Source organism: Balaenoptera physalus (assembly GCF_965194825.1).
Source record: "Balaenoptera physalus genome assembly, chromosome: 10".
NCBI lineage: Eukaryota > Metazoa > Chordata > Mammalia > Artiodactyla > Balaenopteridae > Balaenoptera > Balaenoptera physalus.
In genome coordinates, this window is record NC_138889.1 from 60,304,415 (window position 1) to 60,447,878 (window position 143,464).

Here is a 143,464-nt window from a genome sequence, read left to right on the forward strand (position 1 = left end):
TGAACTCAGGGCACAGCTGAATCTAATTGTTGAGGATTGAAGAGATGAACAGATGTTTTAATTTAGGGGTGGGAAGAGATTTCAGAGTTGCCCTTATTTACTTTCCACATCAAGCAAGTCTCCACTTTGTAGCTTCTCTCATAGAAGATGTCCAGATCCTACTTGTGCAGCCCCAGAGATGGGAAGCTCACTACCCCAAGAAAGTCCTTCTCTTGTATGATGGCCTTTCTCACATGAGGCTGAGACCTCAGCCTTGTGACTTCCTCTGGGAGCTAGATTTGCCTCTGGGGCCATAGGGCATGCCCCAGGATAGCCAGCCAGATCCTGAGCCATGATGATTATCACCCCTGACTTTTCTCTTCTCCAGGCTGAACACTCCTGGTTCTTTCACCAGTTCCTCATTTGGTAGGCTTTACAGATTACTCCTCGCTGTATCTCCTATGTGGACAAGCCATGGCTGTCATCATCCCTCCAGATGCACAGAGCAGAACACAGGCTCCAGGGCAGTGTGAACAGCTCAGGTCAAGGCAGGACCACTACCTTTTTTGATCGTGATGTTAGACTTTCATTGATACCAGGCTGAGCTCTTTTGCAACCTTAGCACACTTTTGACTCAGCTTAAGCACAGAGTCAGCTCACCCCCATAGTCATTTTTCTGACATTAGCAATGGAAAGTCTCCATGAAAATGATCTTTGTGATACTAGGAATATCTCCGTGTTTCCCATAATTCTTCTTTCTACATATCCTGACATTTATCTTTCCATATAATGATGTAATTATACATCCACTCATTCACCCACACAACTATCTAACTATATATTAATCCATCCATTCACCAACCACATTATCCACCTACATACACTTCCATTCAGCTGTCCATAGAATCATTCTTGTACTCATTCACCTTTCCATCTTCCCACCTACCTACCAACCCAGTTGCCCATTTATCCATTTTCTTCCCACCTATATGGTCATGTACTTATCTGTCCATCCATACATTCACCCACCATCCACCCATATACCCACTCACCTATCCACACATCCATCCCTTCATCTACTCTCTCTCCCAGTCACCCATACATCTATATTCATCATCCATCCATCTATCTATTCAGCCATCCAATACTTACTGAGATTCTATTACATTTCAAATCTTGTGTTGAGTGTTCTGAGTGATTCAAAGTTGAATAAAATGCAGGCTCTCTCTCTTCACTCATTATGGGAGAGGATGGGAGCAGATAAGGCAGACGATGCTGAGTACTATAAAACAGGAACAAAGAAAATGCTTTGGGGATTCAGAGGAGAGAGAAGTGGCATCTGGATACAGTTATGGATGCTTTCCCACCAGGGGAGATTTTGGTTTGAGCCTTGATGGAACAGCAGTACTTGGACATACATAGATGCATTGGAAGTAATTCCAAGTAGAAGAAGCAGCACATCAAAGATGGAGAAAGCAGAATTCATGTCTTATTCTGTATGTTCCTGCCAAGGTGTTTAGTGCAGATCTGGGCACACTTTAGTACCTAATACATACTTCCTGATTTATATTTTTTCTTCTCTGACATGGGCACCTCCCAACACTTGATCAAGATAAGAGTTCACTCTTTCTCTTTAAGAGGATTCTACAGTTGCCTTGCTGGATGGCCTTGGGCAAGTCACAAAACGTTTCCAGGGTTTCTCTGAGTTTAGTGTTGAATTTCTGTCTCTGTGAAGTCGTCCTTTCCCCCTAATCTTAGTTATTTCTACTATGCTCTCTGCATAGAGATCAGCATTTCCACATATCTTAAAATTTTATTCCCTTTTGTTGGCACCAATGAACTCTATCTCACCTGTCTTCAACTTCTTCAGCTCTGTCCCCAGGCAAAAAGTCTGCGACGTGGACTAAGGGGGAAGTTCTGTGCAAGTGAAATAACACTGAAGTAGAAACCAGGAGCCATGAATTCAGACCCACATTTGCCATGAGCTTGCCGTATGACCTTGGGCAAATCTCTTTCCTTATCTGTTTTAAGTGTTCCTATAGAATTTTAGCACTGAACACAGCATTTGAGATTGTCTAATCCAACATCCTCATCTTACAAATGGAAAAACAGGCTCATAAAGGGTGTGCCACTTGCTCTAGATCATATCTAGATTAGTGGTAAAGCTTATTCAGAACTAAGCTTCAAATTTCCTGAGTTTCAGTTCAGGATTTTCTTTACCCAAACACCACATTTCACGTCCATTCACAGCCCCTATACATCTCAGGGAGAGCTTCCTCTCCCACCTCCATTATCCAGGAAAAAACGTGTGAGTCTTCCAAGTGTCTTGGCAATGTGTCCCTGATTCACGCCTAGGCCGGGGCTGGGTAGGTAGTATTTAAGAGCAAGTATTCCCAGCCTGATGGAGTTGATTATGTTCATCAGGAAGAGAAAAGAGAAAGGAACAAGGGGCTCTGGTTATCTACTGGGCTTTAATCAAATTGAGAAACAAGGCAATTCATCACCCAGAGGCTAAGGGAGTTGGAGAGCTTGGCTTCCGCTGGCTACAAGTCCTGTAATGGGTTGGGCGCTGTCCAAGGTGCTGACATCTTCACTTGCTGCTCGAGTGGCTGGGAGGGGACCAGTTTGGGCAGAGGGATGGCAGCTCTTAGGAGATGGCCCAGGATAGAGCAAGAAAGGGTCTGTACTTGTTGGGGGAGAGGCTTGAGTTCTTAATCTTCTCTTTTTCATTTGTCTATCTGATTTAGAGAAAATATCTCTTCTTCAGGCTAGGGTCCTGAGCTAGGATTAAAGAAATAGAAAGAGAAGGGAGAACCCTAGATCCTTTGATCTCAAGGAGATGCCCCCAGCATGAGTGGAAGCTCAGCCCTTGGCCTTTGGAGATTCCCCATATTAAGGCGAGATGTAGCTTCTGCTTTTATAAAATCCTCAGTCCATTGCAGAGAAATGAACTTACCATTGGGTATTTATTAATCTGGTGGAGAAACATCACTTTGCTTTTAACTCTAGCTCAAGTATTATATAAGGGAGGTATGGACCATGTCTACATGGAGCCTCCAGTCTGATGGGGAAGACATAGTCTTCCTCTACAAAGCTCTCAGTTTGGTTGAAGAGACATCCTTTTAATTTATGAGGGAATCTCAGTTATAATCTGGAAAACATGATAAACAGATAAATTAAAATGTGCACTATAATCAATCAAAGAAGTCAGATCTTCACATTTGTGATTAAGGTTACTGGTGCTAGATATTTAGTGTCAGTCAAGGAAGGTTTCCCAGTAGAGGTAAGTTTGAGTTGAACTTAAACAAAAGCAAGGGACTTGAGTCCTTAGATCCTAGGCCCCCTGAGAATTACAACCATACCTTCTCATTCTCTTATATCCCTTTTGGAATAAGCACAAGCCTGGACACAGAGAAGGTTCCTAGTTAATGAAAAATCACCAGCAGATAGAGAGTGAATATACCTACTTTGTAGGTGTGGAGTGAAGATGGGGTAGGAATCAGGGAGGAGGGGTTTTTGGTATGGAGAGACTGAGGCTGGGGTGGGGGAAGGCAGTGGAATGATAACATGAGCAGAGGTGGTAGCCCAATGTGTGTCCAGGCCAGTGAAGCACAGCATAGAGCCACTCCCTCATATTTCTAGAGCTGGTGAGAGACACTTTATTGAATCTTGGATTGTTAAAGCTAGAGACTATTAAATTACAAAATCATAGACTGCTCAGCTTCCAGAGCCACACAATCATGGAAAGTTAGAGTATTAAAATCATAGCATCTTAGCAGGGCAGAATCACAATGTGTTGAAATTATAGAACTGTGGCATATTACAGCCAAAGGGCCAAAAATCCATATTAGAGAATCTTAAAATCCAAGAGTCTCAGTGTCAAAAAGGAAAAGAAAGAGCAATTTATTGACTCCCTCTATTTGTATCAGTTATGGTGCTAGGAGTATTAGAATGTACTAGAGTATATTATCCTCTTTAATTCCTACCACAAGTTTTAAGCTGTTCAATCCTGTTCCTACTCAATGCAGTACTTCTGACAAATGTTTATCTAACTCAGGCTTGTGTAAATGTCATGACAGGGGAGCCATTGCCTTTGTGCATACCCCTATCCCTGCTGAATGGAAGCTAGAAAGCTCTCCCTTATATAAGCTGCATTCTATCTCCCGGTAGTGCCCCCGCACTTGTCCAGTTCACGTCCTCTGAGCTACACTGAGTATGTCTAATCTCCCACTCATATGACAGCTTTTCAGATGGCTAAAGACAGTCCTTATTTCTTTCTTCTCTAGGATAAGCTAGTTTGTTCATCATGTAGCTAGAAATGGGACAGCCAGTCAAAGAATATTTGAGCTGGAAAGGCCCTTAGAGGTCATTTTGTCCAGAGACATCCTTTTACCACCAAGCAGTATAGCATTATGGTCAGGAGCCTGGGCTTTAGAGAAAGATGAGCATGAATTCAGAATCCAGAGATCCAGCACTAACTTGCTATGTAACCTTGGGCAAATTACCTCATATCTCTGGGCCTCAGTCTCCTTATCTATAAAATAAGGAGAATAATAATATTGACATAGCAGAGTTGATGTGAGGATTGAATGAGATAATGCAAGGGAAGCTCTTAGCAGAGTGCTTGGCACACAGCAAGCAGTCAATAAATATTACCTATGATTACTGGAGGCCCAGAGGGGCAGGGAGTTGCTCAAGATCACAGAGCAACTCAGAGGCAGAGCTGGGGTTAGACCAAGGACTCCTGCCTCCCAGCCAAGGGCCCTTTCCTGTTCCACAGTTTCACTCTACCTTCCTGCGGAAAAGGAAAAAACCCCAGAGGGAACTGGAATGCTTTGCTCACTGAATCAGTTAGAATGCAAGTAAGAAAAAACCTGATGGTTTAAACCTTTTATTTCCTTAACAAGGAAGCCAGAGGAAGGTGGAGCCAGGGTTGGTCTGGTTATTCAACCGGAATATGTCTGGTTATGTCTCTGATGACCCAGGTTCTTCCCATTCTAAGCCTTGAGAGAGACCCCCCTTGTGATCACAAAATGGCTGATGTGGTACCAAGTACCATGTCCTCCCAAGCAGGAAGAATGGGCATGGGAGACAAAGGATCTTCTCTCATGCCTCTCTTATCCAAGAGGGGAGCTTTCCAAGAAGACCATTCCCTTATATCTCACTGACCAAAATAAAGTCACATGTCTACTCTTAGACTATTCACTGGCAAAGAGGAAGGCTTTTCCTTGAAGGGCTTGGATCACCCTTGTGGCTGGGCACCTTGCTACTGGAAAGAGGAAAAGGAGATTGGCTGCGGGAAGGCAACAAATAGTGTGTGCCACACTCACCCTCTGTCTCCTCGCTGAATTGGCCTCCCCTCTCAGCTCCACCTCCGCCAGGCGGCCTTCCCTTATTTCCACCCCTTTGTCCTGCAGACCCTCTTCCATCATGTGATTGAGCATTGCCCAATTCAAGTTGCAGTCTACTTTGCCAAGCTCTCTCTTTTCATGTCCAAATCTTGTCTTCCCAGCTAGTCTGTGAGCACAGGGAGAATAATAGCAGCTACTAATGAATAAGTACCTATTGGGTGCCAGGCACTGTTCTGGACACTTGTGGTAGCCTGCTTCCAAACGGCTCCCAAAGATCCGCACCTCCTGGTATCCACACCCTTTTGTGTTCCTGCCCCACACTGTACCAAGCTTAGTCTGTGTGACCAAAAGAATATGGTAAAAATAAAGGTTTGTCACTTCCAAGGTTAGATGATAAAAGATACTGTGGCTTCCATCTTGGTAGATTCTCTTTCTTGGATCATTCATTTAGGGAAAGTTAGCCACCATGTCATAAGCAGTCTTGTGGAGAAGTTTGTGTAAAAAGGAACTGAAACTTTTTACCAACTACCAGCAAAGAATGGAAGCCTGACAGCAACCACAGAGGGAGCTTGGAAGTGGATCCTCCAGCCCCAGTTGAGCCTTCTGATGACTGCATCCCTGGCTGACACTTGACTGCAACCTCATGAGACATCCTGAGCCAGAATCTCTCAGTTAGCCCAATTCTGGGTTCTTGATCCTCAGAAATTGTGTGAGATAATAAATATTTGTTGTTTTAAGCTGCTAAGTTTTGGGGTAATTTGTTACTCAGCAATAGTTAACTACTATAGTCTTACATTACCACATTAAGTCCTCATAACAACTCTATGAAAGATAGGGTTTGTTTCTCCCATTTTTCAGATGAGAAAATTAAGGCTGAGATGAATGCAGTTGACTTCCCACACCTGGAAAGTGACAGAGCTGGGATTTGTCCTCATGTCTATTGGATTCCAAAGCAGAGGGAACCTGGTTTTCTCAGCTGGAATGTCTCCAGCTCCAGCGTGAAGGTTGAGGAATTGAGGACAGGAGGAGATCTCTTACTCTGATGTGTTTTTGTATGCTTTTTTTCCATTCCAATCACATTAGTTAGTAGCTACTACATCTATTGTGTGTATGTGATTCAGGGACAAGTAAGTTTATTAGAAAAAACATTGGAGCTTTAAAAGGGGGATACCTGAGCTCTTGAGCAACCTTGGACAAGTTCCTGTAGTTTTCTAGGCTTCAGTTTATTTATCCACTCTATGGGGCCAGTAGTCCTTGTTCTACATTCCTCATCAGGAAGCCATGAGGATCAAGTGTGAAGGGACTTTGTAAAATGTAGTGCTGTGATCACGGAAAGCCTCTCTCAGTCTTCAGGGGAGGCAGCTCCACACAGTGGCCAGTGCTCCCTCTTCTCTCCCACTTGAGTCTAGGTTCAGGAGACAGAGAATACTGAGCGAAACTGAGGGCCCTGACCCATTTCTTCAGCTACATCCTTCACCATGACCTTTCTCTTAGACCACACTGTAGCCCTGATGAACTAGTGGAAAATTCCCAAGCTTGCCAGGAGCTCTCTGTATGCTGAGTTTTTATCTGTGTAGTTTCTTCTCCCTGGACAGTGTTCCCAACTTCTCCACCTGGTATGGTCCTACTCATCTTTCAAGACTCATCTTAGATGTCCCCACTTCAAGGATGACCTGGTTCAAGGTCTCCTACTTCTTCTCTTGATTAAGCACCCGTCTCCAGCCTGAGCTCTTGGACTCCAGCTTCCCTTTTCCATTCAAAGCTCCCAGGGTGCAGCCTGCAGCCTTTCTAAAACACAAATCTTGTCATGTCACTCCCTGCTTGAAATAACCAGTCAATCGAATAATCCATCAGTCAATGCTTCAAGGGCACCTCTTTGCCCTCAGGAAGACATCCAAAGCCTTCAGCTGGAACTCAAGGCTTGGTCCTCACTGGTACATCCAGCCTCAGCTCTCCTCTCTCTCCTGATGGTCCTGCACATGCAGTACATCCCAACCACATCGCTCTTGTACCATATCTCAGACACACTCTGCTCTCTTGTGCCTTCCTATCTTTGCTCATACCATTGTTTCTCATGTCTATTTGCATCTTTTCTACCTGGGGATTTCCTGCCTAATCTTTAAGGCCAGCTCTGATTTAACCTTTTCTGGAAAGCCTTCCATGGTGACCCCAGGAAGAATACATGGCTTCCTCTTCTTCCCTCTCCTATATGACTAATCATGCTTTTATTACTATTTGTCAGCTTGTCTGCTTATACTGGGAGTTTCCTGTACTGGACCCATGGCTGTGTCCCCAGCCATGCCAGCACAGGGGCATAGAGCAGCCATGAGATTTGTTGGTTGATTGGGTGTTTGAATAAATAAATGAATGAATGGTGAATGAATCTATCCTTGAACCATCACTTCTTGGCCAGCACCAGAACTGCTGCTTCCAGGATTAGCCCATTTTATAGCAAAAGGGGAAACAGAAGGAAGGGACTGCTCTGGAAGGGAGAAAGAAAATCAATAAAAATGTAAATCTGGCTGAGAAAAGCTGTCCCAGGCTGGCTGTGGGGGGAGATAAGACTGGGCAGGCTGAGCCCTGGCTGACAGTGGCAGAGAGATTAGGGGACAAGCAGAGCTGCAACCAGGGCAGGGCAGAGCGAGGGTGGTGCCTCCCCTCAGGGGTGCCTTCTCCCTGTCCTTACTGCCCACTCCCACCTCCACCCCCATGTGCTCCTTTCAGGAACAGGGGAAGGGGAAGGAAACTTACAAATATTGATCATTAGGTACACTGCCTGTGAATGAGTATGTTATCATTATTTTGTCTTCATACCTTCTGGGAGACAGGAATGATCAACCTCACTTTATAGGTGAAGAAACTGAGAGGCAAAGAAGTTAAAAATCTTGTTTGGGGTCACACCATGAATCAGTGGCAGAGTCTAGATTTGAACCCAAATCTGACTGACTCTAAAACTCTGTTCTTTTTACTCCACTCCACTGGAGGTCTACAGCCAGGCTTCAAATGGTCCCCAACCTCTGAACTCAGAGGCACAATTGTGTATAAGTTTGTGTGCATTTTTAATGGAGAGTCTATATCTTTTATTGGATTCCCTAAGGTGGTTGCCACCCACTCCCGTTGCCTATACCATGCTGCGTCCCTGGAGGTGGTGGCCTTTGAGCTGGGTCTGGAAGTTTGGGCAGGACTTCATGAAGCGGGATGGAGAGGCAAGCAATGGGGTGGGGATGTGAAGAAGGCCAACTGGGTAGAGGGAAGAGCACATGTAGGGGCTTGTTAGGGGGAAAGAATTCAACATGTCTAAAGAATGGCAAGGGTGCCATGGGTTCTTTCTTGTTTTTAATAAATTTATTTATTTATTTTTGGCTGTGTTGGGTCTTCGTTGCTGCATGCAGGCTTTCTCTAGTTGCGGTGAGCAGGGGCTACTCTTCGTTGTGGTGTGCAGGCTTCTCATTGCAGTAGCTTCTCTTGTTGCGGAGCACGGACTCTAGGCACGCGGGCTTCAGTAGTTGTGGCACGCGGGCTCAGTAGTTGTGGAGCACAGGCTTAGTTGCTCTGTGGCATGTGGGATCTTCCCGGACCAGGGCTCGAACCTGTATCCCCTGCCTTGGCAGGCGGATTCTTTTTTTTTTAAATTTATTTATGTATTTTATTTATTTATTTTGGCTGTGTTGGGTCTTTGTTGCTGCACACAGTCTTTCTCTAGTTGCGGCAAACGGGGGCTACACTTCATTGCAGCGCGCGGGCTTCTCATTGCGGTGGCTTCTCTGTGCTCTTCCCTCTACCCAGGGCTCTAGGTGCGTGGGCTTCAGTAGTTGCAGCATGCGGCCTCAGTAGCTGTGGCTCACGGGCTCTAGAGCACCGGCTCAGTAGTTGTGGCACACGGGCTTAGTTGCTCCGCGGCACGTGGGATCTTCCCGGACCAGGGATTGAACCCGTGTTCCCTGCACTGGCAGGCGGATTCTGAACCACTGTGCCACCAGGGAAGTCCCAGTTCCTGCTCCTCGTTTATTTGTGCTCCAATCATGGCTCCTGGCCCCCTGGCATCTGCCTGCCCTGCAACTTCGCAGCATGAGTCTACAGCCTAAAGGAACTCCGGGCCAGGCATCAGGATCTTCATTCTGGTTCCAGGCCTGTTCTCTGCTGGATTTTACCACCATAGCATCTAGTAGGAGACTTAATGTGTCTCCTCCAACTCTCAGGGACAGGGTGAGAAGAAAGTGAGCTCACAGGTGTAATTGCTTGCAGCTTCCCATTGGCCAGAGGCCATGTCAGGGAAGAGGGCTGCTCCCTGGACCCCCTGAATCCCTGGGAAGTCGCTGGCCCTTACCTGTTCCACCCCTGGCTCTCAGCCCCTCGTCTCTCTTGTGATTACTCCTGGAGTCTCCCCCCTGACCAGCCTGGATGATTTTAAGCACAAGCACCTCGTCTTCTTCGAATCTCAGCTCAACCCAGAGGTAGACTAGCATGAAGCTATGGCTGCTTGAGCACCACGGCCTCTACTCAGGCCCAGGGAGAGGCTTCAGCAATATGTTCCTGTTGTCAAGTTCTCAGGAAATTTGCAAAGGTAGACACTTCCACCACTATGGGTCAAGATTGCTAGTTCTTTCCACTCCAAGTTTCCTTGTGTCCCAGTTTCCCTTTACGTGAAGCAGTTGGCATGGGCATTTCTGGAATATGGCTAAGGGGGAGTGGAGTTGGGGATCAATTTAATTTGGATTCATTGGGATATAGTTATGTGGTTCTCAGTCACCTCTATGAATAGATAAATCATTGCTAGCTACCTCTGTACAGAGGATGGCTTCTAGGAATCATCCTACCCACAGTCCAACTCATTTGTCATTGTGACATCAAGGTGTCATATCCAGAGGTCATCTTGTGACATGAAAGTGTTTTCTCCTGCCTGGCCCTGGAAGTATATGGGCAATAGAGGAGAAACAGGTTTGAAATGTATAGAACCAGAAGCTAGTCTTTAGAAAATATTTCCAACCATTAGGGGGAGAATTTTGGAGGTACGCACAGCAGTTAGTAAAAAATCTTATGCTATTTTTCTGAATTGTGAGATGTATTTGTTTTGACTTCTTTTTTCATTCTAAGTAAATATTCACCTTCTTCCCTAATTTTGTGTTCTTTTTCTTAAAGAGGACTCCCCAAATTGTATAAGCATCAGTTCCCACAAAATCTAGATCTAATCCTGGCTCTGGCATTTACTTTGTGTGATCTTGGGCAAGTTGCTTATCCTTCCTGAACCATCTCCTCTTCTGTAAAACCTGAATGACCATTTGGACAGGTGAGGACTTGGAAAGCCTTGTGACCTTATTCCCCTTCTGAAACCATTACTAGAGGAAGTAGTCAAGCAGAACAAAAATTAGACCAGGATATACAGGTAGGGGAAGATGTAATATACAAGAAATAACGGTGAGCAATGAATCCAGTAAAACTTAAATCTAAATAACTGGAAATAATCTGGTTATTGCAGACCTTAATACAGTTTGGAAGAAAGGATTTTTGTAACAGAGACACATTATGCAAGAACAAATTTAATAATAAGCTATATCTATAATCCCAGATTATTTCTGCAAAACCTGGGAAATGAGAGGGAAGGAGGAGGAAGATGGACATACAAACAGCCTCTTCTTGTTGGAAGAGACTCTGAAACTCTTGGCACTGATAAATTCAGGCTCAGATATTTGTTAGACATTTAAAGGTATCAACCAGCAGAACAAAAATGGGAATTAGAACTTTTGTACCTCCCTCTTCTTTCATGTGGCATAGCCTCAAAGCCCTGCCACCGAGAGCTGAGCAGAGGGCCAGAGCCACGTCTGCCCCCAAAGTCCCAGCTTCTCCCCTGGCCCACAGCACAGGGCTGGACACGGATTTGGGAAGCTCCTGCTGATAACTCCCTGTCTCTTGCCTCCCAAGCAACCAGATTGGGCTGGAAGCAGATTGGGAAACTCTCTCCCCGTCCCAGGGAGATAATCAGGCCAGATAAGACTAGCCATAAAACAAGACAAGGCAAGACAGGGCCTGACACAGACAAGACCTTGACTGTTCAGACCCAAGCATCCCATAGACCCACTTATTACACAGAGCCACGCATTATTGCTTCCAGATCACAAGCCTGGGCATCACAAAGAACAGGTTCTTACGCCAACCCAGGCATCACAGAGAACCAGATGTTACCCCAAAATGTGGGTGTCACAGAACCAGACATTGTCTACATAACCCCAGGTGACATAGAATCAGGCACCTGGGAGGAAATGGTGAAATTGGGATTCTACTAGTCACAAAAGTCAAAAAGTGGCTTTGGTGGGCCCAGGTCAAATGTGTGAAATCTTGGCAATGCATGGGTACCAGTGAGTCTATGCTGAGTGTGTTTGGTCTTTGGGACCTTGGTCCCCGTCTCCACCAGGCAGAGAATAGGCCTCGCCCAGACTGTGGCTGCCTGAGGGCAAGGGCTGGGATTTCCTGACTCCAGAGAGTGAGTCTCCCTGCACAGCCAAGGCCCCTGGGGCCCTCACACCAGGTTTCCTGAAGGCCCTGCCTAGCCTGGATGTCGTGAGTGGGACCAGTTCCCTCCCCAGGGCGTCTCCCCAAAGCTCAGGGCTCTGCCTCCAGGGGGCGCCAAATGGACACTTCTCAACAGAGGCTGTACTGGCCCCAAGTCCAGGCTGAGCGGGGCTGGGGAGGAGACCTGAGTCTGTCCTGGCCACACAGATGGTCGCAGCTGAAGGGGCCTGAAAGCTGACAAGTTCATTTCCACCTGACAGAGATGGAGGCTGGGAGGCTGAGGCTCAGAGAAGGTGCTCCAGGTGAGCAGCAGAGCAGGGCCAGGACCCAGCACGCGGGGCAGCCTGGCCTACTATTTTCCACTGCTCTATCCTCGGGCCCTGGGGGAAAGATATGCAGTCCTTCCACCCAGGAAAGCCTGGTTTCAGGTCAGCCCGTGTGGCTGGGGGAGAAGAGGGGGAAGACCCTCAAGCTTCAGAAGTGGCCAACACAACAAACCTGCAAGTAACTCTTTGGTTCAGGTGAGCAAACAAAGGCCCAGAAAGGGTCAGTGGCTTGCTCAAAGCCACACAGCAAGTTAGTGGAGGACTCATAATTGGAAAAAACAGGGCTCCCAACCCCCAATCTCAGGCAAAGGGCCCAGAGGACGTACTCGCCGTGGCTGCCAGTCCTGGCCAGAACGGGGCCCTGGGACGGCTCACACTCTGGATTCCTCAGGCTCCTTCTTTGCCCCTGACGCTAACAGCTGCTGCTGTAGGCCAGAGTTGGGTATGGTCGCCTTGGTCCCCTCCTCTTTGTCCTGCTGCCTTAGGATGGCCAAAATCAAGGCGAAACAGGCCAGAGAGCCTGTCTTGAAGAAGAACTGGAGGCCGATGAACCTGGGAAAGAGCAAATGACCCTTGAACTCAGGACCGCCCCGTTCAGGGCTTGGATGTGCTTGGGCTGGAAGCAGAGTGGCGTCAGAAATCATCACCCATTATGTAGCTGGAGACGTTGAGGCGGGGATAGGCCTCCAGCCCCAGGACAGTGGACCCTGTCACCATGGCCTTGGCTGGGAACCCCTAGAATTGACCCCCATGGGGGTCCTTCCTTGGAAGGGGGAAAAGGCTCCAAAGAAGCCTGGGCATTCTCCCTGCCCTGTGCTGACTGCCTCGTGGCCTGGGCTGGCCCTGCCTCCCTCTGGGTCTCTCTAAGGGCTCAGGGGGCCTGACAGGTGCAACTCTGGATCACATCACTTGCCACAAGAAAAGGAGGATTCCCTCTCCTGTTTGTCTAATTCACCAAGACTCTTCTTGACTTTTCCTCCTCTAGGAAGCCCTCCTGGAACTATGCACTCCTCAGAGCTGGAAGCGAACAGCTCTCTGCTCCCAGCTCTGCTAGTAAGTCCTCCCCCCAGCTGCCCATCCATCCCAGGGCCTGCAGCCTCTCTGCTTTCAGGTTCCTTTAGGCTCCCCATTGTATGGATGGGAAGATTAAATCCCCAAAAAGGCAGGTCTCGCCATGAGGGAGGCAGAGCTGGGCCTGTATCCTAGGCCTCCTATGTCCTAGATAGAGCCATCTTCCTAACCCACCCCAACTCCCTGTTTCTCTCACAGCTGGGCCGCTCCCCTGATTCTCCCCTCACTCAGCCAGCACAGACTGGTCAGGCCCAGCTTTGCCAGTTATCAGCTGTGTGACTTTGGGCCACTCACTTAAATCTCACTTTCCTCATCCATCAAAGGGGGAGACAAGGTCTAGCTTGCAGGACTGGTGAGACCAGCACTGCATAGAGCACCGGTCACCTTGCAGGTGGACGCCAGTGGACCTCCCCTCCCTGCTGGTGGCCTGCCTGGGACCCCAAGAGTGTTTCTAGAAGCTTTCTCACAGCCCCCTGGTAGCCCCTACCCCCGGTCTCACCGGTTTCGAAGCAGGTCGTGGTCATAGTAGTGGCAGACGGCCCGACGCCCACAACTCTGGGCCCAGTACACACAGGTGGTGTCAATGGCACTGCCGTGGATCACGGGGCTGGGCATCCAGGCTGGAGGAGGTGTTCAGGGGACAATGGAACCCAGCACCCCGGTACCTCCCCTGCCCACTCCCTGGCATATATAACTCTTCAGGGCTCTGAGGCACCGAGGGCCTCTTGGCCCATTAAGTCTTCAGCCTTCAAGCCCGCCCCTTACCCTGGTATTGGATGCAGTCTCCCTGATGGGCTGTTTAGCTGCTTGCGCACCCACCTCCAGGGTACCTAGGTCAGATGTGTGACCCTGTGGGCCAGTGAACCCTAAGGTCAGGGAGCGGGCCCCACTCATCCCTGTGCCCCCGGGCCTTGGACCAGTGGTCCCCAGCACATTCTTTACCCAAAACTCTCAGGAGCATGAACTGGATTCCCACAGCCAGAGTCTTGTCTTCTTTCTTCACTCCCCTAACAAGCAGGGACAGGGTGACATGAGGATTGAGAGGGTTCCAGCCTTCAAGGGGCTCTCACCATCCCCTTCTCTCCCGCCACCCAGCACCAGCCTGCCCCCAGTCTGAGGTTCTTGGGGAGCGGGGCTCAGGCCCCACACTCCCTTCAACCGGCAGAGCCGGGTCCCGGCTATACCCGCTGACCATCAGGGCCCTGTGCTGACCTCCCTGTGTTGCCGGTCACAGACACCCCTCTCTCCCCACCCCCTGGTCCCACCAAATTCTCCCCTTCCTCCTACACTTGGCAAAACCTGGAGCTGGGCAGCCAGACACGCCGTTTAACTTCCCTGATCACTATGATGTCTCAGCCTGGGGTGCCCTGGTAATCACTGGCTCCTCTTCCTAAGTAATCCCGGCAGCTGGCATTTGTGGAGTGCTTACTACGGCTCAGTTATTCTGTACTGCGCTCCCCACGTCCCCCCCATATGGTAGGTATAGCATTAGGCCCATTTTACAGGTAAGGAAACTGACAGATATTTAGACAGGTTGAGTGACTTGGCCAAGACCCCACGGCTGATGGCTGTCAAAGGTTGGAATTTGTGCCGTACACTGCCTGCATGAACTTCTCTTAATCAGCCTGCCTGCTGGGGCATCTGACTCCTCTACTTTTGCTCTTGCAGCCAGCCTGTTTTATGGATCTACATGCCTTCTAATATTGTAAGGGGCTCCATCCCCCTTCTAATTTTCTAGAAAACAGATGGGGAATAAAATAATCCCAGCATAATGAAAATTTGGAATTATCCTGCTCTGAGGTCCTCTTATGGCCTCAGGTGACAATTTGTCAGTCCCAGCAGGCACCCTCAGGACAACAGCCAGAAAGATCTTGGACCAAGAGGCAGTGCTCAGCACAGGCTGGGTCCACAGTGGGCACTTAGTGCTTGTTGACTTGAAGTGGAAGAGTCGTAGACCACACGGATGGGGTTTGGATTTCTAGATGCACCACCTGTGACCAGCTCACTGCAGGTCGGGTGGGGTGGAGAGTCAGGTGACGCTCCCCCACTTCCTCCTCACTGAGACTGGAGGCCAGGGCAGGGGCTTAGGTGTGGCCTCTCCTCCTCTGGGGAAAGTAGGGTCTGGGCTCTGGGCCTTGGCATCAGTACTATTCCACCGAAAACTTGCTACATGACCTGGGGCTAGCTCCTGAATTTCTCTGAGCCTCAGTTTTCTTATCTGTAAGATGGGGAGAAAACTTCATCTCAGCAGTTGCCATGAGGATGAAGACAGGACAGTGAGAGCCTGATCTGCTTTGGGGGCACCTCCTCCCAGGACACCTCCCAGGACACCTCCTTCCTCGAACACCTCCCTCAGGATCCCTTATCCTGCCTGTGGTTAAGAACCTCTTCGTATCCACTGGTTCCAGCACGCCCCTGCTTTCACCTTAGGATGAGCATGAAGGAGGGTGTGTGGGTGACACTAGCCAGTGCTGCACCCAGGCTGACCAGGATCATGAAGGGCAGCACCAGGTGGCTGCAGGCTGAGTCGCAGGAGCCTGCTGGCACAGGGCCGCCCCCTACCACGCAGCTGCAGTTGGTGTAGAAGACCTAGGGTGGGGAGGGGGGAAGAAGAGCCTTCAGGAACCTCTAAGGACAAGCAGCTGGCCAAGGGGTGAGGCCCCAGGAGGCTTATGATAGACCCATGGACACACACAAACTGGGGCAGAGCTGGCTGGATGCTAGGATTTCTGACCCCTTGGCTGAGTCAGGATGGCTTGAGCAGCCTGACAGGTACCTGGACACAGGCTGTTTGCACAAAAATGGGCTGAGCCCAGGCTGAGGCTGTGGGGAGAGGGGACGTGGAGACAAGAACAGGGAGAGGGAACTAGAAGAGAGTCACCCCCAACACAGCACACGCACACACACATTCACACACATACCTATGTACTCACACTCTCATACACATACATACACTCACACACACTCACTACATATACACACACGTACTGTCAAACATACTCACACTCACACCCCACACACATGCTCACACACTTATATACTCACACACACTCACACACCACATACACTCACTCATTCTTTCACCTGGTGATGTCAGAATGTTCCAAATTCCTGACTGTCTGTGCAAGGAATTAAAGCAACAAAGTATTCTGAGGAAGGAATTCAGATTTTTCAGTTCAGTGTTCCCCCTTCCCGCTTTACTGAGGTCTTCCAGGGCACTGGATTCTAGAGTGGATTCTCAAGGAGAGATTCAAGCACAGGATGGAGAGGGGCAGATAGCATCAGTGGGAGTCTTGGTTCATCAAGTAAGGGAGGCACAAGGAAGACTTCACCAAAGAGGGGTGTCGGATTTGGGTCTTGAGGAATGAATAGGAGTTCACCAAGAGGAAAATTGGAATGAGCAGAGGGAAAGCTAAATGTAAAATCACAGTGGCATGAAAGAAGTCAGCAAATCTTTCCTTCTGTCGGGAGCAGAATGCATGCAATGAGAAGGCAGAGGGGAGGCCTTCTCTGCCTTCTCTTTGCATGGGGGTGGGGTGTGTGTGTGCTGGGGCCACACTGTGAAGAACCCTGGACACAAAAGAGAACATGACTGCTGTTTCCAGAAGCAGCGTGGACTAGGTGCCCTGTCAGTCATCCTGCTGACAGCAATCTAAAATGATGGATAAAATAAAACAATGAAAACAATGTCCTGAGAGCATCTATGAGATGGCAGGAAGGAAAAAATACTCAGGTTCAGTACTAAGTGAGGCAAACCCAGAGAGGCGAGCAGAAGCCTGAAACAAGGTTTGGCCGCCAGGTGTTTGCAGAACCTTTTGCAATGGAGCACAGCTTTCTGAGGCTGGGGGCTACAGGGCCAGAGGACGAGTCCTAGCCCTCCTTCCTGCCAAGTGAAAAGTCTAATAGGAGACGCCTGGAAAACTGGGGCCCCACCAAAGGCTGAAGAATGAGGAAAAGCTGACCCTTTTCTAAAGTGCAATGAAATGTCCTCAGGCTCACGTTTGATTGCAACCCTCATTCCCAGCCCCAAGGTGGCCTGGAAAACCCCCAGATTCTTTCAGAATTGGTCTAGACCACCAGTGTCCTCAGACGTCTCAACAGGAGCAAAGCTGAGCCAGGAAGACCTGGCTTTTCTTTTCTGCCCCTAGATCACAGTTTCCCAACCAGTGTGCCCCAGAGACCTCGGCCTCAGCTGAGCGACAGGCATGCAGGGAACCCATCAGCCCTCGGGGTGACCTGGTGAACTCCGGGCAGCTGGAACTCTCTGGGCCTTTCACCTCCAGCTTTGGCAGCTTTAGACTCTTCCCAATGTGAAAAGGGCTGGGAAGCCCTGAGATGGATGCTGGGAGCCTTGGAAAGATTTTAAGCATGGGAGAGACAAGACCTGATAGCACAAAAGCTGCTCTGGCTGATGCAAGAGGATGGACCTGATTGGAGAGGCTGGTAAAGAGGCAGGAGGGAGGGGAAGGGGGATGGAGAAAAGGGTTTTGATTTGAGAGATATTTAGAAGGTGGAATTAGGGCAAGGTGAGAGAGAAAGAGACGGGGAGAGAGAGAGAGAGACAGAGACAGAGAGAGAGAGGAGAGATTGGAGACCTAGGATTCCAGCTTGGGTGTCTGGGTGCTCCATCCATGGCACGACAAGGCTATGCTGCCACATGTGCCTGCCCCCCGAGCACACACTGTTTGGACCTTCACCACGGGCTGAGCAATCCACTGGGTCGGAGATACAATGAAGGGACAGGTAAGTGGAGAAATATGCCAAGGCCAGGTTACTGGAAGAGAATTATCCTGTTCTTTTTTCTGGAGGCAGAAGGTTGCCGGGAGAGATTAAAAAGCTAGAGGCCTTTCTCTTGGGGTTTTCCCAGCCCTTCATTCATATTCATCTAATTCCATGGCAGGAAGTTCGTCTTATGAATGACTTTAATCTCTCCAGCTGCCTCTGATTCTCACTCCCTAGGACCCCACCCCCTGAGCCCGAGATGCTGCCGGCCATCCACGTCTCCCATCTTTCCCCTGGGCCTTTACTCATTCATAAATTGTTACTGAGCGCAGCTGTGCTGGACACTGACTGATCCATCTCTGGGCTGAGTAGCTCAGGTCGGCCTGAGGAGGCAGGCTCGCCAACGGACAATTCCAGGCCAGGGTGACAGTTCGTGAGTGCTGACCAGGACTCAGCTACACCCTCCTCCAGATACTATACCCAACACAACCTCTGAGGATGCACTGGAGAGGGGGCTGGGCTCAGAGGCCAGAGCCCTCAGCTCTAGTCCCAGCTCCGGCATTAAAACTTTGGGCAGGGCTTCCCTGGTGGCGCAGTGGTTAAGAATCCGCCTGCCAATGCAGGGGACACGGGTTCGAGCCCTGCTCTGGGAAGATCCCACATGCCGCGGAGCAACTAAGCCCGTGAGCCACAACTACTGAGCCCATGTGCCACAACTACTGAAGCCCACGCGCCTAGAGCCCGTGCTCCGCAACAAGAGAAGCCACCACAATGAGAAGCCCGCGCACCAAAAAGAAGAGTAGCCCCCGCTCGCCGCAACTAGAGAAAGACAGCGCGCAGCAACAAAAGACCCAACTCAGCCAAAAATAAATAAATAAATAGATAAATGAATAAAATTTAAAAAACAAAAAACAAAAAAAACTTTGGGCAATGCCTGGTCCTTTCCTGGGCCTCCATTCCCCATCTGTAAAATGGGCATAATAGAAGTGTGTATTACTGCATGCTTAAAATTCCTCAGGCACTATGCTGAGTGCTTTTCATGGATTATGTCATGTGGCTCTTAATGAATTTATACGGGTAAAAAAAACATTAGCACAGTGCCTGGTATATAGTAGGCACTCAGTACTATCACCTCCATTTCACAGACCAGGAAACTGAGGCACAGATTAAAAAATTCGCCTAAGGTAACAGAGCCAGTTAGAGGCGGAACAGGGATTTGAACCAGGTGGCCTGGCCTCAGTGCTCACAGGCCCCTATCCACAGGAGTTCACTGTTGCCTCAGGGATCCAACCCCAGCTGCCAGGGCCTGGGGGACTTTGGAAGGGTCTCAGGGAGATCAAACCAAGTCAGGACAGTAAGTGCTAGGAGGCTCGAAAGCCTGGATTGCGATTATTCCAAATGAAAACAGTTTACACAGCTCAGGTGGCGCCTGGCTGGTTTCTGAAATATCATCAACCAGGTGCTTTACTCTGCGTCAGCCCGTGGGGTCCAGGTCTCTCCCTGTAGGAGTCTTGGGCTTAGATGTGGATGCCCAGCAGAACACAACGGCAGGGGTTCCGCATGATGGGAGTGGGGGTCTCCGGGAGAGAGGGAGGTGTTGTCATAACAAACAGCCTGACACCACACCCACACACACATGCTTTATTCCAGCCTGGGGACCCTGAGGAAGGTGAGCATTGTCCCCACTTGTTCTTTGGGGGCAATGAGAGGAAAGGAGAGGAGGAACCAGCTGGTCTTGGTGGTCCTTCTAAGATTCACGTAGAACGCACTGCTGCTAGTTACGCTGCCCACTCCTCCTCTCCCCCACAACCCCACCCCCGGGAGCTCCTTGACAGCAGGGACCCTTGGCTCTGGGTCTGTCCTCAGCCCCCAGCACAGGGCCTGGCACAAAGGAGAGGCTCCACGAAGGTTTGTTGACTGACTGACTGACTGACTGAATGGGCTCATTGCTCCAGCCTCCCCACTGGTCTCCCTGTCTCCTGGCCTGCATTCTGTTCACCTTCTTCCGCACTATGGCCTCAAATGTGATCAGACACAGGTCTGACCCTGTCACTCCCCGGCTTAAAACCCATCCAAGTCTCCGCATTGCTCTCCAGATAAAGGCCCCACTCGTGGCCTGGCATTCAAGGCACTTCCTTGTCTGGGCTTTGCTTTCCCTCCATGAACCCTTATGCTTCTGCTCCAATAATTTCTTTGCAGTTTCTTGAAACACTGTATTTGTGTGTGTATGTGTGTGTGTATGTGTGTGTGTGTGTGTGTGTACCATGTGATGTGCCCTCCCTGCCTGGAGAGCCCTTCCCTAGTTTGCCTGCCCACCCTTGAAGATCCAGCACACATACCACGTCCCGTGAGGCCTTCTGGGACCCGCCCAGGTGGGATGAATTTCCTTGCATCCTTGTCTGTACTTGTGGGCACCACCTCTCCTGCCTATCACCAGCCCTGGAATTCCTGAGTTACTTCCTTCTGCACCTCCCCTGCATGGACAGCTGGGGCCAGATCTGGTTCACCTCTGCGCTCTGAGCCCTGGCACACGGCTGGGCCCAGGCTGGCAATGAAAGCTTATTGAAAGAATAAAGTTCTACATCTGCCAGCAGAAGGAGACAGATGACACAGACAGAGAGAAGAGCCAGAGTGAGACCATTCAGAGCTGGGAGCGGGGCAGGCGCACAGAGGTGGGGAGGGCAGAGCCCGTGGGAGGCAGAGGGAGCGGCCAGAGGCCTGACCCACCTGGCTTTTGTCCGGAGCCTCGTGGACTACCCGGCTTGCGCAGCCTGCGTGGCAGGGCGTGAGGTACTCCACACGAGCGCTGGAGTCACAGACAGGGTTAAAGTCGTCTGACGGGCAGGAGCAGGGCTCCGTGCAGCCTGGAAATAGCTCCAGCCCAGGCTGGCCACTGGTGGGAGAGAAGGCCGGCAAGGTTGGCCTGGCTCTCCCTCCCTCAGGCCACGAGCCAGGGCTCCCTCAGCCCTGAAACCTCCCCTGACGGCCATGGTCAGAGATTTCAGCTCCACGCAGAGGCTTTTCACTGTCAGAGCTGCTCCATGACAGGCAACGGTGAGCCCCTTGCAGTGGAAGCTGCAGGAGGCCTCCAATGGGAGAAGTGGGGAGCAGAGTCTGGACCAGAGGCTCTGAGACCTCCTTCCAGCCCCAAGACCCTACAAGTCTTTGCACTGCTTCTGCAAACATCTCTGTTCCTCAGTGACCCTTTCTTTTAGGGAACATAAGATAAATTCTTCTCAGAATTTAGTCTCAGATGAAAAGTGCCTTTATCTCAATGAGCTGGATTGCTTCCTTTTCTGGGCAAATTAGAACTGTATGTGAGGGGCCCAGTCAGGGAACCTGAGTAGTTGTGGGATCTCCAACCTGTTCCTGCCTCTCTCTGGCCTCAGTTTCTCTGTCAGCTCTGCAGGTTCCCCTTCCCGTCGCCATCCTGCAGTCTCACGACCTTTCCCTCACTCTCACTGCCCTGTTCACTGTCTAGGGCACATTTTAGACCCACCTGACTCCCTTCTGGGGGCCTGCCCCCAAGTCCCAGGAGTGACTCCGCTCTAGTCTGAGTGGGGCCAGGGAGGCCCAGGGGCAGGAGATCAGAAGAGAGGCGACTCCACCTCTCTGAGCCTTGGTATCCTCATCTGTGAAATGGGGATAATGGTAGGACCCATCCCAGAGATCCCGGGAGGGTTTAATAATACGGAATATGGGAGGAGCTGGACGTGTAGGAGACCCTTAGTTCTCAGCAGCTGTTGGTACCATTAGTTGTGCTGGAGTATGAGAAATTCTCAGTTTGTTCAGTTGGTCCCCAAAGGCTTCTTCAATGAATTATAACCCAAACCTGAATAAATTGCAAGAATATAGATGAGAACCTGGATGAGATGAGATGTCAGGGTCAAGGTGAGAGGCTTCAGAAGAAGAGACAAATGGGGCATGTGAGGTAGGCTCATTTTTTCCCATTTGCTTTTTTTAAAAATTGTGGTAAAATATTCATTTACTTTTTACTCTAAAAATCATGAAAAGGTCCTGGCTCCCTCCTCAGACCAGGGGCTTCATGAGGGCCTGGCTGAAGCCCCACCTCGGTGCCTAGAACAAGGCTCTGCAGACAGAAGGACCCACCCTGGACCTTTGGGAAAAGGAGAAGGAACAGGGAAGGAGGGGAGAGGGAAGGGAGATGGGGGAGAGGTCGGCGAGGTGGGAGCTGGGACAGAAGGGGCAAGGGCTGAGCATTTCTGGGCTGAGGCCCCCGTAGTCACACAGAAGGAGCCCCGGGTGTGGAAAGTTGGCCCCTGGGTGGAGGGAGGAGATGCCAAGGGAGAGGAGAGAACAGAGCAAGTTGGGGGATTCTAGCTGGGTGTTGGGCCAACCTAAGCCTGGAGCAGTTTCCCAGGAAAAACAAAATCATTCCAGAGAAGAGGCAGCAATGGAACTTCCAACACTCTCTCCAAGATGGTTCCTGGGGGAGAGGGTCTGTGTCTGTGGGGGGCTGTGGGCGGGGTGGGGGAAGGAGAAGGGAGACAGGCATCAGAGGCTTTCCCCCTGGAGGGTAGAGGCAGGTGCTGCCCCACAGATGTGGAAAAGATCTCTGGAATTTTAGGGTCATGGAACAGCAGAATTTTAGCTCCCAGCCTCTAAAGACCAAGGATCTCTGAAGTCTCCAGGCCAACTCCTTCCCAGGGCGTAAGTCCCCTCTGCAGCACTCCTGATAGGGGCCTTCTTACCTGTGCCGTCCACACAAGTGGCCTTGCCCTGCCTCATCTTCCACCCCGACCCAGGCCGGCCTGAGCTGTCCTGCCCACGAAGTCCCATCCCTACCTAGTGGTGCCTGACACCTTCACTGGAGCCTTCAGGAGACAAGTCCCACTGTTCACAACTGAGCCAAGCGGGCAGGGGAGGGGAGGGGAGGGGAGATTTGAGGTGGGGGGGGCGTCCCACTGACCTGGCCTTATCCGGGCCACCCCCTCCCGTGGCCCTGGCACCCTCCTGCAGCTTTTACTCACAGGCTCTTGCACATACTCACCCAGGCTGGTGGTTGATGCCTGCAATCTGGTGGGTAGAGCAGCCCATGAAGAAGAGGGGCGTGCTGAGAAGCAGGCAGAACAGAGCCCCCAGCAGGCAAAGGGTGCCGCAGTGCATGGGGCCCAGGCGGAGGCGCTTGACCAGGATGCCCCCCACCACGATGCCCACGATGGCCAGCGGGATGGTGAGGCAGCCTATGAGCAGGTTGGCATAGGATGCTGTGACGGAGAACTGGCGCTCCAGGAACTTGGGCAGGAAGGTGGCCATGCCTGCCACCATGGACGACATGCACACCTGGGACAGGACCACCAGCAGGAAGATGGGGTGGCGCAGGGTCCGCAGCATGACCCTGGGAAAGACTGTTGGGGTGAGGGGAGGGACGGTCAGAGTGGGCCGGCCATGCCATGCGTTTCCGTCCCATCCTGCCTGTTCAGTTTGTTCCCTTCCTTCCATCCCATCTCATGCCACTTAATTCTGTTGCATTCAGTTCCATCCCATTACATTTGAGTCCTTTCCATTTAATAATATTCCATCTTTGAAATTCGGTTGCTTTGCATTCCATTGAGTTAGACTGCATTTTATTCAATTGCATTTCCTTCCACTCAGTTCTACTCAAAATGCGATTCCATGTAGTTCCCTTCTATACCATCCCATTTGAGTCTATCTCATTCATCTCATCCCATCTCATATCTTCTGTTCTACTTATTCATCTCATTTTTACCCCCACTCAGTCCTTTCCATCCTGTCCTGCAATAGCTCTTTCCAAGCCAACCCAGGCCTTTGTCTTCCCTTCTGTGTCCCCAACATGGGACAGCACCCACTCCCCTGATTTCCCCATTCCTAGTTTATGTTTCTCCACAGCACTTTACCTAACATACTACACATTTTACTCATTTAGCCATTTTACTGTCACCCCACCAGAATGTAAGCTTCATTTAGAGCAGGGATTTTTATCTGTTGCGTCAATTGCTGAATCTCCAGAGCCCAGGGTATATAGTAGGCACTCAAAAAATACTTATGGAATGAGTGAGAGAATGAATGAATGAGAGAATGAATGAATGGACATACAGCCTAATAGGTGATCAAATAGCAAAATGTTGGAGCAGAATCTAAAACCTCCGGAGAAGGTGGAAGCTGAGCAGGCCTGGTGCTGGGCAGCTTCTTGGAGGTAGGACAGAGGTAGGGTCTGAAGAACGAGAGGATCTGGAGAGGTGGAGGGGAAGGAATTCCTATAGGGGCGCAGCCGGGGCAAAAGCATGGAAACCAGAACAGATGAGACGGCTCTGGCTTTGAAGCCCTCCCCTCCCTCGCTGCCTCCTAAACCAATGCCTGTGTACAGGTCTCCCTCCTTGCAAATCTGCTAAACTGAAGGGCACATGACATTGGGTTGGTTCCGAACTCTGGGCTTCAGGGCCTTCATCAGCAGGGGCAGCCGAGGTGATGGACCAGAGGCTTTGTGGGACTCTCTCTCCACCAACAACAAAAGAGGTGTTTCTGCCCTCAGGAGGCGAGATGAAGTTAGACATAAGGTGTGAGGGAGAGAGGAGGAAAGGCCTTTCTAAGAAGAGGCATCGGGGCTTCCCTGGTGGCGCAGTGATTAAGAATCCGCCTGCCAATGCAGGGGACACGGGTTCGATCCCTGCTCTGGGAAGATCCCACATGCTGCGGAGCAACTGAGCCTGTGTGCCACAGCTGCTGAGCCTGCGCTCTGGAGCTCGCGAGCCATAACTACTGAGCCCACGTGCCACAACTACTGAAGCCCGCACGCCTAGAGACAGTGCTCTGCAACAAGAGAAGCCACCGCAATGAGAAGCCCGGGCACCGCAATGAAGAGTAGCCCCCGCTCATTGCAAATAGACAAAAGCCCGAGTGCAGCAGCGAAGACCCAACACAGCCAATAAAAAATAAATTAAAAAAAAAAAAAAAAAGAAGAGGCATCAGAGGAGCTTTAAACACTTGCCAGGCTGGGCTGATGGGGGGAGATGGCCATGGGCTCCTCTGGGCCGAGTGGGGGTGAGGGCGTGGTTCCCTTCTGTCCCTGCAGCTGCAGGGCCAGGGAGTTTCTGTCTGTCCTCAGAGCATGGCCAGAGCCGAGCCAGCTGGTTCCCTAGCCCCCTGGGCCTGGCCAAGAACTGTTTTGTTGGGCGGGGTGGCTGGGAGCTGGGGCTGTGGAATTCCCCCTCTTCCTGTCCCAGGCCTTCCTCCTGCCCTCAGTTCCTTGCCACACACGCAGTGCACTCAGCGGCACTGGGAGTGGGGAGGGAGTGACGCCGGGCCTTCACCCCAGCGAGCTGCTCCAGCTTCCCTCCCTCCTTGAGCTGTCCTGGCCAGGAGTAGCCTGGGCTTGGCCCAAGCTGTACGGGTGATGCAGGTAGGGCCAAGAGAGGGCAGGGACTCGCCCAAGTTCATCTAGGAAGGTCTGGGCCCGGCCAGGAGTTGCTGGGAGCTTCCTGGCTGCTCGTGTAAGGGTCGCTGTCCCTTCTATCCCTCCACTCCCACCCCATCCCCCATCCTGCGTTCCTGTGCCTCTGGCTGCCTGACTCCAGAGGGCTCCATCTCATGGACTGTTTCCGTCCCATTCTCCTGTGCTCATCACTGCAGTACACTTTGTCCCCATTCTCTATCTCTCTTCAGCATCTGCAACCTGCCCCTAGAACAGATGGAAAATTTCTGGAGGGCAGGGCTATGCCTTTAGTTTAGATAAGGATGCCTGAAGGGGAACTCCAGGGCTGTCTCTAGCTCAGAGACTTTCTTTCCCACTAGACAGGGGCTCCCCTTAGGTCAGCACAATGTCTCCTCCCATCAGACAAGCCAGGGCCTCTGTCCACTGAGAGACTATGTCTCCCTTATCAGACAGGGGCCTCCTCCAGCAAAGAAGCCAGGTCTCCTCTATTAGACAAGACAAGTTCTCCCTCCATTCAGCGAGGGACTGTGTACCCTCCATCAGACAGGGACCTGTGTTTCTCCCATCAAACAGGGCCTCTCCCAGCTCAGGGACTACGTCTCCCCCATCAGATAGCCTTTCCTTAGCTCAGAGACTGTCTTCCCCTGAGTTTAGGACTCCTCCAGCAGAAAGACCATGTTTCCTCCTCCCTCTGCCTCCCCACTGGTCCTAGGTGGTCAAGGCCAAGCCTTTGGATCAGACTGGCACCTCTGGAGCTCAGCAGAAAGCCCAGAAGCCAGGGTGGCTGACCAGCCACAGGGCCTGTGCCGGCCGTGCCTTGGTCTCCCCTAGGATCATGTAGGAGCTGAAACCATCAGAGATAATGTGGCCCAGGACACCTGCTCCAGGATCCAGTTTCAGCGACTGGCCCCAGCTTTCCTCTGGGCTGAAACCAAAGCAATGATTAACAAGCTCTTCCATGGAACAGCACACTAGGGCCTTCTAGCAGCTGGGGGTGACCTGAGGTTAGGGAGTCTAAGCCCCTGCCTCTAGGCCCAGCCTCTTGTCCCTGAGAGTACTGGAGAACCAGGGGCTAGATCACTGGCACCCCAGCATCAAAACTTAGGCCCCAAGAAGTGGGCCTAATTAACTTCCTATTGCAAAATTCCTTGGGGATGGGGGGGTGGTTCAAGCAAACCCTGTGGTTATCACCCTCCTAAACCACAGGCAACTCAATTTACTGTCCTGGGATATGGTCAGAATTATAACAGGAGGGCAGGGGTGATGACTGAAAGAATAATTGTATCATATCAATACAAGCACAGTTTTTTAATCCATATAAAGGACCTTCCATTCATCATCCCATTTGAGTCTCCTAACAGTCCTTGAGAGAGGCAGAGCAAGCATTACTGACCCAATCTTTCAGATGAGGAAACTCTGGTTAGAGGAGGAAAGTAACTTCTAAAAGATTGTCCGCTGGTCAGTGTCAGGGGCAGGCCTCTAAACCAGGTCTTCTGACTTGCTGTCCAGTGCTCTGGCACACCACAGGCACTCAGTGTTTGTGGGATCAGACTCTTTAGAAAGGATGGCGTGGTCATAACATGGACCCTGGTTATTGATCAATTTAGTTCATAGTCTCAGGGTCAGAGTGACATGGATCTCACCTCTCACTGTACAGATGGAGAAACTGAGGCCCAGAGAGGAGCAAGGGCCCAGGACAAAAGCCTAGATTTCTGGACTTCAGCCCAGAGCTCCTTTCGCCTATGCCACAGCCAAGGACTTTAAAAAAAAAAAAAATTTACTGAGAGCCTCCTGTTTGCAGGCTCCACGGTGGGAGGAGAAGAAGGGTCACAGATGAGCCAGCACAGGCCCTGACCCTCAGGAGCTCGCTGCTTGGTAGAAGGGTCGGACAGTACAGATCTGAGCTGACACAGGAGTCCTGAGGTTCGGAGAGCCGAGAGGAGAGAGAGCCAGGCTGGGGGAAGGACAGAGTGGTTTGACCTAGAGGAACAAGAAAGATTTTAACAAGTAGCGATAAAAAATGATGCTCCAGGCAAAGGGGACCCTTTGAGCGAAGACTGACAAGGAATATATGGTGCTCAGGAAGGGCCTGTACATGTGGAACGTGAATCAAGAAAGGCAGGAAGGGCTGGATTCTGTACAGTCCCATGTGCCCCTCTGGCCCCACCTCTGGCCTCAGCTCACTTACCTTTGATAAACTGGATCACAGTCAAGTCTGGGGCAATCTGGGCTAGGCCATCCTTCTTCTCTGGGGACTCCTCAGGGCTCCGCTCGGAGGAGGCGTCCTCACCCTGGGAAGACACATGGCCAAGGGCAGTCAGCTGGATGCCAGGCATTCTGCTCAGAGATGCTATGGGCTGGGGAAGGGAGGTCTGGGAGAGGAGAGGGCGGGGGTCTGTCACTGCCAGCAGTGTCCCATTTGTTCTTGGTCCTGTAGATACTTAAGTGGTTTTTGACAAAATCGATGAAATTCCAATGGTTGAACTCATCACCATTATTAACATCGTAATAACCAACATGACCATGAAAATTCCCACCGTAGCCACCATCATCTTCATTATTCCCATCACCTTAAATATCACCCCCATTCACATCACCAACATCATCATGAATAAGCAACCAATAGAGTCCTTACTACTGTCATTGTCTCTGTCAAGGTCACTAATTGCCTGCACAACCACACCATCCTTATCACATCATCACGGTCACCTGAGCCTTCGGAATCACCAGCAACAACATCATTATCGGAACCACTAATATCATTATCGCTGTCTCTCACATCACTGTTACCCCTACCACTGTCTTCACCGCCATCAGCAGCATCACCGACCTCTATCCAAGGTTATCACCACACCGCTACCTTCGGTTTTGTATCGCTCACGGCTGTCATCACCTGGAGAGTCACCAGGAGCAGGAGCCTCCAGCGCCCATCCTGTTCCATCTTGTCTGCTGTGCCAGGAAGGGAACTGGGTTGGGAGAGCCGAGAGGCAACAGCCCCTCCTCCTTTTGGATGAGTCAGACCACACCCAGAGGGGACTGCTCAGCCCTGCGACCACACTATGAGGAAGCACATGGCTACCCTGTAGTGTGCCCCTCCGCCAGGGTGAGGATGGCCTCTGTGCAACGCCTGAAAAAAAGGTCTCTGATCCCAGAAAAGAGAAGACTAGGGGTGATACAATTACGGTCTTCTGATTGCATCAAAGAGGGAAGGAAATAAGGATAAATAATGGTTAATGGTTACTGAGCACTTAACTACCATCCCAGCGCTGTTCTAATGACAAATCCGTTAACTCATTGAAACCTCACAGCAACTTTCTGAAGTAGGTACCATTATAATCCCTATTTTTCAGGAGATAAAACTGGGACACAGAGAGATGAAGTAACCTGCCTGGTCACACAACTTGTAAGTGGTTTGGCTAGGATTTGAACCCGGACAGCTTGACTCCAGGGCCTGTGTGCATTTGGCTGGTTCACCCTAAGGGCAGGGGGAACCAAGGCTTTGAGTGAACCAGCACTAAGTGCTGAGTATTCTGCCAGCCTTACTCCAATACAGCAGTGCTTTCAGGCAGGTACTATTACTGTACCCATTTTTTATATGAGGAACTAAGTCTTAGAGAAGTTGCTTCTGGCACAGGGTCATTCAAGTATAAGTGATCAAGTGGGGTCTGATTTTACTACACTTTTCTGTGCAGCCCGAGACCAAGATTAGAAGCAACAAGTTCCATGGAGAAAGACTGAAGCCCAATGTGACGAGCAGCTTGGATGAGGCTGCCCTTTGAGGAAGTGAGTTCCCCATCACTAGGAGCATGCAAGCACAAACTGCCTTCCCCCTGGTCTAGGGTGCTATATACCATGGGGAAGGGTGGGTTGGGCTGGAGAGCTCATCTGAGGTCTCTGGTTCTGCCTCTTCTCTCCCCACAGAGCCTCTGTGAGGTCCCCATAAGATTCACCCTCTGGCTGGTGTCTGACACCTTCTCTTCTGTCTCCCATCTTTTTTTTTTTTAAAGGAGCAAATACTGGATCTCCCCACATTTCAGGACCTCCATGCGGGCCCCCACCCTGGGAGTGCCCTGTTCCAAGCCTCTTCCACCTCACTTCCAGGTGTTGGCTGGCTCAAGGCTGGCCCTGCCCCAGCAGGGAAATTCATTCAAACATCCGTTCAAGTGTGTTTGGCCCCCGTGGGCTTCTCCCTTCCTCACCTCTACTTTTATTCCAGCAGGTACTGGGCTCTGGGTTTCCTGGCCTCAGGGGAGGTTCGTGGCAGGGCAGAAAGTCATGGTTGCAAGATTTTCCTTTCTGGCTTTTGTTTCCAAAGCCTGAAGCCATTGAGAAGATTACTCTGGGTGTTTTGGGGGGTGGGGAGGGGGGCTGTGAGGAGAGGGAGAGGAGAGAGGGGTTCCCTGAGAAGCAGGAAGCCACATAGCCTCTGCAACAGTACCCAAGGAAGCAGTTCACTTCTGAGGGGCAGGCTGCAGAATGACTTAAGGAGGCTGGGTCCCCATGTTCCCAGCCACACGGAGCTTCTCAGCTCCTAGCATGTTAAGGGGGACCACATGGGCCAGGATGGATTGAGGCTGATACCTGCTGGGGGTGTGGTGGGGGTGAGGATAGGACCTCCCTGGTGCCTGGACACCCTGTAAGACCTCAGGACCTTTGCTTCACCTTGGTGGGGGAGCCCTGAGAAAGGCTGAAGTTGAATTTCCTACTGAGCCAGGAGGATGGGCATTCAGAGTAGAAGGTAAGTTGATTTTCAGAGAAAATAACTATCTATCTTATACACACTTAGGGTCTGAGTAAAACCTTGTTCAGTGTCTCTCCCTTGCTGAACTCTGAGCTCTGTAAGAGCAGGGACCACGTTTACCTTGCTCTCTGTTGAAACTCTGATGCCTAGCACAAGGCCTGGAGTGAAATAGTGGATGTCTGTGAAACATCTATGAAAAGAAGGAGTGCAAGAGATGGCTCCCACGGGCAGTGGGTGCAGGCAACACCAGGCTCTTGGAAGGAAAATGAGAACATCAACAGGAGATGCTATTGTGCTGGCAGCAAGTTCAGAGATGGCTGCTGGTTCAAGGGTGGGCAAAGGGTCCACACTGAGCCCCCAGGGCCTAGCAGAACGGAGACTCCAGACATGCCAGGCCACTGGTATGTGGGCTGGTGGCTCCTGCTCCAGCCTCACTGGGACCTGCAAAGGAAGGAGACTTACACGCCACACAGGAGCAAATAAGTTGTGAGGTTAGGTAATGCCGACTAAAATCTGGCACTTGCCGTCTGCCTCTACAAGGATTAAATCACAAGCCGCTGTGACCGCTGACCTTCAACATCCCCTGAAAGGAGTTCAGGGTGGAGACCAGGAATAAGACACGCTGTGCTCTGGGAAAAGCTGGCAGAACAGGCCTTCAGATAGTTAGATATTTTCAGGAGAAGATTTTATGAGCCCAGTTTGTGCATCTCCTCATATCTAGAAAAGCACTAAAATCCTTCCTGGTGACGTCTGCTCCTCGTGGCTTGCAGCAACCTTCTACAAGAATGTGTGCTTGATTGCATGTGCCACACCTCCTTCCCCAGCTTCACCAAAATCACATACATACTGACCTTCCCCCACACCTCTATGGAGCAGTTTCTCAGAGCTATCTGATATGCTGTCTCCCGGGCTATAGTCCTCATTTTGCCCCAAATAAAACTTAATTCACAACTCCCATGTTGTGCTTTTTTTTTTCAGTCGACAGTAACTTGCACAACATCACACAACTAGCAAGTGGCAGAACTAAGATCTGAGCTCAAGCCTGCCCGAGTCGAAAACTTACACTTTATCCACCAAGCCCTGTGAATCAGAAGTATGGTGCAGGACTCGTGGAATTAGGAGGCACCTTTGTGGGGTGATGTGAAGGGGCCTGAAATCTGAGTCTTGTTTCTCTGGGTAAGGCACTGTGGGTCTATTATTCATTTATATCTCAGAGCTGTGCGGTCTGATGCAGCTACCAGCCGCATGTGGCCGCTGAGCACTGGAACTATGGCTGGTCCAAATTGAGATGGGCCGTAAGTGTAAAATACGCATTGCATTTCAAAGACTCGGTATGAAAAAATGGAACGGAAAATATCTCACAATTAGTTTTTTATATTTGTGATATGCTAACATGAGAATGTTTTGAATATAGTGGATGAAAGAAAATTCTTCTTAAAATTAATTTCTTTTCCTTTTGAATGCGGCTACTAGACCATTTAGAACAACATTTGCGGCTCACATGATATTTCTTTTGGACACGCTGCCTTAAGGAGAATTAGAGACTCACCTTACTCTGTTCTCAGTCCTAGCCAAGCTGTGAGAGAGCGTGTGGGAAGGTCCAGGGTCCCGGAGGGAGAGGGGTGCTGCCCCAGGAATGGAAGTAAGAAGGGTGGGGATAGATTGACAACTTCCTAGGTTTCCTATCAGGGAGAAGCAGTCTTGCCCTTCAGACAGGCAACATCTTGTGAGTTCCTTGCATGGGGTTCCTTGTCCCCAAGTAAACAGTAAAAACAACCACAGTGTCATCTGCCGCCACATGTATAACCCTATGTGGTCTACACTGCACTTTCACATCCACCCTGTCATTTAATTCCCACAACAGTCTGGTGTGGGGACTATTACTGCACCTATTTCACAGAAGAGGAGGCAGAGACCCCCAAAGGGCAAGTGTCACCCAGGGAGTAATTGGCAGACTAGGCTTTATTACCACCCACTGTGCCCATGTTGACCTCTGGGCTTTGGGGACGGGAGGGGAGGGACAGACCTTCAGGGGTTGCAGGGTCAGGAGGGCATCCAGGCAGAGGTGAGCTCTGGGATTGGAGAGACAGGAAGGAAACGGTTATTTGAAACAGGGACATATACTAGCGAAAGGGCAGGGGCGGGAAGAGAGGTGTCTGGGGGGTGGGAGAAACCAACTGACGACAACCACGAGCCTCTCAAGAGCCCCTCGGGGCAGGAGCAGGGCGGTTCGGAGGGCCAGGCTGAGGGACTTGGGCTTTCTTCTGTGGGTGCTGGGAACACTGACCTCCAGCCCCTGTCTCTGTGCTCTCCAGAAGTTTCCGCCTCTCTCCCCACATCTGTTTTGAGGACTCCCGACTAATAGTGGGCTCCAGAAACAGGAATCATCGAGCATCTGCTCAGAGTGGGGCTCAGAGTATGACCAATCTGGGCTGCGGTTTGCCCAGGTCAGCAGGTCTGGGCTGAGGGAGCCGGTCAGAACTTCCCCTCTCGGGCTGTGTGCTGACTGCTGCAGCCCGTGGGACCCGGGACGCTGTGTGTGGTCCAGCACGAGGAAGGTCCCACTGCCTGCGGGGCCTCAGGGGGCCCAGGAGCTGTCCTTAGAGGAAGCTGGGTTCCTTGAAGGCTCTGGGCCGGGGCTGTGATCCCAGCCCCACGGAGCCAGCGCTGACCCTGGTGGGTGACGTGGAACTCTCTGCCAGCCCTCACCTTCCGTCACATCTGGCCACAGGAAGCAGCCACAGGGATGGGGTTATCTGCTTAACTTCCTATCCTCTGTGGGAGGGAGATCGTGTCTTCTAGCAGAGGTCCTGGACAGCTGAGCTTCTTTGAGGGAGCCGTGTGCTCCTGGCTCTCTTACAATGGGATTCTTGCAACTGGCCGCACCTCGTTTCCCTGTGGCTACCAGAAAGCTCAGGACCAAATAAGTGTTTCAACGAGTGGTCTTGGTCTTGATTGAGTGACTCAGCACAGGCCCTGAGATGGTTCTTCCTGGGCCTGAATCCCAGCTCCACCTTTCACTAGCCATTCCACCAGGTTATTTAATCTCTCTGTAACTCGGTCCCTCGGGAGTAAAATGGGGGTAATAGCTGAACCTATTTCATAGGTGGGTTACAGGGATTAAATGAGCTAATTAATACAAAGGGCTTAGAACAGTGGATGGTACAGAGTAGGCAGTACATATTGGCCTAATTTCTCACTCTCTTACTAGTACTGTACATGTATTTGCTGTGAGCTGTCTCAAACCTTTTATGGAACAGAGTGGAAGTAGGATATAGAAAAGCATCTAAGAAGAATATTGGAAAAAAGGTAATTTTTCCTTTTAAGAGCTGGCCTAATCCATGCTAAGAACAAGCACTCCTGGTTACTGAGCCTGCATGTCAGGTATTGAACCACCCACCTCACCACTTTGCCTCATTTCCTTCTTACAAACCCCCCAAAATATAGATTGTATGGTTATACCCATTTTATAGATTTCAGACTTAGTAAGTGACAGAGTCAGAATTCATACCCAGGTCAGGTGGTGCAGACAAAGCTGCTGTTGGCCTTCCTCCCTGCCACTAAGCAATGCCTCCAACTCAGACACTAAGGAAACGCTTACATGGTGTCTCATGGGCCAGATCAGCTACCAAACACCTCCTCCCTTTAGCCTCAGTCTCCTCCTCTATCATTTGGTGGTATTGGACTAGACCAATGTTTTTAAAACTGGTTTTTGCAACAGAACCCTTTTCCCAAGTGAAATCTCACTCAAAAGACTGGTAGAAAAACACCGAAAAGTAGAACTGGTCTGATTGAAGTGTGTGTGTGTGTGTGTGTGTGTGTGTGTGGTGTGTGTGTGTGTGTGTGTAGGAGAGGAAGGTCCTTAGTCCTGCTGGGGAACCCCTCTCTTCAGTCTCCCTGTGGTGGCACCCTTTGGGTTCTATGGGGTGCAGTTTGAAAACCACTTGAGCAGATCACTCCAAAGGGCCTTCCAGCCCCAGTGTATGAGGAAGCTCTGATCTGCACCAGGCCAGGGAGAGGAAGGCTCTCTTCAGCCCTTTGGGGCCAAGACCTGGCCTCGTACAGACGGGTGCAGGGGGAGGTGGTGCTGGCCAAGCTCTGGGCACAACCTTGACCTTCTCTGGGCCTCAATCCCTCTGTCTGTAAGAGGGAGTGGGCGTTGAACTGGATGATCACACAGGTCCTTCTACCTTAGAGAGCTGAGGTGGGGTGAGGGTGGAGTCACAAGGCTTGGGTCACCTGGGATGGAGAAGGAAACAAGAGGGCTCTCAAGCTGGCTGGGAGGGCTCTGGAGGCAGTGCCAGCAAGGGAGAGACTCCAGGCAGAGGGAAGACCTGTGTCACCCTGAATCTCACAGGGGCTGTAGTGGGAGCACAAAGTCCCAGGGGAACAGGGGCCTTCCGCCTGGGCAGACCCCAACAGACGGGCCCTAAGTCCTAGGTTTTCAAGGCCATTGTCACTGCCCACTCCTGTCCCCATCCCTGAACATTCTCCCAAAGAAGCGCATCGAGGTTAATGACCAGGAGACAATGGATTTCATAGACTCTTAGGCCAAAATTGTAGCTACTTAGAAATGTGAATTTTGGGAGTCACACAGCATTTGAGGTGCAGAATCTTAGAATAATAGAACATAAATACTCGAGAATCTTCAACTACTAGAAACATAGAACTTTAAAACCAGGTAATATTCCCATCCCAGACTCTGGGAGATGCCCCAGAATAACAGACACTGAGGCTGCTGGGAAATATGACAGAGGCCAGTGGTGCTCAGAGTCTGGGTGGGGACACAGGATCTCCAGGGGATCTGTTCTCAGCCCCTGGTCCAGCCCGAAGGGTAGCTCAGAAGGGCCTAAGGGCGTGGAGAGCACAGGAGGGCTGCTGGCTGAATGGGATCCTACAGCCACAAAGCTATACGGGCCCAGCTGACCTGCTAGGGAGCCCCTAAGAGACCATCTTTACTCTATGGGCTCTGCAGAGCCATGTGCCAGGAGCCCGGCGGCTTGACAGGACCTTAGAAACTGGCTAATGGTAGACAGGGAGACTGAGGCCTGAGAAAGGTGAGGTCTGCCCTGGTTCACTTCTAGAAAGACGTCTGGGTGGCCACCTGAGCTCTGAGGTCACAGACACATGGACAGAGCCAAAGGCAGGGAAGCAGAGCTCCTGCCCCTCCCATGCCGATATGGCCTCCCCCATCCGCCGTCTCACAGTCTTGTCTGTGGAGACTATTAGTCCCCTCCCCGCTGGCAGGGAACGCTAAGCACTGGCCATGGGAGAAACCTGAGCTGTCATCCAGTCATCCTCCGTCTGTCTGCTCCTGGCCTTCTTTCACTACCTGAGAGCTCCTCGGGGCAAGGGCTGTGGGATACACCCCTCCGTCCTCCTGTAAAAGTGCTCATGTACTGCCCCATAGGCAGGGAGCCATGTAAAGGAGACACCAGTGAACCTGCCAGAGCTAGCAGACTTTGTCCAGTCTTCTGCGTATTGTGCAGACAGGGAGACTGAGGCCAGAGACCTTCTCTGGGTCACGCAATCTTTATATAATATACCACTATCTCCTGGATACCAGTAAAAGCTGCATTTACTTCTAGGAGGGTATTTAGAGGACCCCTGAGCCTGGGAAGGGATGCTTGAAGGGACTTCAGAAATAGTCCCCCACTTCACTTTCTCCCCTTGCCTGTTCCTACTCCCCATGGAAGATACACATCCCACGTATGAGGACCTGGACTTTCTGGCTGCCAATTTTGTCTAATTGGGCCCTTCCTCCTAGTCCATCCCCCTCCCCATCAGTGGCCTGAGTGGGCTGGGCCAGCCCAAGAAACTGCAAGCAGACCCAGCCTAGGCAGCCTCAGGAGGCGGGGAACAGTTCCTCCCACATCAATATTTATTGCCTGAATGCTGCTGGAAGCAGATCATCATGTTCTCAGCCTTCGGTTCTTTTTTAAGAACCTCTCACCGCCTTCCCTCCTCACTCTCCATCCCCGATGTGCTGAGAGAATGAATCCAGACAGCCAGACAGGTTCACAGCGAGGGAGCCAGGGTTTCAAGTCATCACAGAGACACAGCTCTAAAAATCTGAATCTCTGCATCACAGCAGCTTCGACTCAAGGAATAGTGCATTCTCAGAATCCGAGGCACACAGAATACTGCTCCAGGAATCTAAACTCAGCATCGTACACAACAGAACAGAATGGGGAAGTGACTTGCTCAAGGTCACATGACTGACATATGACTGAGCCCAGCATAGCCGAGGCTCACCCTTGTTTCTTCCACCTCTTCCACCCAGTGGCTCAAGTGGCACTTCTTCTCTGATCAAATTCAGAACAGAGAAGTGCCACTTCTCTGTGGCAAGACCCAGCTTGGAGATTACCCAGAACTGGCAACCCAGTCTCTTCCCTTCCTTCCTCTGTGATCACCCTTGCTTCTAAGAATTCCCCAAGTTCCAGGAATTTCTTCTCATTCATATTTTGGCATGAGCTAAGCAGAACCAGGAAGGACCATCTGTGGTTCCAAGCTGTCTTCTTCCCCTGAAACTGGTCTCTCTCCAACGCCTGCCTCGCCCGCCTCTGAGCCAGCATCAGCCCTTCGCTGTCTCTGGGATGCCCGTCCCATAGTAGAGCAAGATCCAGGTCTGTGTGGTCCCCCTCCTGCGTGGTTCTTTGGGCTCATCCCCACGCCCTGCCTTACTGCCAATGCACTGGTTCCTGCCTGGACCAACACCACAGCTGTCACATCAATCTCCCTGCCCCCAGCTGCTCTCTGCACACTCCCTTGTCCCTTCCAATCCCTTCTGTACTTAGCACCTGGTGCTAAAGCCATGGGACTCCCTCCAGGGCTACACACTGCTCTTGAAGCTGGCAGGCAAGACTTTTCCTGTTCTGGCCCCTGCTGGCTGTCCCAACATCAATTTTCTTTGGTCCCCCCAGCCCCATGTATATAGCCTCTGCTGCAGCAGGGGGTGGGAGATGGGCTGGTGAAGGCAGCCAGCTGTGGTGTCAGAATGACTTGGGGTCAAGTCCCAGCTTTTCCAGGCAGACACATTTTCAGCCCTTCCTCTTAGGCCTAAATTTTCTTGCTCTAAGGATGAGGCACTATCTCACATTACAGCAAACATATTCAAATGCACCAACCTGCAACATTAAATTGAATTATTCTTGCTGCAAAATATTTGACAGGATTTTTATAAATTGTCCCTTTGAAATTGAATTACTTAGCAACAACTAACTTCCTTAATTTATGATTGTTTGTGATTTCTCAAAATCCTGGCACAGAGGTCCTAAAACTCTTGTAAATAAGGGTGTTAGGAGAATCTTTTGATCTAATATTTAGCCTTTGATCCCGGTTCCTGACACAGAGCTCCTAAGATCTTTGTAATTTCCTGAGTGGTAAGAGCATCTGACACTGAGCCCCGAAATCCCTTGGAATTTCCTGGTGATAGGAACATCTTTTGTTTTAATGAGCTGACTCTGGTGGGCTCCTGGGTGAGGGCTGGTCACCAGAAAGACCAAGCCATGATTGGAAGCTTGGAACTTTCAGCCCACCACTGCCCCCTAATTCTGCAGAGAGGAGAGAGAGGCTACAAGGGAGTTAATAATCAACCATGCCTACGTGATGAAGCCTCCATAAAAAATCCCAATAGTATAGGGTTCAGGGAGCTTCTAGGTTGGTGAACACAGCCAGGTGGGTGATGTACCCAACTCCACAGGGACAGAGCTCCTGCGCTCGGCACCCTCCCAGACCTCGCCCTATGTATCTCTTTATCTGGCTGTTCATCTGTATCATTTACCATATCCTTTATTATGTAATAAACTGGTACACATAAGTCAGTGTTTTCCTGATTTCTGTTAGCCACTCCAGCAAACAATCAAATCCACAGAAATATTGCGTGGGGACAGGTAAAGGTAAAACAGGAGTATTTTTCCTTTATACTCCCAGACTTGGGAAAAAAGAAAGTCTAATGCACAAATTTTCAGAATGTAATGAAATGTGTATGAGAATTAAAGAAAAGTTAATGAAGCTGACGCTAATGACATACAATTGAGCTTCTATAAGACATTTCTATTTTGTCTTCTTTTGTATTTTAGAGCCAATTTATTGTTTTTCGGGCCTCGTGTTTTTGTGGGTCCCTGGAAAAGTTAGAGGTCCCTGGCCCAGAATCATCTCTCCTGCCCAGTAGCCTCACATGGTCCTGCCTTCTCCTACCACCTGTGACCTTGAGCACATCCTTGCACCTTCTGGGCCTCAGTGTTGTCCTCTGAGGAAAGACCATGAGCCGAGCAGAAGAATTCAGTGAAATACCCCTGCGGTACCTCGCCAGTTATTACTTATCTTAACAACTTACCTGTCTCTTAAAGAGACTCCGTCCTCAGAGTCTAGGCTGTGCCTGGTTTAAGTAAGGGTGGAGACCATGTGCTGAGCCCCAGGGTCCAGCCTGACGCCTGGCCCCAGGGAGGCACTCAGTACATGTCTGTCCCCTCACTGTCCCTGAAAAGGCCAGGTTCATTTCTATAGCCAAATCCTTTGCCCAGACTGTTTCCACACCGAGAATGCCCCTCCCTTTCCTTTCCATGCTTCCGCACGTCCTTCATTGTCCTGTTCAACTCCCCTCTCTTTAGAGAAGCCTTCCCAGACCCTCCTGCAAAACCTCCACCTCTTCCCAGTTCTCAACATTGCCATAGCACGTTCAGAATCTACCAAACGCTTTAAGCAACAAGCAGAGAGGCGGTAGGGTAGTGGTTAGAATGAGGGGAGAAGGCTCAGACAGGACTGGGTTCTAGTTCCAGCACTGTCCTTGCTGGTCTCGTGATCTTGGGTAGGTCACTTCCATCTCTGGCCCTCGAGCTCCTCAGCTGTGGAGGGGCAGGAAATACACACTGTGCAGGGACGTTGAGGAGATGGCTTTGTAAGCTGTGACGTGCAGTGCCCAGGAGGGATGGAGTTTAAAGTTATAAAAGAAGACAAGTGGGTTGGGGGTGGAGCCTGGACTAGAGTGGGGCATGCAGGGGGCTTACTTTGCTGACAGGTGGGTCTGAAACTGCCAAGACCTTTCGCCGGAAGCGAAGCTCACGCTTCTCCTTGGGCATCTCCTTGGGGAAGAAGAAGTAGGGGATGGCAGCCAGGGCCACCGTGCCAGCGGAGATGAGAAAGCCCAACCACCAGGCACCCACCCATCGGGGGTCCTTTGAGGTCAGGCTGATGCCACCTGGAAGAGAAGACCATGTGATATTAGGGTCAGGATGGGCTGTCACTGCTTGGCCACCACCCTGGGACTGGCCTCTGAGACATGAAGTGGCCTGTGCTGGGAGTCAGGAGATCTGGGTTCCAGTTGTGCCTCTGCCTGTTAGTATATCCTGTGTGAACTTGGGCAAGTCCCTGACCCTTCCTGGGCCTCAACTTTTTCAACTATTAAGGCAATGTGTGTCGTGGTCAAGGTCACGGACTTTGGAAATGGACCGCTTGGTCTGAATTCCATTACTAACATAACTTTGGGCAAGTTACTTAACCTCTTGGTGCCTCGGTTTCCTCCTCTGTAAAGTACAGATATTAGTAGCACTTACATCATAGGGCTGATGTGAGAATCATAGAAACTAATACATGTAAAGCATTTAGAATAGTGCTGGCACATAGAATGTCTACATGGGTGTTTTCTCTTTGCTTACTGTTAACTACTGTGATTATTATTATGAAACTGATGGCTAGGATGACTCTTGTGGTTCTCAGACCTGCACGATGATTAAAATCACAAGGGATGGTTGTCAAAAAAACCTGGCCTTACCCATGACCAGCTTAGAACTGCCACAGGATGGGGTGGGAAGGTGACCAAGGAATCTGTGCCTTTAACAAGTTCCCTACCTACTGTATAGCACAGGAAGAAAAAAAAAAAAAGAAGGTACAATCTGTTTGCAGGACATATATTAAGTTAATCTTAAAAATGCCTTCCAATATACATTAGGTGTAGACAAATACTGTTTGATTCCACTTATACTAGGTACCTAGAAAAGTCAAATTCATAGAGTCAGAAAGTACTTTGGTAGATGCCAGGGGCTGGGGGGTAGGGGTGAGGGTGGGAGTGGGAGGTGGGGAGGGGGAATGGGGAGTCAGTGTTTAATGGGGACAGAGTCTCAGTTTAGGAAGGTGAAAAATTAGGGAGATGGAGGATGGTGAGAGTTGCATAACAATGTGAATGTACTTAATGCCACTGAACTGCACAGTTAAATATGGTTAAAATAGTATGTTTTATATTATGTGACTTTTACCACAATAAAAAAAATTTTTTTTTAAATTCCCCAGGTGATTTTGATCCCCCTCCAGGTGTAATTAGGACAAGATTATCCCAGGTGTACTTCCTGACTGGAGTGCCCACCTCTCCCATCAGACCTCTTGACCCCAAGGCTGAGTTGGGTACCTCCTCCTTCAACTGCCGCAGCGTCTGCAAACACTTTCTAACAACACAGATGCATGATGACACCAACCCCATGAGTGGGGCTGATTCCCAGGTGCTTGATCCTGAGCTCCTCCTGGACAGGAGCCAGAGTACACGGTCAGCACTCAGCAAATGCATCTGTAAAACTGGGGGCAAAGTTGGCTTCTGCACTGATTCCCTCCTCCACGTATTACTCCCCTGGCTTCTGTGCCAGGCTGGTGGGAACTCACACACACATTTCAGATCTGCTTCTCACATACCAGTCTGTGCCTGCAGTGGATACGACCCGCCCAACCCATGCAATCCCCCAGAGAGAAAGAAGGACTAAGGAGGTGGCACATTGGTCCACAGGAATGCCACACCTGCCTGTGAAGGTGGCATAGCTGCCAGGATGATGTCAACAGAGCCAGAAACATACCCCCATCCCCTGAGCTGGGGTGCGTCTGGGAAACTGACTCCTGATTCCCAAGACTGCTCCATTGAGGGAGAGAGGAGTTACAACCAGAGTCCACATTTGGCTCCTGGTCCAGCTTTCTAGAAGGAAGGGAGGTGGGGCAGGGTTTTCCCTAGTGACTCTTGTTCAGAGCTGCCCAGACCTGTCCTGACTGGAGGCACCCTTGGGCAAAAGCCAGAGAACAAGAAACAGAATCTCCCTGTCCATCTACCTGTACATGTGTCACCTGAGGCTTCTAGGGCTTGCTGGAAAATCTCCAGGTGACGGATGGGACATCTGAGCAGCAGGAGGCAGAAGGCAGAGCTGGGGGCTCAGAGCTACTTGGTGTGACCAGCAGGCAGCTGAGATGCCGCAGTGACCTGTTCTAAAAAAATTCCACTCCCACTCCTCATAGAGCGCCAGAGCTCTGGGATCCCCAGCACTCCTCCTTCCTGGGTGCCTTCGGACCCAGCTTCAGTTCCACTCCTTGGCCCACCCTGACCACTACCTGGATCAGAGACCGCTATTCCCCAAACGGTGCCCTCAGCACAGGTTGTCAGGCTCTGAGGTGATCAGAGCTGGAAGGGTCCTTAGAGGTCACCCAGTGGATTTCCCATCTTAGATGGCCAATGTAGCTGAGTCCTGCTCCAAAGTTCTCTCCAGCATGCCAGTGTCCTCTCTGTGTCCTGAGGCTTGTCCCCCGACAGATGGGAGTGCCCCACAGGCCAAGAAGAGTACGTGACCCTGTCTGCTCCACAGCGTATCTGAGCAGGGGGCTGGGGGCCCGGGGGAGCTCAGGGGTGGAACTAGGTGAAGACACGCAACAATAGTGACAACAACTGTAACTCTCCATCTGACGCCTCCTTATAGCTCATCGCCACATTCTCACTGCATTCTGATTACAGCTTTGGGAGGTGGGCGGGACAGAGAGCATCTCAAAGATGGGAAAGCTGAGGTTCAGAGAGGTTAAGAGGCATGTCCAAGGTCATGGGGCTGCTGGGATTTGAACCTGGGTCCCCTGGCTCAGTGTCTCCTATGAGATCAGTGGTCAGTCAGCTGTGTCTATGTGCCCCTGGGGGCAGCTGTGTGCTCTGAGGCTTACCTTCTGGCATTCGATCAATGTCCACGTAAAGGCGCAGCATGAGGCTGCCCAGCCCATAGGCCATGCCTGGCCCCATCATGGTCACTGCAAACAGGACCCCTGCAACAGGAAGCCTAGGTTAGACCCCTCTAGCCCGGCTTCCCTTTGCAGGTTAGTGCCTGCCCAGCCTCCAGCGGGCAAGAGCAGCCCATCTTCCCCGGTCAGGGCCAGGGAGCTCTCCAAGGCTTCTCTGGACCTTTACCAGTCACATGGGGCAGAGGTCAGGGACTCATACGTAGCCCAACCTGGGCCGGGCCCTCCCTCAGAGCCCGAGGGGTGGGACCGGTCCTCACCAAGGTAGAGGGGTGAGTTGCTGTGGTGGGCAAAGTCATCAATGTAGGAGATGCCAAAGGGCTGAATGGGCACCCCGCCCACGCCGAGCAGGGTCTGGGCCGTGAACATGATCCCCACCACGGCCAGATGCTGGACCTCTGTGTAGCCTGAGCAGCTGCTGTTGGATGGGGCCGGGGCTGATGCTGGGGCCTCAGTGGTGGGCAGGCACAGGGAGGCCTCAAAGTCCTGTGGCATGTCTGCTGAGAGATGATAAAAAATATTAGGACAATACCTAAGACTTATATAGCACTTACTGATGCAAGGTACTGTTCTAAATGCCCTGTTTATAAGTCATCTGACCCCTACAACAAACCCAGGGAAGAGGTGCTCTCATTACTCCCATTTTACAGATGAGAAAACTGATGCTCAGACAGCAACTAGCAAGGGTTAGAGTCAGGATTGGAACCCAGGCAGTCCAGCTTTGAGTCCATGCTCTTAAACTGTCCTGTGTCACCTCTCTGAGCAGAGATATGTGGAAGTGCCATGGCAACAGTGGCTCTTAGGTTGGAGGGGTGGGGCGGTCGAAGGAGGTGGAGTTTGAACTGGGTGGAGAAGAACAAACAAGATTTTCCAGAAAGGGAAGGTGGGGGAGGGGGGTGTTCCAGAAAGAGGTCACAGCACATGCAAAACCAGGAGCTTGAGAAGTTCAGCATGGCTGGCTCACAGAGTGTAAAGGTCAAGGCCAGGGCTGAAGGCAGGGCCAGGCAAGAGAGGGGATGCTGGGCCTGGGCTGTGGAGGGCTCTAGTGCCCTTGACCTTCATTATGGGGAGGCTCGGTGTCAGCTCGGGACACAGATGCAGAGTGCAATAAAGGGAAATTTCTTAAATTAGTACCAGACATTTGTTTCCTGTAGCTCACCAATATTTGCTGAGCAAACTTAAGAAGACCCTCATACTATTATTATCCCAAATGCGGGTGTAGAAGTGGCCTTCTCTCTGCGGCTGGCCCAGCCCTTTCTGGGAGCTCTGAGCCATGTCCACCCAGCCCAGAGAGCCACTCTTTAGGGCTGGAAAAAGCCGTGTGAACCAAGGTCAAGGACCTGGACCCTCAACCAAGACTGCCTGGGTTGAAGACGGTGAGACTTTGGCAGAGAGGCCCTCAGCCCCTCTGGGCTCGGTTTCGTCATCTGTTGAACAAGCCGCCTAGGATGGAAGTTCTACACAAATATGGAATTCAGAAGCAGAATAATTCAGTAGTTCAGAGCAGAGGCTCTAGGGACAGGCTACCAGGGCACGTCTACTAGCTGTGGGCCTTGGGGAAGTACCTCCTTCTCTGAGCCTGTTTCCTCACTTATAAAATAGGATAATGATAACACCTGCTCAAAGGGTTGTAAGCATCAGGAGTGATGATTGGTGCCTGTGCACAGTGCCTACTAGGCACTAGATATGAGGATTATTATGGGGATCTTTAATAAGATCTTTTTTTTTCCACCCCTGGGTCCCCAGTACCTAGCAGAGGGCCTGGCATATAAATACTAATGATAAGTAATTCATTAATGAGGAGGAACGAGTGAATGAAATAGCCTTGTATGTCAGAGCAGCGTGGGTGCTTGGTGGTCACCAAGTCTGGCCCACCCATTGGACAGATGTGGAGACTGAGGCTCAGGCAGGAGAAGCGGTTTGCTTGGGGTTTCATGGGGAGCAGAAGGGTGTTGTATGGCAGTGAGGATGAAGACTGTGTGTGACCCTGCACAGGAAAATCTCTGTTAAAGTGAAGATTCTGGACGGAGGAATGTAAGGAAGTGTAACTTTTCAGCATCCTAGTCAGGCCTCTTGACGGTTCTCCACTCAGGCCTAGATAACCACTCTGCTTTCTTCCTGGACTTTCCCCACTTCCCAGCCATTGCCTGTGAGGTTCCCTCCACCTGAAATGCCCACCTTCTCTCAACTGCCACCTCCTCCAGCTCACTCCAGCCTCCAGTATCCTTCCCTTACTCAGGGCTCTACCTGCTCCCCCTGGCTGTCTGGTGCTGGACGCTCTGGCCTGCGGCAGAGCCGCCCATGCTCACGCCAACCCACGCTCCCTCGCAGCTTCTTGGGGCTGGTTGTACCTGCTCCATCTTTCCACCCCTGGGCCTGGCACAGAGTAGGAGCTTCGGGGTCTGAGCTGATGGGAGGACAAGGGAGGAAGGATGCTTTCTGACAGCGCTCCTCCCCTGGGAAGTCTTCCATGATGGAGGCTGGACCGTGGGCTCCTTCCCTGGGCTCCTTCAGTCCTGTTCTTCCTTCCTCACACAATTGATACAATGAGTGAGGAAAAGGGAGGTATTGTTTTTCTGTTTCCTCTCCCAGACTGGGAGCTCCCAGTAGGCAAGGACTGAGTCCCCTAAGAGGGTCCAGCACAAAGTAGGCAGCGCTAAGGGTTTCTTGGGTGGACCACCAGATGGATTGTTGAGGGGTTGGTGGATGGATGGGTGGATGGGTAGATGGGTAGGTGATTGGATGGATAGATGGGTGAATGGGTGGAGAGGTGGATGGGACAGGGAAGGCTGCTTGAGTCGTTCTCCAAGGGACAGGCATCCATCTGTCAAGTTGACTCTCAACAAAATCCCACTGGGCTCAACAGGGGCTTCACTATTCCTGTCCAAAATTCTTTCATGGTTTTATTTGTTCATTCACTCATTCATTCTTTCTTTCATCAATGTCTTGGCTTCTTGTGAGGATTAAATGCATCAAGACACATAAAGTGCTTAGAACAGTGGTGCCTAGTAAGTGGTGTGTGATACTGTTATTATTATATACAAATTATTATATATTATACATTATTATTATATACAAATTATTATATATTATATATTATTATTATATATTATTATCCATGAGTATTTCCTGAGGACCCACACAGGCCAGGCCCTAAAGTGGGCTGCATTGTAAACCCACCTCCATCTCAAAAATAAAAGCAGTGACATACAAACAGGCCCTCACCAAGAGATGCCCAGAGGGCCTCACCTCTCTGCCCCAGGACTACCCACTACCCCACTGCCCAGGGCTGCCAGAGGGACCCGCCCGGGCTGCGGCTGAAGGATGCAGTGGGGGCGGGGGGGAGGAGTAGTAGGTGTTCTGGGAAGCTGGGTCCATCCTAACCGCTGGAGGCCTGGGGAAGGGCCATGTGCACAGTAATGCGGCAGCTCAGGTACACCCTCAGCCCAGCCCCTCCTGCTCTTACCGGGGCTGGTGTGGTCGTAGTGGTACGGCTCTGAGATGAAGTGGGGGACAGTCATGAGCACGCCTGCCAGGGTCACAAGGATAGCTCCATAGCCGATCAGGCGGGGCCGATGTACCCGGCTGCCAAAATAGCTCACAAACACGATCAGGGCTGTGTTCCCCACCTGCAAAGGCATGAGAGGACCCATTAAAGTGGAGCAGAGGGCCGGCCTTGTCGCTCTCGCCCATCTCAGTGTTCCCTTCTGTAGAATGGACTAGCTGGTTGAATAAGAATCATTTGGGTCCGTCTTAAAAATACAGATTCTGGGTCCTCCTAGGAAGGGCCCTAGTGTCCCATTAGAGGAGAGAAATAAGAGCAACGTGGACAGGGCTAGAAGTTCCACTTTATTCTAGAATGTGGGTTGGGCCCCGTGTTAGAACTTCTGGGAAGTCATGAATGAGAAACAAATAAAGAAAGTCTAAAGCCAGCGGACTAAGGCTTGGATTTTGAGCCTTAGAATCAAAACCCTCGGATGTGGGTGCTGGAAGGGACGTAAGTGTTTGCAGGGAAGGGCGGCTCTGCTGTCAGAAGCTGGGTGTGCACTCCACTCTGCGGCTTGCTGGTTGGTGACCGCGGGTGAGGCACTTACCCCTTACCTCCTTGCTGATGGAGGGGGGCGGTATCAGCGGAAGGTCAGTGGGAGGACCGATCCTGGGAAGCACAGTCACTCCATTTTATAGATGGGACACTGAGGCCTAGAGTCAGGGAGTGACTTGCCCAAGACCCCAGGTAATGATGTTCTCTTCCCACCTCTGAGATCTGAGGGTGGAGTGCTAAGGAGCACCTGGGGACGCGGTGTAGACCACAGGCCTTGGGTTGGGAAGAATGTGACACATCACCCAAGGGAGAGAGAATTTCACAGAAATCTACTGGGGGTCAGGGAGAAAGAGAGTGTTCTCGGGACCACGGCCCTTTCTGAGGGTGAAAACATCTGGCGGGGAAGGGGTTGGGCACAGCTGGACTCTGATCTCCCAATCCACCTAAAGCGGATTGTCCACTCCTGGCTGTCTGGCTGTCATCCCAGAGGCAGAGGCCTGTGGATCCCAGGGCAACTCCACGCCGCGGAAACACCCCCTCCCCCAACCACGCCAAGGTCCCAAAGTTCTGCCTTTGATCTAATTTAAACCTCTCTCGCTACTGTTGAATTGGCTTCCTCTGATTCCTTCCTGGGGCGGACAATAGCCGGGTGCCTGAAAAGGTGAAGGAACCAAAAGGAGAATGGGGGGACATGGGGACCCTGGTTAGCTGTAAAATCCTCCGCGTCCCCCAACAGAGGGCCCCCCAAGGGCGGGATAGGAAGGAGCTAAGATGGGGCTGCATGTGGCACTGGGGGGGAAGGGTTTATGTTGGGGCAGTGAGGGAGGGGAAGGAGGGGTGTGAGTCTCCCTCAATGTCCCCCCCTGAAGCTGTGCCGGGGCCGGTACCTCGTTGAAGGCGGCCAGCAGCCCCGAGGTCTGACTGGAGAGGCCGAAGCGCTTCTCCACCGTGGAGATGGAGCTCTTGAGGTAGCCGGAGATCATGAGCTGCGCCAGCTGCAGCAGGCTGTGGCACAGCACGAAGAACTGTCGGAGGGGCCGCGGTGATGGCAGCGGGTGGGCGGAGGGCCAGGGAGATCGTGGAGGGTGGGTGGTAGACAGACGAGATGGGGTTGGAGAGAGAGAGGGAAAGTGAGGCCACGAGATAGAGAAACAGAGTCAGAGGAGACAGTCACACAGGAGGAGACAGAGGAAGAGAGGAAGAGTCCAGAACAAGAGGAGAGAGAGAGATACTGGAGTAATGCATGGATTCTCACACAGGCCTAAAAACTAGGAAAGCTGTCCTGGGTACCCCAGGAGTCCGGGGGCGACCTGGAATCCACAGGGCTGAGAGTAGGGTCTTCATGGGGCCAAGGATGACAGGAGCCCCTCTGACCCCCAGAGGTCCCCCAGGCTGGACTGGACCCCGCTCCATGTTCCACCACCCTACCCCTTTCCCCAGGAAGCTCCCCAGATCCCACCCCACACAGTCCTCCCCTGGAGCTCCCCTGGGAGACCACCTGCACACAGCGAACCCCCAAGCTACCCACCCCACCTCACTCAGCCTCACCCAAACACCCCGCCTGCCTGCATTCCTCCTGAAAAACTGGCAGAATTCCTAAGAGAAGAAAAAGCTTGCTTCAAAGAATTAAAAATAGGGTGTTTATGCCAGAGCTTAAAAAATAGTGTCTGTTCTTCTGAGTTTCGGTTTCCTCATCTGTGCAACAAGGAAGACTCCCCTGCCTCCCCAGGTTATTATGAGAACTAAATAAGACCATGTGGGGACAGCTTCTGGCACAGGGCCTGGCACCCTGTAGGTGCTGGTGGAGGCTTGGATGTTTAGGGCTGCCGTTGGTGGAGCCAGCACTCCCAGTATTCATACAGGTTCAGTTTCCCTGGGGTCCTTCTCTTTCCTGCTAGAAAAACAGGAGCCAAGAAGACTGGTCACCCACTGCCCACAGAGCAGCCTCTCTGGAAGGAGAGAACACATACCTGAAACCAAGCTAAGTACTTCTATAGATCACAACTACCCATTCTACAGATGAGGAAGCTGAGGCTCAGGGAAAGGCAGCAACTTGCTTGGCATTTTACAGCCTGTAAGTGGCAGAGCCTGTTCTGTCGAGCTTGGATGGCCCTGCTCCTGCCAGGCCCTGAGAGGTACCTTGATGCTGTGAAACACACTTGGCCGCAAATCTTGAGGATTTGGCCTGGCTTTGCCTCCAGGTGTGTCTTCTGTGCCCACCATGGCCTTGGTGTCCTTGTCTGGCACCTGGAGCTCCTCACCAATCGGCCCTGTGGGACAGACAGCCAGGGCATGAGAGTGGAGATGGAATCCCAGAGAATGGCCCTGACCGTGTAGCCCAAGGTGTTTCAGGGGTTGGTGAGAATCTGAGTCAAAGCACCATCAGCCTTCCTGCGTCCCAGGTGCTGAAAGAGCCCTTCCTAAGAGGGTGTGTGTGCGCTCCATGTGCCCATGCTGGTCAGATCCCACTGGGACCACCTATTCACACCTTCCTTCCATTCCCAGCGTAAATCTTCCTTCTAGGGAGAATTTTCTGATGCTGCCACACAACCTTTAAGCTGTGGCCCTGGTGTAGAAATGCACAGCCTTAGCCCCCCTGGGGCCTATATCTGTGACATCCAGTGCTCCTGGAGGCTGACTTTGGGTCTGGGTCTGTGGCTGTCTGGCTCAGTCTAGGATCAGAGGTCTGGGGTCCAGTGCATGGTCAAGTCTTGGTCCAAAGTCAGGACATAAAGGCTTTTTCTGGGGGTAGTTTGGAACAGATACCCACACCTCCACAGGGCACCACCCTGCCTATAATCACAGAACTAACCACCCCAATGCCCAAATCGTACATGAACCAGGTGGCTGGTCTGCACAGAAAGGGCACTAAGAGGTCATCCCATTTAACCCCTCTCATTTACCCCTGGACAAACTGAGGCCCCATGTGTGGAGAGGACTCAGGAGGTAGAGCTAGGTTAGAACCTGGGTTCTTGGCCCCATTACGCGTGTCTGGTTTTCTCCCATGGTAACCATGGTAACCATGTCAGTCTCCCACTCACTGCAGTCCCTTCAGAGGCATCTCTCCCGGTCTCTTGACGTTTAATCTCAGTGAGGAGCCTGGAAGCCTGGCCTTGGGAGACTCCACCCCTCCATTTCGATGAAAACCACCTGCACCTCCTGGCAGCCCAGGCCTCCTTGGCCTTCCTCCCCTTCTGGGGTCCCGCTTCCTGCAGAAGCCACTCCATTGTCTCAGATGCCTCTCAACCTGGCAGGAGTTTCCGCTCATTCAACAAGCTCCTTCTGGAGCCTGAAAACTGCCCTGAGGACACTTCTGACCCAGAGAGGTGGTGTGGGACCTCTCACCCCTTCTCCAGGAAGATGGAAGGCAAACTCAGGGAGGGGGCTACGGAGGCCTGCCGCCGCCAGTGAGGGTTTTGTGCTCCTCACACAAGATACCTGGGAGCCTAAGGAAGTTTTCAAAATTGAGATATAATTCACACACCATAAAACCTACCCTTTCAGAGTATACAATTTAGTGGTTTTAGTACATTCAAAAAGTCATACTCTACCACCACTATCTAAATCCAGAATATTTTCATCACCCCAGTAAGAAATCCTGCACCCATTAACAGTCATTCCCCATTCCTCCCTCCTCCCATTTCCTGACAACCACTAATCTTTTTTCTGGCTCTCTGGGTTTGCCTATTCTGGATATTTCATATACATTCATATAAATGAAATCATACAATATGTGGTCTTTTGTGACTGGCTTCTTTCACTTAGCATAATGTTTCAAAGTTCATCCATGTTGTAGCATGTATCTATGCTCCATTCCTTTTAATGGCTGAATAATATTCCAGGGTATGGCTATATATCAACCACATTTTGTTTACCATTTATCTGTTGATGGACATTTGTGTTGTTTCAGGTATGGTGAATATTCATATACAAATTTTTGTGTGTGTATATATATATATATATATATATTTTTTTTTTTTTCTCAGTTCTCTTGGGTATATAGCCAGGAGTCGAATTCCTGGGTCATATGGTAACTCTATGTTTAACTTTTTGAGGAACTGCCAAACTGTTTTCTAAAACCATTTTACATTCCTGCTAGCAATGGATGATGGTTCTAACTTCTCCACATTCTTGCTAATACTTATTATTGTCTGTCTCTTTGATTATAGCCAGCCTCATGGGTGTGAAATGATATCTCATGTGGTTTTTTTTAATAGACTTTTATTGGAGTATTACTGCTTCACAATACTGTGTTAGTTTCTTTTGCACAACAAAGGAATCAGCCATATGCATACACATGTCCCCATATCCCCTCCCTCTTGAGCCTCCCTCCCACCCTCCCTATCCCCCTCCTCTAGGTCATCACAAAGCACCGAGCCGATCTTCCTGTGCTACGCTGCTGCTTCCCACCAGCCAACTATTTTACATTTGGTAGTGTATATATGTCCATGCTACTCTCACATTGCGCCAGCTTTGCCCTCCCACCCCACCCCTGGGTCATCAAGTCCATTCTCTATGTCTGCCTCTTTATTCCTGCCCTGCAACTAGGTTCATCAGTACCATTTTTTTTAGATTCCATATATATGCTTTAGCATACGGTACTTGTTTTTCTCTTTCTGACTTAACTTCACTCTGTATGACAGACTCTAAGTCCATCCACCTCACTACAAATAACCCTCATGTGGTTTTGATTTGATTTTCCCTAATGACTAATGATGTTGAGCATCTTCTCATTGCTTATTGACCATATCTTTGGAAAAATGTCTATTTAAATAGCTTGAGGAGGGACTTTCTTGGTGGCACAGTGGTTAAGAATCTGCCTGCTAATGCAGGGGACACGGGTTTGAGCCCTGGTCCAGGAAGATCCCATATGCCACGGAGTAACTAAGCCTGTGCGCCACAACTACTGAACCTGCGCTCTAGAGCCCGAGAGCCAAAACTACTGAGCCCATGTGCCACAACTACTGAAGCCCGTGCACCTAGAGCCCGTGCTCTGCAACTAGAGAAGCCACTGCAATGAGAAGCCCGCGCACCGCAGCAAAGAATAGCCCCTGCTCGCCGCAACTAGAGAAAGCCTGCGCACAGCAATGAAAGACCAACACAGCCAAAAATAAATGAATTTTGAAAAATAAATTAATTAAAAACAAAAACAAAAAAACAAATAGCATGAGGAATTTGGTTGAGGAAATGGAAGTGTGTGTGGCTGGGAAGGAGTCCCTTTTGCGGGCTATGAACACTCAGAGGAAACAAGGAGATGCTGAAACAAAAGTGGCACCTGACAGGGAGGAGATAAGGGGCTGGCCTAGATAAGGGAAGTTGGGGCGAGGCTCTGTGGAGGTCACTTTGAAGGAGAAGAGAAGGTGAGGGGATTCCAAGCAAACTCAACCAGAGGAGATTGACAGGATGATTTCTGAACCCCAGTTCCTCTCACCAGTAGAGACCAGTCACCTACTATAGCACAGAGGCTGTGCTACATGCTGTCCCTCTATGTAAAGACTTGCATGCTTATTCTGCATGCTCGTGGAGCATCTCCACCACCCCACGCCTGTGGTGCTTTCTTGATCTCTATGCTGCTGATGAGGACACCAACTAGCTCTGACAGGTAACTAGCTCTGCTGGCTCACGTTGGTGCAGGAACATGAGCCGAGGTGTTCATCTCAGTGTCACTCGGTGCTCCTTGCACAGATTTGATGAGGGGAAGAAGCACAACGCTCTTCTCTGTCTTGGCCCAACCAAACCTATAGCCAGGCCACCTGGAAGGCAGCAGTGTCCGCCCCCAAGGGGCCAGGCCAACCAGATGATGAGGCTGGAGCTGAGGCTGGAAGGGCAGAAGTCACTGACCTGGATCCCCAGCTCTGAAAGAAACCCAGGGGATGGATGAGGGAGGGGGCCAAAGGTCAATGGACTGGCTCAGAACCTTCCACCCTCCTGTGGCCCGGTGTATAGTGTGAGCCTCTGGGTGGAGGAGGGAAGCCCTGGCCCTGGCCCCCCGGGTCCCCCTGAGAGCCACCACCAGTCAGTGTGTTGGGTGGCCAGTCGGTCCCTGAACAGGGCTGGTCAGATTGGTTGTCAGTCCCCTTTGACCCCTTCCTGTGGGCTGGAGGCCTCTATAGGGGGGCTGGCGGCAGACAGTCTGACTCCCTGATAAGGGGTAGAACTCCCCCTGGAAGGAGGGTCCCGAATCCGGGGCTGTGTGTCCACCTCACCTCACCTGCTGCCTCTGAGGCCCTTCCCGTCCTGTGAAGGCTTTTTCAAGGGCCAGCCCTGACAGGAGAGAGGGCAGCTGAGGGAGTGACCCTGGGCTGGGCTGGGGTGGCCTGTAGGAATAAGGAGAGAGGCAGGGAACCAGGTCCCAGGAAAAAATTCCAGCCTCTTCCTCTCCTAGGTGGGTAGCCAGTTTTGGGGGCCCCAGGTATGCCAGGTGGTTCCAAGGGCTGGCAGGCAAGGGGTCTGTGTGCCTGTCGGTGGGTCATGCGGCTGCTCGTGCACTCATGTCCATCAGCTGGTAAGTCACTGGTCCACTAGTCCACTGTCCTTCAGGAGACTTGTCTGTTCGGGCTGTCAATTGCCCACTCACTGTAGAGCAGCTGCTCAGAAAGCCAGTCAGAAAGTTGCCCCGAAAGTCTGTCAGCCAGACACCTTCAGTTCAGTCAGAGACTCCAGATGTCTGCAAGGCACGGGGTCCTGGCTGTGGCCATACCCCCTCCACGGCCAGGAATCTGAGTCTGGGGGATGAGGGACAAGGTTCAGAGAGCAGCCCGACAGGAAGGGTTGATTTTCCCTGCCTGTTCTTTCCTGGAAAGGCTCAGGGGTCTGCCTACTCCAGCCACCTCCCAGCTATAAACAGCACATCTCAGGCAGATATGGGGTTGCGAGCCTGGACGTGCCCCTTTATCTTTCTCAGCCTGTTTCCTCTGTAAGGCGAGGATATAGAGTCTACTCAAGGAGGTAAGGCATCTCGGGCACGTGGCTCAGGCTTGGCACACAGTAGGCTTCCTGAGGGCCAATGCTCTCCCCTCTCCTGATAATCTTCAAGTACCTCTGAGGCCACAGGCCCACCTGAACCCATTCCCTTCCACGCACCCCTGGTTCCTCCACGTTAACGCCTCCCTCTGACAGCTCCAGTTATTCGGTCTGTGGATCAACTCTCTCTTTCCCATCCAAGCCCCAGTCAACCGCAAGACCTGAGGAGCTGGACCCCTTCCCGCCGTGCACACTCACTAGCTGTGGAGGCAATCACCCAGGTTTTAATCCCTTAGACCAGCGGCCCCTTTGCTTCCTCATCCTCAACGCAGGGCCAGCAATCCCTACTTCCCACTGCCGAGAGCGCCCGCCGAGAACAAGACTCTCCCGCCACATTCAGCCTGGACACTAGAAGCCCCAAAGCACACCTTACCGATAACGTTAACTTGACTTTGCTATTCCACTGTCTTCATTAGCATTTTTAGTTGTTACTCGTCTTCGACTGAGCAGCCCCAGCAAATGGCTTGATTTTTTATGACAGGCACTTCTGAAAAGATGGAGCGACTCTTCAAGGGAAACCATCAACAGGGTGTGCACCTCAGATTCTTTGAATCTCTGCTCCCCAGATCCTCACCTTGCTGTTTCTACCAGCAAACCCTGGACTGTGGTATCACTATTCTTACCCAATCCTGGTCAACCCTCCCTCACCCACCTCTCTCCCCGTCCTGAAGAACTGGCTGTAAAACAAACTTCCAAATTCTCAACAAATATTGACCTTTCCTCCCCACTCTGAGATACTGCCAAAGCTTTGAGAAGTGGTGTTGTCCCTTATGTCGGTAAATAATAGACTTTGTCTTACTGACAGGTTGTGTCACCAACATGTGGGGAACCAGCACCGACGCGGTGCATAGCAGGTGCTCAGTGAACGTTGTTTTCTTCCCTGTCAGGTACAAACACCCCGTCCACCTTCATACTTGCTTTGGGACAGCAAGGAGCATTGCCACATCTAGAACTTGGGAACCAGGAGAAAGTTCAACCCTGAAGGGCCAGGCAGGCGGGGGGCTGGGAGACCCAGCTCTCTGGCTTACCTTCTCCCCCTGCAGGAAGTGGCCTGATGGAGGAGTTTGCCCCTGGGGCTACCCTATGTGCTGGGCTGGGCACACTCACCCAGCCTCCTAGCAAACCGTTGACGTAGCTGCTGTGACTCCGTGACGTGGATGAGGAAACTGAAGCACAGAGAGGGGAAGGGGCTTATCCAGGTCCTGGGGCTGGTAAATGGCAAAGCCTGGACTGGAATTCAGGTCTGTCTGACACCTGGGCCCCTAACAGCAACCATGAGATGGTGGCTGCCAACGATGGCCTTCGAACCTATGAAAAATAATCGCCATGTAGCCATTTCTTATTCCGGCCTGGCTTCCCTCCAGCTAATTGTCAAAGGTGGTTGTATGGGGACAGTTGGCCGTTCTACCAGCTGGTTCTTTAGCTGGTCAGTCAGTCAGTTCATTGGTCAGTCAACACCCTCTTCTGTGGGTCTCAGAGAGCGCTGTCAGGGACAGCTGGACAGAGAAATACGGTGAGAAGGACATGCGGCCCTCAGTCCAGGGGACCTGAGCATGGTGAAAGTTCAGGACTCATAACCAAGGCCCAGATTTGAACTCTGAGGAGGGACGGGCTGAGAAATGCCGAGAGAGCCTGGGAGAGTTCTCATATCCTGAGGATGGAGGAAGAGGGCTTGGACCAAGGAGGGACAAGGAAAGGGCACTTTTTCTCCAGAACATTCCAGCCTGTCCCTCAGCAGAGAGAGCACGATCTAGGGTCACTCAGACCCAGTGTGGCCTCGGGCCAGCAATTAGACCTCTCTGAGCCTCTGCAAAATAGGAATAATAAGCCTTGCCTCTCAAGCCTGCACGAGGGTCACACAGATAACATCCTTTAACTCCAAGATGCTGCACAGTGTCAGTTTTGTCAGTGTTTTCCCCAAACTCACCAGGGAGCTATCTCCAGGCCTCAGAACTTATTGTCCTCCGGTGGGACACTCAGCCCCAGCATTACTCTCTCACCTCCTCCTGATCCCTGAAGAGGCACAGAACCCTCTGGAAACCTCCCTCTGCTGTCTCCTTGTCTTCCCTCCCCTCTCCATCCTCACCTGCTGCATTCCAAGACCTTTTTTTTTTTTTTTTTTCCTGATAATTTCCCTGTGCAAGAGAAGGAAAGGAGGGGCTTCCTTGGTGGCTCAGTGGTTGAGAATTTGCCTGCCAATGCAGGGGACACGGGTTCGAGCCCTGGTCTGGGAAGATCCCACATGCCGCGGAGCAACTGGGCCCTTGAGCCACAACTACTGAGCCTGAGCGTCTGGAGCCTGTGCTCCGCAACAAGAGAGGCCGCGACAGTGAGAGGCCCGCGCACCGCGATGAAGAGTGGCCCCCGCTTGCCGCAACTAGAGAAAGCCCTCGCACAGAAACGAAGACCCAACACAGCCAAAAATAAATAAATTAATTAATTAAAAAAAAAAAAAGAAGGAAAGGACTCTCCCCTACCCCTGCCACCATACACGCTTTGCCAGGGTGGTCAGAGGAACTGGCAAAGAGATACTACGGAGCAGAGGTTACAACGGGAGGGCCCTGGCCAAAGGCCCCATGTGTAGCTGCGTAAGCTGTGCTCAGTGAAGTGAACGGCACCCTCTGGAGTTGTGCGGGGCGGATGGCAGTCCTGCCTGGGGGCACATCTGACTCCTAGACATTTTTATTTGGCTTGTACAATGTTGACTCACTGAGTGTTTTTAAGTTAGTTGCCAGCATTTAAAAAATCAGGAAATTTCACACAAAACTCCCGATTTTTGTTTTTTCTTGAAAGATTAGCAGATCTGGCAACACTGGGCCCACATTCCCATATGGAAACACTCAGCTGGTCTAAGATGCTTGCCTTTCATGTGGCAATTTGCCCTGTTAGAGCCTCTTTGGGCCCACCTGGCCCGCTTCAGGACCCTTTTCACCTGCCTGTGGGCTTCCCCATCTGTGACCCACAGCAACCCTGGGCCTGAGGAGTCTGCTGGACAGGAAGCCAAGGCTGGGTTAACCCTTTGAAGGGTGAGGCAGCAAGGCCAGAAAAGGCCATGACTTGCCCAGGGTCACCACGGTGGGGATGGAGTTTGTCTCTGCTTGTTCTAGGAGTAAGAATGAAGACTGTTTCCACACATACTGACAGCTCCACAAGGCAGGTGGCCGGGGTCTTGGAAGCAAGCAGCCCAGGTGCCCGCTCTCAGGGAGCTACCAGGGTGTGTGTGTGGGTGTGTGTGTGTGTGATGGCGGGGCAAACATCTAATACAGAATCACAACATGTGTTCACTGTGTGACACAAGAAGTTCCAAGACTATAGAAACATAGTGAAGAGGTCCTAGACTACATTTAAAGGTTCTGAAAGGCTTCCTGGGGGAGGAAACATCAGAGTAAAGGGCAGAAGTATGAAAGTGCAAAGACCGCTCACGGAACAAATAGTCCAGCAAGACTGGAGCACTGGGGTCAAGGTGGGGAGGTGAGGCTGGAGTGGTTGGAGGGGCCAGGCTATGACCACCCTTGAACGCCAGGCTGGAGGGCTGGGCTTCGTCCTGAGCCCAGTGATGAGGTCTCATTTGGCCTCCTATGAAGACCTCCGTGCCTCTTGGGAGAGAGTGGAGAAGTCAGGCTGTGGGCTGGGACCAGGGAGAGTGCAGGAGTGGGGTCCAGGGGAGCGAGCGATGATGGGTTCTGGGCCTGGTGGTGGCAGCGGGGATATAGAGTAATGAGCTGATGGACCACAGTGGGGAGATGGGATGGAAAGGACAGGACTGGGTGGAAAAGCGGGTGGATGGGGAGTGCAGGAGGCCGAGGAGCCCTGGGGGCAGGGGAGTGGGGAGAGGTGAGGCTTTGGGTCTGGGTGTACCACCATTTAAGGCAGGATTGTAGGGTGATAGTGAGCTCAGCCTTGGACATGTGAGTTTGGGCTGGCAGGGGGGGCTCCCAGGGGAAGACGCCTAGGAGATCGTGGGCTCCAGGACAGCCCATGAGAGGACACGGGCCAGAGCCAGTCTGGTTCTCAGTCTGGAAGGCATGTGTGGAGAGAAGGGAGCAGAAGCCACACGAGGGCAAACTTGCCTTTGAGAGTGAGAAGCCTCCGCCATATGCCCTGACTGAGGAGAACAGAGCAAAAGGAGGAACCCATCCTGGAACCATGTTCAGGTGCCAAGGTTGAGGGAATGGTGCAGTGTCACAAAGGAGCCCGGAGGTTTCTGGAAAACCTACCAACCTCCAGCACTCACACAGCCACAGCCTGAGCTGTGATGATTTCCCAGCCGCAGACACTGGGCAATCCATTTGTCCAGATACCTCTCTCTGGAGGTGTGTGGGTAGGAGGAGGCCAGCCTCATGGCTAACCCTCGCCTCCAGCCCTTCCTACCTCCTAGATTGCCCTGGGCTCCCCGGCCTAGCTCCTGCAGCCCACGCCAGCTCTCTCTCCCTCCATAAGCCTCCCCTGCCCCTCCTGGTCCAGTTCCCTCAGCCCTTTCTCTAGGATGCCAGGCTGGTCGCCCTCCTGCATCACTTCTGACCCCCTCTTATCTGCCCGATTAGCCAGTGGACTCCCCCGGGGAAGAGGCTGTCCTCTGCTGGGTCCTGATGGACCATATCGGGTCCCTGTTGAAACCCTCTGGGACAGAAGACTTTGAATTCAAATATTTGTTTTGCCACATTGTGGCTGTGATCTTAGGCAGTTTATTTAGCCTCTCTAAGCCTCAGCCGCCTTCTCTGGGCACACAGCATTTTTGGTAGGGTTAAAGGAAAATGCCCTGCCTGGTACACTGTGGCCCTCAACAATGGTGAGTTGAGGACCCCATCCGCAGCACGTGAGGACGGACGCCACAGCCTCCAGGAGGTCAAGGCCACCCCTAGTGAACACTCTTCTCTCGCCCCAGTAGATGCTTGCTATTCCCCAAACTCATCCTGTTCTTTTCTACCTCTCAGCCTTTGTACATGCTGTACCCTCAGCCTGGAGTGTCCTGCCTTCCCAGCAAACCACTTCTCATCTTTCAAGGCCAGGCCAGGCTTAAAAACATGATTCTTGAATTGAGTTAAACTGAGTGAGGGAGGAGAGAAGGGTGGAGTGTGAGAGTCTGGGGAAGTGGGGGGGCTGCAGCATGAGCCTGGGGTAGGGTGGAGGCAATGTGGGACCCCTGAGGGCTTCAGTTCCCCGTGTGGTCCCACAAGGCTTCCGCAGGGGAAGAATCACAGACAGGAAGTGGGGGGGGGCAGTCTTGGGCCTTGGGCTTGGCTGTCATCTTTGGGAAATTCCTCCTAGCAGGACCCTTGGGTGGTCTGTTGGGAGGACAATAGCATGTTGCTGGCCTCCAGCTGTTGCTTTCTGGTGTTTTCCAAGCTGGGTCAGAGACACTGTGCTGGGAATTTCTATTCCCGATTCCAGCCCTGACTACCCCATCTAGACCCGAGATGACCCTAAAAATAGTGATGAGGGCTGGGGGATGGAGGGTGGGCCCTGAGCCCTGAGCCCACAGGGAATCCAGGCCGGCCTCCTTAGGCCTAAAACACAGAGCCTGAGCCCCAGAGACACGTGGCCATTGGCCCAGGCCACACTGCTTCCCCCAGCCAAGAGTCCCAGCTTGTCACTCTCTGTGCTTTACTGTTTACTCCCCAAGGGCCCCATTGTACCCCACCTCACTCCTTATCACGAGTCTTCAGTCCTCAATAAGAGTAGGCTTTCAAAGCAGGCTGGAGGGACGGAAGGAACGTCATGGGGCAGGGGGTGCTGGGGGCATGAGGAGAACGGAGGAGAGCTTCTGCGCTGAGCCTTCCCCAATACCCCACCTCTGCCCCACCTGGGCCAGGTTCTGGGCCCTCAGGAATGGATCAGATCAGACCCCATTCCCAGGGAGCTCCCAGTCTGGGGAGGCGGGCATTGTTCTCCATCACTCCAAGCATCAGTGCTTAGGGCTCTGGGCTGCAGCCCATGAGGGGTAGCAGGAACCAAGTTTACCTCCTCTCCACCCCCAGGGTGTGGCTAGGCCCAGACTTGCATCCTGGAGATAGCCAAGCCTGCCCCATACAAGAGGCCTCTGCTCCATTGCTCTCTCCAGAGACAGAAAACTGAGCTTCTCAGCACTGGAAGGGACCAAGGGACCACCTCAGCCGACCCCTACCATCTACTGCACAGATGGAGAAAGTGAGTCCCAGAGAGGGACAGAAGCGGACTGGGCAGTGGATACCTGGCATCCGATTGTGGGGTCTAGGCAAGCTCGCCATGTGGTTCCCAGCTGCCTGAGATCTGGCACATCGGACCAGGCCCGGCCTAGGGGAATAAATCCCCTGCCCACTCCCCAGTCAGTAGCTCCCAGAGAACAGCTTGCTTTGTCTGGAACCAGTGGAGAAGTGCCCAAGGTGGGTGGTGACTCACCAGCGTGGGGTGTGTGAAGGGAAGAGGAAGCCCCGAGGGCAATGGCACAGAACGGAAAGGGCTTTGGCATGGGACAGGCCTGGTTCTGGCCCCGACTCTGCAGCTTGCTTGCTGGGTGACCTTGGACGAGTCACTTGCCCTCTCTGAGCATGTGTTTCCTCACTTATTAAAAAGGGTGAGAGAATGTCACTGCATTCTCATAAAGCCAGTGAGGCAGAGCTACAATTTGAACCTGGTTCCTTCCCTTGCCCCACCTCCCTGCCCTGGGTTAGCCCACATTTGAACCTAGGACTGGAGAGAACAACAGAAACAGTACCAGGAACAAGGAAGGACGAACTGCAAAGAGAGGGTCAAACAGCATATGGGAGAGAGGTTACTTCCAGCTGGGAGAATCAGTCTGGAAGGCTTCCTGGAAGAGTTGGTGTTTGGAGGAGTTAGAAAACAGGACAAATTTCACCAGAATGGGATGTGGGCAGGTGCCTTCCGGGTGGAGGTAAAGCTGAGCAAAGGTGCAGAGGTGGGAAAGCAGCTTCCCTAACTCACAAAATGGGCATGGTCTGGGGAGATCATTTTCTTAAGTGTCTCCCCCATAGACAGGGAAGCTCTGCCTGTTGCCTAAAAGCACGTGGCGAGTTGGTGCTGGGACTTGGCTGATGGCCAGGTCTGACCCTGACTCTTCTCTCTGGTGTCTGCCCCTGACTCTTCTCTCTGGTGTCTGCCCCTGGCTGGGACTGCTGGCCCTTCTCCCTCAGGCCAGCTGTGTGTGGGTTTCTTACCAGGCTCCAGGCTCTGTGTCCTGCCCCAGCTGCATCCCCACATCCCTCAGACCAGAAAGAGAGCATGGGGGAAGCCTGGCCATAGCTCAGACTGGGGCTCAGGAAGAGAGGTCAGAGGAGGCTTCGGGTGCCTCAGTGGGCAGAAGCTGGGGTCAGCCTCCTGCTGTGTGTGTGGGAAGCGGAGGGCCAGCTAGAGAATATTCCAGAGCCGAGCCCTGCAGGGGTCAGAATAACAGTTGGGGGACAGGTGCAGTACAGCCAAAGTCACTAGTTTCTTCCCGTAGGATCACCAACCCTCAGATCCCATAACATGCCAAGGCTGACTGGGTATTTGGTTTGTCAGTGGCCCATCTGCAAACCAACTCACTCACATCTGACCTCATTGTCATCTCTCCTGCGAGGGCCTCAGAGGAAGCATCCACCCCCACCCTTCCTTCCACGCCACGTCCTCAAGCCGTGGCTGCAACACAGCCGTGGCCGCAACACAGCCGCGCGTCTGCCTGCTCAGCCCAGGAAGCCCTCAGGCCTCACTCCCCGATGCAAGTCCGGCCTTGCCTGAGTGGGTGTGAGGCACACAGACAGCTGGGAGAAGGCCAGAGGTGATCGCTGCAGGGCATCCAGCCCGAGGGCCACCCTATCTAAAGACCCTTTGTTTCTTCCACCTTCCTCCTCCTGCCCAAGAAGCTCAGCAGGACGCTCTGTTCCCAGAACCGCCACCCTCTCCACATGGTGCTTTGGGCACGCTCCAGACTTGGCTTCTCAAGGCTTCGGGACACCTCCCCTCCCGCTTCCTCCCCGCCCCACCACCAACAAACGCACGTAGGTCTCTTCAGGTCTTTCTCTGAATCGGTTTCTTTTCTGTGCTGATCTTTCGGATTCTTTGTCTGCAGGCCTGTCTCTCTTCTGATCTGTCTCTGTCTGATTCTCTCTCTCTCTCTCTCTTTCTCACTGTCTCTGCTTCTCTCTATTTCTCCTGGTCTCTTCCGCAGCCCTCTCTCTGAGCTGGTCGCCCCTGTCCCTGCACTGCTCCAGCTAACACCTGTTGATCTTTGTCTTCTCCTGCTGTCTCTGGCTTTCTGCCTCAGACTTTGTCTGACTCTGAGTATCTCTGGACTTGCTCTGTGTCTGACTATACTTCTATCTCTGTTTTTGTCTGCTTTGTCTGTCTCTACCTTTGCCTACTTCAAAGGGAGAACAGGGCTTGGGGAGCGTCCAGGGGCCTCCCTTCCCATTGCCCTTTCGGTTTCTCTGTCTCATCAGGGAGGTTAGGCTGGGTGCCCTGCCTCCAGCTAAGTAAACAGTGTCCCTTCCTGCCCCTCTGGTCATTCACTCATTCATTCAACACACCCTCACTAGGTCTGGCCATGTGTCTGGCTCAGTGTAGGGAACTGCGAACCCCTGCCTCACCCCAGAGCGCACAAGTTACCTCTATAGCCTCACCCTTCGCCCTGGGAACGTGGGCCCCAGACTCCCTCCCAATGCCCCTTTCTGACTTTGTCCAGACTTACCTATCCTGGGTCCCATGATTTCTGGGGCGCGGTGAGCTTCAGCCCCTATTTCAATCTCAGGACTGGAGCTTAGTGGGAGAGAGGGAGCGAGAACTTATCTGGGGCTTCTGTAGACAGCAGCCAGGGAACCACAGCAGGGATGCGCCAACGTGGGGGCTCCAGGCACTGGGTCGATCGATGCTTTTGGGGCCACAGTGGACAGCTGCCACCTCTTCCAGGTGGGTTAGGAAGTCCTGCTCAGACTTGACCCCACTCTCCAAGTGCCTATCTCCCTTGGGTCACTAGTTCCTTCTCTCTGTCTCTTTCTCTGAATTCCTCTGATCTCTGGCTGGGGCAGCCCGGGGCCAGAGCTGTGGAGGAGGATGGGTTTGTTTAGATCCAGCCCCGCTGATGGGAGGAGGCTGCTGGCTAGCTTCCCCTCAGCCCGCTCCTTCACAGCCTCTGGCTTGGCATTGCGCTTGGACATTTTCTCCTACAGCAGTGGAGAGGTGAGGGGCGGAGGGAATGTGGATGGGTGGCCCCTCCCAGCCCTGGGGTCCTTCACTCCTGATTTTCCAGTCTCCTCTCTGCATTCCCGCTCTCGCTCTGAGCCTCCTCCCACACCGAACTCTCGTCCCAGTTACAGAACTCTTTTCACCCACCAGGAGCCCCGGACAGAGCCACTTTCCCCCACTGTCCTCCTTCACTGAACCTCTGTCCCCCTCAAGCTCGCACCCCCTCTCACTGACCCCCTATCTCTTCTCTGAGCTCCTCAGATCCAGAGCAAGGAGGGCCTCTATCCGTTGGGAGTCACAGTGGTCAGCGCCTCTGGGGGAGGGCAGGGACCCATGGTAGCAGCTCCAAAAAGTACGGCCGTCTCAGCGGAGGGAGGGTGGAGAGAAGAGGAGGACATGTGAGATTCCCAGAGTTTTCTGCACTGAAGACTGAGGATGGAGGCCTTGGAGCCAGACAGACCTGAGTCCCATCTCAGCTTTGTCATTCGCCAATCAAGTGGCCTTAGGCAAGTCCCTGCACCTCTCTGAGAGTCAGCTGCCTCATCTATAAAGAAGGGACGATAGTCCTCACTCGCAGGGCTACTGTGCAAGTTCAGTGAGCGAAAAAGAATCCAAGCCTGAGGCCTGGAGCTCGGAGAAGGGAGTGGCAGAGGTGGGACTCAGAACAGGGCAGTGAGAGGGCAAGGAACCTGGTCTTCCTCCTTGCTCCACACTTCCACTTTCCATTTGGCCCTCCTAATGACCTTGTGGGCCGGGTACTTATTCTTCCATTTCACAGATGAGGCACTGAGTCTCAGTAACTGCCCAGAAGTCACCTAGCTAGTAGGTTGTGGGATCACGCCTTGAACCTCTGATGCTAGGAACCAGGCTTTTTCCTCTACCCAGGCTGCATTTTCTGAGGAAAACCTCTGGGTTTCCCCAAATCCAACATACAGAAGTGAACCCGACCCAGTTCCAATAGAGTTTTTGCATGATGTAGGGATGTGGGATTGGAGTTCAGCTTTTAGGGTGCAACGACAGAGAGACACACGTCAGCCCCACTTGGCTCCCAGTGGCTGTATGGGATGCTAGAAGGAAGCGGGGGAGTATCTGAAGTAGTCACAGATCGGCCTGGCACATAGTAGGCCCTTGATAGATACTCGTAGCGTGAGTGAGTCTCTGAGAGACCAGAAATGGGAATGCAGGACTACCACCCAGGGGAAGGTCAACAGCTGGCTTGTGTTGATAGAAAACCAGACCCCAATCCTGCTCGAGAAAACCAAATTGGCTCTCTCTCTCTCGAAATCCTTCAGACAGGCACTGTGAGTCCTCACAGAGATTGGCAGAGGTGCAGCCTTCCAGACTCCAAATTGCAGGTGCATGGTCGAGAGAGGGAAGGGTCTTTTCGACTTTCTGGAGGCTCACTTGCCCCCTCCTTGGCCCCAGAGGCTGCAGAAGTTCTGCACATGGAAAGATGCTGGGACCAGCTTGGCTGGCTAAGTTCATTTCACCAATCTTTGAGTAAAAGCATGCACAGCACCCCACAGGGCACAGAACATACAGTAACCTCAGGCACGAGCAGCCTTCATGTATCACCTCAGCCTCCCCAGGCTGACACAGGTCAAGAATATTCCTGAACTCAGCTGTGGAATTAGAGCACGAGTCCAATCCCTGGGACCTCTGGGAGTTAAGCTAACAGGCTTTCAGATAGCTCTTGGGTTAATCCTGCAGCGAGGTTCCACTCTGGGTGGCCCCAACTTGACGTTCAACCAAGCTGGTTTGCACCCCACCTTTGCCACTTGCCAACGTGATGTTTGCTGAGCCCTGTGCATTTTACAGAGCCCCATGATGTGTGTGGATCGCAACACCATCTGTGGATTCCCACAGTTTGCAAAGCTTGATGTCTTTTTAGAGTCCCATACCGTTGGCAAAGCCTGGCACAGTTTACAGAGCTCTGCAGCTTCCAGGGCCCCATGATGTTTGCACACTCCTGTGTCTTGTGTCGAACCTGATGCTGCTTTGGAAACCCCAAGCCGTTCACAGAACCCAAGCCTTTACCTCTTCAAGTCATCCCACGTGGGGAAATGCCTTTTTGCAAGCCAGGCAAAAGAGGAATTTGGTTACAAGGGGAGAGTCCTGGGCTCCAGCCTCGAGACCTCAATTCTGGTCCCAGCTCTGTAACTACCTTGCTGTGGGACTTGGAGCACGTCCTTTCTCCTTTCTGGGCCTCAGTCTTCTCACCTGTTAAATGGAGATGGTGATATCAAATGGCCCACCCTCAGGACTGTTCTGAGGATCACTGTGAGGGTGCCCAGAAGATGGGGGGGGCAGGACAGTGGGGGAAGGGGAAGGGTGGCCGGAGGCTCCTTCCTGAAAAAGGCTCTAAACTGCCACATCAGCACCATTGCTCCTACTTCCCTCTGGCCTGGCAGCCAGAGAGCAGATATCTATAAATGGGCCCTTGGCCAGGCAGACAAGTAATGGCCTCGGTCAGAGCCTCAGCCATCCCTACCCCCAGGTGCTGCCTGGGGGTCAGACCTCAAGCTGTGCCGACATGCTCTCATGCATGGCTCATTAGATCTGCCCAAGGAAGGCAGTGCATACTTACTTCACCCATGAGGACGCTGACACTCAGAGAGGCCATGTGATTTGCCCAGGGCTACACGTGGAGGATACAGCCGGGGCTGGGGTCTGAGCCAAGGACAGCAAGGATGGACCCGTGGTACTCAGAAGGTCAGAGCAGGAAGGAACCTGGAGCTCACTTAATCCATCCCCTCCCTTTTTCAGATTGGGAGACTGAGGCTGGAGAGAGGCAGGCTGTGCTGGGTCGTGACCACAGGGAAGTCCCACTCTCTCCGTGGGCTTCAGTTTCTCCCTCTGGTGAATGAGAAACAGACACCCTCCTGCCAAGGGCTCAGGACTTTCCCATCTTTGTTGGCATGGCTCCTGGATGAGAACGCAGCAAATTTCCCAACTAGGTGAGGAGAGTCATGGGGCTGCAGGCAGGTAGGTGTCTGGCTTGGCCGCTCAGCCCTGCCCACCATGGCTCAGCACAGCCGCTGGCTCCTCCAGCCCACCCAGCCTTACACAGCCCATGCTGTGCTCTCTGCAGCTTAAACCCGGTCTGGAGTTTCTTTCCGGAGAAGCCCTTTTGCCCTAACAGCAGCCTTCCCGTGGGTCCAACTGCCTCTACCTCCCACCAGCCTCTCCCTCCAGCCCGGAGAGAACACGTACTCTGCTGGAAACTCTACATTGCTCCCTGAAAGTGGCAGCCCTGTGCCCAGACAGAGCATGAGCGTGGGCATCAGATGGTTCAATCCTGACCCGCTAAGAAGATCTCTGAGGCTCAGTCTCCTCATCCGTAGAGATGATGGGAAACCTCCTGGCAGGGCTGCACTAAAGCCAATCATCTCACTCTATCTCACTCTGTATGTGCGTAGCTCTCCCAGGAGACTGTAAACTCCCTGGAGACCTAGCTGGGTGATCTGAGGCTGGTCACTTGCCGTCTCTGATCCTCAGGGCCCTTGTCTGTGAAATACCTTCCCAGGGCTGTCCTAAGGCTCAGATGAGTTGATGGATTAGCGCTTACTAAGTCTGAGAGCTGAGCAGACGTGAGCCATCATTAATATGGTGGCGATGGTAATGGCGATGACTCTTGTAATTCTAGAAGCAGAGGATGCGATAGAAGTAAGTCAGAGGCCGGGTCATTCTGACCTCACTGACAACCCCATGTGACTCAGTCACCGGGAAGGCCCTCTGAGGTGGGAGGGCCCTCAAGTTGTTAACAGCTGCTGTTCTGTGGGTGCTGCAGGCTGCCCCCTCTCACGGGGTCCAGACTGGGCACTGGCTGGCCCGTGGCTCCCAGCCCTGCCTCTGCCACCAACACACTGGCGTTGGTCAGGCCCTATGTCCTGCCTGGTCCCCAGTTTCCTTATTATAAAGTGGTGGGGGTAGGTCTCGTTCTGCTCTGCCCCCCGTCTTTGGGGAAGGAACATGAGCTAATGGATGTACCACTGCTTTTGTAAAGTGTCAAGTGCGGGACATGAGGGATTACGGTTATTAATGATTTGGCTCCTGGGAGAGGGGACATGGGGGAGGGGGTGCAGCGGAGGCCGGGAGTGGAGACCAAGGGGAGCAAGCGTCCGCCCCTGGCTGCAAGGGCCCCAACGCCCCGCAGACTTTGTAACACTGCCCCCTGGGGGCCAGAGAGGAGGTCGGTGCCCCAGGCTCTTCCTTTAAGACTCCAGTCCAGGAGGAGGGGGCGGGAAGGATGACTGTCAGAGGAGGCTGAAATGGACAGGCCGGTAGGAGCCCAGTGAGAGCGGTCACCGCCTGCTCCCCTCTCTCCCTCTCCTCCACACCCGTCTCTCAAACCGGCCCACTTCTTCCCATCCTGCTCTCACTGCCCTGGTCCTGGCCACCAGCAGCTCTGGCCCGGGCAGTGTCCCAGCCTCCTCCCCACCTCCGGTCTCCATCTTCCTGTGAGCCAGAGGGAACTTTCCAGACCTTAAATCTAACCATGCCCCTCCCTTCTTTAAACCCTGCTCCCACCCCACTCCCCAGCGCCCTCAGGATAAACCCATCTCCCTCTGCCTGATATGGAGTGCCCCCTACTTCTCTGTCTTCTGCCAGATCAGAATCTCCACTTGCAAGTGAGAGGAAAAGGTACAAGAACAAGGCTTTGGGGCAGGACTACTGGCTTCTCCACTTGGTAGCTGTGTTAATTCTTCGCTTGTTTGTAGGGGGTTTTGGTGTGTATGTGAAATACACACGTGAAATGTGTATGTGAAATATCCAAAATGTGAAATTTACCATTTTAAATATATGGTTCAGTGGCATTAAGTACATTCGCAGTGTTGTGGAACCATCACCACCATCCATCTCCAGAACTTCTTCATCTTCCCAAACCGAAACTTCATACCCATGTGTTACTTAATTCCTCATGCCTCTGTCTTCTTATCTGCAGGATGGGGCTAATGAGTGGATGTACTTTGCACAGTGCCTGGTAGGTAGTTAATAGGTACTCAACAAACATTACTACCATTTTGTTCTCTGGGGGAAAGCAAGTGTGGCAGAACTGCAGGGGTTATCTATAGACATCCAGGGCCTTCACTGCCCGGGATTCATTTCTGTGACTCGGGCAGAGTTTATGACAGCTGCTGGGGAAGCACGCCTCATGCTTCACCTAGGAAGATGAGTCACTTCCTCACCTGATGGGGTTATGAGCCTGGAGATGCAGAAGGCAGGAAGCAGATTGAGCACGGGCAGCTGCTTCTTGACCAGGTTGGTCCTCCACAAATGCTCCAGTGACAACTGTACAGGCAAGGAGGGTTCTGACTGGCGGTAGGGCCCAGTCTGGGCCAGAGTGGGACACCCAACTTGCCTCTGTTCTAAGTCTCTCAGGAGGGGCTGGAACAGGCTAAGCTGTTTTCCTCAGTGCTGTTTATTTGGAGCATTGTCAGTTTGCATTTTGCTTGGTTCTCTCCTTCTCATGTTCCACCCCAAGCATACCCACTCCCTCCACTCTGCACACACGTTTCCTAGATTCACTCACTCCAACTGTTCCTGGCACTCATGTGTAAAATTCTCTCACCATTGAAGTGGTGCCGTCCTTATTAAAATGCCTGCCCCCTCTTTTTTTCTGTTCTCTGAGTGGAACATAGACGTGTCTTCCTCGGGGAGGGGAGAGACCAGGCCTGAGGTGTCCCGTGTGGAGCAGGCCTGGGCTCTGGCAAGGGCAGGGGTGAATCTCTCCAGCAAGCGGGTTTCACGGTGGTGTCTGAATCAGAGGTGGGCCCAGACCAGGAGCCTAGAGGGCCACAGAATCTCCTCCTAAGGGTCCTTAGGTTGGAGACTCCTGTCTCTTGAGTGAGAAATATCAACTATCTTCTAGAAATAGCCACAAGGGAAGGCAGTTCAGCATAAGCAAACCAATCCACTCTTTGGAGTCCCTTGGGCCTGAGCTCAGCAAACGACGAGCTATGTGGCGCTGGACAGTTACTTCATTTTTCTAAGCCTCAGTGTCCTTGACTATAAAATGAATGCAATAATTATGACTGACATTCATTACAGGCCAAGCACTGTTCAAAGTACTTTACTTGTATCAACTTAGTCAATGTTCCCAACTACCTATGATAACCTTACATGTCCTACCCTGCACAGGTTAGTGTTGTGCAGTGAGTGGTCAGGTCTGCGATACACATGCAGTGATGTCACAGCTCCACAGGCCAGAGGCATGTGGTGAGACATGAACCATCGCTGCACTTCCCCGCACCTGAGGAAGCTTTCACAGCATTTCACGTGTACCTCTGACGTGACAGATACTACAGCCCCCTCACCTGACGAGGCTGTGACAGCAGTGCACTTGTACTTAAGACCTGACTGCTCACCATAAGTCCCCCCCTCAGAGGACGCTGTGACAGCAGTGCAGATGTACCCCAGACGTGACCACTGACAACAAGTCCCCTCCCGGAGGGGGCTGTGAAAGCAGTGCACGTAGAGCTCTGACGTGGCCGATACCGTGAGCCCGCTCACCATAGGAGGCTGGCCCAGCAGTGCACAGGTACACCGGACGTGACCACAAGTCCCCTCACCTGGGGAGAAAACGGTGGCACAGAGAGGTTAGGAGACTTGCCCAAGGTTACACAGCAGGTAAAAGGCAGACCAGTTTTTTTTTGTTTTTGTTTTTGTTTTATTTTTTATGGCTGTGTTGGGTCTTCGTTTCTGTGCGAGGGCTTTCTTCTAGTTGTGGCAAGCGGGGGCCACTCCCCATCGCGGTGCGCGGGCCTCCCACCACCGCGGCCCCCCTTGTCGTGGAGCACAGGCTCCAGACCCGCAGGCTCAGCAATTGTGGCCCACGGGCCCAGCTGCTCCGTGGCATGTGGGATCTTCCCAGACCAGGGCTCGAACCCGTGTCCCCTGCATCGGCAGGCAGACTCTCAACCACTGTGCCACCAGGGAAGCCTGGCAGACCAGTTTTTAACCTAGACTATCTGGTCCCAGAGCTCATGTCCCTAACCTTGGCACTTAACTGTCCCAAAGGACTAGTTTGAGGACTCAGTCATCTGTCGACCAGTCACTAAGCCATGAGGTTTTATGCAGAGTGAGCACTGAGTATAGCACCTTTGACTGTGCTCCCGAAAGAACATGGCTGTGGTCAGGATAATATCCTAGTTCTCTACATGGCCTTCATCAGCGAGTATTCAACAGACTGCTCATACCCCAGGGAACTTTCCTCAGCCAGGTCCTCTGCTCCCAGCTTTCCAGGCTGAAAAACCTCAGAGGGGAAGACATCCTGGGGTAACTTCTCAGTGGCTATGGCGGTGATGGTATAGAAAACTTCTTCACAGCACTTCACAGTTTGCAAAGAACTCTCACCTGGCGTGTCTCACTAAACCTTCATTCCAGCCAGTATTGCTGGTACTATTACCCCGATTCACAAAGGGGAGACAAAGGCAGAGAGAAGTGACGTCATTGCCCAAATGGAGGGGCTGGGATTTGAACCCAAGTGCGTTTGGCCCCCAAAGCTGATGCCACACTGCCTCCTGGTGGCAGGAAGGATGGTGACAGCGATGAGGAGGCCCCCTCCATGCTGGAGGCCCCCGTCATGGTCCCTGATTCTGGACTCTCCTCCCCAGAGCTCCAGGAGCCTCCTGCCCACACCGGGAGGCAGCCCCGTCTCTCCCTGGACGTATTTATAACTTCCCTTTCCTCCCTGGCACCTTCCTTTTCCAGCCTCTCGCATGTGTGGGAGCCTGACACCAGGGAAGGTGAGGAGCAGCAGGGGTGAGACGGAGAGAGACAGAGCGTCACTGACGACTTTCCAGGGCAGAGTGGCTTAGGCAGCTCGCCTGCACTCAGGCGGAACTTAGAGGGCCAGGCTGTCTTCTGTTCTGAGCTCGAAAATGTTCCTGAGATACATGGACGCCTCCTAGAGACATTTCTGGACCTCCTCACTTTCTCAGGTGGGTGAGACCTGGACTGGGAATGTTATGGGCCTCCCCACGGTCCCAGGAGAGAGGGACAGGGCTGTGTAACCTGGGTAGAAGACGCTTCTGACACCTGCTGGCACCCTTCACCTCTTCTCAACCTGCGCCGCACTAGCACAGAGCTTGCACTCAGTAAACAAACCCCCATTCTACAGAAGCGGAAACAGAGTCTCAGAGAGCTCCCAGCCAGGCTTGAACCCAAACTGGTCTGGCACCAGGATCTGAGCACATATCCACTATATGCCCTCTCAGACCCATTCGATGGAGAACAAACTCCCCTGCAGTCTCAGCCTCTTCATGAAATTCTCCCTCCACTCTTGTCTTAAGTGAAAGTTGCCCCCCTACCACTGCACCACTAAATCTGGAATCTTGCCTTTCTCTCTCTCTCTCTTTTAAACCTCCTTCTCACCTACTAGTAGTCCAGACCCTGGGCTCAGAAGATCCACTTCTCCTCCTCTTTGACCATCCCTTCCTCCTCTCCCTCTCTGCTGGCTAACTCCTACCAACAAATGGTGGGACATCTGCTCAAATATTTCCAATTTAAAAATATAACAAAATCCTCCCTGATCCCTCATTGCCCTCCAACCATCCACATCTCTTCACAGCCACACATCTTGAAAATGTTATCCACTCTCCCTACTTACCCCCCAAATGTCCACACCACCAAACTTCCACTCCCATCGTTCCACTGGACCTGTTCACCCTGAGGTCCCCACTGACCTCCTCCTTGCTGGATCTCCTGGACACTCTTCACTTCTCATCCTTCCAATCCCACCAGCAGCTTTTACTGCTGCTGGCCACATGTGCCCTTTGGAGTGCCTCTGTGATATCATACTCTCCTGGCTTTGCTTCACTCTCTCTGGCCATTTTTTTCCCAGCATCTTTTGCAGACATTTCTTGTTCTGCCTCAGTCTATGTTGGTTTCCTCCAAGATTCTGTCCTCACTCTACACTCTCTCCCTAGCTCCATAAAGCATAGCCCTCCCAAGTCTTTGTCAGTAACTCAGCTCTCTCTCTTGAGCTCCAGACTTAAACCCTCCAATACCTGCTGGTCGTCCCCACTTGGATATCCCATGGGTCCCTCTAATGCAACATGTCCAAAATCAAACTCATCATCTCCCTGCAAAATCTTCTCACCTACACTGCCCATTGCCCACCGCCATGTTCTGCAGCTCAGCCAACATCACCGCCACCTGCCTCATCACCCAAGCCAGAACGCCCAGCATCATCTCGCACTCTTCCATATGCAGTTATCAAATTCTGACAACGCTGCCTCTTGAAGATCTATCTGATTCTTGATAGTTAAGAAGCGTGGGCCTTGAAGACAATTGGATAATAAAAACCAGGGTAATAAAAACCACTGATCAGAAGAACTGAAACCAAGTATGTGACCACCAGGGCACAGTCATTGGTAAGCACTCACTAAAGGGCAGCAGCTTCTGTCATCATTATCATTGTTCCTTCACCCTCTTTCTCTCCTCACCACCCATCTCCCTGGCTGGCCTCCCTGCCTCTAGCCTCTCCCGCTTGAATCCCTTCTCCACGTGGCAGTGGGTGTGATCTTTCTGAAACAAGCATCTGTTAACCCCCTGCCTGAAGGCTGCCCCTAGTTCTCCAATGTCCTCGTGCTGGCTTCGTATTCCTTGGCCTGGAATTCGAGACCCTTCTGGTCTGGCCCCAGCAGACCTCATCTTTTGAGACTCCCAGTCTCTCCCTCTATACTGCATCCCAAACACACTTCTATCTGCCCCTCTAACACATCTACTTTTCCACCCTTTCCTCACTTTGTCCCTGCCTTATTGGCCTGGAGAGCTCTCCTCATCTACTTATAATTCACAACCCACCTGAAAGTTGTCTTCCATCATGCAAACCTACTTTGTTCCCTCCTCTGAGCCCTTCAACTCTATAGTAGTACAGATCACACTGGATATGATTGGTGGTCAATTTTTTCCATAGGCTACCTCCACTAGACTGTCAGTTCACTGTGTTCAGGCACCCAGCACGAAGCCAGCTTCATTCAATGTGGAATGAATGATGAACCTCAGTTCTCCTAATCTTTATTTTTTTTAATTCATTTATTATTTTATATTTATTTTTGGCTGCGTTGGGTCTTCGTTGCTGCGCGCCGGCTTTCTCTAGTTGCGGCGAGCAGGGGTGACTCTTCATTGCGGTTTGCTGGCTTCTCATTGTAGTGGCTTCTCTTGTTGAGGAGCAAGGGTTCTAGGCACGTGGGCTTCAGTAGTTGTGGCACACAGGCTCAGTAGTTGTGGCTCGCAGGCTCTAGAGCGCAGGCTCAGTAGTTGTGGCACACGGGCTTAGTTGCTCTGTGGCATGTGGGATCCTCCCGGACAAGGGCTTGAACCCATGTCCCCTGCATTGGCAGGCGGATTCTTAACCATTGCGCCACCAGGGAAGTCCCCTCCTAATCTTTAAAGTGGATGGCATAGGCAGTCAGCCTGGTTAATCCAGAGGAGAGCAAGAGCCCTGGGAGCTGGAGGAAGATAAGTCACGGAAGGCTCCCTGGAGGAGGTTGGACTTGGAGTTATAAGGCATCTAAGAAACAGTGAGAGTAAGAGAGGGCAAACGAGTGAGAGAGAGTGAAGATTTGGGAACCTGAGTGGCTCTCTGCTTTGTCACACTTGTTCCTCTAGCTTCAAAACACTTGAAGGGTCCCCACACCCCCATCCCCTGGCCAACAGTACAGCACTTTACAGTTATATAGAGATTTTTCACAAACTTCGTCTCATTTGTGTGGTTGGTTGGCTCAGAGGCTAGACTGAGAGTTAGCAAATCTGAGACCTCCATCCTGCCTGGCCCTCGGCCTGCTGTGTGACCTGGGCGATTCCTTTCACCTCTGAGCCTTGGGTTCCTCACCTGTCACGTGGGGCTGTGAACTGTTGCTCAGTAGGTGGGAAAACCTCCATAGACCACAGAGTTCTGTGCCCCAGTGAGGACTATTAATCTTGTTGTTCTAATACCAGCCAAGCCCAGTGGTAGCTGCTAACCAGCCACTTGGGAGTCCTCAGAAAAGCATTACACAGGGCCCTGTTAGAAAGGGACCTCAGGGGAGAGGACCCAGCAGGTTAGGGACAGGAGGGCCTGGGGGTTTAATGGAACCAGTCTCAGCCCCAACGTGTCCTCCCCACTGAGGCAGCGCTGGCTTGGGGAGAGGAAGGGGCAGCTGGAGTGGCCTGGGTTGCAGGTGAGCTGAGCCCCCTCTTATGTAGGCATGAAGGCTGCAAAGGAAGTGCCCAGAGCCTGTCAGAGCCCAAGGAGGGACAGGGTTCTGGAAGGGCACAGTTTAAGGGGACAGGCAATTAGGGACCATCACCCCACTATGAGAGGGGCCCTACGAGAAGGGAGATGGGCTAAAATCGTTCTGCCCCAATTTATAGCATTGCAGGCTGGCTGCTGATTCACTAGCTGTGTGACTTTGGCCAGGCATAGCCCCTCTCTGAGCCCCCTCCTGCCTATCAGCAACAATAGGGGAGCAGGACTGAAGCTTTCCACAGGGTGAAGTGTCTGATTCCGCAGCAATGCTGGAGGGAAAGCCCTGAGGTGGTCAGGACAGCTCTGTGGAAACACGAAGAAGCCAGGCGCTGGGCCACACTGAGATCCTGGCTTTATAGGAAAGGAGTCAGGGTCAGTCTCCAGCCCCAAGGAATCCTCAGGCTGGTGAGGGATACAAGAATGATGTGGGCTGCCAGACAGGGACGCTTCAGCGCCTCTCCCGTGGTGGACCCTTGGGAGACCTGGCAGGGAGCCCGGAGTCTGACTTCCAGCTCCTTGTGTGACCTTGACTGAGCAAGTCACTCCCTTCTCTGAGTTATTTTATTTGAAAAATGGGAGGAGGGCTGTGGGGATTGGACTACGTTGCTTGCTTTTAAGGACCCTTCTGGCTCTGATGTTCTGTGATTGCCCCGCAGACCTTGCAAAACCTGCTTACATGGGCCCAGCCAGCGGAGGGAACAGCATCTCAGAATGGCAGCAGCTTCCCCGGAAATGTGCATTCTATCAATTTAGATGTTAAAAGAAAAGAAAAGAAAAATCCCTGCTGACTAGTCCATTATGGGAAAAAGTTCAGTTTAACTCAGGTTAACCCTTTCATTAATTAATTCATTTATTTAAAAAATATTTGTTGAGGGTTTATTATGAGCCAGGTACCAGGTGCCTGGTGCCTGCGCTCTAGAACCCGTGAGCCACGACTACTGAAACTGTAGTTGTAGGGTTTTTTTGTTTTTTGTTTTTTGCCACTCTCTCACTTCGTCCCAGCTTACCCTTCCCCCTCCTCGTGTCCTCAAGTCCATTCTCTAGTAGGTCTGCATCTTTATTCCTGTCCTGCCCTTAGGTTCTTCAGAACCATTTTTTTTTTAGATTCCATATATATGTGTTAGCGTACGGTATTTGTTTTTCTCTTTCTGACTTACTTCACTCTGTATGACAGACTCTAGGTCCATCCACCTCACTACAAATAATTCAATTTTGTTTCTTTTTATGACTGAGTAATATTCCATTGTGTATATGTGCCACAACTACCAGGCACCAGGTATACAACCATTCTGCTCAGGACACGGGACCTGATTGTCGTGACTTTTTTCCACGCAGATGTGCCCAATCCACCTCTTCCTTAAGTCATTTCTTGAAAAGAGCATTTTTTTTCTAGCCAGGTAGCGCCTCTATTTAGTAACCAGACCATCTGAAACTCTTTGAAAACGCCCTCAGAACCAAACAGAAATCCATAACTGTCTCTGACATCAGCCTAAGAAATGGAGAGAGGAAAATAAAACTTTTGGCCTATTTTTTCCCCAGGTGGAAACCAGAGCTTCCAAATCCTCCAGGTGGCCTGGCTTGGTGGAAAGAGTCCAAGACCAGAGCCTGAGGCCTGGTTTCCAGGACCAAGTCTGGTACAGACCAGCTGTTGACCTGGGGGCTGCTCCCCATCCCCACCCCGGCCTGACTTGTCTTTTTTTTTTTTTGGCCTCCCAGCTTTCGGGATCTTAGTTCCTCAACCAGGGATTGAACCCGCGCCCCCTGAAATGGAAGCGCAGAGTCCTAACCACTGGACCACCAGGGAATTCCCCGGCCTGACTTTTCATCTGTGAAAGAAAGGGTCAGGGACTCAATTATCTGCAGGCCATTTCCATGCTTACGTATTCTGTGGCGTGAGAAGGGTTTGTTACAAGAGGGAGAAGCTGGAGGTGGTCCTGGAAAACCAAGTGGATCTGCTCCAGGGGTCCCTGGGGCAGGGAGGCAGTGATCTGAACATCAACATAACCTGACCCTGGATCACTTAGTCAAGGTGAAGGGCGAGTCAACACTTCCCTCAGCTCAGTTCTGGGGGTTGGAAGTCTCACTTCGGGGGTCTTGGGCTGCCGTGCACGCACAGTAACCTTCAACAGCCTCCTGGGAGTGGAGTTACTCTCTGAAGAGTGCTTGGTCTTCTCTCCTGGCACTGGTTCTGAGACTTTTCAGTTCTCTGTGGTGCCCTCTGAACTGGGGCCCAGAGCAGTGGGCATGAAGTGGCTTAACAGTGACACCTGCTGAGCTGCAGCAGCCAGGAGGGGGAAAGACCATGGAGTGACCCAGGAAGTGCCCTGGAGTTTGTTTTTTTCCCAACAGGGGGAGAATCTATCTTCCACTTGGATTCCTTTCAGGAAATCACTCCTTCTACCAAAGGCATATACAATGCCTCTGCCCTCGCAAGGTGACTGACATCTCAGTTTGCCGGGGACTAAGGGATTTCCTGGGACATGGGACTTGCAGTGCTAAAACCAGGCGGTTCTGGGCAAATCAGGATGACTGGTCTCTGGATATGACAAACAGACAGGATACAAGGACCCAGGTTAGACTGAGACAGACAGAGTCCCAGCAGCAGCTGCACAGAAAGGGGAGCTGCTCTTGGCTGAAGCAGACTGCATTCTGTAGCAGCCCTTGGGGGAAGCAGCTCTTCCTATCAACAAGATATCATAGAAAGGGAATCCTCCACAATCTGATTGATGTAGTTCATTTATGTTACTTTTTTTTTTTTTTTTAAAGAACCAATGGATCTAGGGTCAGAAGGTTGCTTAAGGGTTTTTAATCTAGCTCCTATTTAAATATTAAACCTCCTGTGCACCATTTCAGCTCAAAAGACCCCAGCTTTGCATACCTCTAGTTATAAGGAATTCACTCATTCTCAAGCCAGTCTTTTGCCTTATGGGATAGTTCTAATTGTAAGAAACTTATTCCATATGTGGGGCTCTCTGGGTCCCTGGAGCTGCTAATACTGGTCCCAGTTCTTTGTAAGTGTTGTTCCTGTCCCTTGACAGCCCTTCAGGTGTTTACGTTCACCCCTCTTGCCCACCACACAGGACCAGCTTTTTAACCATTGCTCATTAGACAACTCACTATCCTGAGAATCTTAGTTGTGCAATGAAATTCCAGGCACAAAGAAACAGTTAGGATTGAGATCCATGTTGGAAACAAAAAGATGCATGTTCTAGTTAATGTTCCCCTGGTTGTTCTGGTTTCCAGATATGTACTGATGTTTCCAGTGTCTGTCTGCAAATAACCAGCCCTGACCCACTATGGAAGCCACCTGTAATGGATCAAAGGACTCCTCACCTGTCTTCTACCTGGTGGGCATCCCCTCTCTGCTTGAATCCTTCTTCCTCCTTGTCTTCTTGATTTTCCTCTTAATCTCTCTGCTCATCCTGGTGGGAAATGAGCTGATCCTGGTGTCTGTGGTGACAGAGCCCAGCCTCCACAAACCCACGTACTTCTTCCTGATCAGCCTCTCAGCCTTGGACATCCTCTCCACTACAACCACTGTCCCCAAGATGCTGTCCCTATTCTTGCTTGAGGACCACTACCTCAGCTTCCCTGCCTGCTTCCTGCAGATGTACCTTTTCCACAGCTTCTCCTGCTCTGAAGCCTTCGTCCTGGTGGTCATGGCCTATGACCGCTATGTGGCTATCTGTCGCCCACTGCACTACCCTGTCCTCATGACCCCACAGACCAATGCTGCACTGGCAGCCAGTGCCCAGCTCACTGCCCTCCTTCTGCCCATACCAGCAGTGGTGCACATGTTACACATGGCTTTTGACAACACTGTTCACATCTGCCACTGCTTCTGTGACCACTTGGTTGTGGTCCAGGCCTCCTGCTCTGACACCACGTCCCAGACCTTCATGGGCTTCTGCATCGCCTTGGTGGTGTCCTTTCTGCCCCTTCTCCTGGTGCTTCTCTCCTATGCCCACATCCTGGCCTCAGTGCTTCTCATCAGCTCCCGAGAAGGACGCTCGAAAGCCTTCTCCACCTGCAGCTCCCACCTCTTCGTTGGCACCTACTACTCACCCATTGCCATAGCCTACGTGGCCTACAGGGCTGACCTACCCCTCGACTTCCACATCATGGGCAACGTGGTGCATGCTATTCTCGCACCTATCCTCAACGTTCTCATCAACACGCTGAGGAACAAGGATGTCAAAGCAGCCATCACCAAAATGGCATGTCCCCAGGGCCCAGGGAATTCTGGGACCCTTAATCCTTAGATGCAAATTATTCAGCTCCCTGGACACAAATGACAGTGCCCAGCACAGAATAAACACAATAAATATTTTTAAATGAATTACAGCAACCCAAATCGACTTCATTCAGTTGAGCAGACAGCTAAAAACCGGTCCTCAAATACTGGATCAAGAAGTCTTCCCACTGGTGCTATAGAATAATTGGTTTTCACAGTTTTCATTAGTCATTAATGTGATGAATAAAATTTGATCATCCAATCATTTATATTTAAAATCTTTACTAGGACTGCTAGAGACAGAAATAAGCCAGACATAGATGCTGCCCTCAAGGTATCCATAGTTTAACTGGGGAGTCAGACCCAGAGAAATAATATAAGGTGCTAGGACAGAGAGAAGCAAAGGGGGCTGTGGGAGCCAAGAAGTTAGCATTTGATTCAATGTTAAAATTTTCTCCTGTAAGTTTTTATATTTTTGGCATTGGTATCACTTGTTTGTTAGCAAATACTCATGTATCAGCAATATAGATGGGTGGGAGGCTGGAAATGATTGCATAAGAAAACCACTAGCTGCTCCAATCAGGGAGCGGTAATAGGGTCCATGTTCCCATCCAATGGGATGGATCCATTTTCAGCTTGGATGCCCATTAAAAAGTGATGCTTCCTGCCAAGAACCAGTGGGTGGAAGTTAGAGTGGCTCCATCCACCATTACCCACAGTGACCTATTTGAGGGAATTTGTACTTCCAGTCCTGACGATTCTGGCCTCTGTGGATTAAGCAGTCCGGATTCACCAGGAGACACAGTAAATCTCACTAAATTTAAAGCTACAGCTTCTGCTTGGTCATTTTAAGCCCACTGTGAAAGCAGACCAGCAGTCAGAAAAAGGAGTTACCATATTTAGAAGGGCAATTGACCGTGATCTTCAGGAGGAGGTAAAACCACTCTTACATAATGGGGGCTGGGAGGTCAGCACTCAGGCAAGTGAGCATTTCTGGTTTCTGCCAACTTTAACTCTTAGTGGACAATTAAAGCAACTATAGCTTGATGAGGCAGAGTAAACAGGGGCTCAGAACTGTCAGGGATGAGGGTCTGGGTCATGCTAGGAGGGAATCCATCTAGACCCACTGAAATGACTGAATGTGAAGGGAAAGGGGAAGGGAATCTAGAATGGGTGGCAGAGGAGAGGGATGATGAAGTGTCACCTGCAGCCTTGGGACTGACTGCAGCAGCGAGGGCAGTCGTTAATCCAACTAATCCTTTTCTTAGAAATTTCCCTTGAAACTGTGACTAATCAGAATCCTGGAAACCCTATGTCCAAATGGAGTGAACTTGTGAAAAGTGAATGAATCCGAGAGGTTCAAGGGATAGACTATAGCAGACACAGTTACTGGTCTTCCCTCTGGCAGCTGAGTGTTGGCTGCTAACAACTCGCACACATATACCCTAAGATAGAGGCATGATGGCCCTGACCCTTGTTGCTTTCCTTCTGGGGGGAAAGGGAGCAAGAGAGTAACTTTAGAAGCAGAAAAAACCAACTACTGGGTACTAAGCAGTCTAAGCTCAGATGCCAGCTGTTGACAGTAGTACCTGGTGAAGCCAGCTGTTTGGCATCTAGAGACTCCGAGAGCCCATGAAAGTTGTATCTTCTCCTGCAGGAGATGAACATCACTAGTCCCCTGGGAAATAGAATAGATGCAGGCAGCCTCTCCTCTGGCTATTGCTAGATAATACAAACCAAACCCTTGGAGTCAGTTTCAAAAAATCATGTTTCACTATGTCCTAAATCCTCTCAAAAACTCTATGAGATGGGTAATATTGTTATGTTCCATTTTACAGATGGAGAAACTCAGACTCAGAGAGGTTAAGTAACATGCCTAAGGTGACATAGCTAAAATATATTAGAACTGGTATTCATACCCAGGACTTGTCTCTTCAGACCCTATGCCCTTACCCATATGCAGAGCACAGGCCTGGGAATGAAGCCCTGGGTCTGCCTTGCAGCTCTGATACTAAACATTAGTATAAGCATCAGTAAGTCATTTCACTTCTCTGGACCTCAGTTTCCTCTTCTTGGGCTGCCTGTCTCCCCTGACTGTTCTGAGGACCAGATGGAATAATGTCAATAAAAGCTGCCCCGTTGGTTGTAAAGTTCTGGAACCCATGAGGGCTCTTAACAATGTTGTTCTCATTATCAGCAAATCCCAGATGCAAGTCCCCTCCCAACACGTGCTCTAGGAGGGACCAAGAAGTTGATCCTGGGTGACTGGGGGGTGGGGACTCAGTGCCTCAAAGGAGCCCCAAAGGGAGAGGACCCCCGAAGGCCTGACTAAAAGGAGGGGTTAGAGGGTTAATGAGCTACAGCCCAGCACCTACCTGGCTCTTCTCTGCCTGGCCGGGTTGGAAGGCACAAAGGGGACACAAGAGTCACCAAGGTAGACAGGGCTTGGAAGGTGAGTGAGCTAAGGGTGAAGTGCCAAAGCTCAGCAAAGACCAGAGTAGGGAGACAGGGCAAGGATGTGGGGGGCAGGTAGAACCAGGACCAGGGGTCAGGAAGACTGGTTGTGTGTGCACAAGAGGCAGACGTCCAGGATCCAGGTTGGCTGTGTGTATGTGGGCTGCTGGACCTTGGACCACATATCCTGGCAGATCTGTGTGCTCAGAGGTGGATTCATGTCAGCTTGGCTTTTCCCAAAGCCTTCCCATGGGAAAGCAAGGCTAATGGTGGCAGAAACATTGGAAACACTAGCACACTTCGAGTTCCTACCTGTTCCAGGCTCTTGTGTAGCATTGTTTAAGCATTCTCTCTGCAAGGACTCACAACAAACCCAGGGGGTCACAGATGAATGAAATGAGCCCAGAAGGAAATGAGCTGCAGGTAGGAGCTGGGATTGGAACCCAGTCCTTTCTGACTCACAGGTGCACACACTGGACCACTAAGGCCCATAGGACATGATGGAGGTAAAGCCCCTGGCTGGCAGCAGGTACTCACTAGGCGGGAAAGCCCTCGCCCTCTCCTTCTGGGGCATGGTCCATGTGACATGTGCTCTGCCAGACCCAGAGGGGACACAGAAAACAGTTCATTGGATTGGAAACCCTTCAGAGAACTTTTCCTCCAAACCCTTCACTGCACAGGTGAGAAAACCAAGTGTTTTCTCATGGAGGGAACTAAAATTGAGAAGTCATCTTGAGATCGAAAAATGAGGCAGGCAGTTCCATGTAATCAATGGATCAGTTTATTATAGGGTATCTTATTCACAGAGTGGGATCGGGATCAGGTGGATGATGATCTGGAAGCATTCGCAGCTGCACTACACACCACAAGGGGCCATTGGGACAATTTTATAGTTAACCTAGTGTATAGGGGTAAGTGCTTGGAGATAGGATGTGCATTCCTAAGTCAAGATTTATGAATGGGTGACCAGTCTCATGGGCACCAGGAATATATCAGAGAAGATTTTCAGCATTGTTTGGGGACTAACAGCATAGAGGCCACATGGTCCTAATGAGTATTAAACAATATCTATTAACTACAAAGCCTTTGATGGTACCACACAGTACAATCCTGGTTAGGGTCAGGAGACAGTGAAAAGGACCAAGATGGTGTCAGTAATGCTAACAGCCATACACCAAAGTCACAGGAAGTAAGTGAGTGGCAGAGCTGCAGGAGCCAGGACTTCTGGTTGCCAGGCAAGATTCTTTTACAGCAGACTGGCTCCAGAATGACCTTTGCTCTGACCCCCCTTCAGCCATGGCCTTGAACAAAGGCCTGTCCTTCTCCAACCCTCAATTTCTCATATGCTGAAAGGCATAACCACTCCCTGGCAGGGTTGGATGACAGGAGGAGATGATGTACATCAAATGCAGCATCAGGGATCGGAACCAAGATGGCGGAGTAGAAGGATGTGCTCTCACTCCCACTTTTTTTTTTTAATTTTATTTATTTATTTATTTATTTATTTATCTATTAATGGCTGTGTTGGGTCTTCGTTTCTGTGCGAGGGCTTTCTCCAGTTGTGGCAAGCAGGGGCCACTCTTCATCGTGGTGCACGGGCCTCTCACCATCGCGGCCTCTCTTGCTGCGGAGCACAGGCTCCAGACGCACAGGCTCAGCAATTGTGGCTCACAGGCCCAGCCGCTCCGTGGCATCCGGGATCTTCCCAGACCAGGGCTCGAACCTGTGTCCCCTGCATTGGCAGGCAGATTCTCAACTGCTGCGCCACCAGGGAAGCCCTCTCACTCTCTCTTGCGAGAACACCAGCACAACTAGCTGCTGGACAATCATCGACAGGAAGACACTGGAACTCACCAAAAAAGATACCTCACATCCAAAGACAAAGGAGAAGCCACAATAAGATGGTAGGAGGGGTGCAATCACAGTAAAATCAAATCCCATAACTGCTGAGTGGGTGACTCACAGACTGGAGAACACTTATACCACAGAAGTCCACCCACTGGAGTGAAGGTTCTGAGCCCCATGTCAGACTTCCCAACCTGGGGGTCCGGCAACGGGAGGAGGAATTCCTAGAGAATCAGACTTTGAAGGCTAGTGGGATTTGATTGCAGGACTTCGAAAGGACTGGGGGAAACAGAGACTCCACTCTTGGAGGGCACACACAAAGTAGTGTGGCATCAGGACCCAGGGGAAGGAGCAGTGACCCCAGGGGAGACTGAACCAGACATACCTGCTAGTGTTGGAGGGTCTCCTGCAGAGGCAGGGGTGGCTGTGGCTCACCGTGGGGACAAGGACACTGGCAGCAGAAGTTCTGGGAAGTACTCCTTGGTGTGAGCCCTCCCAGAGTCTGCCATTAGCCCCACCAAAGAGCCCAGGTAGGCTCCAGTGTTGGGTCGCCTCCGGCCAAACAACCAACAGGGAGGGTACACAGCCCCACCCATCAGCAGTCAAACGGATTAAAGTTTTACTGAGCTCTGCCCACCAGAGCAATAGTCAGCTCTACCCACCACCAGTCCCTCCCATCAGGAAACTTGCACAAGCCTCTTAGATAGCCTCATCCACCAGAGGGCAGACAGCAGAAGCAAGAAGAACTACAATCCTGCAGCCTGTGGAACAAAAACCACATTCACAGAAAGATAGACAAGATGAAAAGGCAGAGGGCTATGTACCAGATGAAGGAACAAGATTAAAACCCCAAAAAACAACTAAATGAAGTGGAGATAGGCAACCTTCCAGAAAAAGAATTCAGAATAATGATAGTGAAGATGATCCAGGACCGTGGAAAAAGAATGGAGGCAAAAATCGAAAAGATGCAAGAAATGTTTAACAAAGGCTTAGAAGAATTAAAGAACAAACAAACAGAGATGAACACTTCAATAACTGAAATGAAAACTACACTAGAAGGAATCAATAGCAGAATAACTGAGGCAGAAGAAAGGATAAGTGACCTGGAAGACAGAAGGGTGGAATTCACTGCTGTAGAACAGAATAAAGAAAAAAGCATGAAAAGAGATGAAGACAGCCTAAGAGACCTCTGGGACAACATTAAACACAACAACATTCGCATTATAGGGGTCCCAGAAGGAGAAGAGAGAGAAAAAGGACCCGAGAAAATATTTGAAGAGATTATAATCGAAAACTTCCCTAACATGGGAAAGGAAATAGCCACCCAAGTCCAGGAAGTGTAGAGAGTCCCATACAGGATAAACCCAAGGAGGAACATGCTGAGACACATAGTAATCAAACTGGCAAACATTAAAGACAAAGAAAAATTATTGAAAGCAGCAAGGGAAAAATGACAAATAACATACAAGGGAACTCCCATAAGGTTAACAGCTGATTTCTCAGCAGAAACTCTACAAGCCAGAAGGGAGTGGCATGATATACTTAAAGTGATGAAAGGGAAGAACCTACAACCAAGATTACTCTACCCAGCAAGGATCTCATTCAGATTCCATGGAGAAATCAAAAGCTTTACAGACAAGCAAAAGCTAAGAGAATTCAGCACCACAAAACCAGCTCTGCAACAAATGCTAAAGGAACTTCTCTAAGTGGGAAACACAAGAGAAGAAAAGGACCTACAAAAACAAACCCAAAACAATTAAGAAAATGGTCATAGGAACATACATATCGATAATTACCTTAAACGTGAATGGATTAAATGCTCCAACCAAAAGGCACAGGCTTGCTGAATGGATACAAAAACAAGACCCATATATATGCTGTCTAAGAGAGACCCACTTCAGACCTAGAGACACATACAGACTGAAAGTGAGGGGATGGAAAAAGATATTCCATGCAAATGGAAATCAAAAGAAAGCTGGAGTAGCAATACTCATATCAGATAAAATAGACTTTAAAATAAAGAATGTTACAAGAGACAAGGAAGGACACTACATAATGATCAAGGGATTAATCCAAGAAGAAGATATAACAATTATAAATATATATGCACCCAACATAGGAGCACCTCAATACATAAGGCAACTGCTAACAGCTCTAAAAGAGGAAATCAACAGTAACTCAATAATAGTGGGGGACTTTAACACCTCACTTACACCAAATGGACAGATCATCCAAAATGAAAATAAATAAGGAAACAGAAGCTTTAAATGACACAATAGACCAGATAGATTTAATTGATATTTATAGGACATTCCATCCAAAAACAGCAGATTACACGTTCTTCTCAAGTGCGCACGGAACATTCTCCAGGATAGATCACATCTTGGGTCACAAATCAAGCCTCAGTTAATTTAAGAAAATTGAAATCATATCAAGCATCTTTTCTGACCACAACGTTATGAGATTAGAAATGAATTACAGGGAAAAAAATGTAAAAAACACAAACACGTGGAGGCTAAACAGTACGTTACTAAATAACCAAGAGATCACTGAAGAAATCAAAGAGGAAATTAAGAAATACCTAGAGACAAATGACAATGAAAACATGACGATCCAAAACCTATGGGATGCAGCAAAAGCAGTTCTAAGGGGGAAGTTTATAGCTCTACAAGCCTACCTCAAGAAACAAGAAAAATCTCAGATAAACAATCGAACCTTAACCTAAAGAAACTAGAGAAAGAAGAACAAACAAAACCCAAAGTTAGCAGAAGGAAAGAAATCATAAAGATCAGAGCAGAAATAAATGAAATAGAAACAAAGAAAATAATAGCAAAGGTCAATAAAACTAAAAGCTGGTTCTTTGAGAAGATAAACAAAATTGAGAAACCATTAGCCAAACTCATCAAGAAAAAGAGGGAGAGGACTCAAATCAATAAAATTAGAAATGAAAAGGGAGAATTTACAACAGACACTGCAGAAATACAAAGCATCCTAAGAGACTACTACAAGCAACTGTATGCCAATAAAATGGACAACCTGGAAGAAATGGACAAATTCTTAGAAAGGTATAACCTTCCAAGACTGAACCAGGAAGAGATAGAAAATATGAACAGACCAATCACAAGCAATGAAATTGAAACTGTGATTAAAAATCTTCCAACAAACAAAAGTCCAGGACCAGATGGCTTCACAGGTGAATTCTATCAAACATTTAGAGAAGAGCTAACACCCATCCTTCCCAAACTCTTCCAAAAAACTGCAGAGGAAGGAACACTCCCAAACTTATTCTACGAGGCCACCATCACCCTGATACCAAAACCAGACAGAGATACTACAAAAAAAGAAAATTACAGACCAAAAACACTGATGAATATAGATGCAAAAATCCTCAACAAAATACTAGCAAACAGAATCCAGCAACACATTAAAAGGATCATACACCATGATCAAGTGGGATTTATCCCAGGGATGCAAGGATTCTTCAATATACGCAAATCAATCAATGTGATACACCATATTAACAAATTGAAGGAGAAAAACCATATGATCATCTCAATAGATGCAGAAAAAGCTTTTGACAAAATTCAACACCCATTTATGATAAAAACTCTCCAGAAAGTGGGCATAGAGGGAACCTGCCTCAACATAATAAAGGCCATATATGACAAATCCACAGCAAACATCATTCTCAATGGTGAAAAACTGAAAGCATTTCCTCTAAGATCAGGAACAAGATAAGGATGTCCACTCTCATCACTATTATTCAACATAGTTTTGGAAGTCCTAGCATGGCAATCAGAGAAGAAAAAGAAATAAAAGGAATACAAATTGGAAAAGAAGAAGTAAAACTGTCACTGTTTGCCGATGACATGATACTGTACATAGAGAATCCTAAAGATGCCACCAGAAAACTACTAGAGCTAATCAATGAATTTGGTAAAGTTGCAGGATACAAAATTAATGCACAGAAATCTCTGGCATTCCTATACACCAACAATTGAAAATCTGAAAGCAAAATTAAGGAAACACTCCCATTTACCATTGCAACAAAAAGAATAAAATACCTAGGAATAAACCTACCTAGGGAGACAAAAGACCTATATGCAGAAAACTATAAGACACTGATGAAAGAAATTAAAGATGATACCAACAGATGGAGAGATATACCATGTTCTTGGATTGGAAGAATCAATAGTGTGAAAATGACTATACTACCCAAAGCAATCTACAGATTCAATGCAATCCCTATCAAATTACCAAAGGCATTTTTTACAGAACTAGAACAAAAAATCTTAAAATCTGTATGGAGACACAAAAGACCCCGAATAGCCAAAGCAGTCTTGAGGGAAAAAAATGGAGCTGGAGGAATCAGACTCCCTGACTTCAGACTATACTACAAAGCTACAGTAATTAAGACAATATGGTACTTGCACAAAAACAGAAACATAGATCAATGGAACAAGATAGAAAGCCCAGAGATAAACCCACGCACCTATGTTCAACTAATCTATGACAAAGGAGGCAAGGATATACAATGGAGAAAAGACAGTCTCTTCAATAAGTGGTGCTGGGAAAACTGGACAGCTACATGTGAAAGAATGAAATTAGAGCACTCCCTAACACCATACACAAAAATAAACTCAAAATGGATTCGAGACCTAAATGTAAGACCGGACACTATAAAACCCTTAGAGGAAAACATAGGAAGAACACTCTTTGACATATACATCACAGCAAGATCTTTTTTGATCCACCTCCTAGAGTAATGGAAATAAAAACAAAAATAAACAAATGGGACCTAATGAAACTTCAAAAGCTTTGCACAGCAAAGGAAACCATAAACAAGACGAAAAGACAACCCTCAGAATGGGAGAAAATATTTGCAAACGAATCAACGGACAAAGGGTTAATCTTCAAAATATATAAACAGCTTATGCAGCTCATTATCAAAAAAACAAACAACCCAATCCAAAAATGGGCAGAAGACCTAAATAGACATTTCTCCAAAGAAAACATACAGATGGCCAAGAAGCACATGAAAAGCTGCTCAACATCACTAATTATTAGAGAAATGTAAATCAAAAGTACAATGAGGTATGACCTCACACCAGTTAGAATGGGCATCATCAGAAAATGTACAAACACAAATGCTGGAGAGGATGTGGAGAAAAGGGAACCCTCTTGCACTGTTGATGGGAATGTAAATTGATACAGCCACTATGGAGAACAGTATGGAGGTTCCTTAAAGAACTAAAAATAGAATTACCATATGACCCAGCAATCCCACTGCTGGGCATATACCCAGAGAAAACCATAATTCAAAAAGACACATGCACCCCAATGTTCATTGCAGCACTATTTACAATAGCCAGGTCATGGAAGCAACCTAAATGCCCACTGACAGACGAATGGATAAGGAAGATGTGGTACATATATACAATGGAATATTACTCAGCCATTAAAAGGAACGAAATTGGGTCATTTGTTGAGACGTGGATGTATCTAGAGACTGCCATACAGAGTGAAGTAAGTCAGAAAGAAAAACAAATATCGTATATTAACGCATATATGTGGAACCTAGAAAAATGGTACAGATGAACCGGTTTTCAGGGCAGAAATTGAGACATAGATGTAGAGAACAAACGTATGGACACCAAGGGGGGAAAGCGGTGGGGGGTGGTGGTGGTGGTGTGATGAACTGGGAGATTGGGATTGACATATATACACTGATGTGTATTAAATTGATGACTAATAAGGAAAAAAAAGTGCTCATAACTTAATAAGAACAATATTTCTTCCTTTCTGAAAAAAAAAAGTATATATCTCCTTTGATCATGTTTCTAGTCTTGATTTTTAAGTTTCATCAAATTATAACATAAAATATCTACCCTTTTGGAACTAAATAAGAGTATCTTTGTAATAAAGTATATGATAGGTTTTTGTAAGGGAAGTATGGATAAAAGAAAAATGTGCATTATCTATAGAGATGAAAATTGCATACATGTAACATTTGTATACACAAACATTTAAGCTTTTGATGATGCATTATTTAAATCTTTTATGTTATTGCTATATATTTGGTTTTCTGTATAACTGGCTTCTTACATTCTCAAAAGGTTATATTAAATCATCCACTAAAAAAAAAAAAAAATGCAGTATCAAGTTGGACACTCGGTGATTTTCTGTCCTTCCCTGTCCCCACCAAGCACTATAACTGGCCTGTAGACAATCCCAACAGGGAGAACCTGCTGGCGCAAGTTCTGTGCTCTAGGAAACGGCACCCGTTAGGCCCTAAGCACGGCTACATCATTCAGATGTAGTGTGTAATCTTAACCCGTAAAATAGTGTAAGAAAGTCCAGCCAAATCTGGATATTTCCTATGATGGGCCAGCTGAATGGTGCTTTGAAAGATTAAATGTTAAATTCTTTCAAAAAGTATTTTTGGTTCCCTTGCTTGGCTGGTGACCCAGCACATGCCTGGTCGGCCTGTTGGATAGTCCAGTACCAGCTGGTGTGAAAAGCCATGTGCCACCTCTCCACTGGGGTCTCAGCATCCCTTTTTCCATCTGCAAAGTGGTGGGACGGAGGATGGAGGAGAGGGGAGTTAGACTTGATGGCTCCCTCAGGGCCCCTCTGGCTTCAGCCCTCTACGTTTCTGTCCCTCAAATCCCCTGCTCTGCCTCACCTGGGACCGGCAGGCACAGCTGCCTCTCTGAGAGCAGAAATGTCCAGGGCAGTGCAGTTTGCATTCCTTTGGGTGTGAAAAAAAAGTGGTGACCACACTTGTTGGAACGGGGTTCTAGTTAACTGAGGGTTAACCCTTCAACATGGAGACAATCAGGTCACTCTCTTGCCAGGTCCTCAGGGTGACCTCTGAGGTTCTCTTTCAAGGAGCACACACACAGGACGGTTGTTCTTCCCATGCTCATTTTAGACAAAGCATTTGCCAGTCACCACTTCCAAATCTAGAAGCCAGGCTGCACGATCCAAATCAATCACAGAGCAAACTAGTAAATTTTTAAAAGGTGGTGAGGAAGTGTGGGGGAGGGGAATTGGGTTGGAATTGAAGATTAAAAAAACCTTTTTTTCCAGTCTGACACTCTGTAATTCTAGGACACGAGAGGTGTTTTTAACTAGTTTGTTTTGCATTTGTTTTAGAGAAGAAAGAAGGTAGCTGTCGTTCTTAGGAATTCAAAGGGAAACTGCTTGTGAAATCAATAGGGTTCAAACAGCAGTGATGCAGATGTAAACAAGAAACTGCCGGGACCACTCATTAGAGGCTCATCCTGAAGTCGGGACAAGCCAAAATTGCCTCAGCAGTCCCTGCATTGACCCCAGCACACATTTAATGAACAACCTATGATATAGGGGTTTTTGTATTTGGGCAGCTACAGCTTTCAGTTCTCTGGGTCCTTTCTAGCAACAAGAGCTCTCACGACATCTCCTTGTGGCTTCTTCTGAGTTGGTATTGGAGGAGCCCACAGCAGAATGGGCATCAGAGAACTAAACACAATACTCGTTGGGCTGTGGCAGCCAGGAAGAAGGAAGATGACAGAGACCCAGGACATGCCCTAAATGAGGGGAAGATGCACCATCAGCTTGGGCTCCATCAGGAGGAGAGTTGCCCCTCTGAAGGCATTTGTCCTTCCCATCGCTGAAACATCACTGGGCGGGAGAACACCCAGAGAACCTGGCAGGGAGAGAGGCAGGCAGAGCTGCTGCGCCCGGAAAATGAGAGGGGAGACATTCCCTGGGTAATGAGTAGCCTGAGCAGGCAGCATGCGGCAGAAAATATTGGAAAAATCAGCCCTTTCTAGTGATGTGGTATAGTGATGTCACTTAGTAGAACTTGAAACAAGAGCAAAAGAAAAAAACAATAAAGTAGGAATCTAAGAGATCATCTAAGATCTGATGCCCAAGAGATAGTGTGGGAAATGGAGCAGGGAAGGGACGGAAGCTCTTTGAATGCACTTATCACAGTTGTACCTAGATAATTAACTGTGTGTTTGGCTTTTAAACATACCATCCTTCTACTAGAATTTAAGCCCCTGTGAAGGCAGGGGCTTTGTGTGCCTTGTTTACCTTCTCACAGCCTTGCACACTGTAGATACTTACTAAAGAGTTGATGGAAGAAGGAAGGAGTAAATTGTGCGTTAAGACGGAAGAGTTAATATTGGATGGTACCACCAGTCCTCTAAACTTGGTCATAAATGATTTGGATTGCATTAATTGTAGAGTGAACTGAACGGAATTCTCCTTCCAAACTCCTGTTTTATCCAGTTTCCAGATGCTCTGACGGCCTGTCACCCTGGCATGTAGCTCTGTCTCACCGTGGATGCCACAGCCTGTAATGGATCAAAAGACTCTTCACCCATCTTCTACCTGGTGGGCATCCCCTCTCTACAGGAGTTCCTCTTCCTCCCTGTCTCCTTCATCTTCTTGTTCTTCTACCTGCTTATCCTGGTGGGTAACACCCTGATCCTGGTGGCCGTGGTGATAGAGCCCAGACTCCACAAGCCCATGTACTTCTTCCTGATCAACCTCTCAGCCCTGGACATCCTCTTCACCACATCCACTGTCCCAAAGATGCTATCTCTCCTCTTACTCGGGGACCACTACCTCGGCTTCTCTGCCTGCTTCTTGCAGATGTACCTTTTCCACAGCTTCTCCTGTTCTGAAGCCTTCGTCCTGGTGGTCATGGCCTGTGACCGCTATGTGGCTATCTGCCGCCCACTGCACTACCCTGTCCTCATGACCCCACAGACCAATGCTGCACTGGCAGCCAGTGCCTGGCTCACTGCCCTCCTTCTGCCCATACCAGCAGTGGTGCAGACCTTCCACATGGCTTTTGACAGCACTGCTCACATCTACCATGGCTTCTGTGACCACTTGGCTGTGGTCCAGGCCTCCTGCTCTGACACCACACCCCAGACCTTCATGGGCTTCTGCATCACCACGGTGGTGTCCTTCCTGCCCCTTCTCCTGGTGCTTCTCTCCTATGCCCATATCCTGGCCACAGTGCTTCGCATAAGCTCCCGAGAAGGACTCTCGAAAGCCTTCTCTACCTGCAGCTCCCACTTCCTGGTGGTTGGCACTTACTATTCATCCATTGCCATAGCCTATGTGGCCTACAAGGCTGACCTACCCCTTGACTTCCACATCATGAGCAACATGGTGCATGCTATTCTCACACCTGTCCTCAACCCTCTCATCTACACGCTGAGGAACAAGGATGTCAAAGCAGCCATCACCAAAATAACATGTCCCCAAGACCCCGGGCATTCTGGGGACCCTTGATCCTTAGATGTAGTTAATCCTGTCCCAGGATACCTGTGTGCTAAGAAGAGAGCATGCTATCAAAAAAGTTTTTTGAAGGAAAGAATGACTTATAGCAGGGCCAAAAGTACACCACTGGGGCTTCCCTTTCCATTAATAAGCTACATAATGATACCAACTCTTTTGTGGAAAGAAATAAGAATGTCAGATAAAATATAAAAAGTATCTTCTTAAAAGTATCAAATAGATTTTTTTAATATAATAAGGCTAAAATAGTAATAAAGATGGGAATGCAAAGAGGTTAGTTATTAAGACATAGAGAGACATATAGATCAATGAAACAGAGAGCCCAGAAACAGACCCTTGAATATATGGACAATTGATATATAAATGACACTGCAGATCAGGTTCGAAAATGGACATATAATCAAGGGTATTAGTACTATCAGATATCCATATGTCAAAAAATGAAATTGGTCTCTTACCTCAAACAAACACAAAAATCAATCTCAACCTAAATATGAAAGGTGAAACTATAAAACTGTATCGGAGACTATAGTCCTGATCTTGGGATGGGGAAATATTTCTTAAATAAGACTTTTTAAAAGCTCTAAACCCAGAGAAAAAAAGTGTACATTTGACTGCTTTAAAATGTAAAATTTCTGAGAATTCCCTGGAGGTCCAGTGGTTAGGACTCAGCACTTTCACTGCTGTGGCCTGAGTTCAATCCCTGGTCAGGGAACTAAGATCCCGCAAGCCACACAGCACAGCCAAAAAAAAAAAAAAAAAAAGTAAAATTTCTACTCCTCAAAAGTCACCAAAAAGAGAATGAAAAGTCAACATACAGAACAAAAGAAGTTATTTGCAATGCATATAACCAACTAAAAGACTCAGGACTCATAGTCAGGATATATAGAGAATCACTTCAAATCAATTTTTAAAAAAGGTAGTCAAGCCATTAGAAAAAATATCATTAGAGCAAAATAAGTCACAAGAGGGAATACACAAATGTCCAATAAATATAAGAAAATGTGCTCAACCTCTTTAGTAATAGGAGAAATGCAAATTACAACAGCAAATAGTTACCACTAGAAACCAGTCAGACTGGCTAAAATGTCAAAGTGTGACGATACCCAGGTTGGCGAGGATGTGGGTCGATGGAGCTTTCATACATGGAGAGTGGGAATGTTAACTGGTACAGCCACTTTGGAAAATACTTTATCGCTCTCTTATGATGTCGAAGACCCATATACTCTATGATCTAGCACAGCAGCATTTCTCCAATTTGTGAAATGTTCCTGAAACATAACACTACATGCCAATAAAATATGAAAGGATTATGTATACATGCAACAACATAGAGGAAATTCACATAGTACTGAGTGAAAGAATCACAACTCAAAAGGATACATGGGATATGATTCCAGTTATATAAAGGTTAACGACAGACAAAGCTAAACTACATTTTTTATCAATGCATACAGATGTCATTAACTGTGAAGAAAAGAGAAGGCATATTTATTACATAAATCAGAATCATGGTTATTTCTGCAGGAGAGGGAGAGGGTTGTAATCAGAGAGGGCTACCGAGGGGCTTATGAGGTGCTGGCAATGTTTCATTCTCCCCTGAATGATGGTGACATGGTGTTTTCTTTACAATTAAACTGTATATTTAGGCTTTATACAGTTTTGCTCTGTATGAATATTGTATCTCATTATAAACTCTGACAAGGCATCATTCCACTGGGCAGAGGCTGCAATAGTAGTTCTCAATGTCTGGTCCAAGTCTTCCCATGGGTACAATGGATAATGGTGGTTTTCACATCCACAGTAAGCATCAAGCTGCTGAATATAATTTTCTCCATTTGTTCATTCATTTAAGAAGTCTTCACTGAGCATGCGGGAAGTACTAGTCGATACAGTAAAAGCTAGAGACAGAGATAAATCAGGACAGTTGCTGCCATGAATTTGCTCACAGTCTAGTGAAGGAGACAGGTGTGGGCAGAAATAGCACAGCGAGGTAGGTGCTGTTTCAGAGGGAAGCATAGGGGGTGGTGGGAACACACTGGGTAATACTGAATATTTAATCCAAGGTAAAAACGCATCCCATAACTACTGATAACCTATGCACTTGTTACTGTGTGTCTGGGAGCCCTCATGGAGTTAACACCGTGGTGGATGTGGACTGACTGAACAGAAGGCCTGAACTGCTCCCATCCCCACCTGCCATCAAGAAATTGAGTTTACACTCAATTAAACCCAAAGAATTTTAACACCCAGTCCCTTTCAGGAATCACACAGGTCAAAAAGGGATCAGGGGTGTATCCTCTACAGTGCCCCCCAAACAGGCAGAAAGGAAAACCATTCTCAGAAGAGTGAATGGAGCAGCCAATGACATTTTTGTGGCTTGTGTTAAAAGGAATAAAATCTTCCTTAGCAAATTGTGATAAAGGTGCAGCACTTAAGTGGAACTTTAAGCAAGGGCATTAGCAGAGAGTGAGAATTCCAGCAAATAGTAATGAGGGTCTTCATACCTGATTTTAAAGTCACAAGTATAACAATTTTAAGTCAAAATTATGAAACAAGGCGTTTTTAGTGAATTCTAGCTTCCATTTCTGCTCCCTCCACCTGTTACACCCCCCCTTAAAGAAACCGTTTTTATTCATCTTTTGGTTTTTCTTTCCATTTTTAATATAAGGAAATCCATATAGTTATACATATATGTATAACATATAAACATGGTTATATTATACAAAAATATGGCAATCTGGCCATATTTCCACTCCGTCTTAGAGGAGTGGTAGCATACTATTGGTGCTGTTCTGCATCCTGATTTTAAAAATTTAATCGGTAGTTTATAGAGATTAAGTTTTTGTTTAAGACGGGAGAAATAACAGCATATTTGTACACGGATGGGAATAATCCAGGAGACAGTAAAAAAAAAAAAAATTCGTGATGGGAGACAGAGGGGAGAATTATTGGAGTGACTGGCTTTCGATAGGAACCTGAAGAGTTCATCCATGGGAACAGACCAACTTCCTAGTCAGAGTGTGGGCACAGATGCCGGTAGGTGGGTGGAGATGGGATGGGACTCTATGGGACTTCTCTCCTGACTGGCTGGAATGACAACGGGAAAAGATATCAGTGGATTGAGTAGAGAAGGTGTGAAAAAGTCACGTAGAAGAGGAGGCAAGGGAACAAAGCAGGGACATACTGGATGACTGTCTGCCAGCATTAAGGTCATACTTGAGTTAGGTTTACTGTCTGCAGAGCCTTCTTACATTAAACTCAGATACGGTACACTTAAGTCAGGAAAATACTTTCTCTTTTTTAAAAAATTTTATTTATTTATTTATGGCTGTGTTGGGTCTTCATTTCTGTGCGAGGGCTTTCTCTAGTTGCGGCGAGCGGGGGCCACTCTTCATCGCGGTGCGCGCGCCTCTCACTGTCGCGGCCTCTCTTGTTGCGGAGCACAGGCTCCAGACGCGCAGGCTCAGTAGTTGTGGCTCACGGGCCTAGTTGCTCTGCGGCATGTGGGATCTTCCCAGACCAGGGCTCGAACCCGTGTTCCCTGCATTGGCAGGCAGATTCTCAACCACGTGCCACCAGGGAAGCCCTCTTTTTTTTTTTTTTTTAAATAAATGTATATATTTATTTATTTTTGGCTGCATTGGGTCTTCGTTGCTGCGCATGGGCTTTCTCTAGTTGCGGAGGGCGGGGGCTACTCTTCATTGCTGTGCGCAGGTTTCTCATTGCGTTGGCTTTTCTGGTTGCGGAGCACGGGCTCTAGGTGCGTGGGCTTCAGTAGTTGTGGCTCGCGAGCTTAGCTGCTCCGCGGCATGTGGGATCTTCCTGGGTCAGGGCTCGAACCCGTGTCCCCTGCATTGGCAGGCTGATTCTTAACCACTGCGCCACCAGGGAAACCCAGGAAAATTCTTTCTTAAAATCGATTTCACTTTTACCTAAAAGTGCAGTGCTTATCCTGAGTCGTAGTAGGTACAACTAATAGTCCTAATGTTACTGGTTCTTCCCAGTGGAGATTTTTTTTAAAGACTAAACATTGGAATAATCACTTAAGCCAAGTTGATCAGGCAGAGATGATCTGATTTTTTTAACCCAATCTGTCCTCACAAAGGGCTACCTAAAGCTTCTTGTCAGGAAAATCAAATCTGTCAGCTAAATGACATAAGCTCTCATGTATTAAGTATGCATATCATGAGCCTACTATATGCTATATTTTATATCTCAATATTACTGGGAGAGAAAGAAAAAGAAAGATTAAAAAATAAATTCTAAGATTCCAAAAGCTAGTTTAAAATACTTCTAAACTTAATCAGAATACTGAGCTCTAAAACTGATTTTATCACTTTCACAAAGTGAAAATACTTCTGTAGTCATGAGATTTTGATTCCATTATAAGAGCGATATTTATGTAATACCATTTTTCTGCATTGATTTTATACATTCTTGATGGTAAATAAAATGGTTATAGTATACTGAATTCTTATTTTGTGCTTTCTGTTTTTATTCCAAATAGCATGGTTCACCTTAATTTCTTTTATCTTTCCCTTATGTTTTCTTCAAATATCTTCCCAGAATTGTCCACACTAACCTTTTCTAGTTTCACCTTTGAAGACGTCATTATCTCTAAACTAACTTTTTCTAGTTCTAAGCAATACATGTTTTAAATAATCTGCACACTTTTTCTATGCTATCTTTAAAATAATAAAAGCTCTGTCACTGAATGCTACTTCCACGATATTTGGAAATTGAACAGCACACTCCTAAATAACCAATGGGTCAAAAAGAAATCACAAGGGAAATCAGAAAATATTTTGAAATGAATGAAAATGAAAACACAATGTACCAAAACTTATGAGATGCAGCTAAAACAGTGCTTAGAGGGAAATTTAGAGCTGTAAATACTTACATTAAAAAAGAACGATCTCAAATTAATAACCTAATTTTTAACTTTAAGAAATTAGAAAAGAAAAGCAAACTAAATTCAAAGCAAGCAGTGGGCATGAAATAATGATAAAGATTAGAGTGGAAATAAATGAAAGAGAACAGAAAAACAGTAGAGAAAATAGACAAAACCAAAATTGGTTCTTTGAATTTATCAACAAAATTGACAAACTTCAGCTAGATTGACTAAGAAAAAAGAAAGAAGACCTAATTACTAAAATCAAAAATGAAAGAAAGGACATTTTACTGACTATAGAGACATAAATAAGACATGTTAATAGCAGAGACCACTGTGCAACATCTGAAACGAAAAGCTGAGTTTATCACTAGCTTAAGCATGGGGACACTATAGTTTCTGGCACAGTTCGTTTCTCAGCAACACAGGGAGCTGATCTTATATAGGGCTGTGGAAAATGTGGAGATCAGGGGTTGGTGGACTTTCAGGAGTGGGAGTACCTAGGGACTGGTTTGCCTTCAGCCATAACAGTGTGGTTACTGGAGCGAAGCAGTTACTGGGTGGCTGATTTTGAGACTGGCTGGCTTTCAGCAGTGTGTGTACTGATGTGGAACTGTCATTGAGCGATGAACAGGTTTAAAAAAAGTTCTGATGACTGTTTGTCACCTTAGCTATAGAAGAGCCAGTCATTTCCTAGAAGTATGAGAACATTTTTATTCTCAGAGGTAATGAAATAAATCATATTTTATCCCATAATATTATAACAGTAAGTCTTAGAATGTTGGCTTTTTACAAGGAAATGTCAGCCAACTGTTTAGCTCTCCTATTTAGGTTCATTTTCTTTAGTAAAACAAAATAAAATTAGAAACCTAAAAGGAATCTAAGTTTTGGTCTGTGTTTGTTTTCTCCAACTTAACTGCAATTCTACCAACTGTTGTACTCCATGTGGTTCTTTTGGCCCAAGTTCCCAAGTCTCTTAATTACTTTCATCCATAACATCCCAGAAAGCCTTTAGGTATCCTCAAGCTGCCAAAAGCTGGCTCTGTATGTTTATTAAGGAGTTCTGCAGTGTCTGAGAAACAGAAAACAGAACAAAAGAATACACCTAACGATCTGGTTATTCTGCAGAATTCTTTGCCTTTAACTTAAGAATGGTTTAGATCTTCTCCCTCAGAAACACCTTCAGCATTTACCTTTATGATCCGGAAGCAAAGATCCACATACACAAATTTATCCCCAACCCAAATTTCTCTCTTCAATCAGATGGATTTGGAGAGGAGGAGATGGCACATATAGTTCTTGCTTGTTATTCAAAGAAACTTCCCAAACCACCTTCAGCTCCATCTTGAAGTTGGTTAGATCAGGAGAGGCTGCAGCCTCTGCTGTACTAGTTTTTGGTTTCCATGAAGTTTTGTACTGAACTGCCAATGGCCTAGTAATCTGGCATCCTGCAGTTGTAAATCTACAGTCAGTAGAGATCTATTCTGGAAGTCTCTTCTGTGGACCGAAATGAATGGCTCAGGCATGGTTTTCTCCTGGTTCTGGGCAGCAGCAGCATCAGGGACTGGTGTAACAATGTCACCTTAGTCATTGCTGTGGCTCAGTGTTCTCAGAGCCTCTGAGTTTGAAGCTGGGACCATTCCTGTACATGCACACATGCAGATTTTAAAATCTACTTACTGCTTGCCCCAGAATTCCTACTCCTAAGGATCTATCTCAGAGAAATATTGGGGTGTATGTGCCCCCCAAATGCATGTTAAGAGGATGTTAATTATAATATTGTTCATGATATCAATAATTGGATACAACTCAAATGTCAGGGAAATTATTAAACTATGTAATATCCACACTATCAAATACCAAATATCAGATAAAGGAATGAAGTAGATCAGACATAGAAAGATTCCAAGACTTACTAAGTTAGAATATAAGTGACACAAAAAGTACAAAATGATTTAACTTATGCTAAAAGCAAAACAAAGCAAAACTACACGCACGCAAATGTTTAGAAAAGGTCTGGAAAGGACACACCAAATTACTCATAGTGATTACCTCTGAGGAGGGAAGGGGAAGTATGGGGAAAGGCTGGTGTGAAGAAAACTTCCACTTTTTACTCAATAAAATACTTTACAATGGCATCTATTTATTACTTGGAAATTTTTAAAACTTTTTTATATTTTATACATATTAGTGAAAGAATGACAGAGTCAGAAATAGAGAGCTATGGAGCTAAAGGAGAGAATCAGAAAGCCTGAGGCAGGAACAGGCTTTGGCACTGCCTAGGGTTGGGGCACAGACCTCCATCTCACATATAACAGCACTAGTTATTGATATATTCCTGTCATGCTACAGGATTTCCTATTTGGGTTTATGAAAATAGTAGCTCTCACTTAATTGAATGTTTACCATTTGCTAGGCACTGGGCTAAGCATGAAATCTTCCCGGTAGCCCGTTATACTCTTTTTACAGATAAAGAAAGGAAGGCTCAGTGAGGTTAAGGGATTTGTCCAAGGTGACATAACTAGAAAGAACTCAGGTCTCAGCCATTAGATGATGTGCTATGCTGCTGAATTGCTGAACCAGATTTGGAGCCTTGGGTCCAAATCCCAGCTCTGCCACCAGCTACTCATGTGACCTAGGTCAAGTCAGTTTACTTCTCCAGATCCCGGTTTCCTCAAATGTCATATAGTAGGAATAATCCTCTTGGCTGTTATGACACCAGATAGGAAAACAGGAATCAAACTGCTCCATTAGTAATAACATTCTAGGACCCATGAAGTTGGTTAACGATGCTATTTTCATTATCTGCAAAACCCAGGGCCAAGTCCCCCGCTCTACCCTAGGAAGTTGTTCCCAGCTGGCGGGTAGGGGGTCCCATAGGGGAGCCAACTTCAGGGAGAGCGCCCCAGCAGGCCCTGGCTCTGGGGTTTAATGGGCCGTGGCTCAGCCCCAACCTGGCTCTTTCCCCCGGGGCCAAGTGTGGTGACTCCTCAGAAGACATCAAGGTAGATTGGACTTGGCAGGTGAGCAGAGATGGGGAGGGAGTGTCTAGAAGCGAGGAAAGGCTGGGGCAGGCAGACAGGCTCAGGGAGGCCGGGGGCGTGCAGGCCCATGCTGAGCAGCCCAGGAGTACACACCTGCTGTGAGAGTGTCTGGGTCCCCATGTGCACACACTGTCGGACTGTGTGACTCCAGGTGAGCCACCCTGGCAGGACAGACAGGGAGGTGCAGTCACAAACAAGAGGCTGATGATCTTGTAAGAGAGTTTCCCACAAGGAGGCGAGGCCGATGACAGTAAAAGAAATGGGGATATTTAACGAGGCGTCTGTCAACACTATGAGTTACAGATGAGGGAACTGCAGTTCAGAGAGGGAAGGTGGAAGGTGGTGGAGCCAGAATGGAAACCCAGGTCTTTCTAACTCCAGGTAATGAACCCAAACTCTGTAAGTCAGACATATCCTGCTCCTTTTTTCTATGGGAACAGCACAGGGTAGGGGAAATATGAGAGAATGGCATGGATTTGTGAGCTGTAGTGACGTGTAATGACACAATGACTATAAGGAATCAAGCGTGCAACAGAAGCTTAATCAATGGGAGACCCTCACTCTCCCTTCTTAGAGGCTTGGGCCGTGAGGCGTCCATCTCCAACACCTCACGGAGCCAAATAGAGAGAGGGGACACTCAAAAATGTGTACTGAGTTGGAGGAGATCATCTCTTCCAGAGCCCTCATTTTGCAGATGGGAAAAATGAGGCTTAGAGGCCCAAAGTCACAGCAAGAGAGTGGCAGAGCTGGCCCAGGAGCCAGGACTCTTGTTTGCCAGGCAGGGCTCAGTCCTTTGCAGCAGGCTGGCTCCAGAACAACCTCTGCTCTCACCCCTCACCAGCCTTGAACAAGTATCTGTTCTTCTCCGACCCTCAGTTTCTCATTTGTTGAAGGGACATAACCACTGCCTGAAAGGGTTTGGTGATGGGAGGAGAAATGTACAGTGTCACGTTGGACATTCACTGATTGGTTTTTCTGTCCTTCTCTGTCCCCCACCAGCCCTGTAACTGGCTCGTAGATAATCCAGACCAAGGAAATGGTCTTCTAACAATGTTTAGTATTCTTAAGCACTGAAAACACCCCCTGTAATATGTATTCAAAATAAAGTCATTTAATCTAAACCACAAAATAAATGTAAAGAAGTCCAGAAAATTTCTGATTTTTACCATGATGCTGCACCAATGCTTTTTTAAAATATCAAACACTAAATTCTTTCAAAAACATTTTTTGGTGCTCCCATGTGTCTGGCGTCCTAAGTGCATGCTTGGTTTGTCTGTTGCACAGGCCCACTCTGTCAAATAGAAATTTAGGGAAAGGAGTGCTTCAGTGCCTTGTGGTAAGCAAATAAACCTCAACTGGTTGGTCTGTCTTGTGGCCTCAAGAAGGTGGGACAGCCTGGGTTCACTGCTGAGTTATCCTGGGCTCAAGGTGATAATTCAGCCCTGCTGATAGTCTAGTTCTGGTCCTGTCACCCACTTACTGTGTGACCTTGGGCAAGTCACAGCCTCCTTCCGAGCCTCCCTTTTTGTATTCCCCATCTGTATAAAAAAAAGGGTTAGAGTAGAACTTTTCATTGCTGATGACCCCTTCATTCCAATTTTATGGTTCAGTAGCAAAACAAAGCCAGTAGGGAAAGCTGCATTCTGGTCCCTGTCTCTGGGGCCCCAAGCTCCTGAGAAGGGTGGTGATGCATCATTAAATAGAAAAAACCAGGCCCCATTACAGCCCTGCAAGTGCTCCTAGTCTGATAGAGCCACAGACACATAAATAGACAGACAACCCAATGTGATCATTTTGATGACAAAGAAAAGCACAGGAACTGTGAGAGCCCAGAGAAGAGGCCTCCAAGCCAGCCAAGATCAGCAAAGACTTCTTGGAGGAGGGAACATTGGAGCATAGTTTGGAAGAAGAACAAGGCAAGAGCAAGAAGTTGCCATTGACTAGAGTAAGGAGAAATAAGGCTATAAGAAGATAAGCTTTGAATGGCAGGCTAAGGAATCATCTCTCATGAAAAATCCTTATGAACACTGATGGGAGCCAGGACACTGGGTTTAAGACCCAGCTCTGCTATGAACTTGTTGGTAGACCTTGGGAAGACACTGTTTCCAGACTTCAGACTCAGCATCTGTCTCCCCCACTTAATAGAAATGGACCAGTGGAGGGAGGAGAAGAGGTACAATTGGAATTGATGGCTCTGAATTGCTGCCACTCAAACCCCAACTCAGCTTAACTCAGTGACATTCAATGCAAAATTGACTTCTCTGAGCTCTAACAACATGCAGGAAAATAAATGTAGTTTGCATCAACTTGGGTATGAGAGAAACCTGGTGACTGGCTTTGGCAGATTGGATTTGGTCAGCTGAGGGTTTACTCTTTTAAGTTGAGGCGCAGGAGTTTTGCTTTCCTGTCTGGACAATGGGGGCTAACCTCTGAAACACTTTTCTTTTTCTTTCAAAGAAGCCTTCATTCATAGTGGAGTGGCCTGTTCTGGGTGTCTTTTAGAAAGACATTTTACCAGCCTTCACTCCCTAATGGGGAATCAGCCCACCCTCCAGGCTTAAGAGACCAAAGAACAAATTGAACTTTATGATTGTTGCTTTCAATATCATTTTAGAAATGGAGGAGGAAAGAGAAAATCTTTGCCCCAATTTCTCCCCACATGAAAACTTAAGCTTGGGCAAGCCCTTGCCCCTTTTGTCTACAAAGAAAAAAAACTGGCTGGACATTTCTAGGTTTGGCATTTTTACAATTCAATGGCATGAAAGATGTTTTATTAGAAGTAAAATCAGGGAGGGAATAATCTCAGAATCATATTCCCAGAGAAGAAAACAGTTTGTGATTATGAGTTCACTTTGGAGTACTCCCTGGAGTTCCAATTCTTCAGATCCTTCTTGCACCCATGTTTCTCCAATTCACTAAAAAATGTGATTTGTGTATTTATCCAGTTTTGCCTAATTGTTGCAGTGGAAGTGTTGGGCTGCTGTGACCTATTATGTCCTACACAGGAACGGAAGTCCAGACACCTAGCTTAAAAGGAGTCAGGAAGAACCACTACTCAAGGCATACAAGAGGGAATTCCCTGGCGGTCCAGTGGTTAGGACTCTGCTCTCACTGCCAAGGGCCTGGGTTCGATCCCTGGTCGGGGAACTAAGATCCCACAAGCTGCGTGGAGCTGCACGCCCCTCAAAAAAAGGCATACGAGAGAAAAATAAGCTTAATAACTATGTGAGCAATAACATGTTGCAAAGAACCTTGGAGAAAGCAGCCCTCCCAAAGCAACATGGTGGAACTTTGAATGAGTGCAAAAGTAGAGGCATGAGTTTAAAGACTTGATTTAAGAGCTCTGACATCCCAAACCAGACAATGAAATCTAAGACGAAGACTAGCAGAAATCTTTCCAGAGAATTTTTCACAATCATAATTCAACAATCAACTGTTTAGGTCTGATTTTTCTAGTAAAATGTAAACTCTAAGAAGATAGGGACTTTGCCTGTCTCCTTCATTTTCATCACTGTATCAACTGAACATAGCATCATGTCTTTCATTTGGTAGGTTATTAGTTATTAATAATTAATGTTTGACAAAAGAAAGGAGGTAGAAGTTTTGGGTTCACATGGTAGAAGTCAATACCATAGCCTACCACGAGTCTGCAAGTGCTGGCTGTAAATATCATGTTTATATTTTGACTAGAGAGTAAATATTATAAAATTCTCATCCCAGAATCCTTTGCTTCTATGGTTTCCAGATATTCCGGTGTCCAGACGTTCCAGCTGCCCATCCCCCAGAAATCCAGCTGTCTCATTATGGAGGCCACAACCTGTAATGGATCAGTGGGTGGCTCACCAGTCTTCTACCTGGTGGACATCCCCTCTCTGCCAGAATCCCTCTTCCTCCCTGTGATTTTTATTTTTCTCCTCTTCTATCTTCTCATCCTCATGGGTAACGCCCTGATCCTGGTGTCTGTGGTGGCAGAGCCCAGCCTCCACAAACCCATGTACTTCTTCCTGATCAACTTCTCAGCCCTGGACATCCTCTTCACCACAACCACTGTCCCCAAGATGCTGTCCCTATTCTTGTTTGGGGACCACTTCCTCAGCTTTACTTCCTGCTTATTGCAGATGTACCTCTTCCAAAGCTTGACATGCTCTGAAGCCTTCATCCTGGTGGTCATGGCCTGTGACCGCTATGTGGCTATCTGCCACCCACTGCACTACCCTGTCCTCATGACCCCACAGACCAATGCTGCACTGGCAGCCAGTGCCTGGCTCACTGCCCTCCTTCTGCCCATCCCAGCAGTAGTGAAGACCTCCCAGATGGCATATGACAACACTGCTCACATCTACCACTGCTCTGTGATCATCTGGCTATAGTTCAGGCCTCCTGCCCTGACACCGTGCCCAGACCCTTATGGGTTTCTGCATTGCCATGGTGGTATCCTTCCTGCCCCTTCTCCTGGTGCTTCTCTCCTGTGCCCACATCCTGGCCTCAGTGTTTCACATCAGCTCCCAAGAGGGATGCTCAAAAGCCTATTCCACCTGCGGCTCTCACCTCCTAATGGTTGGCACCTACTACTCACCCATTGCCATAGCCTACGTGGCCTATAGAGCTGACCTGCCCCTCAACTTCCACATCATGGGCAATGTAGCGTATGCTATTCTCACACCAATCCTCAATCCCCTCATTTACACTCTAAGAAACAAGGATGTCAAAGCAGCCATTACCAAAATCACATGTCTCAAGAGCCAGTCTGGGATAGGAGCCCTTGACCTTTAGATGTGGCTAATTCTGCTCTCAGGATACCAAATAACAGTGCTCAGCACAGATTAGGAACTCAATAAATATTCTTGAATAAATAAATTAATGAATATAGAATGGTAAAAGAAAATTCAGTTGAGTAGTCAGCTTTAACAGTGGTTGTCATGTTTTGGTCCAGGGCTTTCCCCCTGGTGCAATGGAATAATGTTAATCTTTGTATGATATTTTGAGTTGTGGTACAAGAATTTCATTACTTCATAATTCAAGAAGCCTTTTCTTAAAAAAAACACTGCATGGCAAAAAATCTTTATAAGCAAAGTCAAAAAACAAAAGACTTACATCATGGGGAAAGGGCAAATATCCAAAATAGATAACGAGTTCCTAAATTTTTAGAAGAAAATGACTAACAGTCCAATATAGGCAAAATATATGAAAAGACAGACTACCAAAAAAATACAGTGTCTTTAAACAATGAAAATGTATTCAGTCTATTGTCTTAAAATACTGTATAAAAAGAATATAAATTAAAACTATACTATACTGAAATGCCATTTTTCACATAATTTGATTAGCAAAAATACAATAGTTGGGCAATATGCATGTAGACAATCAGAACTCATAAATTGCTTGTGAGGATGCAAGTTGATAGAGCACTACTGCAATACCCACCAAAGGTATATACGCATTTACCCTTTGACTCAGCAATTTCATTTCTAGGAATCTATCTCAAAGATACACTGGCAATAATTCGTTAGGCTACTCATTCATCAATAGGGGACTGGCTGAAAGAACTATAAAAAAGTACCATGCAGCTATAAAAAGGAAGTGATAAAGCTCTCTATATACTGATTTGGTGTCATCTAGGATATGCTAAGTGAGAAAAGCAAGCTACAGAACAGTCTTTTTGTGTAAGAAAGAAGATAATTTGTCTAAAATTTCAGAAAAATCTAGAAGGATTAAACCTCTGAATTAATAAAGATGGTTACCTACAAGGAGAGGGAGGGAACAGGGTGGAGGGGACAGGAATGGAAGCAAGACAAACTTAAATGTACAATCTGACTTCAGATGTATGTACAATTTTTACATAATTAAAAGAATTCAAAAAGAAAAAAATACAATTCCTCCCTATTTAAAATAAACAGAAACACTTGACCCTGGATGTCTATCAAATTAATGGCATGATCATGAAGAAAATTATTGTGAGAGACATTAAAACAGTGCTTTGACTACACATCCTAAGAGGGATATAACATAAAAACAAGAAAAATCATAACAACAGCTTAAACTATACTGAGAAGTCTTTTAAAAATATTATAGTTTTACTTAAAATAGATTAATTTAAATTAAATAGTTCTATAGCCATTTAGAATATTTCATTTTGAAATATTTGTAACTTTGAGTTACAAAGATAGCACAGAGTTTCCGTTTACCTTTCATCCAGCTTCCTCTAATTTTAACATCTTACATAACCATGGTATATTTATCAAAACTAAGAAACTAACATTGGTAAATACCTAAACTGAAAACTTTATTCAACTTTCTCCAAGTTTTCCACTAATGTCCTTCTTCCATTCTAGGATCTAATTCAGGATACCACTTTGCATGTAATTATCACTTCTCCTTGACTGACAGTTTCTTGGTCTTTCCTTGTCTTTTATGACCTTGATAGTTTTGAAGAGTAATAGTAAATTTAAATGCAGATTATTAAGTGAAAAAAAAACCAATCTGAAAAGGCTACATACCATATGATTCCAGTTGTATGACATTATGAAAAAAGCAAAACAATGGAGGCAGTACAGATAGTGGTTGTCAGGGGTTAGGGCAGGGGAGGGATGAATTGGCAGAGCACGGAGGATTTTTAGGGCACTGAACTATTCTTTATGATACTATAATAGTAGATACATATTATTATATATTTGTCTAAACCCAGAGAATGTACAACACCAAGAGTGAACCCTAATGTAAACTATGGACTTTGAGTGATAATGTGTTATATAGGTTCATGGATTATAACAAATGTACCACTGGAGTGCAGGATGTCATAGTGGGGGAAGTTGGGTAGGGGAGAGAAGGCAGGATGGACAGGGAATACATGAAAATTCCCACTCAATTTTACTGTGAATCTAAAACTGCTCTAAAAAATAAGGTTTACTAATTTTTTAAAAGAGCAATAGGTATTTTGAAGAATATTCCTCAATTTGGAATGTCTGACATTTTATCATTAATGGATTGAGGTTATGAATTTTGGTTTGATTGAGGTAATACACCCTGCTTGCCATATCATATCGATGGACAAATGGCATCAATATAATTTATTAACCTAGGACTCGTTTTGTTGGGTGTATTGATAGCTTAATAAGAAATGGATAGGGACTTCCCTGATGGTCCAGTGGTTAAGACTCTGCGCTTCCACTGCAGGGGGCATGGGTTTGATCCCCTGTCAGGGAACTAAGATATCTCATGAAAAAAGAAACGAATAAACTGTTTACCAAAGTGTCTGTACCATTTTGCATTCTCACCAGCTATGAATGAGAGTCCCTGTTGTTCTGCTTCCTTGTCAGCATTTAGTATTGTCTGTTTTTAATTTTCACCACTCTAATAGGTATGTAGTGGTATCTCATTGTGGTTGTAATTTAATTACATTTCCCTATGACTAATGATGCTGAGCATCTTTCATACACTCATTTTCTATCTGTATATCTTCTTTGGTGAGGTCTGTTCAGATTATTTGCCCATTTTTAACTAGATTGTTTGTTTTCCTGCTGCTGAATTTTAAGAGTTCTTTATATATTCTAGATACAAGACCCTTATCAGTTATATGATATGAAAATAGTTTCTCCTAGTTGGTGGCTGGTCTTTGCATTCTGTTAATGGTGTTTTTTGCAGAGCAAAAGTTTTTAATTTTGATAAAATCCGATTTATCAACTTTTCCTTTATGGATTACACTGTTTGATATCATATCTAAATACTCATTGCCAAAGATCATGCAGATTTTGCCCTTTGGAAAACAAGAAGTCTCTAAAGTTTTCCTCTAGAAGTTTTATAATTTTATATTTTCCATTTCAGTCTATGAACAGTTTTGAGTTAATTTGGGGGTAAGGTGTGACAGTTAGGTTGAGATTTTTTATTTAACTTAATTTAATTTAATTTTGTATATAGACATCCAGTTGTTCCAGCACCGTTGTTTTTTTTTTTTTAAGTATTTTAATTAATTAATTTATTTAGTTATTTTTGGCTGTGTTGGGTCTTCATTTCTGTGCGAGGGCTTTCTCTAGTTGTGGCAAGTGGGGGCCACTCTTCATCGCGGTGCGCGGGCCTCTCACTATTGCGGCTTCTCTTGTTGCGGAGCACAGGCTCCAGACGCGCACGCTCAGTAATTGTGGCTCCCGGGCCTAATTGCTCCGCGGCATGTGGGATCTTCCCAGACCAGGGCTCGAACCCTTGTCCTCTGCATTGGCAGGCAGATTCTCAACCACTGTGCCACCGGGGAAGCCCCCAGCACCGTTTTTATAAAGCCTTTTCTTTATCTATTAAATTGCCTTTGCATTTTTGTCAAATATCAATTGACTATAGTTGTGTCTATTTCTGGGCTCTCTATTCTGTTCCATTGGTATATATGTCTATCCTTTCACCAATACCACACTGTCTTGATTACTATAATTTTATACTTAGTGTTGAAATTAGGTAGTGTGAATCCTCCAACTTTGTTATTCTCTTTTAGAATTGTTTTGGCTATTCTAGCTCCTTTGTTTTTTTGATATAAATTTTGGAACCAATTTGCTGGGTTTTGACTGGAATTGTGTTGAATCTACATATCAAATTTGGGACATTCGACATTTTAACAATATTAAGTCTTCCAATTCATCAACATGGATATCTCTTCATTTATTTAGATCTTCTTTGATTTTATTCATCAGTGTTTTGTAGTTTCTAGCCTATGGATCATGCACATATTTTGTTAGATTTATATTTAAGTACATTCTTCTGTTAGTCTGTTAATATTGTGGGCTTTTTTAAAAAAATAAACACAACACTGTGGCATCTAATTTTTTTAATATTTATTTATTTGGGTATTTTTGGCTGCGTTGGGTCTTAGTTGCGGCATGCAGGATCTTTTTTTCTTCATTGCGGTGCGTGGGCTTCTCTCTAGTTGTGGTGCGAGGGCTCAATAGTTGTGGCGCACAGGTTTAGTTGCTCCACGGCATGTGGGATCTTCCCGGACCAGGGCTCGAACCCGTGTTCCCTGCATTGGCAGGCGGATTCTTAACCACTGTGCCACCAGGAAAGCCCTCTATACAAGTTTATAAACAATGATTAAAGTCTTTGCTAGGATATAAAGGAACTTAGGACGAGATAAGAGGATTGATGAAGAGAAGGTCTGGAGAAGAGTTAAGGTGATAGGCTTCTCAGAATGGCCCGAATTGTGAAGATATTTGTGTCCCATGTGACAATTTACCAAAGGGTACCCATGGTAAAAAAGCTCTCCAAAATCAGCAAGAGTGGGCAAAATCAGGTAGACAAGATGATCCATCCATGGATCTCAGTCAGCCTCATAATGAGAATGAAGGCTACACCACTGGCATAAAGTTCTAGGCCCCTGAGAACTGTTAGTAATGCTCTTCTCATTATCAGCAAAGCCTAGGGACAAATCCTACCCTCACTCCTCATATATGCTTTAGGAGATGCCAGGGAGTTGATCCCTGAGGGATGGTGGGTCCTCAAGGGAGCACCATCTTGAGGAAAATTACCCCAGGAGGCCTGCCTAAAAGGCAGGAGCTGAGGGTTTAATAGGTCATGGCTCAGCCTCTAACAAGTCTTTGGGTGGAGATACCACAGGAAACACCAGTGTGGACCAGGCTTCACAGGTGGGCAGGACTAGGGATGGAGTGCCCAGAGATAGGTAGAGAAAACTGGGGCAGGGAGACAGGGGCAGAGAAGCCAGGGCCTATAAACTCGGACCAGGGGTCAGGAGGACTGATTGGGTGTGCATAAGAGGCAGGTGCCCAGAATCCAGGTCGGCTGTGTGTATGTGGGCTGTGGGACCTTGGACCACATATCCTGGCAGGTCCAGGCAAGGGGGTTTACTCACAGGTGGGATTCAAACCATATCCTCATCAAATCATTTCCTCCCACAGGAAAGCAAGGCTGATGACAGCAGTAACCACTGGAAACACTAGCACACTTTGAGCGCTTACCTGTTCCAGGCTCTTGTGTAGTGTTGTCTAAGCATTTTCTCCGCAAGGACTCACAAGAACCCCAGGAGGTCACAGATGAGGGAAACGAGTTCAGAGATGGGAAAGTGACTTGCCCAAGGTCACACAACTGCAGGTAGGAGCTGCAATTGGAATCCAGTCCTTTCTGACTCACAAGTGCACACACAGGACCACTAAGGCCCACGGGACATGATGAAGGTGAAGCCCCTGGCTGGCAGCAGGTGCTCACTAAGTGGGAGAGCGCTCGCCCTCTCCTTTTGGGGCATGGACCATGTGACATGTGCTCTGCCAGACACAGAGGGGACACTCAGAAAAGAGTTCATCGGACTGGAAACCCCTCAGAGAACTTTTCCTCTAAACCCCTCACTACACAGAGGAGGAAACCAAGGCTCAGGGGCCCAAAGTCACAGCAAGCAAGTGGCAGAGCTGGCCCAGGAGCCAGGACTCTTGGTTGCCACACAGGGTTCCTTTAGAGCAGGCTGGCTCCTAACCACCTCTGCTATCACCCCTCACCAGCTGTGGCCTTGAACAAGGGCCTGTCCTTTTCCAACCCTCAGTTTCTCATGTGTTGAAGGGCATAACCCTTCCCTGGCAGGGTTGGATGCTGGGAAGAGATGATGTACATGAAATGCGGCATCAGGTTGGACACTCAGTGATTGGTTTTTCTGTCCTTGCCTGTCCCCACCTGCACTGTAAATGTCTCATAAACAATCCCAACAGGGAGGACCTGCTGGGGCAAGTTCTGTGCCCTGGGAAACAGCACCCATTAGGCCCTAAGCACAGGACTGCCTCACTCAGATGTAGTGTGTAATCCAAAGCAAAACAAGAGCCTTAACCTGTAAAATAAGTGTAAGAAAGTCCAACCAAATTTGGATATTTCCTATGATGGGCTAGTTGAATGATGCTTTGAAAGATCAAATATTAGATTCTTTCATAAAGTACTTTTGGTTCCCCTGATTGGCTGGTGGCCCAGTATGCCTGTTGGATGGTCTACTACCACCTGGCAATGAAAGGCCATGTGCCACCCCTCCACCGCAGTCTCAGCGTCCCTACCTCCGTCTGCAAAGCAGTGGGACAGAAGAGGCGGGAGTGGGTAGCAAGGTTGATGGCCTCTTAGGGCCCCTCTGGCTTCACCACTCTGCTTTTCTGCCCCTTAAATCCCCGGCTCTGCCTCACCTGGGACTGGCAGCCATGACTGCGTGTCTGAGAACAAAACTGTCCAGGGCAGTGCAGAGCAGGTTCACTCTTTTGCTAGGTCCTGGGTTCTGACTTCTGGAACATTATTTCAAAGGAAGATTTGCATTGCCAGACGCCAGTTCTTAGTACTTACCATATAGTGACTCAGATAAAAACCTGAAATATAAATTTGTCTGATGTTATCAGTGGAAAAGCAGAAAACCTTGGTCTTGATATTTTCTCCCCTGGAAAGCTGAACTTCTGGATTCTCCAGGAAACATGGCATAGAAGAAAGAGTCCTGTGCTGGGAGTCAAAGACCTGAGTTCTGGTGATGGCTCTGCATCCAGTGCCAGTGGCACCTGGGAAAGCTCCTGCCCTTTCTGTGCTCAGTCTCTGGCCTTCAGGAGGAAAATTGGTTAGATTTGAAAATAAAAAAGTTTTTTCCAGCTTTTACATTGGTGGTTTTATGCATAAGAGGCGTTTTGAGAAGAGAGAGAAGTTAGAGGTGACTGTAGGAAAAGCGTGGGGACACTGCTCGATGGAATCATCAACATCAACATGGACTTGCCTGGGGGGTTGCTTAGTCCAAGGGACAAGTACAAAGTAGAGGGTGAATCAGTATTTCTCTCACTTCAAACACCCAGATCTGTGGGTTGAAAACACTACTCCTGATTCCTCTGGGAGGGGTTCTTTTGCCTTGGAGTAGCTATTACAAGCAAATCTCCAGTTCCTTTCCATCCGAAATGCTTCTCAAGCAATGACCAGGGACTAGGGAAACCTGCTGGGTAGTGGGCAAGCAAAACAGGACCATCTACTGAGCCGCAGCAGCCTGTAGGGAGGCAAGTTCAGCTGAGTAACATAGATACTGTCTTGGATTCTCTGCTGCTGCCCCATTGTGGGAGAATCCATGATCAGTTCTGACTCCAATCAGGCATGACTCTTCTCTCCAAGAGCATTTTCAATGTCACTGTCTTCACTGTAACATGACAAACAGCCGCACACCCAGAGACAGGTTAGGGAGTACTCAACTTAGACACTGACAAGCAGAACCACTGCACCAAGCAAACAAGGGAGAAGGAGCCATTCCCTGGTTAGTAATTACGATAGGAAGACAGCATGTTGCTGTAAACCTTAGAGAAATCAGCCCTCCCTAGCAATGTGGTGACAAAGATGTCACTTTTTAAAAACTTAAAGCAAATGCCAAAAAAGAATGGAGCTTAGGGGCCTGGTTTAAGAGACCTGATATTCCCCAAAGGACCATATGGAAGAGCCAGCAGAAGGTCTTCCATAACACTTAACAGAACTGAAATTAGATAATGATGTGAGTCTTTGCTTAATGTCTTTCTCTACCACTAAAATTTCAGCTCCATGAAGTTAGAGACCTTCTTTGTTTTGTTCAACTTGTTAAATATCTGGCATATAACACATGGTTTTGTATATTGTAGGTACTTTTTCCATACTTAATTTAAAAAAGGAAAACGGAATTCTGGGAGAGGATGAAGGCAGAGCCCATCATCTCTCTTCTAGAGTTGGTTGTAACTAAATGTGGTTACATTATACAGTGATCACTATGTAATCTGCATTCTAGAATCACTGATGGTTCTGGTTTCCAGATGTTCCCACTGCCCACTTCCTGGGCATCCAGCTTAACCCATCATGGCGACTAGAGCCTGTAATGGATCAGAGGACTCATCGACCATGTCTACCTTATGGGCATCCCTTCTCTGCCCAAATACCTCTTCCTTCCTATCTTCTTCATTGTTCTCCTCCTCTACCTGCTCATCCTGCTGGAAAATGCCCTGATCCTGGTGTCTGTGGTGGCAGAGCCCAGCCTGCACAGCCCATGTACTTGTTCCTGATCAACCTCTCAGCCCCGGACATACTTTTCACCACAACCACCATCCCCAGGATGCTGTCCCTATTCTTGCTTGGGGACCACAGTCTCAGCTTCCCTGCCTGCTTCCTGCAGATGTACCTTTTCCACAGCTTCTCCTGCTCTGAAGCCTTCATCCTGGTGGTCATGGCCTGTGACCGTTAAATGGCTATCTGCTGCCCACTGCACTACCCTGTCCTCATGACCCCACAGACCAATGCTGCACTGGCAGCCAGTGCCTGGCTCACTGCCCTCCTTCTGCCCATCCCAGCAGTGGTGCAGACGTTACACATGGTTTTTGACAACACTGCTCACATCTACCACTGCTTCTGTGACCACTTGGCTGCGGTCCAGGCCTCCTGCTCTGACACCACACCCAAGACCTTCATGGGCTTCTGCATCACCATGGTGGTGTCCTTTCTTCCCCTTTTCCTGGTGCTTCTCTGCTATGCCTACATCCTGACCTCAGTGTTTTGCATCAGCTCCCGGAAAGGATGCTCGAAAGCCTTCTCCACCTGCAGCTCCCACCTCCTGGTTGGCACCTACTACTCATCCATTGCCATAGCCTACGTGGCCTACAGGGCTGACCTACTCTCGACTTCCACATCATGGGTAACATGGTGCATGCTATTCTCGCACCTGTCCTCAGCCCTCTCATCTACACGCTGAGGAACAAGGATGTCAAAGCAGCAATCACAAAAACGGCATGTCCCCAGGACACAAAGAAAGCTGGGAAAATCTGATTCATAGGTGAACTTTATTTTCTCACCAGCACCAATAACAATAGAAGGAAAGTGGATAATTCAGATAGCCAAATAGTTAGAACAATAATTCTCAAAATATAGTCCTAGGTATTCTTCCATCATAATAAAATAATGATTGGACTTCTCTGGTGGCACAGTGGTTAAGAATCAGCCTGCTAATGCAGGGGACGTGGGTTTGAGCCCTGGTCTGGGAAGATCCCACGTGCTGTGGAGCAACTAAGCCCGTGCAACACAACTACTGAGCCTGAGCTCTAGAGCCCGCGACCCACAACTACTGAGCCCACGCGCCTAGAGCCCGTGCTCTGCAACAAAGAGAAGCTACCGCAACGAGAAGCCTGTGCACCACAATGAAGTGTAGTCCCTGCTCGCTGCAACTAGAGAAAGCCCACGTGCAGCAACAAGACCCAATGCAGCCAAAAATAAACAAATAAATAAATTAATTTATTAAAAAATTTATAAAATGATTTTCTTTCCTTAATTCACACACAAAATGGATTGGCGTTTTCTATTCAATTTTTAAGCTGTGAATCCCAAATTTCACAAGACTGTGAGTACTTCCTACCCATTGTGGTCACATTTCCATTAATTCAAACAATTTTGATTCTCAGAGACTTAAGTATTTGATTAGAAAGAAATTCAGTCTTTCCCTTGTATCTCTTCTTCTAATATTTCTAAATGTCCCCAGGATTGCTGACACACAGATATGAATCAGCTTTGCCCTTTTTGCTGGAGTAGCAACTTAGAAACCCCCTTCAAGGAAAAAGTCTGAAACTGCTACCATCTCAATCCTTGTTGCCTGAAAATTCACTGCCACTACCAATATGTCAATACCAGTTATACAGGAAAGCTACCTCTGGTGTCTAGGCCTTCATAGTGTCCGAAAAGTAGAGCATGCCCTTCTTCTAGTGTATGCTTAGGCAAGAAGTGCTCCGTATCAAAACTGTGTGGGCACAAAAACATTACAATTCTTTTAATTCTAAGCCACACCATAGTTTTTCCATCCATGACAATGGGGAGCTAAGTAGAAAAGTTTCCCCTTATTAGTAGTATGCTGTGTCCAAGACCTGCACTCTTTCTCAAAATACAGCCCTAGGTATTCTTCCTGGCCTTAGAAGCCAGCCCAAGCTCTTTATTCCCTTCTCTTATGCCAAATTTCCTCTTGAAGGATGTTTTCACCTACAGCCTCACCTGCTAATTGGCACAGTCTCTCTGTATTTTCCAATTTAAAAAAGTAGTTTCAACTTTTGTGCATCAAATGACACTATCAAGAGAGTAAAAAGACAACCCACAATGGGGGAAAATATTTGCAAATTAAGGGATTACTATCCAGAATATATAAAGAACTCCTACCACTCAAAGCAGCAACAACAAAAAAACCCAATTTAGAAAATGAACAAAAGATCTGAATAGCCATTTATCTGAAGAAGATATACAAATGGCAAATAAGCCCATGAAAAGATGCTCAACACTACCAGTCATCAGACAAATCAAAACCATAATGAGATAGCACTTCCGACCCATTAGGATGGCTATTATCAAAAACTGGAAAATAACAATTGTTAGTGAGGATGTGGAGCAGTTGAAAACCCTGAAAAAATGGTGCAGACACTGTGGAAAACAATATGGTTGTTCCTCAAAAAATTAAATATAGAATTACCAAATGATCCATCAATTCCACTTCTGGGTATATATACAAAAGAATTGAAAGCAGAGTCCTAATAGACATTTGTTCACCTATGTTCATAGCAGCGTTATTCACAGTAGCCAAAAGATGGAAACAACCCAATGTCCATCGACAGATGAACAGATAAACATATACATGTAGTGGAATATAATTCAGCCTTAAAAAGGAATGAAATTCTGATTCATGCTACAACATGGATGAACCTTGAAGACATTATACTAAGTGAAATAAGCCAAACACAAAAGGACAAATATTGTGTGATTCCGCTTATATGAGGTACTTGGCAGAGTCAAATCATAGAAATGGAAAGAAAAAAAAAAAAGTTACCAGGTGAGGAGGGGAAAGGGAGAGCTATTGTTTTCCGCATATGGAGTTCTGTTGGGATGATGAAAAAGTTCTGGAAATGTACAGTGGTGATGGTTGCACAACATTGTGAATGGACTGAATGTCACTCTATTGTACATTTTAAAATGGTTTAAAAGGTAAATTTTATGTTATGTGTATTTTACCACAATAAAAATATTTTAACAAATAACTTCAAGTCAGGCCATAGGTCACAGGTCCCTGAGCAGCCTAGGGGCTGGCTGCCATTTTGTCAGATGCCCGCCTCTGGACTGATGGATTAGCTGTGGCCAGAAGAAGCTGGATGGAGTTCAATCACATGGTTAGACAGGGACACAAGAATTAGTGGAGCAGTTTGCCTTAAAAAGTGGGGTGGGGGGAGGCGGAGTAAAGATGGTGATGTGGGAAGACGTGGAGTTAGTGTCCCCCCCACAACTAGGGCACCTGCCAGCTGCTGGTGGGGGACTCTGATGCCCAAGGAGATGGAAGGAACCCCAAAGTGAATGGGTAGGACGTAGGGGGACTGAGGGGGGAGGAGAACTGGAGGTCAGACAGGATCGGCACCCTTGAGGCCGGGGAGATCAGGAGAGGCAGGCGGGAGGGCCCCTCCCACTCAAGCCCAGGAAGCTTGCTGGGCTCCCGAGTGAGGTCCCCTGCCCTCTGAGACCAGGGGTGGGGGACACGCCTGGGCCCCTTCTGTTCCTTGAGCCTAAGCCCCACCCCCCCACAGCCCCCAGGGCCTTTTCCAGCCCAGTGGATCCTGAGCATTGACCCCACCCACCACCCAAACCTCGCCTTTGCTTAGGCCCTGCCCTCCACAGCCAAGGCCTTCTCCCCTCCCCCCCCTTTTTTTCCCTCCTCCTCTTTTTTACTATTGTGGTACTGGTGTACATTCCAGTTGTTGATTCATCTATATTTTTATTTTTATATTCTTCCTAACGTATCTGTTAGTTTCCTAGTCTAATTTTATTTTTTACTTTTTTTTTTTGCCGCCCCAGGCAGCTTGTGGGATCTTGGTTCACAAGTCCAGGGTTGGGCCGAAGCTCCTGCAGTGGCAGCTCCAAGTCTGAACCACTGGACTAACAGAGAATCTCAGTCCCCAGGGAATATTCATCGGAGTGAGGTCTCATGGAGTTCCTCATCTCAGCACCAAGACCCAGCTCTATCCAATAGCCTACAAACCCCAGTGTTGGAAGACTCAGGTCTTCCTTGTGTAAGACAGGAACACAATCCCACTCAATATAAAAAAAAGGGACAACAAAAATATATGTCATACATGAAGGAGCAAGATAAAGACCTAAAAGACTGAATAAATGAAGAGGAAGTAGGCAATCTACCTGAAAAAGAATTCAGAGTAATGATAGTAAAGATGATCCAGAGTCTTGGAAATAGAATGGAGGCATGGATTGAGAAAATACAAGAAATGTTTAACAAAGATCTAGAAGAAATAAAGAACAAACAAACAGAGATGAACAACACAATAACTGAAATGAAAAATACACTAGAATGAATCAATAACAGAATAACTGAGGTAGAAGAAGGAATAAGTGGGCTGGAAGACAAAGTGTTGGAAATAACTGCCAAGGAGCAGAATTAAAAAAAAAGAATGAAAAGAATTGAAAACAATCTCAGAGACCTCTGGGACAACTCTAAATGCACCAACATTTGAATTATAGGGGTCCCAGAAGAAGAATAGAAAAAGAAAGGGTCTGAGAAAATATTTGAAGAGATTATAGTTGAAAACTTCCCGAACATGGGAAGGGAAATAGCCACCCAAGTCCAGGAAGCACAGAGAGTCCCATACAGGATAAACCCTAGGAAAAACACACCAAGACACATATTAATCAAACTAACAAAAATTAAATTCAAAGAAAAAATATTAAAAGCAGCAAGGGAAAAACAAAAAATAACATACAAAGGAATCCCCATAAGGTTATCAGCTGATTTTTCAGTGGAAACTCTGCAGGCCAGAAGGGAGTGGCAGGGTATACTTAAAGTGATGAAAGAGAAAAACCTACAACCAAGATTACTCTACCCAGCAAGGATCTCATTCAGATTAGATGGAGAAGGCAAAAGCTTTTCAGACAAGCAAAAGCTAAGAAAATTCAGCATCACCAAACCATCTTTACAACAAATGCTAAAGAAACTTCTCTAAGTGGGAAACACAAGAGAAGAAAAAGACCCACAAAAACAAACCCCAAACAATTAAGAAAATGGTAATAGGAACATACATATCGATAATAACCTTGAATATAAATGGATTAAATGCTCCAACCAAAAGACACAGACTGGCTGAATGGATACAAAAACAAGACCCATATATATTGCTGTCTACAAGAGATCCACTTGAGACCTAGGGACACATACAGACTGAAAGTGAAGGGATGGAAAAAGATATTCCATGAAAATGGAAATCAAAAGAAAGCTGGAGTAGCAATACTCATATCAGATAAAATAGACTTTAAAATAAAGACTGGTACAAGAGATAAGGAGGGACACTACATAACTATCAAAGGATCAATCCAAGAAGAAGATATAACAATTATAAATGTTTATGAACCCAACATAGGAGCACCTCAATACATAAGGCAAATGCTAACAGCCATGAAAGGAGAAATCGACAGTAACACAATAATAATAGGGGATTTTAACACCCCACTTACATCAATGGACAGATCATCCAAACAGAAAACAAATAAGGAAACACAAACTTTAAATGACACAATAGACCAGATAGATTTAATTGATATTTATAGAACATTCCACCCAAAAGTGGCAGAATACACTTTCTTCTCAAGTGCACATGGAACATTCTCCAGAATAGATCACATCTTGGGTCACAAATCAAGCCTCGGAAAATTTAAGAAAATTGAAATCGTATCAAGCATCTTTTCTGACCACAACACTATGAGACTGGAAATCAATTACAGGAAAAAAACTGTAAAAATCACAAATACATGGAGACTAAACAGTGTGATACTAAATAACCAAGAGATCACTGAAGAAATCGAAGAAATTATAAAAATACATAGAAACAAATGACAGTGAAAACATGACGACCCAAAAGCTATGGGATGCAGCAAAAGCAGTTCTAAGAGGGAAGTTTATAGCAATACAATCTCACCTCAAGAAACAAGAAAAATCTCAAATAAACAATCTAACCCTACACTTAAAACAACTAGAGAAAGAAGAACAAAGAAAACCCAAAGTCAGTAGAAGGAAAGAAATCATAAAGATCAGAGCAGAAATAAATGAAATAGAAATAAAGAAAACAATAGCAAAGATAAATAAGACTAAAAGCTGGTTCTTTGAAAAGATAAACAAAATCGATAAACCCTTAGCCAGACTCATCAAGAAAAAATTGGAGAGGACGCAAATCAATAAAATTAGAAGTGAAAAAGGAGAAATCACAACTGACACTGCAGAAATACAAAGGATTATAAGAGACTACTACAAACAGCTATATGCCAATAAAATGGGCAACCACGAAGAAATGGACAAATTCTTGGAAAGGTACAATTTTCAAGACTGAACCAGGAAGAATTAGAAAATATAAACAAACCTATCACAAGTAATGAAATTGAAACCGTAATTAAAAATCTTTCAACAAACAAAAGTCCAGGACCAGATGGCTTCACAGGCAAATTCTATCAAACATTCAGAGAAGAGCTAACACCAATCTTTCTCAAACTCCTCCAAAAAATTGCAGAGGGAGAAACACTCCCAAATTCATTCTATGAAGCCACCATCACCCTGATACCAAAACCAGAAAAAGATATCACAAAAAAAGAAAATTATAGACCAATATCACTGATGAACATAGATGCAAAAATCCTGAACAAAATACTTGCAAACAGAATCCAACAACACATTAAAAGGACCATACACCATGATCAAGTGGGATTTATCCCAGTGATGCAAGGATTCTTCAATGTATGCAAATCAATCAATGTGATACACCACATTAAGAAATTAAGGAATAAAAACCATATGGTCATCTCAAGAGATGCAGAAAAGCTTTTGACAAAATTCAACACCCATTTATGATAAAAACTCTCCAGAAAATGAGCCTAGAGGGAACCTACCTCAACATAATAAAGGCCATATATGACAAACCCACAGCAAGCATCATACTCAATGGTGAAAAACTGAAAGCATTTCCACTAAGATCAGGAACAAAACAAGGATGTCCACTCTCACCACTCTTATTCAACATAGTTTTGGAAGTCCTAGCCACAGCAGTCAGAGAAGAAAAGGAAATAAAAGGAATACAAATTGGAAAAGAAGTAAAACTGTCACTGTTTGCTGATGACATGATACTATACATAGAAAATCCTAAAGATGCCACCAGGAAACTACTAGAACTAATCGATGAATTTGGTAAGGTTGCAGGATACAAAATTAATGCACAGAAATCTCTGGCATTCCTATACACCAACAACGAAAAATCAGAAAGAGAAATTAAGGAAACACTTCCATTTACCATTGCAACAAAAAGAATAAAATACTTAGTAATAAACCTGCCTAAGGAGGTGAAAGACTTGTACTCAGAAAACTATGAAATACTGATGAGAGAAGTCAAAGATGACATAAACAGATGGAGAAATATACCATGTTCTTGATTGGAAGAATCAATATTGAGAAAATGATTATACTACCCAAAGCAATCTACAGATTCAGTGCAATCCCTATCAAACTACCAATGACATTCTTCACAGAATTATAACAAAAAATTTTACAATTCGTATGGAAACACAAAAGACCCCAAATAGCCAAAGCAGTGTTGAGAAAGAAAAACGGAGTTGGAGGAATCAGGCTCCCTGACTTAAAACTATACCACAAAGCTACAGTAATCAAGACAGTATGGTACTGGCACAAAAACAGAAACATAGATCAATGGTACAAGATAGAATGCCCGGAGATAAACCCACACACATATGGACACCTAATTTATGACAAAGGAAGCAAGAACATACAATGGAGAAAAGACAGCCTCTTCAATAAGTGGTGCTGGGAAAACTGGACAGCTACATGTAAAAGAATGAAATTAGAATATTCCCTAACACCATACACAAAAATAAACTCAAAATGGATTTGAGACCTAAATGTAAGACTGGACACTATAAAACTCTTAGAGGAAAACATAGGAAGAACACTCTTTGACATAAATCACAGCAAGATCTTTTTTGATCCACCTCCTAGAGTAATGGAAATAAAAACAAAAATAAACAAATGGGACCTAATGAAACTTCAAAGCTTTTGCACAGCAAAGGAAACCATAAACAAGACAAAAAGACAACCCTCAGAATGGGAGAAAATATTTGCAAACGAATCAACGGACAAAGGATTAATCTCCAAAATATATAAACAGCTCATGCAGCTCAATATTAAAGAAACAAACACCCCAATCCAAAAATGGGCAGATGACCTAAATAGACATTTCTCCAAAGAAGACATACAGACGGCCATGAAGCACATGAAAAGCTGCTGAACATCACTAATTATTAGAGAAATGCAAATCAAAACTACAATGAGGTATCACCTCACACCAGTTAGAATGGGCATCATCAGAAAATCTACAAACAACAAATGCTGGAGAGGGTGTGGAGAAAAGGGAACCCTCCTGCACTGTTGGTGGGAAGGTAAATTGATACAGCCACTATGGAGAACAATACGGAGGTTCCTTAAAAAACTAAAAATAGAATTACCATATGACCCAGCAATCCTACTACTGGGCATATACCCAGAGAAAACCGTAATTCAAAAAGACACATGCACCCAAATGTTCATTGCAGCACTATTTACAATAGCCAGATCATGGAAGCAACCTAAATGCCCATCAACAGACGAATGGATAAAGAAGATGTGGTACATATATACAATGGAATATTACTCAGCCATAAAAAGGAACGAAATTGAGTCATTTGTTGAGACGTGGATGGATCTAGAGACTGTCATACAGAGTGAAGTAAGTCAGAAAGAGAAAAACAAATATCGTATATTAACGCATGTATGTGGAACCTAGAAAAATGGTACAGATGAGCTGGTTTGCAGGGCAGAAGTTGAGACACAGATGTAGAGAATGGACATATGGACACCAAGGGGGGAAAACTGCGGTGGGGTGGGGATGGTGTTGTGCTGAATTGGGCGATTGGGATTGACATGTATACACTGATGTGTATAAAACTGATGCCTAATAAGAACCTGCAGTATAAAAAAACAAACAAAACAACTAATACTAAACTTTCATTGGGTTATTTGTATGGAAATATGTTAATATAAATGTTTCAGACATTACATGAAATTTCTAAAAATCTTATATGTTCTGGTATAATGTTATAAGTCATAATCCTAGTTATTACCTTAAAATGTATATCTCAGAAATAACTAATTTTCTTGTCAACTGCATTATTATGAACTTTCATCAAATTTTTAACTGTGGCCATTTTTAAGTCTTTTTTCATTTACAGACAGTTCTGTGTGTACTCTGATGCTTTTGCAAATATGTTCCTATAAAAGGGTTTCATCTTTAAGAAATTCATGGAAAAGACTCTGACAAGTACAGGTTTCTGGTAACTGACTGTACTGCTGAACTGAATGAATAAGCATTTTCAGAACTCTAATGAAAAACTGATGAACTCATAAAAGTGCTAACAAAAGATCAAGATGAAAAAAAAATTAATTACATGGGACTGAGTGAACTGATGAGGATGAGTATAATTTTTGTGACTTTCTGTCTGAATTAAAAAAAAAATCCAACAAGGACTCAGAGGCAAAGAATATACAAATCAATTTTCACTGCAAATAAAGGAGCTGTTACAGTGGAGGATTACTGGACTGAATGTCAATATTATGACATAGTATGAGTGTGTTTCATGTTTGGTAATTGCAATCATTGTTGCTTTTGTTGTGGTCATCCATGTACAATACTTGGTGCCAGTCTATTTATCTCTTGTAAAAATAAAATACAGTGTGTGTGTGTGAAAAAAAAAATCTTTACAGATGCTCAATAAATACTCGTTGACTTAAAGTACAAAAAAAAAAGAACACTACCTAACACCATACACAAAAATAAACTGAAAATGGATTAAAGACCTAAATGTAAGACCATGCACTATAAAACTCTTAGAGGAAAACATAGGAAAAACACTTTTTGACATAAACCACAGCAACATCTTTTTTGACCCACTTCCTAGAGTAACAGAAATAAAAACAAAAATAAACAAATGGGACTTAATTAAACTTCAAAGCTTTTGCACAGCAAAGGAAACCATACAAGACAAAAAGACAACCCTCAAAATGGGAGAAAATATTTACGAATGAAACAACAGACAAAGGATTAATCTCCAAAATATATAAGCAGTTCATGGAGCTCAATATCAAAACAAACAAATAATCCAGTTAAAAAATGGGTGGAAGACCTAAATAGACATTTCACCAAGAAAGACACACAGATGGCCAAGGGGCACATGAAAAGATGCTCAACATCACTAATTATTAGAGAAATGCAAATCAAAACTACAACGAGGTATCACCTCACACTGGTCAGAATGGCCATTATCAAAAAATCCAGAAACAATAAATGCTGGAAAGGGTGTGGTGAAAAGAGAACTCTCCTGCACTGTTGGTGGGAATGTAAATTGATACAACCACTATGGAAAACAGTATGGAGGTTTCTTAAAAAACTAAAAATGGAACTACCATATGACCCAGCAATCCCACTACTGGACATATACCCTGAGAAAACCATAATTCAAAAAGAAACATGTACCACAATGTTCATTGCAGCACTATTTACAATAGCCAGGACATGGCAACAACCTAAATGTCCATTGATAGATGAATGGATAAAGAAGATGTGGCACATATATACAATGGAATATTACTCAGCCATAAAAAGAAATGAAATTGAGTTATTTGTAGTGAGGTGGGTGGACCTAGAGTCTGTCATACAGAGTGAAGTAAGTCAGAAAGAGAAAAACAAATACCATATGCTAATGCATATATATGGAATCTAAAAAAAAAAGGGTACTGATGAACCTAGTTGCAGGGCAGGAATAAAGAGGTAGACATAGAAAATGGACTTGAGGACATGGGGTGGGAGGGTGAAGCTGGGGCGAAGTGAGAGTAGCATCGACACACATACACTACCGAATGTAAAATAGTTAGCTAGTGGGAAGCAGCAGCATAGCACAGGGAGATCGGCTCGGTGCTTTGCGATGACCTAGAGGGGTGGGATGGGGAGGGTGGGAGGGAGGCTCAAGAGGGAGGGGATATGGGGACATGTGTATGCATATTGCTGATTCGCCTTGTTGTGCAATAGAAACTAACAGTACTGTGAAGCAATTATACTCCAATAAAGATCTATTAAAAAACAAAGTGGGGTGGGAAAGCAGGCATTTGAAACCTGGTACACTTAGGGGAGTCGTGGCCCTATCTGTGTCAGGTAGTTGTCGTGAAGATTTGAGTGAGACTGGGAAATTTCATCTCAAATAGCTGTAGACTGTGTCCACTCCTCTCCATTACACTTCATCCACCCTGGTGCAGATGTTACCGCCTTCTGTCTCCTGAATGAGCACAACAGTCTCTCCCCTTGTCCCTCTGCCTGTGTGCCCACCCTCCATTTCATAAATGGCCAGAATGGGCTTTCTGACATACAAACCTGGTCACCTTACCACCCTCAGTATAACTTAAAGGCTCTCAATGATCTGGCCCTAAATGACTTCTTTGACCTCACATCTCACCATTGCTACCCTCATGGCAATTCTGAACTTCTTTCAGTTTCCCAAACACACCAACTTCTCATTCTCACAAATAACTCACTCTTCTCTCTTCCTGAAGCCCTCTTCCTCTTTGTCCATTTCAGCTGAAATCTTAGTCAGACTTCTCCTGAAACATCACTTTTTCAGGGGAGCCGGCCCTGGTAACTCACCCTGAAAAGTGAGGTAGATGCCCTTTGTATGTAGCACTTTATAATTAGCACTTTATAATTCCCCCATCATGGAACTTTTTAAATTTTTGAACCTTAGGAGAAAAGAGTTCTGAGCTCATTATATCTATTAGTCTGTGTAGGCTCCTTGCTTGTTTTATCTTCCCCTTTAGCTCCAACCTCCCAATTCCCATTCCATTCCCCTTTCCCACTTAAGCACCAACTCTGATGTGTTTGCTGTATGTCCTTAAGTATAAGCATATCTTTGAAAAGTAGGTAGTGTTGTTGTGTGCATGTATGTACACATTTAATTGACATAAAAAGAGTTATGTTACATGTTTATTTCTTACATTTTGTGTATTTATTTATTTACATTTTATCTGTTTATTTCTTATATTTTCACTCAGTTCTGTTTTTTAGATCTGTCTGTGTTGCTATTTATAGATCTAGTTTCATTGGTTCCTACTGATATTCCATAGTATGATTTCATTACATTTCACTTTTCTAGTGGAGGACACCTAATTGCCTCCAACTCTTTGCTATCACTGTTGTTTGATAAATGTCCTTGTGTATGTCCTTGTATGAATCCATGGAGGATTCTCCCTGAAATATAGAACAAGGAGTCAAACAGGTTAGTCATGGGTGTGCATTAACTTTAGCTAAACACAGTCCCTCTTCATTATCTGCAGATTCTGTATTTGTAAATTCGCTTACTCACTAACCCTAAAACCAATACTCATGATACTTTCAGGATCACTCAGGGACACGCCCAGAGCAGCAAAATATCTGAGTCACCATGTGCATGTTCCCAATTGAGGTCTAACAAGGCAACACTCTGTCCTCTTGTTTCAACTCATACTGTGGACAGGTGTCCTTTTCATGGTCTATTTTTGCCATGTTTATAGCATTTTTGTTAGTTTTTGGTAATTTCCCTGTTTAAATTGGTACCCAAGCATAGAGCTCAAGTGGTGTCTAGGGCTCCTAAGCATGAAAAGTCTGTGATGTGCCTTCTGGAGAAAATACATGTGTTAGATAAGCTTCATTCAGGCATGAGTCACAGTGCTGTTGGCCATGAGTTCAATGTAAATGAATCAACAATATACACTAAATGAGGGGTTTTAAAATTAATTTTTATTGGAGCATAGTTGATTTACAATGTTGTATTAGTTTCTGCTGTACAGCAAAGTGAATCAGTTATACATATACATATATCCACTCTTTTTTAGATTCTTTTCCCATGTAGGTCATTACAGCGTATTGAGTAGAGTTCCCTGTGCTATACAGTAGGTTCTTATTAGTTATCTATTTTATGTATAGTAGTGTGTATATGTCAATCAGAAACACCCATAAAACAAGGTTATGTATTTGATCACATTAGTTGACGAAAATATTGTGACCAGAGGCTCACAGGAAATTAATCTTGTACTCCCCCTAGAAGAGTGAGTGTATTCACAGGGACTTTATAGAACATAACTACCACAAATAATGAGAATTGACTGTACGTACTTCGTTACTGTTTCCTAGCATGGCTGTGCTTTGTACACCCCCAGCAGTAATGCATTATAGACTATAGTTCCCATCTCCCCACATCCTCACCAAAATTGGTATTACCCAACTTTCTAATTTTTTCCATCTTTATCAGGCTAAAGTGGTAACTCGTTGTTTCATTTGCATCTCTCTGATTACTAATGAAGCATCTCTGTAAATACTTGGTAACAACTCACATTTCCCCTTATTGCTTATCGAGAAACTTTGCTCACTTTCTTTGGATCTCCTGTATTATTTCATTGCTTTCAGGACTTCTGTATGTTTGTTCCTTGTCAACTTTAAATATTGCAATTATGTTTTTCAAGTTTGTAATCTGTCCTGCATTGAGCAGAAATTCTTCATTTTGATGTACTTAAATCCATCACATTTTCTAATCTTTTGATATGTGGGGTTTTAGCCTTTCCTCATCACTATATCACAACTATTCCCCAACATTTTCTTTCATTATCTTCCTAGTTTTTTTATACTTATATCTTGAATTCATGTGGAGTTCCTCTCTAAGTTGTAAGGTAGGAATTCTGCTTTATTTTTCTTCATATTTGAAGCCATTTTTTCACCAATCTCTCTCTCTCTCTCTCTCTCTCTCTCTCTCTCTCTCTCTCTCTCTTTTTTTTGGCTGCACCTGCATGGCATATGGGATCTTAGTTCCTCAACCAGGGATTGAACCCGAGCTCCGTGCAGTGGAAGCACAGTTTTAACCACTGTACCGCCAGGGAAGTCCCACCAATTGCTTTTTAAAAAACCTGTCCTTCCTCATTGTTTTACAGTGCCATTTTTATCAATATCAAGTTCCCATACACCTTGTCTACTTCTGAGCTATTTATTTTGTTCTATTGTCTACTTGCATACTGGTATGCCAGTACCATATTATTATACTATTATAGCTTTGTAGTATCTCTTTTTACATATCTGATTCAGGAAGCCCCTTCTCACCTTTCATATTTTTTTAAATTGACTTACCTGTTTGTCTTTAGTCTCTCATTTAAATTTTGGAATATGTTTGTAAGCTCCCTCAAAAATGCAGTGATAGTTTTTTAAGACTGCATTAAGCTACTGCTCCCACTTATTTGATATAGCTCCCCATTTATTCAAATCTTCTTTTATGTCTTTATTTCAAATTTTTAATTTTTTCAACAAACATGGTAGTCATTTTTGATAGTATAAACTTCATCATTTGTGTTACTATTGTAAAAAGCATTTAAACTTTTTTTTCTAGTTGTTATGCTAGAAAAAGAAGACCAGTTTCTAGCTAGTATAGAGGTTCCCAATCATAGCCCTTATCACACTGAGTTATAATTACATTGTCATTACTTGTATGTATTCTCCACTAGACTCCAAGCTATATGAGTATAGGCACTGCCTCTACCTTTTCCATCTCTACATGCCCAGAACCTCTCATAGGGCCTGGCACACAGTAGTCGCTTAATAAGTAATTCAGCCCTTGGCACGTGGTGTCATTCGACATTAGTTCCCTCCCACACTCTGAACAATCACCACATCAGACTCCATGTTTATAGATGGATATACTCACGCCCAAAGAGAGAGAAGATGTGTTTCCCATGGACGCAGAGTAAAGTAAAGAAAAAGCTGGAGCCACAGCCCAGGTCTCCTGGCTGAGATCCATTTCATTTCCATTAAGCTGTCTCTGCACCTTAAGTGTCCCTTCTCTTAATCTCACCAGAAGAACAGATGGCAGATTCTTTAGTCGAGTAAAACCAGAGTCAAAGGTCAGTTTTCCTCGAGAGGGTCAAAGGTCCCAGAGGATGATTCCTGGTGGCACAGAATCCCGAGCTGCTCCTCCCCTTGTTCTCCAATTCTCCGTACCTGTGATTCTCGAACTTTAGTGCGCTTTGATATCACACTGAGGGCTATTCAAACACAGGTTGCTGGGCCTCCTGCTCAGAATATTTTTACTCAGTTTGTCTTGAGTGGGGCCCAAGAACCTGCATTTCTAACACAAGTGGGCACACAGTAGGCACTCAGTAAGCATTATGTTTTAAATACCATCCTGCAGAACCAACGAGTTGATTACAGTACCCATTCTATTGCTCAGCACTGCCCTATAACTTTCTCTTTAATTGCAGTGGGAGAAAAAATGTTTTATCAAAAGTCCACTATGTTCTTTCCTTTTTCCTTTTTTTTTTTTTTTTCTTCTCTGCCTTCAATTTCATCACTATGTTGCTGGAGTGGACACCAATTACTTTTTGTGTGCCCAGCATCTCTTCCTTTTAGAAACTGCAACTCCCCACTCCATACAATTCTGATGGGATCATCAACTACACACGGAATCTCCTCCCCCACCTCAAGGGTGGGCACATGACTCTGTCCGACTGAAAACTCCCATACCCTGAACACAGCAATCCTTCCACACACGAGCAGAGGGACTCTTCAAGCAGTAATATATACAATGGGAGAAAGAGCATTGTGCACTCTCATCACCCGGGATTATGACAGGTGGTGTAAGGACAGTATAAACTGTAAGGACAGTATAAATGCTGTGAGTCAAGATTTGCTCCTGGTCAACTTTTCCATGAGGTGGAAAGAGCCAGGGCTGGCTTATCCATGGGCACAGTAGCTGCAGTGCCTAAGGCTCACCATATTTTTAGGAACCCATGAAAATGTTTTAATTTCTTTTAAAATCAGAAGAAGAAAAGGAATACAATCCAGCCTGGGTTATATTCATCTTCATAACAATGTAATTGTAAAATATAATCTTTTATATTTTCGTGTAGAAGAAGGAACTCAAAAAGCAAAAATACTGAGGAACCATAGAAGTTGTAATGTGGCTTTGGAAAGAACCTGAGAATGAAGCCAGCATGGGAAAAATATCTTTGAGAGATGGAGCAAGGAGAGCAAAGTTATCACGTGAATCTCTGGATCAGCTGTGTCAGAAACCTAACTATCCCCTTGGACTCCCCAGTTAAGTGAACAATGGATTCTGCGTTTTACGCAAGCTGGTGAATTGGACGCTTGTTATTCTGTTGGCTTCCCAGAAGCTTCCTATGTTTGTGGAGTTCCCCATCTTCTCCCACTAAAGCTGCCTTTGCTTGCTTTCCCGCTTCCCTTGCAAGTAGAGCCCAGGCATGTGACCTAAATTTTCTGGCCCAACAGAGATTTTTGTGAGCTACCTAATATCCTTTAGTAAAACTGTTTGCTGATTAAGCCAGCCACAGTTGGTTTCTGCTATTTGCAAGACTCTACAAGGTACAGCTAGTTTGAGCTGGGCTCTGTCCCTTACAACCAAAAGTGTTCTAATACACAGCAGAGCCCTCTTCTGCCCCTGCCCCTTCCTCGGGGGACAGAGCCAATCACTGGTGGTATCTTCCCAGCAGTCAAAGCTCATTTGTCCCTGGAGAGAGAATGGATCAGACTGAGTTTTAGCCAGGGCAGGACAACAGGGACCAGGAAAGCTATAGAGTGCAGCTTGAAAAGTCAGTGTGATTTCAGGACTCTCTCTTTTCTCCCTGACCCCAGCCTCTTGTTTACCCAGGACCTTCCCTCTGACATCATTTTTAGGAGGTGGGGTGTAAGAAAAAGCAGTTTGTTTGTTACTTTCTCCCACCCACAAGCACCACAAATATTCTCCCATGGAGAAGTGTAAGAGAGGTGCCTCTCCCTCTTTCCAATGCCTAAATGGAGAGAGTAGGCAAGTAGGGAAGAAAAAATTTTTATCTATTTGGTGTCCTTGAAGTAGAGAACCCAATGACTGTGACAGAAAGAGTATCCCAAGAAAAACAGCAGGAAAGTTCAATGAAATAAAGAACTAATTCTGCAGCACTAAATGGTGCAGCATATTTCAAGAAAACTTGGTGCAGGAAGATTGATACCTATACATATCTTGATTAAGTTATCATCAAACACCAAGGATAAAGGAAAACTATTTCGAGCACTTAGGAAGAAAAAATAATTCTTGTATTTCTCCTCAGCATCATTCAATGTTCCAAATAGAGAAACAATGTCTCTGAAGTCATTCAAGCCTAAAGGCAGCAGGTAAATATTCTGAAACATGAAGGAACTCAGGAAGTATGGCATCTATGTGCTCTTCATTGAAAATCTACTTCATAAAGAAATCCAGACAACCAAGAGATAAGTCAAAATAACGAATTCTGGAATAGAGAAGCATGACAAAAGGACAATGGTGAGTACTAAATAATCCACTTAAATACAGAACTAAGATAAGAACTCTGGGGATTATAACTGCAGAATAGAAATGAATGTTATAAACCTTGACAAAGTAAAATTACTAACATTTTTGAGAATCCAAAGGAAGTGTGAACAAGTGTACAAAGTTAATACTTTGAAATGAGAGATTAAAAATGACTCCAATCTCTTAATGTTTTTATAACCTTTTAATTTTTTAATCATTGTGTTGTTTTTAAGAATTAGTATCTCTTGAGCTGAATATACATTCAGCTGACCTTCATTGGTTTCTCCAGTTTCACTTCAGTTTCTTTTCCTTCTATTAAATTTAACTAAAATAAAATTTAACTATTTATAAATGTATATATATATATTTTTTCAGATTATTTTCCGCTAGAGGTTATTGCAAGATATTGAATATGGGGAGAAATAAATTAGGAGTATGGGATTAACAAATACAAACTACTACACATAAAAATAGATAAGCAACAAGGATTTACTATATAGCACAGGGAACTATTTATATTTTTAGTGGGACATGTAATAATAAAAAATAAAAGAAGCTTCATTTCGAAAATAAATAAAGAAGTTCTGTCCCAGCCATCGAACTAGCAAAACTGCTGTCTTCCTCCCACAGTCTCAACCTCAAAGAGCCAAAGAGGAAAAACACCAGGATGCTGAGAAAACTGTACAAAATCTGTGGTGTGACAGGGCCTTTTTAGAACTGGTATATTGGAGAGTGGAAGTATTGGTTTGGGCAGGAGGCAACCTTGAAAAGTTGCAGGAGGAGAAAACAAAAGGGGAGCTATTGGAGTTCTGCTTTGCCTTCTCTCTCATCACTGTCTTGGGACAGAAACTGCCTGCCCCCCACACCAGCAGCAACTCAGAACTCCATTCCAAGTGGCCTCAGCAAAATCAGGGCAGTACAGAAGCACTTCTGAGGAACTGAGAAACATAGGTGTGAATAACTGATTTTGGCATTTTCCCAGGCACTGTTCACCTCCAAAACCCCAGAACTAAGTATAGTCTAATTACAGTCTGACCTTAATACTGCTTCTGCCTGTGGGGCAAGGGGATGACTTGACCTCCTGAGGACTGTCTTGTTGGGGAGGGAGGGATCAATTGTGGTTTTCTCCAACTGGGGGTTCAGCTGCTCTGCACATCCTGAGCTAATTGGGACTGACAGAGTTTGGGTCTGGCCTTCCTTCATATGCATTGCCTGATAGTGCTAAACCAATACCAACAGGGGAAAATGAATTAGTAGACTAAAATAACAAGGCATTTGAGGTGCACAACCATTTTTAAGGAAAAACAATATACTGGGTTACATATTTCAACAATATCAGAAATATTAAAGAAGAGAGACCAAGAATTATAGTTAGCTTATTAAATATACGTATAAGACACAATAAGACATTAGCCATGTATAACACAAACAAAGAAACAGAGAAGATCCATACAGAAATAAGGATGAAAAGTATAATAGTGGAAATAAAGAATACTATCTATGAAGTTAACAAAAGAATAGATATAACTGAGAAACCATCAGGAAATTGAAGGACTACATTGAAAAAAAGTGCCCAGAATTAAGAAGGAAAGAACAAAGAGGAAGAAATATTTAATATTAGATATTTTTCTAAAACCCACTAAGAGGTATGGAGAATTTCAACAAAGAACAGGAAACTAGGGTAAAGAATCAGTTAATAATTCTAAAATTGAAAAATACAATAACTGAAATTAAAATTCAATGGATGAGTTTAACAGAAAATTTGACTGCTGAATGAAAAAATGAGCTGGAACCTATGTCAGAATAAAATATCCAGAATTAGGCATGAGGCAACAAAAGCATGACAAATACAGAAGAGAATATAAGAGATTTACGGAATGAAGAAAGAAGGTCTAACAGGGAGCCCCAGAGGCAATGGGGAGACAAAATGGGGAAGAAGCAATATATGATCTAATGACCAAGAATTTTTCAAAACTGACTGAAGACATCAATCTATATATACTCAAGTAATCTTACAAACCCTAATCAGGATAAACAGGCATATCATAGTAAAGTTGCTAAAAACCAAAGACTGATAAAAATTCTTAAAGCAGCCAGAGAAAAAAGACAAATTTCCTTCAAGGAACAACCTTTATACACTGACAGCAGATTTTTCAACAGAAGCAAAGGAAATAGAAGATCATGTAATAATATTTTTAAAGTGATGTTAGAAAATAATTGTCAACCAAAAATTCTCTACCCAGTAAAAGTATCCTTTAAAAAAGAAAACCAGATAAAGTCATTTTATGACAAAAAAAAGCTGAAAGAATTCATCATCATCAAGTTCACAATAAAGGGTGTTTCAAGCAAAAGGAAACCAAATCCTGATGATAGATGGGCAGAAACAGACAGAGTGAGATTACCCACACACCCACCCACACACACAGTGTTACTTAGCAACAACTAACTAACTCCATGGTCCTTATAATGACCATCTCAAATGCTAGAGATATTAAGCCAGTGCTAATTCAATATTCCATCCCAATTCACTACACACGTAAGACCTTTGCACAGGAAACTCGAGACATTGTTGAGAGAAACTAAAAAGACCTAAAGAAATAGAGGGATATACCATGCTCATATATTGGAAGACTCAATGCTGTAAAAATGTCAAAATTTCCCAAACTGATGTATATATACAATGAAATTCCAATAAAAATCCAAGCAGAGTTTTGTGCATGTATGTGTGGAAATTAACAAACTGATTCTAAAATTTAAATGTAAATGTAGAGAGCCAAGAATAGAAAAGATAATCTTGAGCAGAAGGTGGAGAGGAGGATGAGAAGGAAGGAGAAAGAAGAAGGAGGTGGAGAAGAAATAGGGAAAAGAAGAAGAATTTGAAGAAGAAAGGGGATTAGAAGGAGGTGGGGAAGAGAAAGGAAGAAGGGGAGGAGAAGTAAGGGTGAAGGATGAGAGGGATTTGAGGAGAGTGAAGAAGATCTGACGTACCAAATAGTGCAGTAGAGAATGGGAGAGTGAGCTGACACTAAGATTTCCGGGTGATGTTGAAGATCCAGTTAAGATGGGTGAGGATTTGGGGTTAAGGAGACTCAAGTCCCCAGCATAACAGAGTTCTCTGAAGAATTCTCCAGACATGTTGTTTCATCTGATGTTCACAACATGCCTGTGTGGAAGAGATTATTCTCCCCATTGTGTAAGTGAACCAAGCAGGGGGATGACCAGCCCGTGTCACACTATGAGTTGGTGGTGGATCCCCAACCATAGAGCCTGTGGCAGAGCTGGGTGCCTGGGGAAGGGGGCCAAAATCTGCTCACCTGGGCTTCCTCCGCAGGAGCCTGGGCAGCTGAGCCAGAGTGCGGAGCTCGTTTCTGTGTCTTGAACAAGTCCCTGGCTCCTTCTGGGCCTCAATATCCCTATCTAGACAGATTGGGGGTGGGGTTCTATGGTACAGGTCTATGGTTCTGGAACCCCGTCTTCTGTCCATCCCCTCTCCACAATGGGAGGGTGGCACAGAGCTCTGCCTGCATTCAAGGCAGTGGAGGGGCCCCCACAGGGAGGGAGCTCAGGAAGCCGTCAGTGATATATGAGGACAAGGCACTCTGAGAACAAAGCCCTCCCCTAGGCCTTTCTTCTCATATTCCTGAGGTAAACAACCTGCCCCTGGGGCAGGGTCGGGGAAGAAAACAAGACTAGGCTGGGCAGCGGGAGACCAGGGTTCCAGTTAGGCTTTGTCACGGCCTTGCAATGTGTCCCTCACCACCATCTCTGAGCCTCACTCCTCTCCCTGTAAGATGAGGGGCTTGGACAAAGGTGTCTTTAAAGGCCCATCTGAATCTGACCCTTTGGAATGTTAAAAGTTGCTTATAGATTTGGGGATCTCAATGTTCTTTTTTTTTTTTTTAATATTTATTTATTTATTTATTTATTACCTCTTTATTGGAGTATAATTGCTTGATCTCAATATTCTTAAAAAGGGGCTGCCTTCAATGGATATTCTGAATTAACTACTCCTCACTGCATTTTCCTTTGAATCAAATTGGTAACACTTATTCATTCAACAAGCATCTATGAAGAAAACACTATAAGCTAGGCATAGGAAATAGAGAGATGAACTAGACAAAATTCCTATCCTCGTGGAGTCTACATTCAAGTGAGAACACAGACAACAAGTAAAGAAATAAACAAGATACTTACAGTTTATATAGCACTATTAATGAAATAAACCGTCTCCAAAATACATAAATACATAAACCATCAGGTACATGGATGGCAGACCTAGCTAATAAGTGTGACTTCAAATAGGTCACTTTTCCATCATGGATCTCATTTCTTTCTCTAGAAGAATAACAATCCCAGGCTGGGGGAGGGGATGAGCACGGGGTGATTTTCTTGCTGCACTGCCATCAAAGTGAGAGAACTGGAGTTCTTTGGGGGGAAACAGTTCATCCGTGATCCAGGTGAGAAGAGCAGACTCACCCTCAGGTCACAGGGGGAAGGGGAGAACAGATGGGGGAAGGGAGAGAGAACCCACAACCAATATCACTGAGCACTTGCTCTGGGCGGTGCACTGTGTCAGGGGATTTAGGTCACTGTTTCAAAGTCTCACAACAAACCAGCCATGTGGGCATCTGTGTCCCCATTTTTTTAGAGGAGGAAACAGGTTTTGAGAGAGATGATGTGACTTTATACAGTGGCAGAAAGAGGATTCAAGATCAGTTTCTCTGACTCCAAATCTGATGCTGATTCAGGTATTAGAAAGATTTTAATGAGATAAAAATAAGTATAACACTGAGACTGCATTCTTTGGAAAGGGAAGGGAAGAGATGTGTGAGGGCTGAGAGGTTAGGAGAGTCTTCCTGGAGCAGGTGGGTTGTCAGCTGGGCTTTTGAGTGTAAGTGGGTTTGAGTCAAGGAAGAAGAGAGAAACAGAGAGCACGGGGCATTGGACTGAGACCTGGTCACTGGCTCAAGTGAGAGGTACCTAAGGGTGGCTCAGGAAAGATGAGGCTGGAAGTGTAGGCTGGCCCAATTAAGAGTCCAGGGTGCCTCACTGGGGATTATGGTCTTGGTTTCTGGACATTCAGGAGCTGTAGAAGGTGTGCAAACAGGGGAGGGATATAGTACAGGAGAGTAGAATTGAAGTCACAAGACCTAAGTGGTGTCATGCTTCCCCCACTTATTAGTCTCTTGACCCTAGACAGTTTACTTAATTTCTCTGAAGCTCAAATACTTCACCTATGACATGCCTGACTTAAGAGTTGTGTTCATCATTTTTATCCGCAAGGACCTGGTCCAGGATCCATCATTTAGCAAGTGTTCAATAGATGTCTATTAAATGAATTAAGATTAAAAACTGCCTATCCCAAAGACCTAAACATAAGAGCTAAAAGTATAAAACTCTTAGAACAAAACAGAGGAAAAGCTTCATGACACTGGATTTGGAAATGATTTTTTGGATATGACAACAAAAGCATAGGCAACAAAAGAAAAAAAAGATAAATTTTTATCCTTTTCTTTGTCAAAGGATACTATCAAAAAGAGTAAAAAGGCAACCCACAAAATGGGAGAAAATATTTGCAAAGCATATATCTGATAAGAGATTAACATCCAGAATACATAAAGAATGCCTACAACTCAACAACAACAAAAACCCCGACACGATCCAATTTAAAAATGGGCAAGGACTTCCCCAGTGGCGCAGTGGTTAAGAATCCGCCTGTCAATGCACGGGACACGGGTTCGAGGCCTGGTCCGGGAAGATCCCACATGCCGCGGAGCAACCAAGCCCGTGCGCCACAACTACTGAGCCTGTGCTCTAAAGCCTGCGAGCCACAACTACTGAGCCCGTGCACCACAACTACTGAAGCCCGCGCGCCTAGATCCCGTGCTCCGTAACAAGAGAAGCCACCGCAATGAGAAGCCTGTGCACCCCAATGAAGAGTAGTCCCCGCTCTCCGCAACTAGAGAAAAGCCCGCATGCAGCAACGAAGACCCAACACAGCCAAATAAATAAATAAAATTTAAAAACTATATATATTAAAAAAAATAAAAATGGGCCAAAGACTTGAATAGACATCTCTCCAAAGAAGATAAACAAATGGCCTAAAGCACATGAAATGATGTTCAACATCACTGTTAGGGAAATGCAAATCAAAACTACAGTGAAATACCACTTCACCCATCAGAATGACTATCATCAAAACAAACTAACAAACAAATAAAAACAAGTGTTGGCAAGGATGTGGGAAAACTGGAACCCTTGTGTATTGCTGTTGGATCATGAATGTAAAGGCCTGGCCTAGGGCCTGGCCCCTAGTGAGTGCTCAGTACAGGACAATGCTACAGAGGTGATGGTGATAACGCACTTCATACAGTGCAACACTAAAGTTCTGTTCTTAGATGATGAAAACAGTTCTGTGATTATCTTTGCACTTGTACTTTTCCTGTAAGTGAACAGGGTACCCCTGAGGTCTACTCTCCCCTCAGAGGGACCCAGCACAGGACGGATGGGCCTGCCTCAGTCACACACACACATACCTATCTCCCTTCTCCCCACCTCCCAAGCTTCCAGATGCCCTAATTGGCCTCCAGAGGGGAAACGGATCTCATCGAAGGGCCCTAATTAATCCCTAGAAATCTGGGTCCCCACATTCTCCTCTCACTCCACACCAACTCCCCAGTTACTTGTTCCAGACAAGAAAGGAACTTTGCAGACTCCCTGAGGAAAGAGAGGCCTTGTGAGGAGGTCACATGTGTGCTCTGTGCTGACAGTCATAATGAGGCCCAGGAGATCCTGCCTCATCAAAGCAGACCTGGAACTTGGAAAATGAATGCTAAGTACCTTTCCCTGCACCTGTTCTGGCTGGACACCCACACCCAGCTTTGCCCTAGGCTATAGGCATTTGTGTTCTCACCTGGCTTCCCATGGGCATCTAATTTTGGTGGCTCTGTTCATACATCTCAGGCTGTCCCACGATTCTGGAGGCATGGTCTGTGTCACTGCCCTGGCAGGGCGTCACTGCTGGAGGTCCTGCTCTCACAAGAGGTACTTCCATCACACACTTCTGCTCAGCCTTCAAGGCCCAGAGCAAACACTCCTCTGTAAGTCTTAGCCGAATGCCAGAGAGGCCACCTTGCCCTTCCTGGGGCACCCATGGGTTGTGGCTCCTGGCCACAGTCTTAGGACTGTCACCCCTGGAGCAGAACTGGTCATGTGCATCTCACTCTTCCTGGCCAGACCCCAGATCCACAAGCACGTAGAAGCTGAGGCAGAGGAGTCCTCTGTCTTGGTTCTATTCTGCTGTCATCTTTACTCCAAAGTGGATGCTCTGCACTGCATTCATAGTTATTATTTAACAACAGGTTCTATAGTGAAATAGAAAAAAATACATAAAAATTTCCTTACCGCAGGACTCCTCTGAGCCTTCATTATGTTCATGACCTTTGTGAGTGTCTAAAAGGTTATTGAGATGCAACAGTTCCTAACCTTTTTTGACTACATATCTTTTTGACTGCCTCCCGAGCATCTTATGGGACCAGTACTCTGTAGAATCGCTCTGGAAAATTCTGACCTGGATTACAACTCACATGTACCCAGTCCAATTGGGGGAAAGATCATTTTACAGCTTCGTCTTATACCACATGTCCAAATAAACCCTGAGTTAAAGAATGAAATGTGGAAAATGAAACTATAAAAACTAAAGGAGGGCTTCCCTGGTGGCGCAGTGGTTAAGAATCCGCCTGCCAATGCAGGGGATTGGCAGGGACACGGGTTCGAGCCCTGGTCCAGGAGAATCCCACATGCCGTGGAGCAACTAAGCCCGAGCGCCCCAACTACTGAGCCCACGTGCTACAACTACTGAAGCCTGCGCTCCTAGAGCCTGTGCTCCTCAACAAGAGAAGCCACTGCAATGAGAAGCCCACGCACCGCAGCAAAGAGTAGCTTCCGCTCACCACAACTAGAGAAAGCCCGTGCACAGAACGAAGACCCAACACAGCCTAAAATAAATAAATTAAATTAAAAAAAAAAAAAAACTAAAGGAAAAGTAGTTCTGGGCTGTGGATTCCCCAAGCCTGGCACTGAGCCTAGTTCACAGTGTTCTGTCATTATTTGCAGAATGAACACAGGATGTATGATGTCACTGACAGACAAGCTATGTAGGTACCTCGATTTTGCATCTTGAATAGGCTGCTTCAGCTGTTAGACTGACACGCTTCCATTTTGACCATATTCCCCCTATGAAATTACATCTAGGAAACTAATAACCTGACCCTTGAAAAAGCTCCCTAATGGTGCCAGCTAATGTGACATCACGTTGGGCCTGCATAAAATAGCCTTTCGTCCAAAGTGACTTTCCCATGGCCCTCTTTCTGGACTCTGAGCTCCTGCAGGGCAGGCTGTGCCCATCCCTCTTCAGTGAGCACGAGCCCGACTCAGCAGTCTCTGCAAAACCTCTGGGCAAGTTTCTGGCTCACCATCCCATGTCATGGGCTGGAATGTGGTATGCTGGGCGGGCTCCTGGCTGGGGACCTGGGGCCTTGGATTTTGGTCTCAGGTCTGGTCCTAACATTCTAGGACAATTGGGGAAATCCTACCCCACCCGGAACCTCAGTCAGGTAAAGTTCAGAGACCTGCAAACCCTGACAGAATAGAACCAGCAATGAGGGTGGGAGCTCAATCAGCAGAAGCCCCTGCCCCTCCCTAAGCCTGTCCTGCTAGGCTCTCTCACCCTGAGGCGTGGGATAGTCCAGATGCCCCTCCTGCCCGCACCTCTGGAGTGTTCTGTTTCTTTCACAGTCCTACTCCAGCCCATGTCCCCACCCCAGACAGTGGGTGCAGAAGCCCCGGCTCTGGCTCTGCACTGACTTGCTAGGTGGCCACTGTCCCCTCTGGACCTCAGTTTCTCCATCTGTACAATGGGGGATTATAGGAGATCACCTCTGGGGCCCCCTGTGGCTCAGACATTCTCTGGTCATCAGCAGCAGGAGGGAGAACAGGCTGCATCCTTCCCACCTGAAGCTGTGGGGACTCCACGGAACAGGCACCCTTTGGGGCTCAGATCTCCAGAAGCTTCTGAAGGGGCTGGAGCACGGGCCTAGGCAAAATGCTGACCCCACCCCGTGCTGTCTTCAGGGCTCCGGCGCCTCCAGTGGCCAGTTTGGGAAGCCCAGGCCTGGTGTCAGAGCTGAAGAGAGGGCAGGGGGAGGGCCTGGGAGAACAGCTTGAGCAAAGGCACGGAGGAGGGGAGCGAGGAGGCCAGCCTGCGGGTGCAGACAGCTGGGGGACAGGTGGACAAGGCAGGGCCAGGTCACGCAGGGTCTTCAATGCCAAGCTGAGGAGCTCAACTGAGGGCGAGCTGAGGGAGGGTTTGGCACAGGGAGGGGCAGGCGTGGTCAGATATATGCTTTAGAAGGGTCACTCTGACTGGAGATTAGGGAGCGAGTGGCAGAGGCTGGGAGACCAGCGAAGAGGCTACAGCACTGATCTTGGAAGAAAAGATGGGTACTGAGGTAAAAGCAGTGGCCCTAATGGAGGGGGACAGATGGATTTGGGGAACACTTAGAAGGGGAGCTGCAGATCTTAGCCTCTGACTGGCTCTGGGCTTGGGGCCCTACTTGCCTCCGCGAACAGGGACAGAAATCTTACAGGTAGGGACTCTGACACCTGAAGATGTCAAAGCCCTGCCCAGGTCTCACAGCAGGAGTGGGGGGAGACACTGGTCCAGAACCCAGGCGCCTGGCTACCAGCCCCGACCCCTCTCCCACAGCAGCACAAATTATAGAGATGAGACTACACAGTTTCCACGGGCCTCGGATGCCAAGCCCGGGAATGCAGAGCTTCAGGGATCGTAGCAGTTTCTTCATATTCGGCAGCATTTCTGGATTTTCTTTTTGCCTTCCCACAAAGGCAGGGAGCCTTCCAGCGCTGATGCTAAAACACACAGCCTGGATGCTTGTGGGCCAACTCAACCCCCTCAGTCTTTTACAATGAGAAAGCACAAAGCTCAGAGAGGGAAAGAGAATCACCTAAAGCCACACAGCAAGTTAGTCGCCCAGATTTTCCCAAATCCCAGAACAGCTCTCCCATACCCTGGTAATAAAACACAGAAGCCCGAAACAATAGGCCTAGAGAAGGAAGGGTCTGACCCAAGATCGTCACAAGTGGGTGGCAGAAGCAGGACCTTGGGCCTGGGTCAGACCTCTGGGGCCAGTGCAGTAGCCAACTAGTTGTCTCCCCTTCTGTGGCCTCCCCTCCGTGGCTGCAGCCCTGTGAGGAAGTCTGTGTCCTGACTCCTTCCCTGAGCCATCCTTGTGCCCCCATCTGTCTTGCTGGGGCTGGTGCTGGGACATCTCCAGGCTGTCTTCAGTTATGAGCCAATAAATATGAGATGTGCTAGGCGAGGAGAGGCTGCTCGGGCCAGCCTCACCACCACCGCACTCCTGCCAGCCTCTGCGCCAAGGAAGATTGGATTTTGTGTTGTTCATTTTTTATCTCCAGTCCATGTCGGATGGGAAGATACAGGGCGTGGGCAGTGGATGATTTTATCCTTCCCCCACTATCGGGCGCAGCACTGAGACAGGGTATGTGATGTCCTCAGGCAGCCTGTTGCCCTCACGTGGGGAGGTCCCCCACCCCAAGCCACCAGCCCTGGGCTCCTGCTCTCTGCTGGGCCAAAATGACATGCAAAGAAGAAAGAGTCCTGGGTAGGAAGGCAAGGGACCTGGGTGCAAGCCTTGGCCCTGCTGCTGATGCACTCTGCGACCTTGGGCAAGTGTCTGAAGACATTCTGTGTCCCTTCTCTATACCAAGCCCTGTTCAGGGAGGCAGGGGCCACAAAGAAACATCAGACCTGCTCCCTGCCCTCAAGGAGCTGGCAGTCAACTCCCAGTAAACAGACATCCATGGAGGGGTGGCAGACACTGGCGATGGTGTGAAGGATGAGGATTTGCCAGGAAGGGAGTGAGGGAAGGGGGAGAAAGGAGACGTTCAGGCAGAGGCAGAGGCGATTGCTTGAATGAAGCATGGCAGAACGCAGTGAGTGACCAACGTGTGCTTAGAAACCCACCAGTATGGCTGGGGCATAGGGTAGAGGGAACCGGGGGAGAAGAGTTTTTCTGTTTTTATAAATTTATATATTTTATTTTATTTATTTTATTTTTGGCTGCATTGGGTCTTCATTGCTGCACGCGGGCTTTTCTCTAGTTGCGGCGAGCGGGGGCTACTCTTCGTTGTGGTGCGCAGTCTTCTCATTGAGGTGGCTTCTCTTGTTGCGGAGCACAGGCTGTAGGTGCGCGGGCTTCAGTAGTTGTGGCACGCGGGCTCAGTAGTTGTGGTTCATGGGCTCTAGAGCGCAGGCTCAGTAGTTGTGGCGCATGGGCTTAGTTGCTCCGCGGCATGTGGGATCTTCCTGGACCAGGGATCGAACCTGTGACCCCTGCATTGGCAGGTGGATTCTTAACCACCACGCCACCAGGAAAGCCCAAGAGAGAAGAGTTTTAAGCAGGTAAGTATCGTGATCAGATTTGCATTTTAGAAAAACCTCTCCAACTGTGAAAAGCAGATTTCAGGGGGTTGTGATGAAGTATGAAGGCAGGGAGTTCAGTGAGGAGGCTGATGCAATGGTCCAGGAGAGAGAAGATGATGTCCTAGATTAGAGCAATAACAGTGAATCCAGAAATAATCATCATCATCATTATCATCATTATGATGAATACTACCATTAAGTGTTACCATGGGACAAGCACAGTGCTAGGTATTTACGTCATTGTTTCTAATCCTCACAACAACTCTTCAAAGTAGGCTATTATCCCCATTTTGTAGATAAATTAAGGAAATTAAGCCTTGGGTGAATTAAAAGAGTTGCCCAAAGTCACATAGCCAATAAGTGGCAGAGGCAGGATTTCCACCCAGGTCTGTCCAACCCTAAAGCTCATGTTCTTTCTACTATGTTCTACTTCCTGGAAAGGAAGGCACAGCTTCCAGAGAGTCTAAGAGGGCATAGAATCCATCTGACTTTTGTGATTGTTTAGTTGTGGAAAGCAAAGGACAGAGAGGATTCAAGGAAGCTGTGCAGGCTTCTGGCCAGGGAAGCTGGGTGAATAGAGGGAGCACGGGAGGAGGAACGGGTTTGGGAGCAGTGGATGTGTTTGGTGGTTGAATTAGAGGTCAGTTGGATATCTGGGTGTGGAGCCAAGCCCTAGCCTGGAGACAGAGATTTGGGAATCATTGACAAACAGGTGGTCGCAGTTGTGTGAGTAGATGAGGTCATTAGAGGGAAATGTATAGCAAATGGAAGATTGAAGCTGCAACTTTGGAGAATTCCAACCCTTAGAGGATGAGAAGCAGGAAGATTTATAGGGAGAGTGGTGCAATGTGACGTCAGCCCAGGAGGAATGGAATTGCTACAGGAAGGTCAAGGAGTAAGTGGTTCCTGATGCTGCTGAGTGGTCAGAAAGGTGAAAGCCAAAAACTGGGTTTAGGGACCAGCAGGCAGCAGGCACTGGGAACCTTGCAAAGTAGTCTTCATGGGCACAGTGTTACCAAATGGTTGGAGGGGCCTATACACACCCTACCCATGGCCCTGGGGGCATTTTTGACCCTGGCATACTGGTGAATCCTACCCACCCTCTCCCAGAAATCCTGAGTTGGGTGAGGAAGGTAGTGCTGTTAGGAAGGGATGTAGAGATGTGAAGGAAAGAAAAAAGAAGACTGAGGGAAGGAGAGAGAAAGGTTGGGAAATGCATAAAGACTGTTAGGGAGGTATGATAACTGAGAAACCCCCAAGAAGAAAAGGACACTTTAGTTTAATGCTGTTTTCTAATAAAATTGTAGTTAGCAAGGAAGAAGCCATAGCCCACTGTGGCTGAATGTTAAATGAGTGAAGAAGAGCAAGAACTATGTGTAGGGGCTTCCCTGGTGGCGCAGTGGTTAAGAATCCGCCTGCCAATGTAGGGGACATGGGTTCGAGCCCTGGTCCAGGAAGATCCCACATGCCACGGAGCAACTAAGCCCATGCGCCACAACTACTGAGCCTGCATTCTAGAGCCCGTGAGCCACAACTATTGAGCCCGTGTGCCACAACTATTGAAGCCAGCGCGCCTAGAGCCTATGCTCCGCAACAGGAGAAGCCACCACAGTGAGAAGCCTGTGCACCACAACGAAGAGTAGCCCCTGCTCGCCGCAACTAGAGAAAGCCCGTGCACAGCAACGAAGACCCAGTGTAGCCAAAAATAAATAAAATAATTTTCCCCAGAGTGGGTGCCAGGTCTACATAAGGCCCAATAATCTCCTTGGAACCTCACGTCTTCCTAGTAAAGTCAGCACCGTCATCCCCAATTTACAGCTGGGGAAATTGAGGCTCAGAGATATTAAGTCCTTCCCAGGACTACATAGCCAGTAAGAGATGAAGCTGGGATTTCCCCTCTGGCCTCATGAGTCCAAGTCCAGGCACCTCCTGCTGCTGCAGCTGCCTGTCTTCCCCAGGAATCAGCTTCATTCAGAGAAGAGCTCTCCCCCGGCTCTGCTGTGGAACAGCTGTGGCTCTGGGCCAGTTGCCTTCCTCCCTGGGTCTCAGCTGAGTGGGGAGGGTTCCACTGGATTTCTAAGGTCCGCTCGCCTGCTCTTCCAGTGGGTTACAGTCTCCACCGCCCCGGGCGTCATCCAG

The 143,464-nt window shown here is 47.5% G+C and overlaps 4 protein-coding genes and 1 pseudogene across 9 annotated transcripts; 4 read left to right on the forward strand and 1 right to left on the reverse strand.

The window, feature by feature from the left end:
* Window positions 1–10,849: 10,849 nt before the first annotated feature.
* On the reverse strand, window positions 10,850–62,461 carry SLCO2B1 (solute carrier organic anion transporter family member 2B1). 4 transcript variants are annotated; one of them, XM_082411267.1, is made up of 14 exons: window positions 61,866–62,460; window positions 48,320–48,450; window positions 47,068–47,205; window positions 45,605–45,767; window positions 42,399–42,638; window positions 42,067–42,165; window positions 39,120–39,310; window positions 27,559–27,661; window positions 22,968–23,325; window positions 20,684–20,849; window positions 15,660–15,823; window positions 14,177–14,241; window positions 13,734–13,854; window positions 10,850–12,715 (listed from the first exon to the last, which is right to left on the reverse strand). In XM_082411267.1, exons 1-14 carry the CDS (start codon window positions 61,879–61,881, stop codon window positions 12,535–12,537), a joined length of 2,136 nt encoding a protein of 711 aa, XP_082267393.1. In that variant the 5' UTR covers window positions 61,882–62,460; the 3' UTR covers window positions 10,850–12,534. The 4 variants fall into 4 exon arrangements, with proteins under 4 accessions (XP_082267393.1, XP_082267394.1, XP_082267395.1 ...); XM_082411268.1 differs by having other exon boundaries at window positions 42,399–42,635; window positions 61,866–62,458; XM_082411269.1 differs by lacking the exon at window positions 61,866–62,460 and adding an exon at window positions 53,577–56,093.
* LOC309637154 (olfactory receptor 2AT4-like) lies at window positions 57,597–81,745 on the forward strand. 2 transcript variants are annotated; one of them, XR_014250438.1, is made up of 2 exons: window positions 57,597–58,019; window positions 59,265–59,331. XR_014250438.1 is itself a non-coding variant. In XM_082411319.1 (2 exons), the coding sequence occupies exon 2, from the start codon at window positions 76,892–76,894 to the stop codon at window positions 77,855–77,857; it is 966 nt and encodes a 321-aa protein (XP_082267445.1). In that variant the 5' UTR covers window positions 57,597–58,019; window positions 76,839–76,891; the 3' UTR covers window positions 77,858–81,745. The 2 variants fall into 2 exon arrangements, 1 of the variants encoding a protein (XP_082267445.1); XM_082411319.1 differs by lacking the exon at window positions 59,265–59,331 and adding an exon at window positions 76,839–81,745.
* Window positions 80,781–93,616, forward strand: LOC309667828 (olfactory receptor 2AT4-like; the record flags this gene model as incomplete). Its single annotated transcript, XM_082476779.1, has 2 exons — window positions 80,781–80,789; window positions 90,448–93,616. 2 exons carry the CDS (start codon window positions 80,781–80,783, stop codon window positions 91,423–91,425), a joined length of 987 nt encoding a protein of 328 aa, XP_082332905.1. The 3' UTR covers window positions 91,426–93,616.
* A 4,544-nt stretch (window positions 93,617–98,160) lies between these two features.
* LOC309667474 (olfactory receptor 2AT4-like) lies at window positions 98,161–104,150 on the forward strand. Its single transcript, XM_082475931.1, is given in 3 exon segments — window positions 98,161–103,716; window positions 103,719–103,766; window positions 103,769–104,150. Coding segments are annotated over 3 exon segments (1,035 nt in total). The 5' UTR covers window positions 98,161–103,103; the 3' UTR covers window positions 104,143–104,150.
* An 8,020-nt stretch (window positions 104,151–112,170) lies between these two features.
* LOC309667475 (olfactory receptor 2AT4-like) lies at window positions 112,171–119,094 on the forward strand (annotated as a pseudogene). The gene has a single exon. The product of its transcript is annotated as an olfactory receptor 2AT4-like (transcript).
* The last annotated feature ends 24,370 nt before the right edge of the window (window positions 119,095–143,464 follow it).

Excerpts from the sequence above, each read along its gene's own strand:
- SLCO2B1 (XM_082411267.1), bottom strand. Across the intron at positions 27,662-39,119 it reads CAGACCCACCTGTCAGCAAA|GGTGAGGACGCCTCCTCCGA; the intron begins GTAAGCCCCCTG and ends GTGTCTTCCCAG. Across the intron at positions 13,855-14,176 it reads CATGCTCCTGAGAGTTTTGG|CCTGGATGCCCAGCCCCGTG; the intron begins GTAAAGAATGTG and ends CACCTCCTCCAG.
- LOC309637154 (XM_082411319.1), top strand. The coding sequence starts at position 76,892 with ATGGAAGCCACCTGTAATGGATCAAAGGACTCCTCACCTGTCTTCTAC.